Genomic DNA, 144,179 nt, shown 5'->3' on the forward strand with positions numbered 1-144,179 from the left:
TAGCACGCAGTTCGTAAATAAAGATCTTCAGAGGCTTTAGACACCTGCTTGAGTCCAAAGGATTTATATGCAGTTTTAAACGCAGCTAAGGATTACAGAATGGCTTGTTTAGAGAGCTGAGAATGGGATCGGAAAGCTTGCAGTGCAAGCTGGATCTGTTGTGTGGCTAAGTTAAAGAGCATTTGAACGCACTAAGCTCTCACAAAATGAAAGACTGACTGTCACTTGGCAAACAACTTTGTGAAAGATCGTGTTGGTTTTTTCCACCAAAAAACAGTCCAGTAATGAGACTGTGCTGATGTTCTGGCCAAGCTCCGTCTCAGGTAACTGTCTACCCCGGGATGTAGGGACACTTCCTCTAATTCTTCTCCAAGATTGGTGGCAGAGACTTGCACCTGCATTTTAGAGGTAGATGCAGCAAGATCCACAATAAATACCGAGGGCCAAATTCAGCCTGAACATAAACACGGACTTCTGTAGCAGTTACTTACATGGAGTCTGAATTTGGTCAAGGGTCTGTCAAGCATTCGGGGAATCATTGGAACAAGGGCCCTATAAAAGTGCAAGATACTTCCAAGTAACCCTGAAAAAATACACCTTTGCTAAAATGATGAAGGGGGACCCTTTTTAAAAAGGAGGGCAACTAAGTGAAACCCTCCCAAATCTCTCCTTCAGATGCTCAGAACGAAGGTGCCTAACTGGGTGCCCGCCTGCCCATCTGACTTCCCAAGTGCAGGATCTGGACCCCACATTTGAAAATATGCCCCCAAGAGAGACTATCCTTCAGTGCTGGCATCTGTGTTTTTTTACTCTGAAGATTTCCAGTCAGTAGAAACAAGGCTCAACTCATATCCTCAAATCTGGGCACCCCAGAATTTTCTAGATCCGTACCCAGACATTTCAGCTCAGGCCCACCCCTACCCCTAGTTACTACAGTCAATTAGCAACATCTAGTGCTTTGGTGGGCATCAGCTGCAGATTTAGTCATGGTGTCAAAGGACTCTCTGATAAAGTCTCCAGCAGGAGGTGGGGATCTTGACAGTTTTAGTGTCACTTGCTCCTCACCCCAGAGTGAAGCAAACACAAACACAACCCCATGATAAAGCAGCAGCTGCCCCGCTGAGCTGAGGAGACAGGAAAACCCCATCTATCCCTAATCCATCACCATTTACAGAGTGTCATCCGCTGTTTGGGACACCCTTTGTTCCTCAGGGAGGTATTTTTACTAGCCCACTGCTTATTTTTGTTTCTCTGTGGAAGGGAAAGTGATCATCCGCTGGCATGTCTGATGGACGGGAAAGGGCATTTGCTTTGTTTCAAAACAGGATCCTTCCAAGGGGAGCAAACATAGCACAATGCATCTGACATTTTTTAAGAGGACTAAAGCATGGCAAACAGAGTCCTTTCCGCTTCCTAACTAGTGAGGAACAAGAACCCCATGTAGCCAGCAACCCCCTGTGCCTTTTTCTCAAGCTAGGAGGCCACAGCTGGTTGGCCATTCACTCCTACATGCCACAGTTGTCGTCCGTGGCGTGCATGTTTAAGACTGTGTGTGAACAGAGATAAGTTAACCCCTCTTGTGCTGTGGCTCACAAGGGACTCTCCCTTGCACACCATATAAAGATGAAGGCACCAATGGCATCTACAAATCTGTGCTAGTCCCTCCTCCTTACATTGTTAAACTCTGGGGGCACTAAGGGGTTTAAAACATTCCCATCTCAGTCATGCATTCCCCTCTATGGGACACAGATCAAATCAAAGTCCTAGCCAGAGGCTGGGTATTCCTAAAAGCTTTTGCTGCTCCGTTTATCTCTGCGACAGCCTCCTGGCCATTCTGGTGGAAGAGGAATTGGGTGCCAGTAGCTCTAAGGGGTGTAAGACAATTCAATGAGCTTTGCAGAAGGACGTCTGCTCCGACCGCCCCAGAGATCCCCACACCAGCGCTGATGCTTTTCCTGTAGGCGGCCAATTAAACATACTGACAAAACAAGGAAAGCTTGGGGCTTTACCAGTGGGTAGCTCAACTCTGCAGCAGAAGGAAATTCAATCAGCACAGAGGAAGCCCTAATCCCATTCCAAGGCAGAGGTGATGAGTGAGCGGAGAAGGGGCTGTTTGGAACCGTGTTCATTGCCCTCAAAGCAAGAAACTGCTGGGGCTGGGGGTCTGAATGAAGATTTCACGTCATGTTTATGTATCTGGCTACAGTATACCAACAGCTGGAAGTTGAAATGAGAACATTCAAATTGGAAATAAAAGGTAACTTATTAACAGGGATTGACTATTGGAACAGTTTACCGAGGGACGTAGAAAATTCATCATAATTTGGAGATTTTAAATCAGTACCGGATGCCTTGCTAAAAGTTGTGCTCTGGTTCAGCCACAAACTATCAGGCTCTTTAATGTTCATTTACACAGAAGACAATCCTTTCCGTTCCTGCAGGAACCAGTGGGTGAAATTCTCTGGTCTGTGTTATACAGGAGGTCGCACTAAATGATTACAATAGTCCCCCTCTGGCCTTAAAATCTATTAATCTCCTTTCATCCAGATCCCAAAATGTTTTGCAAATCCACAGGCAGATGCTGCAGTGGCATGCATGCTGAAAAACTCAGTATCTTAGTAAAAACCTGCCTCCACAGTCTAAACAGCAGCTAACATTGCATAGCTGGTATGGTTGACTTGCCCGAGCACCATACAGTAGAAAAATGGTGCTGCACTGAGGATCCTCATGAGGATCTGCAGAATCCCAAAGTCAGTGGGTGTGATGTGAAAAAAATGGGGGAGAGGAGTCGGGACAAAACTGACGTGCTACTTACATTACACCCTGGAAGAACATAAATTACAACAGAAAACTGACAGCAAGTCAAGGCTGCTCTGAGGAAGCGAGTCCAGAACCAGACACTGGTGAGACTGTTGTTTCAGCCACTCCACATCCCCCAGTTACACTCAATTTAGTCCCTTGGAGCATATGGCTGAGTGCCCAGCTGTGTGGCCTAGCAACATAGTGACGCTCCTCAGGGGGTCTGGACAGAGGTAATAAGATTTCTCTCCTGCCTGTCTGATGGGCAGATACAAATAAGTGCTCTTGATGCTGCAGCAGCACCAAAAGCTGAATGATTTATGCCAGCCTCTCGGTGCCTTGCTTGCTGCTGGCCTTTTCTCATCTCTGTGCATTAAGTGATCACATGGCTAACTCCAAGACAGACGCTTTCTGTATCTCCCTTGGTTGGTTTGGGTGGCATGACTCCCAACGCATCACAGCAGCCTGTCAGGGCTACCATCTCTCTCCCCATCTCCCAGGAGACCCAAGCATCTTAGAAGCTCTGTGGTCTTTAGAGGGTCACCCCTGGGACTCCTCCGGGTAGTTCTGATGGAGAGTCCACTCTCTCTGCAGTAAGACACAGAATAAGCAGGACGTGCTTGTACTCTCCTTACCTACAATGAACTCACCAATACCCACAATCAAATAGCTTCTGGTCTAGTAGTTAGGGCACCAGCGTCAGACTTGGGAAACCTGGATTCACGTCCCTGTTCTGTCAGATTCCCTGTGTGACCTTGGCTTTGACCAAGTCACTTGGCCTCTCTGTGCCTCAGCTCCCATCTGTAAAATGGGGACAATGGCCCTACCTCAAGGGGTCTTGTCAGGATAAAGTCACTAAAGATGGTGAGGAGTTCAGACGCTGCACTACCGGGGCCATGTAAGTAACTAATGGACAATTAAACAAAACCAAGGAAATCAAAAGCTCAAAATGGGCAAGAGAGGAAGCACATCAAGCAATGCTGGAGCGACACAAGGAAAGCGAGAGAGCGGAGGAGGGACATAGGTAACTGGGCGGGGGAGCAGGAAGGACGTCACAGAGCCAATATTCCTGAGCCCCACGAGACCAAGTCAGCTGGCAAGGTCCAGTCATGGGTGTTTAATTGCAGTGTAGACACACCCTGCGTTTATTCACACTGCATGAGGCCTGGACTCTGTAAACCATGAAGCAGCCTGGTCTAAGTGACCTCATAACAGCCAGCCCTTCACTGGATGGAGAGTGGTTTGTGCTGAGGGCCTGGCCTGCTTCTTAGAGCCGCAAAGAGAAAAGGCCCCACACGTCAGGTGAGTTAGGCTGTGCCCATCGTATGGCAGGTCAGTTTACTTTGACAAGAGTTAATAAGAGTCTTGGCTTGGGCAGGGGGGGGGGGGGGATAGGGGAGAGATGCAGCCATGGGTGTGGTTCAGAGATCATCTCTGCCCCAGCAAAACCAAGGGGCAAGCTGCGCAGACAACCTTCTTCTCCTAATGGATGCGCTATAAGAGCTAGCTATTATTATTATTATATTTATTAGATCTCACACGCACCCAGCATCCTTCCACTGGAGAAGGGACGCCAGAAGAAAGATTCAGAGGGCAGGGAGGGGGTAATGGAGAGGGCAGGAAAGGTTCTCTTTCCTCATCCTCACCTTGAGGAGTGACCTGGGTGTTTTCCTGTGGCCTGCAGAGCACCGTGCACACTTACCGTGCTATGTAAGTAACATGGATTACAAACCCGCTCAGACAAGGCTTCCCATCCCTCCTATGCTTTATGTTCCAAAGCATCAACATCATTATCATGACATTCAGATCCTAGAAGAACAACACCTTACACAGTAAAGCCTCAATTATCCAAACCCCATCTATTTAAAACTCCCCACCACCCAAAGAGGGTCATGTTCCCTGTTGTCTATTAACTACATTGTAAATAATTCTCATTATTCTAACTTAATCAATGACCCCAGGACATTTGGATCAGGAAGGGTATACAGCATGCACACCACACCTTTCACGTAGGGGTCTCCAACCACTTTACAGAATTGGATATGTATTTTTATCCTCATATGACAGATGAGGAAACTAAGGCACAGAGAGGCTAAGGCGACATATAAAGTCAGTGACAAAGGCGGGAACAGAACCCCTTGCTGTAACTACTATACCATGCTGCCTTATACTAATGCTACAGGCCAGATTAAGCCTAGATTCATGTACACAGTTAGAGCCATAGGCACCACCTCTCCAATGAACGTAGGTTCACTGTCCTCACTCCAGTTGGTAGTTCCACAGGGATGGTAAAAAAGGGCGCCTGTAAGTGGGTAGGGCAGCAATCCAGTTCAGCATCAAAGTCTGTGTGATCGGACACAAAGACAGCAGCTGTTCCTTCTTGCCGTCACAGCCGCTACTGTTAAAAACAGGCTAACCTGAAAAAGTATAGTTGGTTGCTATACAAACTGCTTCCAAAATCCAGGCCACCAGGTGCTGTCCAGGCAGCCCCAGATGCCACTGTCAAAGGAGACTCTGCAAGTCTAAAACGACCTCCCAAGAAGGCACACAAATGCAAGCTCAGGCTCATTTTGAAGGCACTACCTCCTTTCCTATTGTTTCTTGTGTTGTGTTTGCTGAGATCCATGGGCTGGGGCATTAATTGGTGGGGCCCATTACCCAGTTTGATGTAAAATCAGAGATTTACATTCCAAAGAGATTTCGTAAAGGTGAAGGAGGTATTATTAAGAAAATCAGCAGGCATGAGCCAGAACTCATAAATCCCTTATTCCCAGGCTGAGATGGCAGTTCTGCTTTCTCAGTAACTGTAACCATTAATGCCTGGGGTCATGATGCTTTTGATTGAAAGCAGAATTCAGCACGAGCAAACAGATTTATGCTCTCAGAGCAACAGGTAAATCCTGTAGTCTTTGGCGGAACTTCTGAATGCATAGCATATTCTAAACATAGCCCTGGAGAATACGATGGGAACAACATGCATTCGGCAAGGGAGAAAACCATTTCTAGCTCTAATTCCTAGGGGATTCTACCTTCTTTACTACCATGGTCTTCTCTATCCATTAGGCATGCACAAACCTCAAAAAGCTCCCAAAGTTTGGTTCAAGGAGCACGGTCAAGTATTTAAAATACATGACTATGAGCCACGACTCTGCCTGCTTCTGCCATAGATACACTGTATGACCACTGACCTTGGGAAGCTACTTCCCTTATCCATAAAATGGCAATACAATACCCCAGTGTTGTTAGACATCACTAATGCATATTCATTTCAGATCAGCAGACCAAAGCACTAAAGACTTGCAAAATATTATAAACTCCAGAAGTTCAGATGTTTCTAGGAACCACCACAAACACTCATCTGGGACAGCCTGGATATCTGAGTCAGGCCAGGAATACCATGAGTACAGCCTTTGTTGTGACATTTCAGCATGTCTAGCCCCAGCACAATTCAGATCCAGTAACTACAGTGACTAAGGAGAAAAAAAGCAACAAAGAGTCCTGTGGCGCCTTATAGACTAACAGATGTATTGAGCGTATTGGGGTGAATACCCACGAAAGCTTATGCTCCAATACATCTGTTAGTCTATAAGGCACCACAAGACTCTTTGTTGCTTTTTACAGATCCAGACTAACACGGCTACCCCTCTGATACTAAGGAGAAAAAAGTTAGCCAAACTTTTGTCATCCTTACAAAAGTTTCAGTTCAAGGTTCGGGTTAGTAGTTGCTTGATCTGAACGGATACATCATCCCAGCACGAAGGTAATTAGTGAAATGTAGCTGTGACAAGCTGTCACTCCAATGCTCAAAAAAAGGATGATTTAAGCAAACGCCTTTGGTAACTAGCCATCAAAACAGTGCACTCCAAGAGTCGAGAGGAGGCTGTTTTGCAGTCATGAAATCAAGAGCCATGATTTGTATCCCATCTGGGAAAAAAAATTCACCACTTCAAGTCTTCAAGGACATTTTAGAGGATTTCTTGTTTCCAACTTTTGCATTGTTTGATTGTTTTGATTCTATAATGTTTGCTGTGGACACAACACTGGACACTGCCCTCTAGATCCCTAGAGATTGCTAATATCCAGGCTCAGCTTCTCAAAAGAGATTTGGTTAATCACTTCCTACACAACTGTTGCTTCACTTTGTGAATTCCAAATGGGCAAGAAAAGGGATCACACAACCCATCCCCCTGCCTCAGCAGGATGCAGAGAGAACAAAATAAATAAATAAACCCCATACTGAAAAAGCATTAAGGAGAAACAGTCCGTCTCCACAATAAGCCAACAGGCTTAGACAAACTAGCCCTGGGATTGGTCAAAGGGCAGTAATGAAAGGCCCCTCGCCCCATGGAAACATAAACAAGTGCAGCCCTTTTAAATGTAAGACACAGAGAAAGAATGGGACCCATTGCTCATTTAAGTGAACTCAAAAGTTTGGGGCAGAGACAGAGGGAGAGAACTGAACAAGGACTTGCAGAATCTTCAAAGCCAACAACAGCAGCCCCAAGAAAAAGTGACGGCTCGAACATGATCTTTCTCTTCTCCTCTTGGGACCAAATTAAGGTACAGAGAAATTATCTTTTGCTTCCATGTAAGTAAATCCTTATGCCAAGAGGTGCAACAGATGGTCGAATCTGCTCTCTACACTGGTGATGCTTCACACCAACAACACAGAGGGACCCTTCCTCTTATTTCAGCCAAGTGCATTTCTATCACGGAGGCTGAAATAAGTGATCAGACATTGCAGTTTCCGAAAAGACTCCTATTAAAACATTAGCACTTATCTCTGTGGACACCAGTGTCCACATCACATGGGAGTGCTTATATTATTAACAGTGGTGAATGGCATTTTAAAAACATCACATGGGTCTTTAGATTTTTCCTCCAGGGCTTTTTTGTTTGTTTTTTAACTTCTAATTTTTGCCTCCTTATTCGTGTTTTTTCAAGAGAGCTCAGGGCCAGATTTTCAAGGGCCCAGCACCCACAACAGGGGCCAAGTTTTCAAAAGAGCTCAGCGCCCAATGTTTGAGAATCTGGCCATTTATTTTGGTGTCTATGTAGAAGCTGAGTGGCAGCTCTCTGTGGATGCAGTTGAGCTCTGCAGTAATGTCTGCCTGCGCTCATTGAAGCCACACGCAAAACTCCCACTGAAATCGATGGGAGCAAAATCAGACCCGGAGCAATCAAAGTAAAAGGTGGAAGTTGGGTTGTTTTTAGTGTCAGATGATTTGATTCCAGAGACTGTGATCAAATCAGAGGAGCAAAATTAAAAATTGACTGAAGTGGAAGCCATGTATAGTCACTTTGTAATAATAGATTTATGTTATTTACATCTTTGGTATTTAATTTGCTGCATACTCACAGCATATCAACTGTACAATTGCTGCTGTAATAACTAAGATGAATAATCTGTTGAATTCAGTATATTTAACACAGTTCATATAAATATTACTGTTTAGAATAAATGCTGTAATACTAGATCCACTATGGATAATAGTATCTAAGACAAATGTGATAAGGGGAGCAGAATGACATTTCTTAGCACCTATCGTTCTTTATGTACAAGCCTTCCGGACATATAAACTGTTATTACTAGAAGAATATCAATAAATTCAGAAGTTAATTAATCCACAGAAGTTGCCATAAAAGTCAGGAAGTTATTTCAGATGGTTATTTCCTTTTCTAAGTATAAGGGGAAAGTGCTGGCAAATTCTACAATTGTAACAGCTACCCCAGTGTACTCTTGCTATTTAAGATGTTCTGATTTGCCTAACTCCAATTCTCTGAGCATCCTCACCAGCCAACATTCTCTCCCCCTCTCTAAAACAAGTTCTAACATACCAGACCAGGCCCTGCAAGCCTCCCAACTGATTTTTCCACCTTTGCCATTTGGCACTGAGGGCAGAAGAGACTAAAATGATCCCCCCGCTTTTCCAAGAGTCCAGGCCCCTACTACTTGAGTGAAAAGAGAATCTTCAGTATCAGGAGAAGGCCTGACACACATAACTGGGCAGTTATGGTCCTTTCCCCTAATGGGCAGGGGTACACATATATGCACTTTAGCCAATTGATATTCTATGTATTCATGAGTACTTCAGGCACTCGAGAGCATATGTCACACTTTCCCCCATGGCTCCCTGGGAGCTAAGGGTTTGCACAATCAATCCTCAAGGCTGTCCATGAGCTGTCGATTGAGTACCTAGTAGCATCCGCACAGTTGCTGCTCTCCCAGTAGTCATGATTCTTTTGTAACGTGCTTTGAGATGTCTAAAGAGATGCAACACACAAGTGCAGTACTCTTCAGGCTGGATTGTTTCATTTATTCCAGCAGTGGAGGGGAGTGCGCAAGGTAAAACTCACAATGCAGGAACAAGTGAAAGAACAAGAGCTCTTGTGGTAGGTACCAAGCACATAAAAACACCCAATCAATTTCTCTGCTAAGCAGATGAATTACTCTATTTTTGTGGTTCAGGAGAACCAAAATCAAGAGATAGTGTAAAACACCCTCTTTACCACCTAGAATACAAAAATCGGTATCTATAGAATATTGCATCATATACCACTGCCCTCTACTGGATGAAATCATAACTGCTCATCTGTGACATAAATCCTGTAAATGGTGAACAGAGATTCTCCTTAGGCTCAAGTGGTAGAAGCTTATGTTTTTTTGGAGAAGGAAGAGCCAATTCTATCCCCACTGCCTCCTGGAAGTTCTGAGCAGCTATGACGTGCAGGGACAGAGGGATCCATAAAACCCTAGATAGCCACAGATTTGTCACGGTATTTTCTTTCCTTTGATGACCTTAGTTCAAATGAGTGAAGTACTGGAGCGACAAACAGAGAAGGATCAGCAGTGACCTCAGAAAGCTCAGCACTCAGGGAACAGGGACCTTAACCAGCCACATCTCTGCTCTATAAGGAGCATATGGGGTTTATTTTCCTCTTTACCACCATCAAAATTCCAGAAGCTAAAGGAATCTGGTTATTCAATGTAGATAAACTTCAATAGCAAACAGTGATTTAAACAGCTGCCTCTGCCCCATTATTCTGTTATGCACACGGTAATGCCATTAGCAAATCTGACTTCCTTCCTGCATGCAATCTGGCTGATTTTAGAATGGGCAAAGATAATTGTTTCCTAATTATCAGGACCATTGGCAGGGACCGGACATTTGTGCTACAAAGGGCCTCCTGCCAAGAATCCACATAAGAGTTGAGTTTAGACAGCAGCAGCTCACCCAGCGCTGGCTGTGCATGTGTGTGAGAGACAGATGGCATCAGCAGGGGAAAGGGATTTAGATAACAATGGGAAAGAGGATTTTTTTTAGTGCACTATAAGTTAGGGGCAGAAAACTTTTTTTCTCCTGCAGTGCAACCATGTAGAGCTGGGATGGCCTGCTTGTATGAATGGGCATGATAGGAAGAGAGGATTAACAAACGCAGGGATGGATAAAGATTAGACAGTGCCAGCATCCTCCAGAACTTCATCCACTTTGGATCTGTTCAGGGAGGTCAGACTGCACCTCCACCTCAGTACAGACTTTGGGATCTTTCTCCCAGCAAGTCTGCTAGACGATGTTAGCTTACATATTTTAACTAGCATGTTTTAGATCTCTAGTGAGACAGGGCAAGTTGCAATTAACATACTGGCTGCTCAAGGTGAACAGTAGACTCATCCCATCTGAAAAATCAGAACCAGCATGCCCAAACCTGGGTACCCACAATTAGTGGACACTTTTGGAAAATATTGGCTTTCACATACCAAGGCCTCAGTTATTCCATCTCTAAAATGGGGAGAACACCTTTGTAAAGCAATTGAGGCATTCAGTTGCTACTGAGAGGCAAAGTGCCATTATTCTCCCTTTCCCACCATGACACCTCCTCAACCTGGGAATGAGATAATGGTTTGGTCTGTCCCCTCAATGTAATCTCTATCAGCATTTCTAAAATCACCATCACCATAGCAGGTAAGCTCTGTATTTAGGTTACAAAGGGCAGGGAGACCTGTCCAGATGAGATAGCAAATTCTTTGCCGGTTTAACTGTTAGCTTCCAATTTGAGCATGAGTTTGCCCCCGCTCTTTGGAGAATTCTTTGGCACAGAGGGACAGCATGCCCCAAATACAACCAGCATTGGACTCACCCTGTTCCTTCTGTTGATGCACAGTGCATTGTGAAAAGCCAAGCTCATGCAATGGGATTGCTGGCAGCAACCATCTCCCCTCGTGGCAGGAGCCTTTATAGAGGGAATCTGAGTTACAAAGCCCCTCTCGTTCCTTTCCATTAAAGATCTGCCTTCTTGTGTATTGCATATGAGAAAAAGGGTGGGTGAGAGACCTTTGTACGTCCTGGGATGTGCGTTACAGGCATCAGTGGCAAAGGCAACCATCACAGCAGTGCTTTGGATTGCACTTGTGAGTACAAGTGCAAGCAGAGAAACAAGCAGCTCCTACGGAGTTTTTTAACGCTAAGGACACTCAGATCCCTGTTGAAAATGCTGTGCGTCAAAAACGGTGGCAAGAGCAGAACAGTGTGTTGGATGATAAGAATTCTGGGGGAAGTGAGAAACAGGAATCTAAGGACTTGTGCATATGCAGAGTTGTGCTGGTTTAATTGGAGATGTCATGTTAAATCATTGCAAAAGGCTGTTGCTGTGTGGACATGTTTAACTCAGTTTGAAACAGGCCTACTGCAGTTTTGTTTAAGTCAATTAGGAACAGACTGAAGCAAAATCAAAAGAAGCCTGTTTTGAAAAGAACCGTGTCCAAAGAGGGTTTTCACCAGTTTAACTAAATCAGTGCAAGACTGTGTGCAGACAAACCCTTATTCTTATGATATTTTCAGAGTGATCCCAAAAGCATTTTACAGATACATAGGGATCACTTCATTTGCTACGTCTGCGGTAGAATAGAGCAGCTGTTAAAAGCCTTACCTTCGATGATCTTCTTAAAATGGGATAGATTTCTGTGCCCCCTAGAAACAGATGCATTCTGAATAGTGACGCCATAGCAGAAATAGTGGCCTGTACTGCTTTGAGACGGGGAACAGCCAGCGGCAGGGAGGACGGGTTGTTACTGACAAATTTGAAACGTGTTTCACTTTCAGAATATTACTTGCTAAGGTAGAAGTTTAATATTTCTTTTCATAAACCTCCACCAGGTCAACGGGAAGGACATCTCCAATGCCACCATGCAGGAGACTCTAGAAATACTCCAGAGCACAGACGACCAAATCACGCTGGAGGTGCAGAGAGAGAAGTCCTCCCGCAAAGCGCCCCAAACATCCGATGCCGCAACCCAGACTGACTCCAGCTGGTGGGATGAGCAGTGCCCACACAGGGAGGATTTCACCCCATCGGATTTTAATCTCTTCCTTGACAGGTAAGTGCATGGTTTTGCTTGGGGGTCTTCCATGACGCAAAGACGGGATAATTATCCATCTGTCACCTCTGGACCTGCCCTGAACAGCTTTGCAATAGACATATGAATCTTACGGTTAGACTCCCTGTGCCTCAGCAAGTTTGTGAATGCTTTGGAAAGGCTGCTCATGCTTTGCTTGGCCATCCCACTGTACTAGCCTTGCCACAAGGTTTGCTGGGTTCACAACTTCACTATTCTGTGACTAAAGATCCAGCAGTGAACACTAGAAAAGGGACAGCCCAGCACTGGTTATTTTACCGATAGCTGAAAGACCACTATTTCCCCATGTGAATCCTTTTATGCTTAGTAAATGCTGTGTTGATTTACACAAAGCCCATTTTTACTAAAGTGCTACTGCCGGAGAGACGTGCGCGTCACATGGGTATCAACAATGCAAGCTTCCCACGCAGACTGCTGACTCATTTTTGGTTCCTGTCAACCTGAGCGGGTTTCTAATGGGCGACGGACGTCCTGTAACTTGAGTACTGCCCTATCCAGCTTTTGCCCTGCCCGTTCAGTTTTGGCCAATCACACCATAAGAGCAAGCCACTACTGCTGCCTCAGCGTATGACATTGAAAAGGGAAGCTTTCCAATTCCTGGGCCACACCCATCCTCCTAGGGGGATCACTGTCCGTCTTTTATTCACCACTCCCCGCAGGTCCTGCTACAATTACTTGCTGCCCCAAGATAGAAATGGTGACAATGAACCCGGTTACCTGCCGACTGCCCCTCATGACGTGGAAAACGAAGAACGGTTGGACTATGAGGTAGCATTTCTCCCTCTTCATATTTGCCTTTGTACATAAAGAGACTTGAGGGCACAACAGGGTCCTGGAGCGTGACTAGACTAGGGCTCCTAGGCTCTATGCTAATATAAATACTAAATAATAACGAAATCAAATCAGACTCCTCTCCTAGGCTGAGGAGGAAGGGAGCTGGAGAAGTCAGGCTCTGACAATCTTATTCAGCCACCTCAGCCTTATCCTGAGTCAGGGCTGCTAAACCAGACTTAACGTTCTCTGTACATGTAACATTTTGTCTCTCTCTCTTTCAGGAACTGGCCCTTGTTCGTCAAAAGGAGCTGAGCTTCAGCAGCTGTTATACTATCCCTAAAGATAACTACAGCATCTGCTTGAGCTTGGTAAGCACATGCCCAAACCTATTTATACAGCACATTTGGGGACTGAAGAGGGTGACGGGTGACTCTCGAACTTCTGGAGGACTGTACTAAGCCCTGGGTTCAGGCAGGGATGAAATTTGATCACATATTTGTCCAGTGTGCTGTAGTTGATGGTTTGGTCAACCTCTGCTCCGTGGAGATCCATGCATGAAATAGAAAGGTGTTGTGGGTTAGGACTGAGAGGCACTGGCAGTGCTGTGTAGAGGGCTAGGATTTGAATGTGTGTGCGCACTGCAATGTATTTCCTCAAGGGAAAAGAAATGTATCCAAAGCAAGTCTCAGTAAAAATGCCTCAGAGCATCTCTCTAGAGTTTAACAATATTCTGCTCAGTGAGAAGCAAGGAAGATAACATGGAAGCGAGTGAGGAGACAAATTAAAATATAATTGGCTACAAGACTCCATTAATCCTGTATTTCCCTATTCACACAGTTATTATAATCTGCCTTTGATGTAATGCATTAGATGGGAAACGTTCCATCTCCCATGAAGTCTGCAATGCATCTGCAGTAGCTTACTGAGTGCTGTGTTTCCATTTCTTGATAGCTGGGTTAGGGACTCATGCATAGCTGTGTAGGAAAACTGCATTAGGAAAAACTAAAAACGATGTGTGTGTTCATTTTTAGACAGAAGAGGAAGATGAGGAGGATGAAAAGGGAGGAGAGCAGACATTTCTGCTCCCCCACGACTGGGACAGTGGGGTTGGCTGTACTGATGGAAGCGCCCAGCTGGATGAGAATTCAGGACCTGATATGGATGCTGAACACCCCTATGTCCAGAAGAGGGAGGAGGCAGATCACCGTGCTGGCGGGACACTTGCAAGTAGTGAGCTAGCTACTGAGGAGTTCTTAACCTACGATGAGTTAAGTGATTCCAGTTTCTATGGTGTAAGCCCAGAAGAGTACAGGAGATTTCAAGAAATCTTGGAAAGAAAATGCCACCAATATCAGCTGTTTAAGACTCTTAATACAGACCAGGGAATGCCACATGCTTCAGGAGCTCAGGAGGAAGGGTCTGAGCAATCCACACTGCAAGACCAATGGCTTGCTAAGTATCCTTTGGGCCAGTCTCGCGCAGAGTGCCCTCCGCTGGTTGGAGACAGCGCCATGAGCAAAGAAAAAGGGACAAACCACAAAGCTGGACTTCGTCCTCAGAATGCAGTGAATGGAGTCCGAGAACAAGCAAATGTGGATAAATCAACAGAAGGGCAGAAGGAACCAGAACCAGTTTCTCTTACACCTGCGAACATTGCTACTGGGCCAAAAGCACTTGTGATTCCGTATCATGCACGCCGTTACGTGAGCTATATGAACCTAGTGCAGGAAGACGCCTCTGCAGAGTGCTTAAGCGACCAGCCTAGTCCATCAATGCTCTCACATCAATGCAGCAAAGGCATCCAGGGCAAACTAGATGAGGGGAACAGGTGGAGTCTGTCCTGCAAAAGGAGCAGACAACTGTTGAATAAACAGCACAAGAGTCAACTGTTAAAGGACAGGGCACTAAGGATCATGGAGGAACGCAGTGGAATGACAACAGATGACGATGCCTTGAGCGAGCTGAAGACTGGGAAGTACTGGAACAAGGCTGAGAGGAGGCAACACTTGCTCTTGTCTAAGCAGCAGAAACAAAGAAAGGAGTTCATGGTGCAAAGCCGGATGGAGCAGCTGAAGGAAGATGACAGAACAGGGACTGAGGGCAGAAGAGATCTTAGTATTATTGAGCTGAGTCAGAAGAAGCTGATGAAGAAGAGAAGCAGGAGAGTCTTGGACAACTGGATCACCATCCAGGAACTTCTATCTCATGGGACCAAATCTCTAGATGGCAGGACAATGTATAGCCCTTTGTTGTCAGTCACGACAGTGTAGAGCTCCAATGTCTTTTTCCAGAGTGGACATCCGACAGGGCTCAGCAAAATGTGGATCACAGGTTTGTGACCAGCTCCACATGCCTCTGACCCCCTGCAGTAAGCCAACAAAGTACACTGTATTCTCAGTAACACTGGCATGCATGCACAGCCCTGGACTATTAGAAAACAGATACAGAAGAGGCGTCTAGTCTCCCTCTCCCTTCTGCCAGTGCAGGACTTTTCTCCCTACAATATGTTATCTACTGATTTTTTAGTTAAGTGACGGGGATTTGGAGACTTCCCCCAGGAGATTAAACCACAATATGGACATCACAGACAAGAAAGTTTCCCTGGTACTCAGCCTAAGTCTTCCTTGCCTTCATTTGCATCTCATATCTACCCCCAGTGGTGACCCTGAATTCCTCCTCTTCTCTATTTACATTCATTTATATAGCCAAATGGTAGCAACTCACAGGTCTTACTTTCATCACTACCCTGTAGGACTATGGATAAATCCTTGACCTACCATAGTCCCACAAGGCCAGTTTTCAGGGCCAGCACAAGAGAGGAAATGCTGCAAGTACATTAAAGAAACCTCACACCTATTATTCCCCAAGCATAGTAATACAGTTTTTAATTTTCCAGAGCTTGGGTTCTAGCCCTATTTTTCTGAGAAGTCCTTTAAACTGAAGCAGCATTGTTGCAAATACATCTGTGGAGTAAGTAGGAATTTGCTCCAGCAATTGAAACAAAGTAGTAACGGCCAGTCATTTATTATAACCATATAATCAAAGAATTGACTTTTCAAAAGAGGTTGCAGCATGCACACTCTCAATGACTAGCAATTAAGATACACAAGTCAATGGAGCTGTGCCAATTCCAACTAGCTGAAGACCTGGCCCTGTGTATTTAAACAATATATTTCATACTGGCTTTTATAGAAGATGCTCTGCAGAGAACTTGTTTACTTTTGTATTCATCCCCCTCTGCCATAAAATATCACGTTTTTGTAAAGAAGTAACTGTGGGGATTTGCATAATACATTTCAAATGTTAACGCTTGTCATAATTTCCCCCTGAATTAGACGTACTGTAGGTTTTTCTGCTTTCCTAATTTGTTTCGCAGAGAGAGTGAAAGACCCGGTAAACCCTATTGTTATAGTAAACCAGAGACAGAGACTAGAGTGAGAAAAGACCTCTGTGGATCTTACTACCAGTGGAGCACTGTTCCCTACTGTTGATTGCTGAAGTCACTTTCCCTTGTGTTGAGAGAATAAATCACATAGCAGACTCATAAGAGCATTGAATCCTTTAAAAAAAAATCCTTAAGAATAAACTGGTTTCTGAATGGCTGACGAAGGGCTTATCCATACTCGAAAGTGGTTGGATCCCAGTACCTGTGCCAACTTAGATGAAAATTGTGGTTGTGCCAGCTACTGCTTGCAGCCTCCCCATTCTACCCTGCAAAGGAAGCTTGAGTGGCTCCAAACTGTTGCATGACTGGGGTTTAGAGCTGCCCAAGGTCCGGTGGGGCAGAGAGTGCATACACACCCATAGAGAAGGCGGTGGAGACCCAGCACTGAAGTTCATCATTGAAGCAGTGCGATAAGGTAGAATATGCACAAAAATGATTGAACTGAAGGTCTAGAAGACATGACCTAAGAGGGAGGATTGAAAAAATAGGATTTGTTTAGTCTGGAGAGAGAAAACTGATGGGGGACATAACAGTTTTCAACTACCTAAAAGGTTGTTACAAAGAGGAGGGAGAAAAATTGTTCTCATTAACCTCTGAGGCTAGGACAAGAAGCAGTGGACTTAACCTGCAGCAAGGGCGGGTTAGGTTGGACATTAGGAAAAATTTCCTGTCAGAATAGTTAAGCACTGGAATAAATTGCCTAGGGAGGTTGTGGAATCTCCGTCATTGGAGATTTTTAAGAGCAGGTTAGACAAACAGCTGTCAGGGACGGTCTAGATAATACTTAGTCCCGCCTTGAGTGTAGGGGACTGTACTATGTACTATAAGACCTCTCGAGGTCCCTTCCAGTCCTATGATTGTATGATTGTCTCACTACGTGTTTGCACAGCATCTAGCACAATGGAGCTCCAATCTCAGGGAGGACGTATATGCACTACTGCAGTACAATTAAGGTAGGGAGAGGGAACCCAGCAAACTAGTTGCAAAAGCCAGTAGTGGAATGAATACTAGTTAGGGAAACACTGTTCTGAACTAGTCAGAAGGCAGCAGGATGGCAACTGGTGAGCCACGAGCAGTCTACTCTATCTGCAATCATCTGTACCCTCCTAAAGTTCAAGTCTTAGGGGACCCTTTTGAAAATGTAGATGCCTCGTAACTTGCCCAAGTTTGCACCAGGGCTAACATTAAGACTCAGGAGTTCCTGGCTCCTAAGTCCTGTGGTGACTTATGAAACTAAAAACAAGCACATCATGAGAGATTATTTTATTGCTTTAATAGTTAAATCTCAGTTTATCAGAATCACACACCTACATCAGTTTGAAATACTGCCACTAAGACAGCATAAGTATTGCAATAAGCTATCCCTCTGTCGGAAGAGACCACATTAAAAAGCAGTTCACTCCTCTGTGGCTCTATTTTTCCTGCGAGCCTCCAGCAAAAGGTAGAGAACTGTGCCCACCAACACACCTCCTGCTACCCCACTTCCAATTCCTATCAGGAACACCAACAAGGCCCTTCTTTGCCAAGACTGCTGATGCCATTGTACTACAACGCTGGTACCATTCTGTTGGTTTCCTTCCTTTTCATTTGCTGCTAGTTTCTGTTCCAGAGTCAAGGATTTTTGAAAGTTCAGATCCACTAAGTCATTAGGGATCACTCGAAGCCCAAAGTAGATTCTCTTGACAAGCTTGAATGTCTTCATCAGCTGCACATCACACCTGTAAGTCCCTGCATCAGATTCTTTGGCAGGGGAAAGTTTGATGACATAGCTTGGGGTCTTGAAAGGTTTGAAAAGCAGATCATCTGTGGTGATTATGCCTCTGGCAAGCCTCCAGGTGTAGATAAAGGCCTGGCTGCCAACACCAATCATCTCAGAGGTCAGGCAGCTGAGCTTAAATGGTTTGCCAGTGGGGACAGTGAAATGGAGTAACCCACAGATCCAGTTGGTCAAGCAGTCTGACCTGCGGAAGTTACAATGACTCCTTTTCCCACGCGGATCAATCTGACATATCTCCTCCACCTTGAAGCCCAGGCCACAGGTGACACTGCAGGATGTGGTGCTGACCAAGACCTTAGCAACTGCTGACTTCAGCTGCTCTGGGATGGTAACTGTCTCAAGGGAAGCTGCCAACAAAGGCAGATAGAAACCAAAAGCTAATGTCCCACAGATAAAGCTGTTTTCCAAGGTCTTCATCTCTGCATAGTCAATTTTATAAGCCACTTCTAAGCCACTGGCAGTTAGTAGTCCAACAAGTGCAAGTCATTCTTCATAAGTGTTCATCCTACGTATTACTGAAATTCCAGCAGCAGCATCTTCGTGAACTAATTCCCCACATACATGAAATCCTCCAAGAACAAGGACTTGAAGTGAAACGCTGCTAAAGAAAATGCAACTTATTAATAGGTTAGTCCTTGTTCATCACGTGGGTTCCTATTTCTATAACAGACGTTTCACAGCTCATTTTAAACTACTCAACTCCAACAACAGGAAACCCCCTTTGATACAAAATATTTTAAATTAAACTCTCAGGGAACAGGAAGGAGAACCAAAAAAAATGATTTTAAAACAACTTCTGGAGCAAAGAGAAGTTATTCCAGTTGAATTTCTCCAACCCCAAACTATAAAACACAATCCATAATAAAATCTTGAAACCCCAATACAATGCCAACAAAACAATAGGAAAATTGTACTTACTATGTACGTGAGGAGTACTGTCTTACATATTTGTACCCTGAAATTTAAAGCATTCCCCAAATCTCCAAGATCACGAAGATAAGCTTTTGACTTCATTGCCATCAGAACATCATCAAGAGTTAAAAGGCAAACTGGTAAATATTTTAATATAACCACTTATATGCTTAACTATTTTCCTTTCAAATAGGACAGCAGACATTTTGTATATGCAGGGAGGTGACCTGGTTCTTCACTTCCCTCCATGGCTCAATTAAGTCTCTAAAGTTTCCATAACACATGCTACTGTGAAACAATTATGATGTCATAAGCTAGCCTTCCACGAGGCAGGATGATGGCACAAAGAACGTCGCACACATCCAGGCAAGCATCTTAAATGGATTATTTGATGAAGAAAGCTCCAAAAAGGCCACAGCACCTTAAAATACTGAAGTTAGTAAAGCCAGGCTGCCCCATTTGAGCTGACAGTATCAGTGTTAGTGCATAAGGCTGGGAGTCAGGAGCCCAAGGTTAAATTCACCACTAACAGAGGTGGCTGCAACTGCACTGATTTCAGATACCACTTATATTAGCTGTGAATTTGACACCCAGGATCTATTCTGGACTCAGTTACTGGCTCACTGAGTGACCGTTGGAGAGTCACAACCTTCACATTCCAATTGATACATTAGCAAAATGGGCACTGCCACTTACGATACACGGGTGTTGGTGCAGGCAGAGAAGAGAATGGTTCCAAAGCAATGGTTCACAGAGTTGTGAAAGTCTTCGAAGACAGGTGCAATAAAGTGCCAAGTATCGTGTGTCATGAGAAGTAAACATGGTATTTATTTTTGATGGAGCAATACAGTATTGTGACAATAGTCCAGTAAACAAAAGTAATCCCTGAGCAGCAAACTGAGTATTGGATAGTACTAAAGATCAGATTGCAGGAACACGGACTTTTTCCTTAAAAATGAACAGCACTAAAATAACTGCACCTCTCTTCCCACCATCACCTTAGATTATTAAAGCTGAAAGAATTTTTAAAATCCAGTTTACTGTTCTCTATTTATGCTGTTCACTTTCTCCATCTCTACATTCTCCCAATATTTATACTAAGCTCAGCATAGCATCAGAGTACTGGAACATAAATTCAATTAAGTCAATTTCTCTTTTCCTTACGGTCAGTTTCACTTTCAGGTTCTCTGTCCAGGAACTTTTGTGTTGCACACAAATGCAAACTTGTAATTAAGACCATCTGCTTGCACTGTTTTTTTGTTTGTTTATTAGAATATGGAAATATTTTTATTAGACTAAGAATTTGTTTTTGTTAAAGTTTATTCAAGCAAATTCTTGCTGCAAAATAAATAAATAATCCCAAGACTGTAAACTCTTTGAAGCAGAGACGGTTGTTTTCTAAGTTTCTACGGCACCTAGCACAATGAGGTCATGATCCATGGCTAGGACCTCCAGGGACTATCACAATTACCACAATACACAAATAATAATAATAGAATGAAAGGAACACAGAGACTTACCCACAAGTTTAAGAAATAAAACATACCTCTTTATTTACAAACACAGAAGCTAACATCACTGCTCTGTTGTATAACTGGCCATTATCTGACACATTTTGTACAAAAACTACAGAGATATCAAAATAATGAATTAAAAAGACAGAGGAAAATAAACCAAGGACATACACTGTACAATTGGAGAAGCATTCAACACTGAAGGCTGGAGTCCATGACAATTCATATGCCTTAAGACAATCTTCAGAGCCATCACCTGGGCAGCGTTAGGGCTTGTGATGGATTCAGACACACCATAAGAGTTTAAGGTATGAAATGAGCTGTCCAGAGAGTTCAAAGGGCAAAGAAAGCTTATTAGAGTATATGTGAGGGTGGAATCAAAAATAGTTTCATTAAATGAAGCAAGCCACTGAACTGCAAGTTAAGAAAGCTGGTGGTTTTGTTCCTATGAACTATTTATTTAGAGTGTTCCTTCACCTTCCATTGTTTATTTCCAATGCTGCTGCTGGCTGCTTTGCTTAAATTAGACCTAACATAGGTACCTGCCTGACTCACCTCTTGGGCTTCTGGTACAAGTGGATATTTTTGTATGAAGGATGTTTGGAAGTTAAAAGAAGCAGTGAAAACAGGTTGAATTTACTAAGCCAAGGAAATAAATGAAAGTAGCTGAAGAGCAAGTGTAACACACCCTGGGCAATGAGGGGCACTAAGACTGAAAGCTCTATTTTAATTTGTTGCATAAAAAGTCCAATAACACGCTAGTGTCACCTGGAAAGTAGGCAGGGATGGAGAAAGAGAATCTCTACAATGTCCCATCTGCTAAGTCTCAAGCAGAACAGACTTTCTTCAGCTCAAGGACTGAATAAGGATCACCTTAAATTCAGATGTGTGTAGCCCACATAATCCTGAGAATATAAGGAGGTTATTGGGGGAGATGGTACTGTTAAACGTCAGTTTTTTTCATGACTTCTGTGTGTATCTGTCACCTGTGGTTTGTCATCTACAACTGAAATGGAAAGAATGAGCAGCCACACAACTTATGGGTTGCAATTCAGAAGGTAGCATCATTTGAATACACCTGCCAATTTTTGTCATTCTAGGTGATATCACCATGAAAGATGACATCCCATAATGCTGTCTCAGGTTTAAAAAGTATTAAACAAGTAAGCACTTATGAAAAATATTACACAAACCCTGTACAAATTAAAGTAACAACTGATCTCCTAGACTGCACGCAGAAACTAGCCCCAAAGCCCTTTTTTGCAAGACTGTGTGTGGAAGCAAGTCCAACAGTCCATTTTTGCTACTCAAGCTAAGCTAGTGATGTTATTTATGTAGGGTCCTTTCTTACACAGTCCGGAGCACTTCCTGAAAAGTATTAGGAGCCTTCAACTCCACTGAGTTCAATGAGAGTTGAGGGTACTCAGGATACTGAAGAACCAGGAGTATAATTTGCAAGACATCCGCTGCCTAATTTCCTATCTCTACTAGTTTGCAAGAAGTTCTCTCCTGACCATCACTGTGGCACACTCCAAATGGTGGCTTGAGCCTGACCTCAACAATGCCCAGTGTACATGTTCTATAACTGAGCTATTCTGTGTACATATCAATCAATGTCACTTAATCAGCAGGGACAGTTGTTAAGGAACAATGCTGACTGACTTTAGAGACGTTCCCATCTAGTTCTCCTTGCACAGAAGAACAGTGGCAGCATTATACAGGTCACTGGGGGACAAGGGAATTAAAGCATACATGGGAAGAAAAAAGAAGGTTGAGATTTTGAAAGCACACACAAACCTTCATCTTTCCCCTCTCCTTTTTTCACCGGGGAAAAAAAATCTGACCACTTTAAAACAATATATAAGGATCCTTGGCTCTTAAACCTGTGTTACTGTTTCATGATTGGCTTTTCTTGGCTCTTATTCAAGGTCTTTGATATTTAACTGAAAAAAAGCTTGAGTATTTATACTACAGATTCTTTTGAGATAAAGATTGGGTTCTCTTTCTTCTCCACTTGCAAGAACAGGTCAGCAAAAGAGGGAGCCAGCTGCCTACACGATGGCACCCAATATGACAATATAAAAAGAACCAACACTGCAGGCAAAGAGATAAAGTAGCAAAATGCAACCTTTTATACCTCAGCCTAAAGGCAACAAAGTCAAATTCGTGGGTCTTTTATCTAGACTTATTCTATCTTCTCCCTCCCCAATTCCACCAACAAACAGTGTCATGAAGCTGGCATCTTTCACCTCCACAAACCACTACATAAAGTGCCCATTCTTTGCAGACTTCAGAGATTATCTCAGCTTCTAATCCGAAATCCTTGCCTGATGGCGTGGCATCAGACCTTGCACACAACCAGCAGTGGTGGTACAAAAGGAGTGTGTGTATGAAGATATTAACAGATTTTCTTTTAACTCACTGTAAAGTACTGTAGAAATGGCAGAGAAGAAAGAAACACACAACAATTCACTGAAATGAGAGTTAATGAAATGGAAGTTCTTAGGAATACACAGTCAGAGGATACATGGTCCTGGGAATAAAAATCTTGGCATGCTTCAGTTTCAGAACTAAAATCTTTGAAAGAAACAAACGGAAAATGATTTCTTAGCTTGAAGAAAGCAGGGTGCTTCACTTTAGCAAATGCTATAAGGAGACAGTCCACTCAGTTTCTTTGCAAATCTCCTGTCCTGAGAGTCAATATCTTACACTGTTTGTGGGAGAGAGGGTTGAGGAGAAGGAATGAAGGCCATTTTCTCTTCCATAATTCACTTCTTATAAAAGTCACTCCCTGCATCCATGAGCAATCAGGTTGCTGTATTAAGTTAAAGTCAGTCCATTATCTGACTGAGCACCTTGTCCATATTCCACATTATGGTGCCAACATAGGAAAGAACAGAGGAAGAGAAAGCAGAATGTCTTCATAACAGTTCTGAGATTGCACCACCTGCTAAAGAGATCAAAGACAGGTGAAAAATATTTCATCATCAGGGAATCCAAACAACTGGAGGTCATCAAATATGCTAACATTGCCAGAAGAGCAGGCTAAAACAGATATTTTCAATATAGCGCGACACTTTTCAGAAGCATGACAGACACTGGTTTGGTGATTATACCACCACTTAAGTTGTCTGCGCACAGAATCCTAAACACATGCAGAAATACCAGATACGGACTAGAGGAACTCTGATCTCATTTTGCAGGAACTTAAGCAAACTTACCTGGTTTAAGTTTCGGACTTTAATCCCCAAAATCAGATCAAAACACAACCGAACTCAAACACAAGTTCCACTTGGTTTTGGATTTGAACAGTTTTCTTTGCACAGTTTCAATCTTAAATTATAAAATGGCCCAGGCAATTGAGCTTGTTTATACTGGGACTCATTTTCAATGGAAGAAAATGCATTTACCATCAGACTGGGCAGCACAATGGCAGCGCTTCATCTGTACTGGGCTCAGCAACCCAGGCACCTGACTTGCAGAGATTGCTGCACTGCCAGGATGCATTCAAACAGCTTCCGGAGGAAGTATGCATATTGCACTGCTGTTTTAGCAATTGACTGACTAATTCACAAAGCAGCCCTGAAAGAAATTAGTGACTTTAAGCAGGAGGTATGATAAAAAAAAATCAGTCTTCGCTAGCGAAGTGTCTGCTTCTGCATGGTGGGTCAGACCATAAGCAGGCAAGATTCCTAAAGCAGAGAGGAAGCCGGCTGAGTTTGAAGGTGACTATCCACAAGTGGCATACACTAATGCCCTCAAGAAAAGATTGGTTGCCTAACGAAGCATGCATGAATACAGGGCGGACAAGGGAAAGGAGAGAAGGTAGGCCTGAACATTTCTGTTTGAGATAACAGGGCTCTAGGAGTTGAAAGAGTGTATGCTCCTCCGGGCAGGGCATCTCTGGCTACTCCATCAACTTGATTCACCAGTATGTTCTCCTCATATTGACCTCAATCCTACACTGAGATACACTAACATGGATCTATGAGGAGTCCCATTAAGTCCATATGACTCCACGGGGGTGTGCACTAATGCAGTGTCTCTCAACCTTTTTGATATCAGGGACCAGCTTGCTGCCTTCCTAAACTGTGTCAGGGAGATCTCAGGGACCGGCGCCGGTCCACAGAACAATTGTTGAGAAACACTGCACTAATAGATCTTAATAGAAAATAAGTACTGTGTAAAAATAATACTAATTAACTGCTTAATGCCCAAGCAAGCTCAAGAACATCTGAATTAGCACTAAATGAAAAAAATAAAATCCTTACTGATAGCACAAAGTAAAAAAAAACAAATAAAAGGCTCCACTGCCCATTAACATCCACTAAGATTGCTAAAGCTAGTGGGGGAATGGCTAAAAATTATTTTTTTAAATCCACTACTCTTTAGGAAAGAGAAGCCCCCATTTTTCAGGCTCTCTAAAAAGCGTGAGGCCTCCACTGGCCCTGTAGCCACCGTTTCACACAAGCCATACAGGTGCGCACATCTCAACATCAACAATAACAATGGGTGAAATTCTATAGCCGGGGTGCTACAGGCTGTCAGACTATACCGTAATGGTTCCATCTAGCTTTGATAGCCAGGAGTTTATAATGATGTGCAAGAACAAGGAAGAAGGAGCCTATTTTAACTTTTACTGCATTCAAAACACATACGGGGAAATTTCTTTTAAAGGGAATTATAGAGGAGATGGAAGTAATACTGATGGCAAGCTGCAAAGGAAATGTAGGCTGTGACCTGCCTACAAAAAATGTCTCAGGCAAGTCAAACAAACATATTCATAAAACTACACCTGTATGACTGCACAAACATAGTATCTGGAAAAGACCTGCTAACAATGATAATGCCATTTGCCTAGGAACAGGTAGACTACATTGCCACATAAGCTCAAAGGTCAGACACCTTGTACATTTATTAAAAGCACTGAACAACTTCTGTGGTTTTTTCCCTTTTTTTTTCTCTTTGTTTGCAAATAGTGGTGAACGGTGAACCGTGTACAATGCTTTTCCATTTATATCTGCCTGAACACAGTTATGTTAATTAGCAGTGTGGTAAAAGAAAAAAAATGTACAGTATTCTGCACACACTCATTCTTATATTTGTTTGGTTTTAAAACTGGTTCTGTCCCTCCAGCATGACATGATGGTGCAGTCAGGATGTGCAATGGACGCCTGCCTGGATAATTTAGAATCCTCAGAAACCAGATACTCTTTAACACTATATTTTTGCTTTAAAAGCAAGTATATGGTGCTTAATTACTTGGACAATCAAGGATAATTTTAGAGACGTTAAAGTGCCAAAATTAGGACGACATTTGAAGCCATTCAACATCATCATCATCAGGAGTAATTTTTGCATAGTGTCACGTTTGTTTTTGGCTAACAACTTCAGTTTAATTTCAAGCATTTTGGAGGGTGCAGAACATCAAGAGATTAAATACCAGTCAAGCTGCACACCCAATGGACAGATTTTGCCCTGGAAGGTAGACAAATTTCTGATATCATATCCCCTCATATGCCAAGAACAAGCACTTATTGATACCAATACAAGCAACATAACAGGAGCAGAGCAGGAAGGACAATGAGCAAGGTGGGTAACATAGGACCAGCAGTGTGGGGAGGAAGGGGAGGGGGGGGGAAATCAAATCTGGACAGCCTAAAATCCATAGCAGCAGCTGCTGAGCTCAAGGATATGCAAAATTTTGTGTATGAATCAATCATGCCTTTGGGTCTCCGTGCATCACTCTTAACTTATTTCAACACATCTAGAAAATGGGGCACAACACAGCAAACCACAATTCATATTTTGCTTTTCTGTACCTAGCTGAGCCTTTCCAAATATGCAGGTAGAAGAGCAGCTTCCCAATCTGCTACCGCAGCATGTGTGAAACGCGGACCTTTGTTTTCAGTCAATTTCAGCTGAAAAGGGCATTGTCAAGTAGCTAAACCCCCATATTTAGGTAAGCCAAATACAACCTAATGTTAGTGCACAAGAACCAGAAAGTGACCAAAAAATGTAGAGTCAGCAAATCCTGCTCTCACTTACAGCAATACAACTCCCACTGAATTCAATGACATTCCAACACAGGCATGAGAACAAAATTAATTTTCTCTTGACAGTGTCCTTTTTAAAATATCCTTTAAAAAAAATAAAGGATGAAGTAGAGCTCATCTTCCCCTGCCAGATCAGAGTGCTGTACATCTGCTAAAAGGAGGATCATAACATTTCTTTATAGGAAATTAAGCTTTTACCTAATGGAAAGTGGCAGGAATATATTTTGGCAGAAGCCATTTAAACACAGACACAGTACTCTGATACAGTAAGGAAAACACGAGTTTTGGTTGCTACTCATTCAGAAGAGGCCCAGAGGTGGAGCAAATAAAAGATTTCATAAGCAAAGTTACTGGAAAATACTTTTATCCTCAACAAAAAAATTATTTTTGTGGAAATCCACTGAATATTTATAAATTCCTTCATGGTAAATGGTTAGTTCCTTGCAGAATCTGTGTGTGTACACTGAATGGGGAGGCTTGTATGGTGAGCAGTATTACATGAAAGCTAACTACTTAATTAAGAACCAGAGATAATCCCTAAAATGTACAATATACCAAAACAAGGAACAGGAAAATCAAGTCAGCAAGAAGCTTCTAAAATGCAGCAATAGTCTTTGCACTGCTAAGTATCTGCAACCAAGGGAAAGCAGCCACTGCTTGCAGCAATGCTATTATGGAACAGTTTTCCCCCCCTCTCTCAATTTTGCTTATGCAAATTTTAGGTTCTTTGGCATATCGACCTCTACTGATGATGGCATGGAGCAATCAATACCTTACACCTCAAAATCCTCCACCACTTACATTCTTTCCTAACACATATTTCAAGAAACAACTTCCCTGACTGGCAAACTGAAGCCTATTATGAATGTAAGAGCTGTCACGCACTACGTTAAAGAATCAAACCACCACCACCTTTTTTGCTGTTGACATAACATTGAATTAATATTATATTGGAAAATCCTGTATGTTCTTTAGTTGCAGTATATGCAACAGGGTGTGTGTTTTCATTTTGTACATTGTTTTGGTTTTGTGATCAATATAAAGTTATTTACACTTTAAGAAAGGAAAATTTTGTCTATCCTTGACAGCAGCTAAACACTTAGTGAGCAAATGCCATTTGGGAAGATAAAGTGGTAAGACTATATCAAGTCAGGGTCTGTACAAAGCAAGGCCACCAAGCAAGCCAACGACGCTCACGCTGGGTCCTTACCTGTCAAAGGCTGTCCCAGCTCCGCCTGCACTTTACCCTTCGCTGCTCCTTCCAGAGGTAAAGCACCTCTGTCCCCTTTGTAGAGTTTCGGTTTAAATGGAGAATCTTTCTCTTTACCTTTTGATCCTTTAGGCCTGCCTGCTTGCTTCTTCTTGGATTTACCATCTCCCTTCACACCCAGCAGCGGATGGACTTCTGCAAAGAGACAGATACACCTGAAATACTCGCACATGCATTATAACCATTGGAGTGGCAAATTGAAGTCACCTGACCCACCACTCCCCTTACATCTCTGATGTCAGAGGATGGGATTTATAAGAAGAAAAACACTTTCTTTAAAATCTGTAAAAGATGGATCAGTGTAGTCATTTCAAGAAATAAGACCAACACCCCAATCACTTTGGCTGTATGAAATCAGAGGAGTGAGGGCAAACAGGGACTAGGATTATGGTAATGATTACTGCAGCCACCGTTGGCCTAAGTGTCACCGTCTCCAACAGCTAAATCAATGCTGCTGGAGAGAACGCTTTCCCACAGGATGAAGGCCAGCTTTTTATCAAGGAGACAAATTCAGTTTTAGCAGAAGTTGGCCCTCTGAGGCAAAATACAGTGGCACAAACACAGAAGAAATGTATTTTGCTATTCCTGGTCCGATTTATGAACGCTAATATACTTGGGCTTCGCCACCTTTACCTACCGCCATATAATGCTGCATTTCTGTTGGTGTAGGCCTAGACTCTAATTCTATTTCAATGTGGGAGCTAGGAGAGATAGACGTGACTTATTTAATGGCAAAGCTCTTCCAATTTATCTTACTATGGCTAAATGAGCAGATTAATGAATGAAGTACAAAGAGCACTAAAAATCATTGTTTTAGAATGACTTCACTCGTTCCTAAAAGAATATGAGTTATAACAGAACTTGGTTCACAGTGATGGCCAAAGACAACTACTATCAAAAGCAACATAAAGGTTTTTGGACTATTAGCACGATTAGAGATTGATTTTGTAACACCTGGTCTTGAAACTGGTGGGAGCTGGGAATGCTGCAGAGATGAAACACCCATCTTCAAAGCAGAATGGGCACTAAAATGAAGGCAACTTTCACTCACCATCATTAGGCACTCCTTGCAGTTCAATGTTGGTCATTTTGGGTTTCTTCTTTGGTGGCTGAGGTCCATCAGATGACGACTGCCTCTTCTTCTCGGAGCCTATTCCCTCATCAGTTAGGGAGGTCTGGACAGCATCAGGTGGGGGTCCATAAGGGTTTTCTTCTGGGTCTTCCACTTCAGGAGCAATAGGTAAATACAGCAATGCCTTGGAGTCCTCCAGTTCTTCATCGCTGTAAAGGAGAAAATATTTTAGTTTTAAACCATGCACATTTAATATACTTTTCTCTAGGTCCCTAAAGTAAGATGGTCTCTGCAGGAAGCAGCCACACACAGACACTACACAGTTACCAGAGAATAAAAATCTGTATTGCCAACTGTCACGGAGTGTGGGGGGACACAAGGCCCTGCACCCCCAGCTTCCTGCGATTCACTATGACTCTCAGCCAGCCAGTAAAGCAGAAGGTTTATTTAGACGACAGGAATACAGTCCAAGACAGGTCTTGCAGGCACAGACAACAGGACCCCTCCTCAGTTAGGTCCATCTTGGGGTCCCAGGTAGGGTTACCATATGTCCTCTTTTTCCCGGACATGTCCGGCTTTTCGGCACTCAAACCCCCGTCCGGGGGGAATTACCAAAAAGCCGAACATGTCCGGGAAAATGGCGGCTCTGCTCCTCCCGAGTCTTCGGCTCTGTTTAAGAGCCGAGCTGCCCGAGCGCTATGGGCTTCAGGCAGCCCCCTTGCCTCCGGACCCCAGCCGCCGGCCGGGCACTTCCCCTCCCGGGCTCCGGCGGCGCAGGGTCCGGAGGCACAGGGGCTGCCCGACGCCGGTAGCGCTGGGGCAGCTCGGCTCTTAAACAGAGCCGAAGAGTCAGGGGAGGAGCAGAGCCTCCAGCCGCGGCGGCTCTGCTCCTCCCCGACTCTTCGGCTCTGTTTAAGAGCCGAGCGCTACGGGCTTTGGGCAGCCCCCATACCTCCGGACCCTGCGCCGCCGGAGCCCGGGCGGGGAAGTGCCCGGCTGGGGGCACAGGGTCCGGAGGCAAGGGGGCTGCCCGAAGCCCAAGCGCTACCGGCTTCACGGTTTGCCGGGCAGCCTCCAGACCCTGCGCCCCCGGCTGGGCGCTTCCCCTCCCGGGCTCCAGCTGCGCAAGCGCCGGCCAGGGGCGCAGGGTCTGGGGGCTGCCCGGCAAACCGTGAAGCCGGTAGCGCTCGGGCAGCCCTTTCCCCGTGGCTGGGAGTGGGAGGGAGGAGGGGGCGGAGTTAGGGCGGGGAAGGGGCGGAGTTGGGGTGAGGCTGGGGGTGGGGAAATGGGCGGGGCCAGGGCCCGTGGAGGGTCCTCTTTTTTATTTAATAGATATGGTAACCCTAGTCCCAGGGTACCACAGCCCCCTTGGGAGGTCAGAGCCCCGTCTGCCTCCCAGCCATGTCACCAGCCAGCTCTGAACGCTCTCCCTAGCCTTTGTTCAGTTTCCCGGGCAAAGGTGTCACCTGCCTCTAACCCCTTCCTGGGTTCTCATGTTACATGCTCAGGTATTCTCCCTCGGCCAGTCTCCCATCCCCCAATGCAGACCATCCTAGCCACACTCCCCTGTGAGCATTCAAAGACCACAGTAAGAACAGTCCCAGTTCGTCACACCAACAACAAAGAAGATTGAGAAGGGAAGGCGAAGCATTGTGGAGGCAAGGCATTTAACCCCTAGGAGGCACAGTGCTCCTCACGATACACGAAGCCGTGCTAATGGATTTCCATAGGTCTTCCTGGACCGGAATTACATTGGCTATGATGTGAGATTTGAAGATTAGGCAAATTAAGAAGGTAGAAATAGAAGCATCTTTAGAAGTTTGTCAGGGATATAGGGGGAAACAACAGGGGAAAGCAAAGGGATAGGACTATAATCTTATTGTTTCTCAAGGCCAACTAAAGATTGAGCTTTAGCATGAAGTGCTAGGGTTTTATACCTTGCTAGTGCAGCATGTAAGACTGCAGAATACAATCATTTTGTACACTCAGATATAGTCTGGTCTCAGTAAATTATTCTCTAGACATGTAACTCCTCTCAGCACTATTGGGAACACATGCAAAATCCCAACACATGGAAATAAGAACACAGACATGTGTTCTATATATAGAATGAGTGCAATTTATATATTACACAGAGAATCTTGGGCACATATTTGGGTTTCCAGTTTTCTAAAAAATTACCTGCTACAGAAGGCAGCAATAGGATCTACACTGGTTACATCCACTTCCTCATCCTCTGCAGCATCAGCACCTGAAAAAACAAAGAAATTGAGCAATATAGCCTGAAAGGGAAAACAGAGACATCTCCTTAGGAAGCTTTAGCTGATGCCTGAATCTCTAGCATGCAAGATCTCGAATCACAAAAAAGTTAGGCAGAAAGGTCTAGAGCATTTCTCTTGAATATATCTGAATCAGATTTTTCACCTCTTCCCTAAGTGTCTGGGTAATCCAGCAGCAACAATGTTTTAAAATACCACCTCTATCTTGTTAATCTGATTGAAGTTGGAATCTAAAAACCATGTAAGCAGACATGTTCAGGTGTCTAGCATGCTTTCTGTAATGGTTGCAAAGGGTTAGGCCTTATCTACACCAGCAGCCAAACCGTTTTTTTCTGAGGGAGAAAATGTGGGAAGCCCATTGCAAGTGGCAGAGCATTTCCTAGTGTAGGTGGATCTTAAATTACAAGGTAGTATGTCAAAAAATACATTTGGTTCTATTTAGTCATAAACCACATCTTACAAGGAGTGCTAAAAATACAGGTTTATATGAGTAAATAATTCAAGTTTTTACTATTTCCTATATCAAGTTTTAAAATGGACTTAAAATTATTTTACAGATTGCAGGTGATTAAACAGGTGTTTTTTTAATATATATCTATAAGAATAACTTAACTACCATTAAATGCCTTTTGCTGCCATTTAAATAACTTTTTTAAATCATAACAAATTTGATTCCATTCTCAATTCCAACAAACCCACATTATCCAGTTCTGGGCGCCACATTTCAGGAAAGATGTGGACAAATTGGAGAATATCCAGAGAAGAGCAACAAACATGATTAAAGGGCTAGAATACATAACCTATAAGAGAAGATTAAAAAATTGGGTTTCTTTAGTTTGGAGACTAGAAGACTGAGGGGGGACATAACAGTTTTCAAGTACATAAAAGGTTACAAGAAGGAGAAAGAAAAATTGTTGTTCTTAACCTCTGAGGATAGGACAAGAAGCAATGGGCTTAAATTGCAGCAGGGGCGGTTTAGGTTGGACATTAGGAAAAAATTCCTGTCAGGGTAGTTAAGCACTGGAATAAATTTCCTATGGAGGCTGTAGAATCTCCAGCATTGAAGATTTTTAAGGGTAGGTTAGATAAACATCCTACCTCCTTTTGTTGGTTTCAATCTTTCACTCGGGTGTTTTTTTGTTTTTGTTTTTTTTGGCACCACCAAGTGGCGAAGTTATGTTGCTGCTGCTTGAAATTCAACATTTCCTCTCCCACTAATAATAGTGATCCCCTTCAAGAGGCTTACTGCATGTTTGCTTACTGCTTATATCTTGTTTGTGCATAGGTATTTCACTTTGTATGGCTTATGAATCATAGGCGCTGAAGTCATTTTTTATATGAAGTGTTGGATGTCAAATATATGGAAACAAAAGCATAAGTGAAGCGTGTTGCTTTGCCTATGACCAATAATCCTAGCTTGTTTTATCATCTATCATCTCGCTACCACTGCTTTTAATCACATATCTTTAATTTCTATTTTACTATTTATCCAGACATAAGAATTATTTAATAAACATTGGCACTTACAGCCATGTCTCTGTTACAAGCATACTCGCATTACATGTTACCTGTCTGCTCTGGCTCACTCTTATCTTCATCCTCAATGTCAAACTCTGACTCCCTCTCTTCATACTCTACGTTTTCATCCAACTCTTTAAAGTCAGGGGCAAAGGCACTCCAGTTTTCCTAAACCGCAAATTCAAAGAGAACTTTACCTTGTGCAAACAAGCAGCAGCTGCAATGAGACAGCTGTGTAATTGTACTCTGGCTCTGCCCCCAAATCCTCCAAACCATGTGCACTGCCACAAGACCAGCCCCTCTGAGTTTCATAGTCACATGGCAGACTAAACACTGGAAAAGTGAGTTTCCTTGGTCATTTTAATTTCCTTCATCCCTTGAAATCTCATAGTATCTTTGCACATTGATAAGGACTCCCATAACCAGAAGGATGAATGCTATATTTCATCATTTTTGTTTGTGATTATGTTCTCAGATCTGTTATCTGCAAATAATAAATTGAGAAGGACACTGCTCCCGTTATGTGAGAATTCAGGCTCTGCAATAAAGCCCAGATTCAGCAAGGTGCTTAAGTACAGGCTTAACTTTAAGAAAATGAATAATCCCTTAATGTTCACTGCTGTGCTTAAAGTTAAGCACACTCTTAAGGATTTTGCTCACTCAAGACCTAATTCAGTAACATATTGGAAAGAAAAATTCTGTGGAGCATCACCTGCCGGAATACTCAAAATACAACTTGCCCAGAGAGAATTAACTGGCTACTATTCCCTATGGAAATTAATCTGTAAAACACCTACCACTTGATTCTGAGCCCATATTGACACAACACCACTGGAAATGGAAGCGATGATTGGTCGGACAGGATGCCACTGGAATTATTCAGATGGTAAAAGGGGAGAAAGAAAAAGTTTATTTTTAAATGGATTAAGGAAGTTTGATTGTTAGAATTATAACTGACAGAAAAATTATGGGAGACACACTCACTGCTACATCTAACAACAGCTCCCCTCTGGTTCCATGGAGGATTTTCACTAGGTTTCCAATGCTCTTCTCCCAGATGTACAGAGCATGCTGCCGTGCTGATCCTGCCACTATGTACTCCCCATCCCCAGAGAAACAGCACTTCTTCCATGGTGTCCTGCATGCAAGGGAATTAAAAACATAAGAACATAAGAATGGCCATACTGGGTCAGATGAAAGGTCCATTCAGCCAAGTATCCCATCTTCTGACAGTGGCCAATGCCAGGCGCTTCAGAGGGAATGAACAGAACAGGTAATCATCAAGTGATCCATTCATAAAACAAAGCAACTTGTTACATTACTGTACAATGTGGAGAAGACAGGATTCTAGCAAAGGTTTCACGGGAAAGTTATTAGGTTTTCTTGGGTGAGAGGGTCATTGAATTCTTTTATTCATTTGAAACCCGTGCCTTGTAGTGTGTTTAAAAGCCTTGTTACACCAAAGGCCACCCTGAATGAGATCCATTCTTTGTCTGAACACACCGAGCAGTGAATGCTACACTAAAGCACATAGCTTTCTCTCTCAAGCCACCAATCTCTCTGCTGCTTCCTACCTGTTTACTAAATCCTGAAGCTTCTGCATTGGCTCAGGCTCTCCATCTCGCCCACAGGTTAGTATTTCCCGACCATCATATACCCTGATTATTCGGTCAGCTGTGTTTATTAAAAAGCAGCTGTGGGAGGGAGAACGCAGTTAGAAGAGAGTTCATTACATCGAAACAAGGACTTTAAAAAAGTATGTTTTTTTTAAATCCTAAACTAACACGTAAAATACCATAATTTTTATTATACATTCAACATTAAAGGTCCGTATCTAGAAGAGGCGGAGCACTCACAACTCCCCCTTGAAGTCAATGAGAGTTGAAGGCACACATCACTTTGCAGGTTTGGGCCCCAGATAAACAAAACATTTCCTATAACATGTACCTACACTAACCAGAAAAAAAAATGTATGCCAGAGATGTATTAATCTCATCTCCTTCTATTTCTCCCACTTTTAATTCAAAAGTAAATTTATCCTTTAAAAGCTAGCCAGAACTGTGAAACCAACACCCTGTTCTGTCACATTTCCAGCTCTTCATATTTTCTATTTATATAACAGACAGTGTATAGCTGTTAAGATTGCCCCTGAATTTTGTAGTTGACACATCCCCCACAACAACTAATTTTGGAGCCATAGCAACAAGTATTCATGCTCTTTTACTCAGAATATTTTATCCAAAAGATCACAAATCCTAAAGCAGAATATCAGGGGGTAGCCGTGTTAGTCTGTAGCCACAAAAACAACAACGAGTCCGGTGGCACCTTAAAGACTAACAGATTTATTTGGGCATAAGCTTTCATGAGTAAAAAACCTCACTTCTTCAGATGCATGGAGTGAAAATAACAGATGTTATATAATGACACAATTATATAATTATATAATGCCTGCATCTGTAATTTTCACTCCATGCATCTGAAGAAGTGAGGTTTTTTACCCACAAAAGCTTATGCCCAAATAAATCTGTTAGTCTTTAAGATGCCACCGGACTCCTTGTTGTTTTCCTAAAGCAGAATGGAACCCTTCTAGTGTTATTCACAGCTGCACTTCAAGGGTTGATTGTTGCAGCAGAGGTAAACAAATCTCTAGAGGTGACAAGTAAGGAAACATATTTACTTTTAATGTCTGTCTCTATATGGATTAACATATGTTCTGTTCGTGTTTTTATAATCCATTCATCCATTTTAAAACTTTTCAATTCACCTCCAATTTTCTCCTACTCACCTTCCTTTCCGGGCAAATTCTATTGATTTAATAGCTGTGGTATTGCTGGTTCCAGTTGTTACTCTGAAGGAAGCAACCAGATCCTGAGTATCTGTTTTTAAGACCAAGATCTGAAGATTAAAGAAACAGAAAATAATCAGTATCTTCATTAACACTCACGTGAGGCTGTGTAATCTAGGTATAGTGCCGGGGACTAAGTCAGGATTCTTGGGTTCTAGTTCCTGTTTCTGCAACTAATTCTTGTGTCCTTGAGCAACAAGGAACTTGTCCACTCTATGCCTCATGCTGCCTCTCAGGAATATAGGGAGAATATCTACCTCACGGTGAGAGGCTTAAATCAGCAGGTATACGTTACTGAGTACCTCTGATAAGAATTATACATCTATAGCACTTTTTATCATGCAGTTTATGTGCACTAGAGGAAGAGAGACCCCTAAAAATCTTCTCCAAAACAGTAGCAATACAAGTAATACTTAGTGCTTAAATACCATTTTTTATCTATAGATCTCAAAGATAGAGTCAAAGTGCTTTACCAAGGAAGGTCAGCATCATTATAGTAGCAATGATTCAAGAAGCTCTCAGGGAACATGTCTCACAGACCAAAACAAAGGACTTCATCCCTAGAAGGGTCAGGCACCTGGACCAGGAATTGCATTCTTTTAACTATTTCACTCACTGAGCATCAGCACAGTGTGGTCTCACCTTCCCCTTGGCATTGCCTGTATAGATATATTCCCCTCGCCTGTCGAAAGAGGCCACCACATTCAGATCGGAGTCATCATCCACAGGTAGAACAACATGTTTTGAATCAGACAGCGTTAGCATCACTGGTGCAGATTTCATGGGACACACCAAAACCCTGTTTCTGCAGAGGAAAAAAGGAAGAGTTAGCAGTTTGTCTTTTTTTCCTAGAGTCTCCAATTTTCACATTTACAAGTATGGAAAAAGTTGAAGGAATCTGAGAAAAGCAGGGATGTATTGTAGCTGAATATGATACACGTTCTTTTGTTTCCTTGGCTTCTCTCTTGCATTCATGAGCAATAGATATTAAATGAAAAACCCTAATATCTTTGTTTTCTTGTCCTGACTTATTCTTGCAAACAATCGTAAAACAATATGATCTGGTGTTTATTTTTTCCTTTTTGTTTACATCTCTTTATGGATGTTTTCCCAAGTTTATACATCAAGTGTGTCAACTCAACAAGAAATTTGTAAATAAATTGTTAACACACATCCTTTTGTTTACCCTCTTCCACTTCCCAAAACTATTTTTCAGCAAGCTAGAGTCATTACAAAAACATTTTTATTTTGTTCGCATTGCTAACACATTAAAGGGAGAGCATCTGGTGGACTAGACACAACAGTCAGGTTTTTAGAAAAATCCTTTTATAAGATCTAATAAACATGTTTTCATGATTATACAACTATAGGGAAGAGAGCATTCATTCAGCTCATAAAAGCCTCCTAAAAAGGGATCTTTTCCATACAACTTACTGGTCTCGGGGGTGATACTGAACTTTCAAGATGGGTGAAGGGAACCGAAACCTCTGGTCACAGTCTCCAGACAGAACATCCCACTGTGATACGATGTTATCAGTTGAAGCACTCACCAATTTGTGACCATCTCGACTCCAGCTGCAAGAGAAGAGACACATATTAACCTTTCAGGAAAAAAAATACACAAAACCTATGCTCACAAAAAAAATAGTAGTTTAAATAGTCTATTAGAACTATGAGCCGCTATTATAAAACTGTCTGCTGGACAGCTCCATGTAGCTTTTATCTTTGTGTTTCCACAGACTGATTATGCATATCATTTCTTTAAAACTCACTTAGAGAATCAGATCCTATGAAGCACTGGCTTAGATCGTCATTTATTTGCTTTTGTATGTTGACTTCAGTGGGTCTTGAGAATGGCCAGCACTTCACAGTATCTGGCCCACAGCAAGCACAGATTTGACCAAATTCCATTCACAGCAAAGTAGAAATATTATGCTAATACATAGATTATAAACCTGAATAGAGTGAAACCTTGGAATGAAGTTGCTTTATGAAAAAGTATCCTCTAAAATTCTTTGTTTTTAAGTGCCAATTACCTCTCTTGACAGAAAGAGAGCTCTTTTAGATTAGAGTGCATTCTTGATGCAGTAGTCTTGACACATCAAATTTGAAAGGCATGCCATTCACAGCTATTGAGAAAAGAGGCAAAATAAGGCAAAGGAACCCGGAGAGGAAAGAGTGGCATCCAACATCAAAGGGGTGGAGAATCTCTGAACTTGAAAGAGAATCTTAGGAAATTCAGAAGGGAGGTAAGGAATGAGGCTTTAATTAACAGAGTACTATAATCCCTTAGGAGCCTGCCATAAACTCTGGTTTAGTACAGAAATTTCATAATACTTCAACTCACATTCAACCTCTATAAGATAACTTCTTACCATAAAGAACAGACAGGGTGGATATGGGCACTTATGATTTTGGCTATGCCTCTCGTCAAGAAGTCCCAGATGACAATGCGGCCATCGTTACAGCCCACTGCAAGCAGAGTGCCCCACCTGTTAAAGGTACACGTCAAAGCCATACTGATACAGTCCAGCGTCCCATCGGCCTCCTGGAAATAAACAATGGCAGAAGAGACTGTGAGAAGCCAAACTTCTGTTTTCAAGCTTTGTGCCCACTTTACTTTACCTACTTTTAAACCTTAAGTGCAAAATGTATGAGCTACCACCCGAGATTTCAATTGAACACCAAGAGCTAGATGATTGGATGATCAGTAGCCAGATCTTGAAGGAACACTCAACCAGGTTTAAGCCCAGTCATTAGGAGTGAAATTGCTTTTAAAAGGGCATTTTCTAAAGCTCACTAAGTACAGAAATATGTTCACAATTTATTTTGAAGGGGAAAAGGTAGCATATTTAAAATTCCACTTCTCCAAGCCAAATGGCAAACAAAAGAAAACAAACAGCCAGCAGAGGTGTAAGACAGTCAGAGACTACTTTTTATTTTTAATCCAAGTTCTATGCTAAGAGTGTACTTTTCGTGAGTTCTGGGAGCCATAAATTTTAACCTGATAGATTTCTAAGTTAAATAGCCTGATGCCAGATTTGAAGATAATATAGAAGTAACACGTTCAATTCATGAACGAACAGTTTTTTGATTCTCAAAGAAGACCGAAATACTCAATGTAGAGATTTATACTCACACAACCATCTCTTCCCTACTCCACTTGACTGTTTACAAACAAGACCTGCACATACAATGGTTCCATTAGCACAACTAACTTTGGGATGGATATAGTTGCAAGGCATGACGACTTTCCTATTTTAAAGCCTCAATTAAGCATAGCCCTGTAACAGCTGACTTATTTGTTTGGCTTTTGGTTTTTTAAAAACAACAATTAAATGATGCAGGACAGATTAAAAGTGAATATAAATAAAATCAAGTCAGTAATCCAACAAAAACTAAAGAAAGAGTGACCTCCCAAAAAAGAGACTTACCTCAGGATAGTTCTGTCCAAAGGACTCTGCAACAAAACAGAAACATCATGCTTGAATGAAATTCTATGAAAATCACATATTTCATATTGAACAACCCCACATTGTTTCCATTTAGACACAAGGCTGCTGTCATTATTCTAATAGATTAGGTTTATAATTACACTGATGGTCTGATCCTACAAGCATGCTCAGCTCCCAGTACAATCAATAAGAAATAAGGGCACTCTGCATACAGCAGGATCATGCCTTAAGCTAACACAGATAAATCATGCATATGTCATTGTGGGTCTTCAAGTTTTACCCCAGATGTAATGAGACTTACCCGACTATCGAGGCCTGTCCCAAATTTGCTGTCAGTTTTCAAATAAGATTCTTCCCCCTCCTCCTTCTCTCTGCCCCCAAGATTTCATAAACCTGCACAGACTCTGGCTACATGAATGAACTGCTGTGTTGGTGAAACTGGCCAAGAGCATGTTTGCACGAGAACCACCATCAGTCTGACACCTCATCCACCCCCATAAGTAGTCTGAGCCATTCTACACTGCAAAATTAGGATTCTCTGTTTTTTTAAATGTCAACCCAGCCTCTTGACCAGGTTTAAAGAGGAGAATCAAAAGCACTCTTGCCCCCAAACACTTGTCAAAACCCTCCAACATGCAGCTTCCTGCCTCCCCATCTCTTTGTAACAGGTGCCCCATGATTTTGCTTCAAAAAATCTGGTTTTCCTACCTGCAGACTCCAAATATGGGAATATTTCTCAGAATAATAAAACTGAAGTACTGAATTTGGGTTGGGGGGTGAGAAATTATTTCTGTCCAAAGAATGACAGCCCCACACTCTGGGGAGCAGTACAGCTACAAAGTTCAACCTGCTTAACACCCCTGCCAATGGGGAGGATGGGAACAGCCTGCAGGTTTGTGTACACAGGAGTGCTACCTACTCCTCCGGGTGAGACCCAAACCAGATGCTGTTTCTGCATGTTCCCAGGGCAAAGGGAAGGATGTAAAAGCGAGTGACAAACTGCAGCAGCACAACACAGGCCACACATGACGTTAACAAACCAGCCAGTGTCACCAAAGGGGACCAGACCTGAGTCCCCACTGTAAAGACCAGGCCCTCTGCTGAGACTGCTCCGCCCCAGGAACCTCGTGGGCCCTGGACTCCCCAGTACAAGGGGCTTTGCCCCCCTCCCCCAGCAGGGGCCCCTTCCTCCCTGCCAAGCCCATGCCAGCCCTTCCCTATCCCCAGCCCAGCACACCCCCTCACTGGCCCTTCCCTGCAGGAACCGCCCCCCCCGCCGCTCTGTCCCCAGCCCGCGCACCCCCTCGCTGGCCCTTCCCTGCAGGAACACCCCCCGTGCTCTGTCCCCAGCCCAGCGCACACCGTCACTGGCCCTTCCCTGCAGGAACCGCCCCCCCCCCGCTCTGTCCCCAGCCCAGCGCACCCCCTCACTGGCCCTTCCCTGCAGGAACCGCCCCCCCCCGCCGCTCTGTCCCCAGCCCGCGCACCCCCTCGCTGGCCCTTCCCTGCAGGAACACCCCCCGTGCTCTGTCCCCAGCCCAGCGCACACCGTCACTGGCCCTTCCCTGCAGGAACCCCCCCCCCCCCCCCCCGCTCTGTCCCCAACCCAGCGCACCCCCTCGCTGGCCCTTCCCTGCAAGAACCCCCCGCTCTGTCCCCAGCCCAGCGCACCCCCTCGCTGGCCCTTCCCTGCAGGAACCCCCCGCTCTATCCCCAGCCCAGCGCACCCCCTCGCTGGCCCTTCCCTGCAGGAATCCCCCGCTCTGTCCCCAGCCCAGCGCACCCCCTCGCTGGCCCTTCCCTGCAAGAACCCCCCGCTCTGTCCCCAGCCCAGCGCACCCCCTCGCTGGCCCTTCCCTGCAGGAACCCCCCGCTCTGTCCCCAGCCCAACGCACCCCCTCGCTGGCCCTTCCCTGCAGGAACCGCCCCCCCCCCCCCGCTCTGTCCCCAGCCCAACGCACCCCCTCGCTGGCCCTTCCCTGCAGGAACCGCCCCCCTCCCCCGCTCTGTCCCCAGCCCAACGCACCCCCTCGCTGGCCCTTCCCTGTAGGAACCCCCCGCTCTGTCCCCAGCCCAGCGCACCCCCTCGCTGGCCCTTCCCTGCAGGAACCCCCCGCTCTATCCCCAGCCCAGCGCACCCCCTCGCTGGCCTTTCCCTGCAGGAACCCCCCGCTCTGTCCCCAGCCCAGCGCACCCCCTCGCTGGCCCTTCCCTGCAAGAACCCCCCGCTCTGTCCCCAGCCCAGCGCACCCCCTCGCTGGCCTTTCCCTGCAGGAACCCCCCGCTCTGTCCCCAGCCCAGCGCACCCCCTCGCTGGCCCTTCCCTGCAGGAACCCCCCGCTCTGTCCCCAGCCCAGCGCACCCCCTCGCTGGCCCTTCCCTGCAGGAACACCCCGCTCTGTCCCCAGCTCTCCCAGGCCCTCGGGACTCCGCACACCCACTGGAGGACCCTCCCCCCTTCCAGAAGCGGGACCCGGCCCTGGGGACCCCACCGAGGATGCCCCGCCCTGCCGTCTCCGAAGCCGCCCCCTACGGGGGAGGGGAGCAGATGGGACTCCAGAGGGGGCAAAGCGCGAGCGCCCACTCACCGAGCAGCTCCAGGTTCATCTTGGCCGCTGTCTCGCTCCGTCCCCGCCGCTCACCGTCAAAGACCCCGGGGGCCTCCTCTCTGAATGGGGCTGCCCTACGCGCTGCCTGATAAACTGCCCCCGGCGCGCGAATCTCTTCGCGGCATCCCCCCCAGACCACTGCTTCTCCCCACGGCCGGCTCTGGAGCGCGGGGTGGAAGGGAAGCACAGCCCCGCAAGCCGGACCGCGGACTAGGGAGTCAGGCACCGCCGCGGCCACCCCGCAGTGGTGCCGGGGAAAAGGTTCCTATCTGGAGCAGACAGCCGAGAGTGAGGTTCCGGGTACACGAGGGAGAGATGGCAGGGGAGGGGCTCTGGCACAGCTCAGAGGAGGCGGGAGAGTGGTAGGAGCTCTATGCTAATTGGCTTCTTCTCTTCCCTGCTCGGACCGAGAGGTGGTGGGGGCAAGCTCTTTTCTCCGTTGGATCATATGAACTGGAATCATTAACTCTCTGAACATTAAATCTTACCAAATGTCTATACTTTACCCCATCAACCTTTTATCCCTAATCAGGGATATTGCAGATTATGTATTCCTTATGACACCCGATCTTAAACCAAATTTAGCACCCTCGATAGTCTGTATGTTATTCCCTGATCACCAGAAACTTCTATGCTTAAACTCTGTGCCGTTCACTTTTTTTTAATCATAAAATTTTTAAATCTCTGTGCAGGAGGAGAACAGAATCAAGGACAAATTCTGCTCTTGAATGCTGCTTGCACTCCTACAGCCACCCCATGGGGCTATTGCACAAACCAGAGCAGTGCCCAAATCAAAAGTCTGAGCGTTAGGGAGAGCTGCAGAGCTGGTGCTGTACAGTATTTTACGAGCCTGGAGAAGCTCTTGTTCCCTTTCTCGTAGTCGATTAACAATATCGCTCTACACTACACTATTTAAAAATTTTATTAAGATGATAAAAAAAATAGCTAACCCCACTCATTGGTAAAAGCAGCCTAGCACTGCACTACCCTGCCCTCTGCCCCTGCTTAACAAGGTCTGTAATGGAGCTTGTTAAAGAATCAGAGGGGAGGCCCTGTTAGTCTGTATCCACAGACTGTTAGTCTTTAAGGTGCCACTGGACTCCTCCTTTTTCTTGTTAGATAAAGTGACACTAACTTAACTCCAGCTTTGAAAGAGAAGCTGGACCTGTATGAAGCACAAGTCTAGAGACATTGATAAGCAGCTTCCATTCATACAGTAAAGTGGCTCTCACATCACTCCTCCGATAGGTTGCTATAGGATTCTGCACTAGAGGAGTCTGCTCTCCAGCAGACCAGTTGCTTAAAAAGAGGGAGAGTGCCATTTCTGAAGGGCAAGTTAAGAAACTTGACAAACTAGTAAAAGTAAGGGGCAAGATCTCCCACTCACTACGTGACAATACCTTACCCCACCCCCAAACACACATACAAAAAGAGAAACTAAGACGAGACAATGGTGCTAGTATCAAACACAGGCAGGAGGTACGTTTTACTAACTTACCTGTAAGATTAAAGACATTTATTGCCGGTTACCAAGTCAGTCATTTCATTCTGCTTGGGCTCTCACTTTATGCAAGGCTGATGATTAGATAGGGAGATAGAGAGCTTATAAGGTTGAGTTGCGGAGAAGCACTATGGGGTTATTACAGGAGTTTTAGCTAGATAACAGAGTTCAACCCTCATAGCTACCAGATGGGAACAAACTTCTTCTGGCTACTCTGCTCAGTAAAAGCTACAGCCATAATAGCAATACTTAATTTGGAAAGCTTACTGAGAGTGAAGATAAGACAGTATTTGACCAAAAAGGAGTATGACCAAAATAAGGGTCTTGTGCAGAAAGCGTCAGCTCAGAGCACTACTTATCCATTCCAAAGTATTCTCCCTAGCAGAGTTCAAGAGGAAAGTTATTTCATACCAGGTTTATGCAGGTCCAACTCTAACGACATCAGTGTAGTTATTCATTTACATTGGTATAAGAGGCAGACCAGTGTCAATCCCGAGGGCTAGCTTTAGCTTTGCGGCATTTCACTGGAGTTCAGCAAATGCTCCTGGGCACTTTTGGGTTATGGACTTTATCTGAAGAGACATATGGTGGGAGGGTATCGTCAAGGGGGAAAGCAAGCCAGACAACGCAAAAACATAAAACGTTAATGTGACCTTTATTATACAGCACAGTGTGTTCTGTGCATTCTAACAATTATATATAATATCTATAAAACAGACAGTTGATAATGGCACTAAATGAAGCCTTCTTAACCCACAGTTGCGTCTCTTAAAAATACACATATGGACCTGGTAAGGAAAGGAAATTAGTATTGCAGAAAGTTATAATACAAGAGAAAAATTTTAGTTTGTTCTTGATGTCAATTTCCTGGTTATTGCACTTTTTCCTACACACTTAGTAAGTTCATTACCTTTTCCTTTAACAATGTAATATACATCAGTCCTTTAAAGTTTAAAATAAAAAAAGCAATACAAAATCTAAAGACATTACAATGGAGCTGTACAGTTCTTAATTTCTCCCCCTAACCCCGAAAATGTAACAGTTTTCACCACTGAACTTCAGGTCAGCCAAAGTTCAACAGGCTCCCAAAATAAAGGGCATAAAGTAAAAATAAAAACCTTTAACGTTAGTGCTACTTAAGCCCCTGAGGGAGTTTTTAAATGCAGATGTGCTCCTGTTTTCTCCTAGAGAGGAAAACCTTGTAATATTAAAGTATTTTTTAAAAAAAAAAAAAGTCAAGTCACTTTTAGATCTTCAAGTAGGACCAACAAGTCCAGAGAATGCAATATGAACACAAAGGAAAGGAGAACAGCAGGGAACAGCTATTCCTTCAGCAAGGGATGCAAAGGGATTACTCAATCCCATTCTGAAATTCTACAGAACTTGTCACCGTGTGTAAACCAATATAAATGTAAATATCCTCTACCCCTCCAAAGAGAAGCTGTGGAGGGGAAAAGAGGCTAGTATCACCATTCAAAACAATGTGCAAAGCGTAAACTGGAGCAGCTTGCTTTTTAGTTAAAAAGGAACAAGCAAGCTGTAGAGTTTGCTTAATGTAATTAGCAACCCTCTCAAGTAGGTTTAGATATATGTTTGGGTTCTCCCACCCACCGACCAGCAGTTGCCCAGCCAAGGAAATGTCCTACGGATCCAGATATACAGTACATGCGACAACTATACAGTGAGTAACAGCAGTGGCAAAGCATCAGAACACTGAGGCTGGAGTCCTCCAGCATCGCTATGATCCAGTCTTCCACTGCATTTAGGAAGCATTTTCTTCCATCTCATTCCACAATATGTAGTGTATGAAACAATCGAGCCACTTCCATCCTGGACAGAGCAATAGCTGAAAAGTTGCTACCTTGGTAAATCAGTCAGGGATGAGTGGCTCTTATCTTTGCACAGTAAGCTACTAGCAGCTTTCAAGTTTAAGTCTTAACCTTGCAACTACGTTTGCTCGGTAAACTAGTTTTATCCTATTTTTACATGCTTCCAACTCACTGACTGAAGAATAAGCATTATACTGGAGCACCTGGTACGGCCACCAAATTAGTGGCAGAACGTAAACCTCACAATGCAGCTTAATAAACAAAGCTTCTATTAAAATCTTTTTAGGTCTAAACCCCACCTGTGCATCTTTAGAGAGGCTTGAAGTGAAAGCTGGGTAGGGATAGTGGATTTGGGGGGGGCAAAGAGTGCCATTAGTTTGTATATTTTTGCAATGCACATTAAGTCAGCCTGAGCCTTTTGAAGGATTTCTGTCTTTTGTAGAGTGTCTTCTTTAAAATAAGACAATGATGACACTATTTTACTGGCACTCGCCACTGATTTGGGTCCACATACAAATAGAAGCCACCAGAATTCCTGTTAAATAACATGGAGCTCTTTCTATATGCCTAACAGCGAGGGTACATTTTACAGTCTAGTGTTTAAGTATTTTATAGTACATCTATCTATTCATCCACAGGCCATGAAGGCTGCTTCATATGATAGGCTCTGTGTATTTCTATACAAGGCTAGCTGTCAATTACACAACATTAACGAATATCCAAGTTTGTTACTGCCTTTCAATCTGCTAGAATTAAACTCACATACAACTGTCTTTGGTTACATCATTACCTAGTAGAGCCTTTTAATGGGATCGTTTACGCATCTTGTTTTTCTTTTGCTTTAATGAAGAGTTCTTACTTTTGAAGCAAAAAAAGATGTGAAATCTGCTTTGCAACAGGTTAAGTGCCCAAACGGGGGGGGGGGGGGGGAACTGTGTAGGAAAGTGGCTGTGTATTAAATGTGGGAAAACTTGTGCAGGCCTATGTGTGCTGGATACATAAAACAATCCCAGGGGAATTATTTAAAAGACTTCAAAGTACTTACAATCAGAATTAAAAAGGCACAGGATAAAAGTCAGGAAGGTGCCACAAAGGAGGAAGCTATACAAGACATTTCTGGAATTGCATATATAGATTTAAATTTTATTCATTTATTTTTTTGTTTTGTTACACAAACTATGTCTATAGCTGCAAAAATACTGACCTAGACTCTTCTAGTTCTCAACGTAGTTACTAGCCACCATAGGACAAAGTAAACGGATATAAAACGGATTAATACTGTTAAAGTCATTGGTGGCATAGATATACACCATGGCAGTGAAGTTCCTAGTAATAATCCTGCTTTGAAAAGAGATTGGTTTTTCTGTGCATGTGATTTATAGCTACTGCCCACTTCCATTCAAGTTACTGGAGAGGCTGCAGTCTATGGAACTATGACAACAGTTTTTATGCCATCGTCAGTAGTTAAGTAAAAAGCAATCTTTTTAAAAAAGCATTATTTTAGTTTTATTGCATGCAGAAGATGGGTTAAACTAGACTGTTGAGTAACACTGCAGGGTTATTTATCCCTCTCCTTTGTTCAAGCTGTTTAACAGGCAAAAGGCGACTGGTTGTAATCTTGCTTTGTACCACCCAGTAAATTCCAGCAGCAAGGTGTAATGATTTCACATGCCTGCATGGTTTTGCACATGGCATGCTAGATTTCCTGTTAAAATGAAGCCGCTGCCTGCCCCATCGCCTGTAGTGGGGGGGGGGGGGGGGAGGAGTGTGCTGTTATACCTAGGGACAAACTGCCAAGTAATCAGTTTCCTCACACATACAAAAGGTGTTCTCCATTCAGATTCCCTCCTTCTACCCCCCACCTATCCCCAAGCACTTCAAAGTATCAACCTCGCCCAACCAAATGCAGAGGAAACACTGTGGAAAGGGTGTGTTTTCAGAAGGAGCCCTTCATGTAAGGGGTATCAGGACTGTCCTGCCCCACACACACACCCTGCAATTGACCTCCAATTTTTAATACAACCAAACTGCAAAGCCCAAGGAAGTGAAGAGATCAGATGTGGACACAGCAACCCCTCCACCCCCCACTGAAGAATGGTAGAGCTGTTTTCCCTTGGGTACTTTTTCACCCAGCAAATGACTTTAAAAAGTTGAAGAAATCTTATTTAAAATGTCGATAGAATTTAAAACCGTCATTGCCTTTACACTTAGTTCAAAACAAGGAAAGCATTTTAGTTAAAAACACAAACTGGTAATTTTCCAGTGGGTTTGGACATCAGTCGATAGTTGCTAATGACATTTTGTGTTTCTATAATACTATGTGCAATTTCTCTGAACCATTTGTTTGAAGTCCCCATCTTACCAAAAGACTAAAAGAAAGGCCAGGTTAGACACCCCAACAACCACTATTAAGCAGAGTTATTTGAAGCAATAACTTGTTTATAAAAAGTGGTCTTTCAGGTTATGAGTAAGTAAGAGGAAAAAAAAAAGTAGTCAGATAGCTTATGATTTTGGGGTATTCCTGCTGCAGTGGAATGCAGAAATTCCCCCTTAGGTAAAGTGTGGATGCTTTGATCCTGTCAATGTAAACATACTGAGTGTTGTAAGCAGCTAATGCAGAACGACACTCATATCCCCCCACCCCTTGTAGCCTAAGGGCCCCACCCCAGGTAATTACTGTTATTTGTCCCCCAAACCATCCAAGCTCAATTTTGAGGATAAGGAAAGCTGGTGGATATACTAAAGGTCAACCACAGATAGCAGCAGATGGAAGATATTTTGTTTCAACTGTTACCACTGTGTGAGAACTGCAGTAATAAATCCCTAGTGACTCACTTGCTACCTAAAGCACCAGATGCTTTTCTTTTGAAAAGTCTGGAGGGGATTAGCAGAGATCCCTTGCAGTCCAAATGGCCTGGATTTTCCATCTTTTATTTATTCACTCATCTTTGTAATAAAAATGGGGGCCGGGGTAACTTGTGTACTGGAGTGGAATTTTTCTGGCTGCTACCCAAGTTGCAATGTCCATAATGCTCTCAGAGGCGAGACATCTTTTGTTTGCTCCAGTGCAACTCCTGTTACCCAGCAAGAGCTACTTCTTCAAAGAAGACATCTGCAAGAAGGGGGTCAGAGTTCTCCCATAATAAAACGGTTCTTTCATGTTTCCTTCAAGTAGAATCATCTAACCCTTTGTTTGACTGTTCAGAGCTTGACTTGCAGAGTCTGTCCATGATCCGCTGCAGCATGGGCTGGACAATGCCCAGGAGGGGACGCTGGGAAGGGTCTCCATCCCAGCAAGCTTCCATCAGCTGCCAGCATTCCTCATCAAATGCAGGGAGGCGCTCTGGGCGTACTCCTGGAAAATGGAAAGAAAGAACAGGGGCTGGTAACGGCTAGAAAATCCTGACTAAATAGGCATAGGAGATCCTTTGCTGTTAGTCACTTTGGCTCAGATTATAGTGACCAGGAAAGAGTAAATGTTAGGAGTTCTCAAGACACTCCTAGTAAAGAAGGTGCTGTTGTGATAATTGGGCCTAGAAGTTTATCCTAATATTAGGAACTTCCCTGGGAAAAGTGAGCCTAAGATCGTAAGTATCCAACACTAAACAAACAGTGTTAAACAAGGTCTGGGGTTTGGTATACAGGGACGTCCGGTCACTTAGTGATATGGTGAAACACCATTAAAATCCTTTTAACCTTTAATAGAGGATACAGAAAAGAAGGACAAACCGTTAAAGCATTTGAAATGTAAAGTATTAAATAGGGCTTTCAATTAATATCCCTTATTCCCTTTCACTGAAGAGTTTTAGAAGGGCCATCCCTCTGTTTGACAGTTTTACATGGTAAATAACTGTCCTTTTGGGAGAAAGGAGAAGTTAATTGAGATGGGTGGGTGGTGGTTAAAGTCAATCCTGTTTCATCCCAGGTGGTATTCGGGATTTAGCTGGAGCCGGTAGAGTTGGTGATTTCATCTGGGTCCCCCTCAGGCCTGGTCTGGTCAGGACATCTCTCAGGATCAGGATGATGAAGGCCAGGGACCCAAGAGATCATGGGGGGTGGCAGCCAGGATGGTGAAGCTCGCTCCCTTAGCCAGTTTTTTTCTTCCCCAAAGCCTCTTTTCATTATGGACCCCAAACGGGAGTGGTGTGAGCTATACTCATCACCTCATTATTTGGTCCACCAATTAGACCTAGTTTCTGACACACCAGTTTTGATTTACTGATATTTAGTTCTACACTTTTCTTGTCTACCAGGCACAATCGTAACACAGTCCTTGGGTTATAGCTATAGGGCTTTTTGTTTGGACTAATTCAGTCTGCCGACCTCCCTTTCTTACCTTTTCCCATCAGCATTTGTTGTGATAGGTTATTGTGAGATCTTATGATCATAATAATGCCTGCATCTGTAATTTTCACTCCATGCATCTGAAGAAGTGGGGTTTTCACCCCAAAAAGCTTATGCCCAAATCAATCTGTTAGTCTTTAAGGTGCCACCGGACTCCTCGTTGTTTTTGTGGATACAGACTAACACGGCTACCCCTCTGATACTGAGTTACATTAATACTTTTGGCCTATTTAGTCCATCTAAATTAATACAGTGCCCAACACAGTTTCCCCAGTCACTTCAGACGGGGTTTTAGGAGCTGTAGAAGTGTGTACTGTTAAATCTCACAGCTGGTAATGGCAGGAGGCACCAAGCCAAGTATGGATGTGCATGATTCAGTTCCACTGAAGCAGTTGGCCACAGGAAAAGGCTTAACAGTACAGGGAAAGATCTTTCAGTAGCTAGCCCACAATTGCAGAACTCAGTCCTGGAACACGAGACCGAATGCACATCTTGCTTCCTTCTGAGCAAATGCATGGCTCACCCATTTGATTTAGTCTCTCTCGTACATGGAAAAGTTGTGGACAGGAATTAAAAAGGGTAATGCACTGACACTTTCTTATACTAGATTCATCACAGAAAGTATGTGCTACCACAGGATAGCAACTGCCTTGTTAAACTATTTTCTAACTTGGGAAGCAGAAGTTCATTGCTCAGAATGGGAAACGATAATAGACAGTCTTCCATTGTAAAAAAACTTTTCAACCTTCCACTCATTAACCATCCCCAGCATTTTACAGTTTTACCACCTAGTCAAACACTTGAGGGTGAAGGATTCTGATGGCGTCTGGAAATAGCAAGGAATTAAGCATTCCTTAAAGGATTATGCCATGTCTGGCTGTTTCTGGGATGTGGTTTACTCTACCTTCTAACGTTAATACATCATCCTTTTGAGGCAAGAATGGCATTTAAAACGTTGTGCTAGCACAGTGACAGTAATCAGCAGGGACAGGTTGTGTTTTATCGGAAGCTATTTTAGAACCCTGCCAGTAGCTAGAGAGATTTCAGTTAGACCTTTGGTGACATGCCTTCAGCAGATCCCACTGAAGTCTGCCCAGATTCCAGCTAATCTTTAAAGAGGAAAAAAAAAGTGTCAGGTGCCATTTACCCATCTATACTCTTAGAGGGTGACAGTCTGCAGTGCACTTTTTACTCAAAGGCCACTAAATCCATAGGGAGGCTGGGACTGGAAATGCAGTTCCTAGTTAAGGAAAAATGAAGGGGGTAAAAAGGATTTACTTTTCCAGGAGGTTTCACACAGTACTAGATCACCTAACAGCAACGCAGCATAAATCATACATACCTCTTCTAACATTGTTCCAAAGGTGGTCTTTGCTTGCACACCTCTCAAAGGCCTCTGGTAACTTCACATGTCCTGAACAGATGTACCAGAACAGGATACCAAATGCATAAACATCCACCGAGTTATCATATTTCCCTGTGGCAAATGAACAACAAACAGGTTTGATCAACAGGACAAATGAACGTCTCCAGAGTTTGAAACCAATATAAAATAAAAGGTACAAAACTAATCTGAGTGTTTGCATCACAGCTTGGTGTGTGTTATTGTACAGCATGAAAACAACTTAAGGCCTCCACTCCTTCAAAGACTTACACACAGAGCAGTCCTATTAAAGCCCATGGGACTACTTACAGTATACAGAAGGTAAGCAGATGCTTAAGTCTTTTCAGGATCAGAATCTAGCATGTTAACTATGAACACTTTGTTATTAAATCAGGAGCATCTGCATGTTACCCTTTGAAGTACACACAAACAGGTTTGCTGTGATCAGTCTAATCTTAAAAGATGCTGTTCCTGGTGACATGTTTGTGCTGCACCTAACACAATGGGGTTCTGATCCTGATTGAGCCCTCTAGGAACTACTGTAAAAAAAAGGCTTAAGGAAAAAAAGGGGGTGGGGATTTAAAAAGGAAAAATAGTTTATGTTAGAACCATAATGCTGAGAGTCAAATTTTGAATCAAGACTTATTTCATCTTGAGGATGGGAAATAAGCCTAGAGGTCATCCCCAACTCTGAATTTCCCCAACTTTTTGTATTAAAACTTACTCAACAATTTGTATGAAACCCTTTATCAGACCCTAAAAATACAGCTGACTTTTTTTAAAATGGTTTGTACCAGAGAGACTAAATACCTCCAATAGCCCTTCCAATGTATTAATTTGTTATTGACTTCTGTAGGCCATATGAATCCCACAGTAACCGCTCTTCTCATAAAGGAAAAAAGAATGGAGATGATCATCACTTAGACTGAAAATACAGGAAGGTGAAGTTAAATACACACCACATGCAACTGAAGTCTACCACAGTTTTGACTAGGTTTTCCCCCTCAAGAGTTAAAAGGTACAGATAAAAGTACAGCGTTTTGGGCCTTCGGGACTGGAACTGCAGACAGTCAATAGGAGATTCCATTCACCACCTTACCTGTAAAGAGCTCAGGAGCCATATGGATGGGTGTCCCAACAATACTGCCAGACATCATGGCCTCAGGCTTGCAGAATCCCAGGTCCGTGATTTTGGCACGATTCTTTTTGTCAAGCTGTAGAGCCATCCATATATCAGGTGATGGTTAATCATGCTTTCAATCCTATTATTGGCTTTTTAATATTAAAAGCAACTTTACAAAATGTATTCGTGTTTGAATTGTTGGGAGTTTGCTCTATGTACGTTATTCTGAATTACTGACTGCTATGGACTCTTACTGTCCTAACTAACATGACAAGTTTTTACATCTTTATTAACCAGGAGGTATGGTCTAGCAGTGCGAGAACAGGACTGGGAACCAGAAAGTCCTAAATCTAATCCCAGCTGTGACAAACTATCCTCACACAAGTCACTATCCCACTTGCAAAATAATAATAATGCTTCTACAGCTCACAGGGACCTTGTAAAACTGATATTTGTAGTAAGTGTTTTGAGAGTTCATGAAGAGTGCTATCAAAGTGAAAGGCATTTGTTTGTAAGTCTTCTTACAGAAACATCTAAGTGAATAAGGCCATTATTTCATTTACTGTCAATGCTATGAACGATTTATTAGTTCCCCTTTGGCAGTGGAGAGAAAAAGGCTTTTAGGGACTAACCAAAAGAAAGTGAAGTGTAAAAAGATTTCCCTTACCAATACATTTTTAAGTTTGATGTCCCGATGAACAAGCCCCTGACTGTGCAGAAACCGGATCCCTTCAACTACATCCAGAGCAATCTGCAATCGTGTCTCCAGTATCAGCCCAGCCTGAGGAAGAGGCATACAGGATGATTTAATAATCCTACAAATGTAAGTTACTTTGTATTTGTGGGATTTCCTTGTCCTTCCCGGTAAATGCTATCTAGCTACTAACTGACCCTTTAACAGATGCAAGGAGCTCCTGCCAGAGCCATGGGTGAATGCCAGGCAATGGAATGGACTTGGCATGAGCTGCTTTTGTTGCCAAGATCCTGGTACATTAGTTTCACTAGGTTCTGAACATGGTATCTGCTTATCCTAGTCTGTTTAGTTCTTTTGCTCAGTAATGAAACATGCGGTCATGATCCCACTATTTACTTCCAAAGTGGCTACTAAACTGCTTGATGGAGTCAGCCAGGACTGCAGGCAGCAAGGTGAAAGGGATGGATGGGCCATCAGCAAAAAGGCCACATGACTTCTGAAAGTAAGGTATCCGAGACATTCCAAGTTGTCAGCTGCTAAAGATCAAGTGATGCAGCATCTCTTATGCCACAGGCCAGATCAAAACACAGTACAGTAGTCTAAGCCACACTGAAGCATTATGTAACTATTACAGTAATGCAACTAGAAGATCTTCAGGAAGATGTTGGTTTTAGATCACTACCCCAAGAAGTCATGTTTCCTTTCACTTCTACAGCACACAATCTAGTTTTTTTTATTCCTATATTTTATGCCTTTATGTGTTTAAATCAAACTAAGTTTTGTCTGTTCTACTGCTATACTGACACAGGGCATAGCATCCCGGCTTTGTGCTGTTTACAACAGTTTGAAGCACCAACTGTTCAATTGGGTTTGTCAAGCAAAAAAAGAGTGTTCTTCACTTTCTGGTCTAAATAATCTAGGATCACTGTTCTGTTAGACAGCTGCCGTGTTTCACCCCACAGTAGGATGTGCTTCAGTTTGGCAGCATGGGTGAAGTGATTCCCCGAAAATGTTCTCTGGCCTGAGAGGGATTTTGGAAGTGTAAGGTGCTACAGAACATAGCCGCAAACAGCAATCTGAAAAGTCACCTGAACAGGACCTCTCACATAAAAGCTGAGAGTTATACCCTGGGAAATTCAAGTACTGATTCCATCTAGCATTTGAGCCTTCAGCTAGTGACTTCCCTTTTAGGGGACTTTCACAGTCAGACACACTGGCAGTATGGTAGCCTGTGTAAAATAGGCCAACACAGCTTCTTCTACTTAAAATGGCCATTTGCAGGCCTGAATTCTCAGCTACACTAACGTCGCTTTACACCTCTCCAGATGTATAAGAGGGCCTTCATATAAAGGAGAATTGGATCTAGAATGTTTTAGGAGCTTCCATAATTAAAACTGGGTCTAGTTATGTCAAAAGTTCTCCAAGGATGTGCTCAGATGTATTTTTATGGTTGTTCTGTAGCCCAAATTTTACAAATCAAGGATACTGTCCACTTTAGCATTTAGGTTCCTGACTGTTTGAATCACAGACCAGAACTAGCTAAAGCTACATTTTACATGCAAACACAAAATTTGCAACAGTCACAGTTAAGTAATTTGCCATTCTAAGCACTTTGAGTGCTGCTGAGATTGTACATGGATGCATGACATGCCTTCCATGTATTGCTAAACACATACTTGCTCTGACTAAAGTCAGTTATAAATATATTGAGGAAAATGACACCTGAAAGTGGTAAATAGACCAATAACTTTCTTCTACACCAGTTTATGAGTTCAGTTGGTGCTTCCAGCCATTTTTCCTTCTCACCCTTAGTCCTGTATAGAGATCTCTGTGCAACCGTTCCATTATCAGTAGGACAGCAATGCTGGAACCTCCCCCATAGCCGTAATCTATCACGGAGCCATGGAGATCTACTAGTCGCTCATGCTTTGGTAAAGACCTGGAGAAAGAAAATCAGCACAACAGATAGACGATGTGACTATATTCCCCTAGATTACAATTCTGCCTACTTCCCCTCCTGCCCTCTTAAATCAAGCCTAGTCTCTTTACAAGGCACCCAACATCTGGGCTCTTAACAAGTGTAGCAGGAGATGACTGACAATGCTACCACCACTCTGGCTAAAGCAAAGGACAGATCACTGAGTCAGTGTGTTGTAACAGGAGGTCTGCACTGCAGCAGAGGCAGCTCTATACAGTCAAGGCTGGTTACGTTTCCTACATTGTCGTCCCACTGTCATTTTAGTCAGTGAATGCAGAATAGCACACTTTGGGCAGAAAGAGTGCTCAGTACTAGATGAAGGGAGAGACAGTACATCAGATACCAAGGCCAGGACAGTGAGAACTGTGCAACACCATGCAATACTAACTGACTTTTATTGCAGGAAGCAGCAGGGAATGGGAGTATTGCAGACACAAGAGAATCAGCCCTGGGGAGAGATGAGGCGGGGCAGCAGGTGAGCTTTGCACTGTCTTATCTATTCTGCAAGTAGCATCGACAGTTATCTAGTCCTCACTCAAAGTTGTGCAGCATTTAGTGGCAATCCTCAGCACTGACCAAGTCACTGGGAGTGGTAAGGAACTACGTTGGACCAAAGTCTCTCTGCCTCAAGCCATGTAAGCCAGCCTGCGTAGCTACTGGAATCTAACCAGGTTCAGCTGGCATTTGCAGATTAGAGAGTTTACCAATACACACCTCATATAGTGAAACTCAAGTGCAAGGTCATTCCAGTGCTTCTCGTCTGGAGGGACGACTGATTTGAGTGCACATGGGAAATGGCCCCCCCAACTATCACACAAGTACACCACTCCATACTGCCCTCGGCCCAGCTCACGGCCTAGCTTCGGTTTACCTGCAAACACACAGCAATGTGTCAGTTTGATCAGAGGTAAAGTTTCCATGTTCTCCCCCTCTAGCATAAGTATCTGGCTATGATGATGCCATGAACTGGACTAGTATTTCACATTCAGGGGGAGGTAGGTGGGTCCTTCTTGAAATCAGGTAGTTTAAATTGTTAGGTCAGTGCTAGACTGGAACTGGTATAGGCCACAATATTTATATGCAGAACAAGTAACAGCCCAGTACAAGCTCTCTCTGGATGCTTCCGCAAGTGAGACTCACCCCCATATGCTGAGGTACCAAAGAGGAAAAAGGGGAGTTCTATCTTCATTGCTCATTCAATCCTTTGTCTAATCTGAGACTGCCAACACAGGAGACATCTAGCAACAGTCTGTAAGTGAACAGGACTCTCATTCCAGCTAGCAGCATACAAGCCACATAACCCTCAGACAAGCTTTTTGGTCAGTACCCACAGAGTCTGGGTTTGATCCCATAACCACAGAGGTTGAAGGTTCTATATCCCATTATCAATCCTATGAATCGTCCCAGGGAGTCTTTCAGAGGATTTAAGACTAAGTCTTCAAAACAAATCTCTGCGTCTTTATCAAGCCTTCCTAAAAGTTCTTGTTATGCCCACAAATTTGTTGCAAAGTTTTTCTTTTTAAAAATGAGCACAGCATTGAAGTATATTTGATTTAAACAATTAGCCTTGCAAAGAGTTCTCTAATTAACACCCCTCCCCTCCATAGAACTCTCCCAGTTTTGGATCTACAAACTAATTGTTTTTAGCTATCCATCCTACTGCCCCCGATCAGCCTTCCCACAAAGTCCTATACTAGAAGATGAGTGAGGTTTTTCCCTTTCATAGGCCCACAGGATTAGAAGCAACCATACCCAATACTTCGACATAGTTGGCACGTGTCAAGTAGAAGCAAAGCCAGAAGAAAACTAGTGTTCAAGCCAACACTATTCTTGTATAATAATCTACAGCTAGATGAGGAGTCCCCCTTGCCCTTGCTCCCCCAAACCCTGCAGAAGCAGGACAGAACTAATCCAAGACACCCTCCCAAGAGACTCTGGAAAGAAGATCGGGTGTAGGTGCTCACCGTATAACAACACATCCTGCAGAGACCTGCTCTCCAGCGAGAGGCGGGCTAGCCGAGGGGCATGGTCTTTCCGCACCTTCAGCCAAAGGTCTTCCGTTTTCTCCAACCTGCCTGAATGGCCAGCCTCTAGCTACCAAGACAGAAGGCCAGAGATGGTACGTGTAGAGTCATTCTATATGGTCACATGCCTCACACAGAAGCAAAAGGTGAAAGCAAGGTAAGACACTGGATCATATGGGCTCCCATTTTCAAGATGGGTCATTTAATTAGGGCACCCACTTCACTGCAGGGAGGGCTCCAAGTTAGCTTGCCATGCTGATGAAGCCTAAGCATCACAAGCCAGAGTGTCTCCCACTAGGTAGGCAATACTTCCACATTGAAGAGGACAGCAATGGGCTGACTATTCTGCCCACCCTTTGGCCATCTCACATGTGACAGTTCTGGTTTCCCGGAGTGGCACTATACAGAAACCCCAATTTGTTTCTCCTCATGGTGCTCTGCATTTGCATTGCCCACCTCACAGCCCCACACTTACCTGTCGCAGAGAGGCTGCAAAAGCCTCATGAGAGCTGTTTAGCCTGGTCCGGAATTGGCTGCAGATGCTCTTCGCCAGCTTGGAGGCACTGAGGCTCTCAATAGCATCCTGAGCTACTTTCCGCTTCCACTCCATGGTGATAGCAGGTGGGCTGACCCAGGTAATCCGCTGAATTATCTAACAGAACAGGATTAAACCAATTAAACTGAAGGGCCAAATCTTGTCCTCAGGCCTCATATGCTACTTACTTCTTTTGAAATCTTAAGAGTTGATCTGAGGGCAGAATTGGATTCAGAAAGACGAGCAAGTATGGTTCTTTGAGATGTGTTGCCCACACAGCTTTTACTCTTGAAATGCAGGTGCCCAATGTGCACAAGTCCAGTTTCTTTTCAATAGCAGTGTTTCATTGGGGCCAAATCTGCAGTCCAAGCACCCCCTTGCTCCCTGTAGCTAAGCGGGCAGGGCCAGCTGCACCTGTACTCCATTCCTTCCAATAGGGATCCCCTAGGAGCAGGACTCCAATCATCAGGGAAGGAGAGTGGGTCATGGCATCTTTGTGGACAACACATCTTGAAGAATCACAGTTACTATATGTAACCATTCAAGTTATTGTTCACAAAGATTCCACACTTTGGTGACTAAAAAGCAGTTTAGTTTCTTTTGAAGCAAGTTGGTCACTTGCTGGGGGAGCTCCCCTGTGCCAACCAGCCCATCATCCATTACAGATGCACCTTGATACCTTGCCTTCAGGTGGGCAGCTGCCACAGCTAGGACTTAGGTGAACACCTATTGGCATGCTGAGAGACCAGAGGGTAGAACTCTGCTGATAGTATGGATGTTCCTGCCAGGAATCCATGAGCTGGAAGGATTAAGATGGGAAAAATACGTATCTTGAAGGTCAAGAGCAGTGAGCCAGTCCATGGGATCCAGAGAGGAGATTATAAAGTCCAGGGTAACCATGCAGAATTTGAAGCAATGGCTAAAAAAAAAAAGTGTTGAGTCTCCCAACTTTGCAATTAGGATGCAGTGGGAATGAAGTCCCCTGCCCCTGAACTCTGTGAGGGTGCGGATTTCTTCTACCTCTCCCATTTACGTGAAGCAAGAGGTGGACGCCCTCAGCCTCTGATGAGAAAGGCCTCTGAAGAGGGACTTGGGGGGATAAAAATAGCTTGAACCTGGATGGGATACCCCTTGCTGACTATCGTCAAGACTCACCAGTCCTTGATTATCCCATCCCAGGCTTCCTGGAAGCAGGACAGGCTGTTGTCAAAGAGAGGCCTGGAGGAAGGAGGAGCTGAGGGAGGTTTGCCCAAACACAAAAAACAAATAAAACACCATTTTTGCTTGAAGCCCCACATTGTGGGGCAGACTCAGTAAAATCACTACCCCTTCCTCAGCTGCTCTAAAGTCAGTAGCTGTGGATAGTATTGAGACTAGTTTCAGTCTGTATCATGGTAGCTTCCTCTCTGGGGCTGGGACATACAGACCCAAGAATCTCAAGGTGGCTTTGGAGTCTTTTAGGGAATTAAGTTCCCCATCCATATCACTATTAAAGAGCTTGTTGCCCTCAAATGGGAGGGCTGATGGTGACTTGGACTTCCAGTGGATTTCCTGATGCCTGCAGCCATGAACCTGGCTGCTGCAGCCGATGCATCAAATGCTGCTTGAAGTGCCAGTCAGGCAGTGAGCTGGCCTTTATAAGGGATTTCAATTCCTTGTGCTGGCCCTTCAGGAGTCTGTCCATAAAAATGGAAAGTGTCCCATAACAGAAAGTCCTTCTCTGGCAGCAGCACCTGATCATTTGCCACTCATAACTGAAGGCTTGCTGAGGGGTATACCTTCTTCCTGATATAGATCTCAGTTATTGGGGTCTTTATCCACAGGGGTAGACTTGGACTGGCTTTGGTGCCTCAACTTTCCATGAGCTACCTGCGCTATAAAGAGTCCCAGGGGTAGGGTGTTGGTAAAATATTCAAACCCTTTCACAGGCACCTGGTATCCAACAGCCCCTTTTGATGTTGCTGTGACTGAGGCCAATGTATGCCAAGTCAAGTGGTCAGTCACCAGTGGACATGGCCAGTCACACTGCAGAGGAAGGCTGCAGGACATTCAGAAGACACTCAGCATGCTCCTGGATGACTTCCAGTGGAATATCCAGGGTCTTCACCACTTTTAGCAAGGTCTTGGAAGGGCTTTAAGCTCATCCACAGAAGTAGTGAATGGGGGCTTAACTACTTCAATCTGCAGATGGAGATGGCCAGAGGCTGATAAATCTCTGGAGAGTAGTAATCTCCACCGTATTCCCTCTCACCCTCCATAAACTGACACAGACAGGAGAGAAGCCCGAGACTGCTTCTTTGGTGAGGGGGATCTGGCTCTGGAGAAAGTGGACAAAGCTGACTTCCTAGAACAGAGGTTTACTTGTAGGGAGACCAGTACTGCCATGGCTGGTACGGACAGTGAGGACGACAAATGAGTGGGTACCAGGAGGGCTGCTCTGCATCCCTGATGATCTTCCAGTGCCTCCCAGAGCTTTTTTCCTGAACTCTGCCAGATCTCCACTGCTCCGAAGCACAACAGGCACTGGGAGTGCCAGTCAGTCATTCACAGGAATAACAGGTGCAGGATGAGCAGACCTTGAACCCCAATGACTTGGTGTCTGCCCTTGTACAGTCGATCTATACAAGGAAGAGATTCCTTGTGTAGAAGAAACCTGCTCACTACTCTGTTTAAGATTAAGTAACTAAAGCCAATTGGAAGAGAAAACCTATCAATCAACACTAGACAAAGACCAACACTTTTCCCCCTACAGTAGAGGAAAAAAAGAATGTACTAGCTGCACAAAGAGCTAGGAACACCCATACAGGAACCACAATGGGCAGTAAGAAGGAACTGATTGCAGATGGCTGCTGCCCCCCACTCCTTATGCCTTCCATTATGAGGAACAAGAAGGTACTCCGGGCACAGGTACAGTCCCAAAAAATCCAATCTCATGCACAAAGAGCGAAATCTGTATGGACACTCACTCAATGAATAATAGTGGTTTGCCTTAACACTTGTAACTAGCAACTGTCAAGTCAATTCTTTGCTTTGTGAAGCATCCAACACACTTTTAGGGGCACATTATTAATTTGCACTTTTATGGTTTGTAAAAAGTAGTAAGATTCTGCAGAACATTCTGCAGACAAGCAGAAGTTATTAATATTTAGTATCAAAGTTTCATAAGCAATCCCTGCAGCGTTTAGAATCCAAACATTCCACCGTTGTTCTAGTACGCGAAAGTCAGGGTGTGATAGTAACTAGTTTATTTTACAGTCAAAGTAGAAAGGAATGTAGAAAATTCATACCTGTTTGATCTGTTCCCACAGCATTCTGGTTACTGATGAGCCTGAGTGAAAAGTGACTTCAACGTGATAGGCTGCATTTAGTATCTGGAGTGAGGAGAAGGGGGGGGGGAAATTAGCAAAGTAGGAACCATGACTTGCTTAATTCTGATTCTGTATGGAAAACTGACCTAGAACAAATAAGAGCACTGGTCCTGTAAATCTTGTAGCTTGCCTCTGGCAATGGTCTATACCAGATGCTGCAGACGGCCCCCAGCCTACCTGACCAGACTACTCCGTGTATTTAATCCTTACCACACCCTTACATAGATAGGTAATTATCGCCATTTTACAGACTGGGAAACCGAGCGGGAGGTTAAGTGACTTGGCAGAGATCATACAGCAAGCCTGAGAAGAGCGGAGAATAGAACCTATGATTCCTCAATTCTACCCCTCTTCTCCAGCCACTACATCCGTTCCTCAAAGGTTTCTGCTTCCTTCTATTGATTTTAATAGGGCTTGTACATTATAGCCTTGCCCAACTCTTCCTTGTTTTTTAGTGCTGCTCTCTTATTCCATCAGGATAAAGTCAAGTCTTGCTGTGACAGTCCAACAAAATTCTTTGTAAAAAAGTAATGCTACGAAAATTCTCAGCAACTGGTTGAGCTACCATACCTGTTTGAGATAATTGCTTGTGATATGTACTGAAACATCCTGAGACTTCTCCAGACTCCTCAGGCATCTCTCCAGCGTCCCCACAAAGCTTTCACGCAGGTAGTCTACGGAGCTTATCAATTTGTTGGCAACCGCTTGGTTTAACCGAGAAATGATCAGTTCCTGGATTTGCTTAATACAACATTTAATGTCCTTGGTACTCACAGGTTCCCCATTCTCAGGAATTATGATGTCTGCAGGAAGGAAGGAAAGTTTTATACAGATAGGACACAAAGGCGTTACAATTGTACTATTAGCTGTCAAACATGACACGCTGCTGCACACTGTGTTTTGCAAAGCAGCTACAGCACAAGCTTATTCCAGCACTCGTCTGGACGGTTTCTGCTCACCCTCCACCCCTTCTAACACTATTTAATTATCTTGAGTTTTGACCTCTAGATCCTGTTCATGCTATTGGACAAACTGCTGCTAACAATGGTTTGTGAAAGAAAGTTAATTGAAACAATGTGAACAGGGGCCCTTCCACTGCTCCCACGGTAGCGTTATAGTAAGATTAAAAGACCGTGACGGACTGTGGGTAGGGCTTTGGTTTTGTTTTATTGGGGGGGCGGGGGGGGAGGAAAGAAGAGATGTTCTGAAGTATTATGATTAACACTGTTCTTTCAAAATCACTGGTCATGAAAGGGCCCTGTTAGCAGCCACCATGTTAAACAGTTATCATGGTTTCAGCCATAACTTGGTTGGGATAGTCATGATTTCTGCAGAGTCTTTATAAAAAGAAGATTAATACCTCTAAAGACCAGATTGTTTAATGGTCTGTAGGGAGCAGGAGTTTCACCCTATGTGCAAGTCAAGGGTTTAACAACAAGCCGGGCTTAAAAGGAGGCAGAAGCTGTGCAAGCTTGTTCTACAAGCATGCATCCCACTGCACCCCTAGGGCCATAGACTAAATCTAGGACCCAAGACCGAGGTGAAAGGCTAACTCATTCACCATTTGACTCCTCTGTGTTTTCACTTTTAAACAAAAGTTGAGTACTTGTCTTTGTTCACTTCTCAGTAAGAGAAATATTAGGAAGGTTTTATACATTCCTGCTCTTGATGTGACTAAAATATGTTGCTCACCATTCAACTAGCAAATGTTTCCAGGCTACAATATAAAAAAAAAAAAAAAGGAGCACATAGAACAACTTTCTTTGCAGAGAGAAGGTAGTTTCTGAAGCATATTCAAATGGTGGTTTGGGAGGGTGGGGGAATTCAGGCCACCTGTTTTTAACTAACTCCGTGATTCCCAAACATTCCAAAGTCACAATCTCACCCCCTCCGGTTCATTTTCGGACACAGAATTTCTTAGTGCTGAGAACTAAGTTCAATGAAAAGTTATCTGCTCCACTAAATACAAAAAAGTGCAAGACAAGTCTCTAAACATACTTTTTGATCCCTTGTGTGTCCTACTGCCATTTCAAGCTGTGAGAACAACATACACCACTGCAATGCTCGTGCCTGCTTGTTTACATTTATAGGATTATTATTAGCAGTAGTATTGTGGTAGCCCAGTCATAAAACAGAGCCCCATTGTGCTAGAAACTGTACAGCCACAGAATAAAAGGGGACTTCCTGCCCCAAGGAGCTTATAATTAGCTCCCAATTGGACACTAAAGCTTGTTTTCAGAGGGCTGCCATATGAGTCACACTCTTGTGATGCACTTGCCAACCTTCCATCTAACCCTCAAGATAGAAGGTGAGAAGATTACCCTGCCCTCTGATTTCAAATGCACATTACAGCCACCTCCCAGTCAGAAATGAAATCTGGTCTCAGCTTTGCGGTTAAAAGCAAGGTCTCGTGCAAGTCACTTATTGCTGTACCTCAGTTCCTCCATATTATTCCTCACATCACAGAAAGATTATCTGGTGCTTATTCAATGCTTGATATACAAAATGCCAAGTATTATTCAATAGGTATCTAGCTGGTCAAGTTGCTACTGTGCATGCACCATAGCCGGTTTCCCCAGTTCTACAGCAACGCTCAGAGGTCAGGCTGGAGACCTGTATTTGAACACAAAATCCAGAAGGAGATTCTAGCTTCTTTAAACATAAATCAAGTTACTGACTTATGACATCAGAGGCTGCACCAGGAGAATCTACCTTCCTTCCCGCAGCAAAAACTTTCTCAAATGCTGATGGCCCTCAAGTCACTATAGTCTGGTTTTACATCCTCCTGAATGCCGAGCTCTAAAAAACAGCATGCACACTGAAGGCTACGTCTACACTGCAATTGAAGGAGTGATTAGAGCACAAGTAGGCATACTCGCACTAACTTTAAACTAGCTAACACAGCTAAAAAACAAACAAACGAAAAACAACAACAAAAGCAGTGAAGACGCATCAGCACAGGCTTTGGCATGGGCTGTACAAGCTTACCAGGTACTTGGGGTACATACTTGTGTTTCTAGCCTGTGCAATCATGTCTTCACTGCTATTTTTAACTGCACTAGCTAGATTAAAGCTAGCTGTCGGTACGCCTCCCCAAGCTGCAGTCACATCTGATTGGTTGGGTTGCAGCACAGATCAAGCCCGAGGACTTGTCTAGCTCCAAGTGCAACATGTTGCCCATAACCCAACTCCCATTCACACAAAGTCTCTAGGTCCAGTTAAATGATGCTTTAAACTCTAGCTAGCTGGCCCATCAGGGGATGTGGGCTGAAGCTTCAGTGCTGTTGATGCTCAAACTAATAATGCAGTGGGGATTCAATTACTCCAGGACACTAATACAAACACCGTTACTCAAGTGTTATTTCAGTGTGGCCACTCTCACTCAAGCAGAGTTAACGCAAACCAACACTGCAGTGTAGACCAACTCTTCGTGATTATGGCTGTACTTACATGAATGATACAAAGCAAACATTTTAAGTCACAGAACAATCCTTCTCCCTCCCCTCCCTACCAATGGTGACCTCACTCCAGAGACAAAAATCTGGATACATGGTATTCCACTTGCTCGTTCGCTACTTTGTAGCGGGTGCTCTATTCTACACCCTCCATCTCTCCTAGAGGGCTGCACACATTTGTTTTCCAGTTTTAAAATTGAAGTGCAAGTCTAGAGATTTAGAAGCCTCCTTAGAGTACTCTGTGCCTTTTGAATGTAAAGAAAAGCAAACTACTTCCTCCAACCTTACAGCCTAAAGCTATTTTCAATTTAGTTTCAAGCAGAAAACCTTCATGTCACTTCAAAGGGCATTTCCATCAACGTTCCTTCCTGAAGAAACGAAAGTTATCGCAAACCACTGCGTGACAAGCAAGAGAAAGTTTTATAAAACCGGCCACATCAAAGCACCCATTTGTAGCTAATCATGGGACTATCTAGTACCCCAGACCAAAAGACTCAGAGAGAATAAGTTACTTAAAGTTTAACCATTCACAACAGTTAATAAACCCCTCTCTCCTGGAGCTCAAAAGCTACCAACAGAAGTTACACCTCACTAGGAAGTGCATTGGGAAGCCATGCATCTTCAAAAACAAAAGACAACCCATGGCATTCAGCTTGCAAGAACAGAGCAGGTTTTGCTGGCTCTTCCCAAAAGAGGGGCCCCAAGCCTAGCCAGGATTGAGCTTGGTGGTTTCCACGATGGGAGAGGGAAAAAAGGACAGTGAGATTTCCTGCCCACATACAACTTCCAGGGTGGGGTGGAGGTTGTGCAGGATTTGGAGACCTGTGCTCAGGGCCACTTCCTGTTTACTAATTCCCAACAATCAGCCCACCCCAACCCTTCCTTATTAGGACACTGTGGGCTATGCTATTGCCACTTTGGGGATGGGAAAGAATTTCTCCCCATTCCACATGATTGACCAAGACTGTTTGGGATTTTCACCTTCCTCACAGAGAGACCTAGAGGCTGAGTTTTGGGCAACAGGAGTGCTGGGATTCTCCTGCTCCTGGAGGTCACCATTAGAACCTATGTGAGAATTGTTTAGCTGTTGCAACTTTTGGAAGGTGCGCAGTGCAGGACTTCTCTGATTTAGGCTCCAGATCCAAAGCAGTAACATAGTTAGTGGGCATCCAAAAGGTATCTCCTTGTGAGATGGGGCAACGTATCTATTTCCTCATCCCCACCCCGAGTCAAATGCAAACCAAGGGCTGGGATATTACCAAGGGGCAACTGCCCCACCACTGCACTTCATAGCAGTGCTGTTTGGCTGTCGAGGTCACCTGTCACCTCAACTCCCAAAAAAGGATGATAGTGGGCAGCTGGAGGTGCCCTGAGAACCTTCTACTTTGATGACTGGCTCCCTTACAGTAGGAGCACCCCACAAATTGACAAAGGATCAATGTGGTGCAAGTGACTGCACTGGACTGTCCCTGATGGGAATTTTGGATGTAATTTGACTAATAAAATTGCAGCCTGGTTAAAACCCACACCACGTGTCCTTGCCTTCTTCCATGTGTTGAGCATGCCAAATAGACTTTTAGGCAATAACCCATGCTTTCTGATGCACCACTGGGTGACTGCTCAGAGGTCAGCAGGAAACAAAGATAGCAGTAGGGTAACCAGGCATCTATATAGAAGTGTTTTATTTTAGAAGGTTCAATACTGTAAAGCTGTTTAAGTCATCATCTGTGAAAGAGAAAGAAAGGGACTTTAAATTCTAGGAGTGCAGGGTAGAGTCTTGCACTCCACAGGTTTCTTTTAGAGATTTACTATCAGTCCTCACAACTACAGCTAGGCAAATTAGCAATATTTCAGTTCACTGACAATTAAAAAGATTGGTTTAGCTGAACCAAAATGAAGGGTTTTTGTTTTGTTTTTAATTTTTTGGCAAAAATATTTGGGGGGGGGGCAAACAAAATGTTTCTATTTTAGAATATTTTTTAGTTCCTTTAATATTATAAAAATAAGTTTTTAGAAAAGCAGATTCAAAGGTGTCCAAGTGAGAAGTGCTCTAAAAATTCTGAAAAAACTGAGGCTCGATGACCAACAATTTGACAAAGTGAACATGAATTTCCAAAATGTTTTGATATCACAAGCCTGCATTTTTTTGCTGAAAAAAAGTTGATTATCCAGTTCTGACTACTCACAACCATTTTCCCACCACTAACGTAGGCAATTACTGTCTCCCATTGTAAGATAGGGCATTAAGGCAAAGAGGCCAAGGGCTTGTGCACACTTGAAACACGACAGTGATACAGCTCCAGCGCTGCTGTAGTGCTTCAGTGTAGCCACTGCCTACGCAGAGGGGAGGGGCTCTCTTGTCAGCATAGATAATCCACCTCCCTGAGAAGCAGAAGATTGGAAAAATTCTTCCATCAACCTAGCTCTGTCTAGATCTGCTTAACTACGTTGCTCACAGGCGTGGATTTTTCACACCCCTCAACGATGTAGCTGGGTTGACCTAACTTTTTAGTGTAGGCTAGGCCTAAGTAGCCTGTTCTGGTCTACGCAGCATGAATCACGGCATTCCTGGTCTAGTCGTGTGCTCAGACCTACTTCAGTGATCTGCTTAGAGAAAATAGTCCAGTGTAGCAGACTCTACCAGTTGATTGTTTTACAGACTAGATGATGCAGAAGAGGTCATGCAGGAAGGTAGACCTCATCTGATCCTGATTTACATTGGCCCAGGAAGCAAAGTTTGTGGAAGGGCTTATAAATTCAGTCATCCTCAGATATCTGCCCATCTCTCTCCTCTTACCAGAGATTACCTTTGAATTCCATGTTAGCAGCATCTTCCAGCAGCTCCTCTTTCATGTTGTTGAGAGTCTCTATGATCATGTCCTTCATCTCCTCCTGCTTGCGATTGGCAATACCCATCAGAGACTCGTAGAGCTCATTCTCCTTCTTGCGCGTGTACTCCAGCCGTTTTGGGGTGATCTGCAAATCTCGTTGCATGTCAAAAGCCTGGTTGATGAAGATGTCCAGGCAGCGGCAGTGCACCATGTTCAGGATGGTAGCTACATCCACCAGGTGCTTCTGCAGCACCTGCCTGGAGAAAGTGCTCAGGAGACGGAATTTCTCCAATTGCTCCACCAGCATGCTCTGGGCTTTGGCATCAGAACTAGGGGCCCCACAGCTGCAGTGGTTGGTACTCAGGTAGTCTAGGTCCATCAGCTGACAGTAGAGGGATGACTTCTCATTCTCAGCCTTTTTGGGAGAGATCAGTTCAGCCTCTGACTCCGGCACTTTGCAAAAGAAAACAGGCAAAGAGAATTTCTCTTGGATTTCCCGCAGTTCGTTTTCATCAGATGCTGACAGTTTAGCCTCACTGATGGCAAAGGTGACGACAGGCAAGACATGGTTCACGTACTCTCCCAAGGTGACCTCAGTAGACTGGAATCCCCGACATGGGGCTACCACAATGTCCACCTCCTGAAAGAATAATAAAAGATCACCACATTGAAGTTTTAGCAATTAACCCTGCTAGTAACTCTCCCAACTTCCCTCTCCCCACTAAAAGTTCATCCCTGTGGTGGGACGCATTTCATGGTCTAAACATGCAATTCCCATGAGTCCATGGGGCTGATTGGAGCTTCTCCCAGATCCTTGTATTAGCCTATAAAAGTCATTATTCAAGGCTCATTTCTCATCCTTTTGGGTGTCTACAGCAATACTAGACAATGAAGCCTTGGAATCAGCAAACAAGGTTCAAATCCCACCCAAGTTTCACATGGCAGTATAGGATCCATGGTCTTATTTTAGACCTCAAGTCTCTCTCTGTCTTGCAAGAGCTGACTTTTATTTCACTTTCATTGTGAAAAATGGAGAACTGAGAATATATCCTAGCTCACTTCAATATTTCAGACTTTTCACTTGAGTCACTTCATTTAGAATTTTTCCTCATTGTGTCTCGCTGAGATATGGCTAGAATGCTTCAAATCAGCTAAAGCTACTGAAGTCACTGACACAAGAGCCATGTTTTTGTGATTCAGCATTGAAGGTTTTCTGAAATACTAGGATGATTTTTAGGACAGGAATTAGTGAGAGCACACTGCCAGCCTAGAGAATGAAATCAGTTGATCCGCAACACAAGAATAGCTATGGGAAGCTTGTGCTATATTTTCTCTGCTATCCACTGGCATGACTCAACCCTGTCTTGAAAAACCCCCATTTAGGGCCAAAAGAGAGTTCAGCCTCCCTGGCCTATTCAGTTCTCGGTCCATTTCTAGACTGCCAACAAAAGGCAGTTAATGTGCAGATATTTCTGGACACTAGAAATTCAATTGCATCAACCAACTCATTATACATACACTAATGCAAAGTTATCATACTGAGGTGGCTTTCATTCACTACTGCACAGAACTGGATCTGAACTAGTTACTAGAGCAGGGGGGTTCTCAAACTTCATTGCACCGTGACCCCCTTCTGACAACAAAAATTACTACATGACCCCCAGGAGCGGGGAACAAAGCTTGAGCCTGCTAGAGTCCTACCACCCCAGGCGGGACTAGGTGAGGTGGGATCAAAGCTGAAGCTCAAGGCCTTTAGATCCAGGTGGGGTGGGCTTGTAACCTGAGACTTGCCACCCAGGGCTGAAGCCCTCAGGCTTCGGCTTTGGCCCTGGGTGGTGGGGCTCGGGCTTTGGCCCCAGCAAGTCTAACGCCAGCCCTGGCGATCCCATTAAAACAGGGTCATGACCCATTCTGGGGTCCCAACCCACAGTTTGAGAACCACTGACCTAGAGAAAAGGCTATTCTATAACCATTTCCACCATCACCACCATTCAGGCCTCCATGCTACCTCTCAAGAAGCTTGTCCAAGATGCCAACATCCTCACTCTAATTTTAAAAATAAGACATGACTTACTACCAAAGTTTGCTTTTCATTTAAGGCTATGTTGCAGCCACATTTGTTTACTGTATTTGGCCAACAGGTGGCTATAAAACAGTTTAAGTGCTCAAAGAGTCTGATCAATGACGGAGTTAGTGTTAAGAGCAGATGCCTTCTGTATTTATACCTTTGGCAAAAGGAATGGAAAATCTTTAAGTAGCTTCACTCATTTCTTTGTTTGTTGACCTTGAACCAAATCTTTAAGGACCGTAACAGAAAAATCAGGGATGGTCCATTAGTTTTACCACAGGGGAGAAAAAAAAAAAAAAAGTTGCTAGCCCCTCTCCCAGGTGCAAAAACAAATACAACCGCACATCACAACACATGCAAGCAGCCAGTCAGGTAAATTTTAGGTTGTGTGGGGACATGCAGGAGAGCTTTTACATTTTCTGGCTAGAAGTTTCAAGAAGTTCTTTGATCCATTTTGCAGTTTTTTGTACTGGTCCTCTTTAGACCAGCTGTAAGTGTCTGAGCCATACAGGATCAACAAGTCATGAAAAATCCTGCATCAAGCCTCTTTTCAAATTTCAGCGTGTATTCCAAGCACACCGTTACTGCCCTGAATAGACTCCTATCCACTGCTACTACAACCTGTAGTTATTGCATAAATGAAAATGGCTAAGTGACCATTATTACAGTGGGGTTAAATACGATGACAATATAAACTGCCCAAGTTTGTAGATATGCAAGCCAAGAAGAAGTACAAGTTAACTTCCTGGCACTTCCAGTAGTGAACTTGTCCCTCATCCTTCCCACAATATACTCATTTGTAGGCTCTTCACCTGCCTATAGTGAAAGAGGCACTGGCCACTGCTAGAAGAAATACCCAAGTTCAGACTGGCCCACCTAAGTTGCCAGTCATATCCTGTGTTTCTAATGAGTGATTCAAGCATTGAACATTTCAGCTGTAAAGGTAAGAGTTCAGTTTTTGGTGTGGCTCTGGGACTCTACCACCTGAATAGGAGTTAAATACAGTTAGGAGGCTGCATTATTAGCTACAGGTAAAATTCATATATGGTATAACTTTACAGAGCTAGACCACATACTTTTAAAGCTACAAATGGTGTTCCCACACTGCTCATAGACGGAAAGGCTCCAGGAGAATGCCTGCCCTGTGGAGTAATTGCCGAAATGACTGCACCAATAGGTGTCTAGAGGTTGGTCAGAACTGTAATACTTTGATTACTGACATAATGCCCAATGAATGTTGCATATGGACATCAATAAGCATTGCAACACAGTAAGAATTAAACAAGTCACACTTGGGCCAGTCACTTATCCTCTCACTGTCACTGAGATACTTGCCTTCTTTTCTCAAGTGCTATAGAGCTAAGTTTTCATATGGGTGAAATGGCTTGATGAATTGGAAGGGGAGGTATATGTACTTAACATTTACAGATTAGTTTTTTCCTGCTTCAAAGTACTCTACAAATGAGAATCAACAATTTGAGGCAGTCAAGTATTCACACCATTTCAATGATTGGGAAACTGAGGTACTGAATTAAGTGAATTGCCCAAGGTCAGAGTGAGTCAGTGTCCAAGACATGACTGGAACTCACTTCCTAGTTCCCAGTATTGTATTTAGACCACTCCCTTCTATGGGCTTCAAGAGCTCAGCCAAGCAGATCATGCAATTAGCTAAACACTCCAGGGTCTCTAATACTTTATTCTACTGGTTGTTAATGAATTACCTAACATTTGGTCATTTGGAAGGGGCTGATGACAATTGATGAGCTGTTAGGTATGTACTGATGGTGATGACAGCAACAGTGTCATTTGGGTGGGATGAGTCTGCAATCTTCATACCATTTAGACATTGGGTACAAGTACAGTATCAACATTCTAAATACAGTTTTTGGCATTTCAGTTTACAGTGCAACCAGCAAGATTTCACAGCCAAGAAAGAACATTAGGAAGGCATCTTAAACAAATCAATGCTGTTCCTCAAGATTCTGCTATTGGCTACCATTCTTGCAGTATCAAAGTCCCTTAGGTGTCTGGACCAGATGTAGAGCTATCACAGGGATCCTCTCATGCAAGTACATCTTTTTTTTCTGGAGACCTAGATTCAACTAAGGCCTGGTCTACACTACCCGCCTGAATCGGCGGGTAGAAATCAATCTCTTGGGGATCGACTTATCGCGTCTCGTCAGGACGCGACAATCGATCCCCGAATCGACGCGCTTACTCCACCAGCGGAGGTGGGAGTAAGCGCCGTCGACTGGGAGCCGCGGCAGTCGATTTTGCCGCCGTCCTCACAACAGGGTAAGTCGGGTCTGATACGTCGAATTCAGCTACGCTATTCGCGTAGCTGAATTTGCGCATCTTAAATCGACCCCCCCCCCCCCCCCCCCGTAGTGTAGATGTAGCCTATGAAGAAGTGTTAACAGATCCTTAGGTTTCCATTCCAACATCAGAGTTTGGCACAGTATGCAGACTGCTGGAGAAGCCAGTGGCAGAACTGCATGTAAGAATCCAGATGCACTCATGAAATTCTTTGGAGAAAGCTTCACAGTAAGAACTTCAGTTTCTTTGATTGCAACTCCAAGGTTCTCCAATCTCAGAAATACAGATCCCCAGTTTTCATGTTTACAGACATAGTTCATTATATGAACTGCCCCACAGCCCTGGGCTTGCGCTACAAATAACTGACTAATGTGCAGTATCACCATTTTAGAAAGGAAAAAAAAGATTTAATTTTAAATTAACTGGAAATGCTTTTACATAGCCAGGCAAAACTATTTCAGTTTTATTTAATGGTGTTGTCTTTAAAAGCCATGAGCAAAGTATCCCAGTTAGTTTCTCTGCTGTGGAACCAAGTGGAGGACTTGTCACTCATTTCCACAGAATCTGAGACTCTAGGAGTCTCCTTTAAAATGTTCCTAGAGATTTTTGCTAGGGGTGAAGTGCTCCCTGAGATGAGAAATAAAAAACACTCCAGCAGTAGAGGCCCAAGAAAAAGCATCTCCCTTTTTAACTACAAAACAAACAAAATTTAACATCCATATAAATGTGAAAAGTTTTTGAATTTCAGTATTGCCCTGCAGTGTTGGAAACCCAATCAGTATTGCATTAGACCATGAAAAATCACAATGAAACACAAGAACTAGGCAAAAGGTGAGAAACATTCCTTTTTTTTAAATTGAAGTAGCTTCTTAGGCTCCATCTTCAGGGTTGAGCTGTGGGAGGAGGGCCGGTGGCCCTAGAGCTGAGCAGTTTTAAGGATGCAGTTTAAGATTCACTTTCACTTGTTCAGTCTAGACCTTTATTTGGACAATTAGATTATTTACACAGGAGGCAAAGTGCTGGAGGAGGAGATGAGATTGTCGGTACAGCTCATTTTCTACCTCTGTATTGAAGCCAAATCTCACTATAATGGATGCAATTTACTCACGTATAGAGGCTTAATCAGACACTTCTGATATCTGTGAGGTGCTTTCAGATCCTTTGATAAAGAGGTGCAAGGCAGCAAAAATACTGTCACCCTTTGGGGTATTCAAGAAGCCCTAGATAGGATACGCAAAAATAACAGGAGTACTTGTGGCACCTTAGAGACTAACAAATTTATTAGAGCATAAGCTTTCGTGGGCTACAACCCACTTCTTCGGATGCATATAGAGTGAACCATATATTGAGGAGATATATATACACACACATACAGAGAGCATGAACAGGTGGGAGTTGTCTTACCAACTCTGAGAGGCCAATTAAGTAAGAGGAAAAAAAAAAAAACTTTTGAAGTGATAATCAAGATGGTTCAGTACAGACAGTTTGATAAGAAGCAAGTGTGAAAATACTTACAAGGGGAGATAGATTCAATGTTTGTAATGGCTCAGCCATTCCCAATCCCTATTTAGCCCTGAGTTGATTGTGTCTAGTTTGCATATCAATTCCAGCTCAGCAGTCTCTCGTTGGAGTCTGTTTTTGAAGTTTTTCTGTTTTAAGATAGCCACCCGCAGGTCTGTCAAAGAATGGCCAGACAGGTTAAAGTGTTCTCCCACTGGTTTTTGAGTATTATGATTCCTGATGTCAGATTTGTGTCCATTAATTCTTTTGCGTAGAGACTGTCCGGTTTGGCCAATGTACATGGCAGAGGGGCATTGCTGGCACATGATGGCATATATCACATTGGTAGATGTGCAGGTGAACGAGCCACTGATGGTATAGCTGATGTGATTAGGCCCTATGATGATGTCACTTGAATAGATATGTGGACAGAGTTGGCATCGGGCTTTGTTACAAGGATAGGTTCCTGGGTCAGTGTTTTTGTTCAGTGATGTGTGGTTGCTGGTGAGTATTTGCTTTAGGTTGGGGGGTTGTCTGTAAGCGAGGACAGGTCTGTCTCCCAAGATCTGTGAGAGTAAAGGATCATCTTTCAGGATAGGTTGTAGATCTCTGATGATGCGCTGGAGAGGTTTTAGTTGGGGGCTGAAGGTGACAGCTAGTGGTGTTCTGTTATTTTCTTTGTTGGCCCTGTCTTGTAGGAGGTGACTTCTGGGTACTCGTCTGGCTCTGTCAATCTGTTTTTTCACTTCAGCAGGTGGGTATTGTAGTTTTAAGAATGCTTGATAGAGATCTTGTAGGTGCTTGTCTCTATCTGAGGGATTGGAGCAAATGCGGTTATATCTTAGAGCTTGGCTGTAGACAATGGATCGTGTGGTGTGTCCTGGATGGAAGCTGGAGGCATGTAGGTAAGTGTAGCGGTCAGTAGGTTTCCGGTACAGGGTGGTATTTATGTGACCATCGCTTATTAGCACAGTAGTGTCCAGGAAATGGACCGCTTGTGTGGATTGATCTAGGCTGAGGTTGATGGTGGGATGGAAATTATTGAAATCATGGTGGAATTCCTCAAGGGCTTCTTTTCCATGGGTCCAGATGATGAAGATGTCATCAATGTAGCGCAAGTAGAGTAGGGGCGTTAGGGGACGAGAGCTAAGGAAGCGTTGTTCTAAGTCAGCCATAAAAATGTTGGCATACTGCGGGGCCATGCGGGTACCCATAGCAGTGCCGCTGACTTGAAGGTATATATTGTCCCCAAATGTGAAATAGTTGTGGGTGAGGACAAAGTCACAGAGTTCAGCCACCAGGTTAGCTGTGACATTATCGGGGATACTGTTCCTGATAGCTTGTAGTCCATCTGTGTGTGGAATATTGGTGTAGAGGGCTTCTACGTCCATAGTGGCCAGGATGGTGTTTTCTGGAAGATCACCGATGGATTCTAGTTTCCTCAGGAAGTCAGTAGTATCTCGAAGATAGCTAGGAGTGCTGGTAGCGTAGGGTCTGAGGAGAGAGTCCACATAACCAGACAAGCCTGATGTTAGGGTGCCAATGCCTGAGATGATGGGGCGTCCAGGATTTCCAGGTTTATGGATCTTGGGTAGCAAATAGAATGTCCCTGGTCGGGGTTCTAGGCATGTGTCTGTACAGATTTGTTCCTGTGCTTTGTCAGGGAGTTTTTTTAGCAGATGGTGTAGTTTCTTTAGGTAATCCTCAGTGGGATCAGAGGATAATGGCCTGTAGAATGTGGTGTTAGAGAGCTGTCTAGCAGCCTCTTGGTCATATTCCAACTTATTCATGATGACGACAGCACCTCCTTTGTCAGCCTTTTTGATAATGATGTCAGGGTTGTTTCTGAGGCTGTAGATGGCGTTGTGTTCAGCATGGCTGAGGTTATGGGGCAAGTGATGTTGCTTATCCACAATTTCAGCCTTTGCACGTTGACGGAAGCAATCTATGTAGAAATCCAGTCTGTTGTTTCGACCGTCCGGAGGAGTCCACGCAGAATCCTTTTGTTTGTAGTGCTGGTAGGGGGGATTCTGTGGGTTAGTATGCTGTTCAGAGGTATGTTGGAAATATTCTTTGAGTCGGAGACGTCGAAAGTAGGATTCTAGGTCACCGCAGAACTGTATCATGTTCGTGGGTCTGGAGGGACAAAAGGAGAGGCCCCGAGATAGGACAGACTCTTCTGCTGGGCTAAGAGTATAGCTGGAAAGGTTAACAATATTGCTGGGTGGGTTAAGGGAACTACTGTTGTGGCTCCTTGTGGCATTTAGCAGTTTAGATAGTTTAGTGTCCTTTTTCCTTTGTAGAGAGGCAAAGTTTGTCTTGTAAATGGCTTGTCTAGTTTTTGTAAAGTCTATCCATGAGGAAGTTTGTGTGGAAGGTTGGTTTCTTATGAGAGTATCCAGTTTTGAGAGCTCATTCTTAATCTTTCCCTGTTTGTTGTATAGGATGCTGATCAGGTGGTTTCGCAGTTTCTTTGAGAGTGTGTGACACAGTCTCTCAGCATAGTCTGTGTGATATGTAGATTGTAATGGATTTTTTACCTTTAGTCCTTTTGGTATGATGTCCATCTGCTTGCATTTGGAAAGGAAGATGATGTCTGTCTGTATCTGTACGAGTTTTTTCATGAAGTTGATGGATTTCCACTCCATACGGCTAAATGCAGTGCCTTGCATAATGACAGGTTTCAGAGTAGCAGCCGTGTTAGTCTGTATCCGCAAAAATAACAGGAGTACTTGTGGCACCTTAGAGACTAACAAATTTATTAGAGCATAAGCTTTCGTGGGCTACAACCCACTTCTTCGGATGCATATAGAGTGAACCATATATTGAGGAGATATATATACACACACACAGAGAGCATGAACAGGTGGGAGTATAGATAGGATACCTTGCTTTTGTCCACAGGGGGTTGATTCAGCCTTAGATTTAGTTTAAGCATGATTTTACCATATGCATAGCCCTTTGAGTAAACATTCACCTAGTCAGTATTATTTGTTTCCAATAGTAGTAGTTTCCTATTTAAAGAGGGGGAAAAAAGAGGAGGCACAAAACAATTCTGTTAACAAAAGTGAAAGAGAACAAGTTACAGCTCAATTTTAACTAGCTAATCATGATGCATGCATTTTTAGAGCTTCCATTTAGCGAGTGCCTAGTTGCTCAGTGCTTTAAATGGATTGCTCCTAGGTGTCCTGCATCCTGATGCGCCACTGGTTGGCACTGCAACTTGGAAGTGCCAATACTAAAAACTTACAATGAAGGGCCAGCTCTGAAACAAACTTCCTTTGCATTTGATGAAGAGTTAAATATGCCCCTTTGGGTGTGGCTGAAAGGATTACAATTCTGGATGCTACTTTATTAAGAGTTCAAAAATTGTCCCAAATAATCCAGAAATGAAGGCATAAGTGAGATCTTCACTGTGCACCAGAGGGAGCCACTCTGAGCTCGGAGGGGGTGGGGGAGAAATACAGGACTAAATTTTTAGTCAAATGAAAGACTTGAGTAGGGTAGTCTCCCATTTTTTTCCGCCCTTAAAAAAAAAAAAAAAAAAAGTCTTGCCAGCAGTTTGCCTGCTAAGCCTGTCATGGGACTCCCAAGGCCGTAGCTAAACAAGAGTACAAATTAAAGAAAAATTTGATGGGCAATTCTGCAATATTCACATTGAAAGATGACTCACACGGATGACTATAAACAAAGGAGGAAGCCAGTACTGTCTCTAGGAGATGGGGGGGTGGGGGGAGGACATAAAATGCAGTGCGAGCAACTGGTCCTTGTTTTAGCAGAGACCTTGTAGGGTTTTCCGGCAACATTAGAAGTAGAAGCAAACAAATGAGGTTATGAGGTAATTTATCCCAATTTATGGCACTTCTCTGAATATTTCCATATGCTATTCGGTTGTATGTTCTTAAACTTGGATTACAAACTCTTCAAGGCAGCAATCTAGTCTTCTTGTGTGTGCCCTGCAGCATGTACACCTATGCTGCTCTACAATCGTTTTCATAGGGCAGTTTCACCGAGAGGACTGTTAGCTAGAATTGCTATATTCACACAGTGATTCTTGGAACCTTAAGCAGTTCTCACTAAATTAGAGCTCTCAGTAAGTATGCACTGCTGTATTTGGCAAAAGCTTCAAATACATTACTGTCAAATAATTACACCCATGTTTCCCAAAGTTAAAACCCTGTCTAAAATCAAGACTTATTGAACACTTGGAGACCTAAACACCAACTACACAACTATCTGGGTTACAATTCTGCTTCTTGAGAGACTATTGCCCAACATATGTTGACAGCACCTATTCAATAAGAACTGTAATACAAAATAGCCAATTAGGAAAAAGGCATTCCATTCTCCTCTCACTCTGACAGCCTATGCATATTTCTATGGACTAAATTCTGTACGTCTCTATTCAAGGGCAGAAGTTAGCCCCAGTACTAAATAAATAATAAATACAGGTAAAAGGAAAAACACTATAGACAATACATAATGAAGAAGAGAAACAATTGAAGCTCTTTATCTCAGTGCAATAAGCTATTGAGGGACACAGCCCGTTACCTTGTACTTTAGGATAAAAATTGGCAGAGGATTGCCATATTCTCATATACCTTCCTCCTATTCATCTAAGAAGGAGACTCATTTGCTGCTTCCAAGATGACCCTACCCCAGATTATTAGACCTGGGACAGTTTCATTTTCCATTTATTGGGGGAAAGACTTTTGTAGTTAGAGGTGCTCAGAGGCTATCCTTTGTTAACCAAGCTTTTGCTGTTGAGTCTCACTAAGCATAATCCACTCGAAGTCTCAATTCAGTATTTCAAGTCCAGTACTCTTCTGATTCCAAGAATGGATCTACCACGGAGCACAAACAATCAATGCAATAACTAGGTGAATAAATCAGATGCTGCTAGCGACAAATTACACAACTGTGCTATAAATCTGAGGTATTTATATGCCCAGAGCACCTCACAATCTTTGATACATTTACCCTCAACACCCCTGTGAAGTAGGAAAGTACTATTATCCTCATTTAACACAGCCTTCAGGCATCAAGAAATTAAATGATTTGCTCAAGGCAACACTAAGCATATGGCAGATTAGGGAATTGAACCCAGAACTTTGAGTCCCAGGCCAGCACCCTAAACTAAAACTGACAGTAACACTCTGTGTCAGCACCCTTTGCAAATACAAGCTGTCCATGCTACTTTGTTTCTTTGGATAAAGACCGTCTGTGTCATAAATAGGAATCCTGCTCCACTATGGAAAGTTTGTGTTCTTCCATCAGTAAAAGGGCCAATTAAACAAGTCTACAGATAACATTCAAGAGATACGAAACAGTTTGAACGGTGTTTAACACTAGACTCTTCTTACCCTACTGCAAAAGCCACAGAACCTGCCCCATCGAGAGAGAGAGAGAGAGAGAGAGAGAGAGAGAGATCACTCTAAGCCAGCAAAAACTGAAGGTAGTGACATTCAGAGCATAGCACAAGACCCAGATTCTAGTTCTAATTGGATACGGGCGTAGATATTCGGGCTGGACTCTGGACTCAAAGACCCCTCCCCCCTGCTGGGTTTGAGACCCCAAGCTCCAGCCCAACCCAAAATGTCTACACTGCTATTTTTAGCCCTGTAGCATGAGCCTGAGTCAGTTGACACAGGCTCTGAGACTTGCCACCAAGGGTCTTTCTTTGCCGTGTAGACATACCCTTAGGGTTTTACACAGAAAGTCAAAACCAAACATCTTAACTGGTCTCAGAAACAAGACAGGAAACCAACGTACACTTCAGAGCCTTTGCGTAGAATGTTCTTTACAACCAACACCAAATGGATATGCAGTCATTCTTTGCCACCTGTAACGGACAAATGGTGAGGAGAATTCAAACGTAACAGCATTGCATTGGTGCACAAGCAGCAGTAGCAAAGCCAATTCAATGAAGTTACTGACCCACCTACTTTTGTTACCCGAGATAAAGTGATAAAGAGATAAAACGGAAAGTATTGACCGCATGTGGCAAGTACTGTTTCCTTACATTTTTATTGGGAATTTCCTGTAAGCACCTATAAGCCTCAGACTCCACCTGCATTCAAAGGTAAGAAAATCACCCCACTAAGAGTAAAGCACAAAGCAAGACTGATCTGTGATCCAGGGAAGTTTCAGTCTGTGCTTTTTAGTTGTCTAATGGTTTTCCTTGGGATGCACAATATTTCAGAGATCTCAGTTGGAACCTCTAAGCACTATTGATTCAGCAAAATTAACAAGTGTTTACTTTCACCATAAATCTGTCTGGTTACATTGATTATTCCTCCGTGATTCGGATGCATTCCTTTGTACAAGTGATCCCCAAGGAGTAGAATAGCTTTGCCAAATGTGGGTTTTTTGGGGGGCCAGTTACATTATAAATATGCCTAAGAGCAAATATACCTGCCAGCACAGAATTGTGCTCCCAAACCACCATACCCACGTAGAGTCAGATTCCTGGCTCTTCTTTCTGTGAAGCAAGATGTTTATTTCAGGTAGGATATCCTTTAGTAACCCAGAAAAAGGTAGCAAATCCTATCCTAAACACCAAAGATTGTCAAGCTATAGGTTAACATGTTAAGACTGCTTAACATATGCTGGCTGCATAATGCTCCAGATCTGCTGTGTTCCTACAGAGCCTTACAGAACCTTCTATGATGTACTGTCGCTTAAGAGCCACTTTGTTCTTTATAGAAAAGTGAAACAGACATGGTCTAAGTGCCCAATCCAAACCTGCCTATGTAATTAAGCATCTTGCCCAGATTTTTTTAAACCCACACAACATCCATTACAAGCAATAGATGTGTCAGCATTTCCAGGATCAAGACTCAATTCTATTGGTAAACGTTTTAAGAGACCGAATTAGAGGTTAGGACCATTATGAGAAATATCTAAGTCAGATGCAGAACAAGTTCTACTGAATTCAAATATAGGTCTAGTAAGCAAGCGTTCAGAGTCCATAAGGCAACGCCACAGTCAAGCCCATTCTAATTTTTTACAGAATAGTAGCACAATGTTTCTTCAGTGACTCTAGTATGGGGGAGATGGTGTCACTAACAAAATGCTTGGCACAAAGAACTGTAAGCACCAATCTAGATAAAAACACACTGTTAGTGGAGGAAGGAGTTTAATTATAAAAAAAATAAAAAATAAAATAAAAATGAGACTATCAGGAATAGCATAGACAGCAGCTAGAGCGAGGGTATATTTGCAACTTGATTTTTCAAAAAAGTGTTGGGCTCCTTCAGCCCAGTGGGTGTCAACAGGAACTGGGATGCTCAGTGCCTCTGGTAAAAAGTAACCATAGTGTGGACACTTACGCTTTAAAGTCATGATCTCCCCCAGCGTGCAACTGTTACTAGCAGCTCACTAGCTTTGTTTCTCTAGTCAAAGTAAGCAGGAATTTCTTGGCAAGAGCCATGCTACAGAGGTGCAGATTAGGGCTTATGTCTATTTTAAGTGTTCTTGTAAATCCTCTTATTGCTCTAATAATGTGCCAGCACTACTGTCTATCACCAGCAGGCATTTTACCACTGTTACACTTACCTCTGCTCAGTGTGGCTCTAGTCTGCTCAACATGCCCACCAAAGCTAGAGCAATGGTTGAAGAATTTCAGAAAGCCCTCTATGTACTCCAGGCAGGACCAGGGACATGGCTACCACCCAGGGCACCGTGGTCAGGGGGCACTAGGCGCAGTGCAGAGATGCACACTGCCGGTGGGCAGGGGAGCGCCCAGAGGAGTGAGTGACAGTGGGGAGCGCCACACATAGGTGGACTTTGGAAGGGTAGGAGGGCATTACCCCCCAAACTCAGAGGAGACATGTGGGGGACACCCAGATTTCTCTCTGCTTCCTCCCTAAGGAGGAATGTTTTGGGGAGGAGGGGTGAGCAGTGATGCACAGAGCACCTGGTGTTACTGTTCACACACACCCCCAAATGTTCCTCTGCACCCCCCACCCCCAGAGGGCTGGGGGGGAGTGAGCAGCAACGTCAGGTGCTGTGTGTCCAGGTCCATATCCCCATGTGGTTGAGGTTCTCTTTAAAACAACTAACAATTATCCAAAGCACAGGACTTGGTGGTGACGGGGGACTTCAACTACTCAGACATCTGTTGGGAAAACACAGCAGGACACAGATTATCCAATACATTCCAAGAACTTGATGGAGACCATTTATTTCAGAAAGTGGAGAAAGCTACTAGGGGAGAAGCTGTTCTAGATTGGATTTTGACAAATAGACAGGAACTAGCTGAGAATTTTGAAAGTGGAAGGCAGCTTGGGTGAAAGTGATCATGAAATGATCAAGTTAATGATTGTAAGGAATGCTAGAAGGGAGAACAGCAAAATAAAGATAATGGATTTCAAGAAGGCAGACTTTAGCAAACTCGGGGAGTTGGTAGGCAAGATCCCATGGGAAGCAAGTCTAAGGGGAAAAAACTGAAGACAATTGGCAGTTTTTCAAAAAGAGACATTAAGGGCACGAGAGCAAACTATCCCACTGTGTAGGAAAGATAGGAAGTATGGCAAGAAACCACCCTGGCTTACCCAGTTCTTCAGTGATCTAAAAATCAAAGAAGAGTCCTGCAAAAAGTGGAAACTAGGTCAAATTACAAAGGATGACTATAAACAAATAACACAAGTATGTAGGGACAAAATTAGAAAGGCCAAGGCACAAAACAAGATCAAACTAGCTAGTCCATTACTCAATGGGCAGGGGGTGGGGGGAAACAACAGAAAATGTGGAAATGGCAAAGGTGCTTAATGACTACTTTGTTTCGGTTTTCACCAAGAAGGTTGGTGGTGATTGGATGTCTAACTTAGTGAATGCCAGTGAAAATGAGGTAGGATCAGAGGCTAAAATAGGGAAAGAACAAGTTAAAAATTACTTAGACAAATTAGATGTCAAGTCACTAGGGCCTGATGAAATGCATCCTAGAATACTCCAGGAGCTGACTGAGGAGATGATTCTATGTGGGCACAGAAGAAGTTAGGGGAGAAGGGGGTGCAGGAGAGGAGTGCAGGGCTTATGGGAGAAAGGGTTATTCGTTATTATTGTTAATATATTTTACAAATTTCAGATATACCCTCTCAGATTAGATGCCTGAAAAATCACACTCAAATTTTTATCAGAGACTACCATTTCTCAGCTTCTCTGCACTAGCACAAGATGGCTCCCTCTCCTCATCTGTCTGCCTGGGTTCTCTCCTTCCCTTACTTTTTTCTTGGGAGCATGCAAAAACGGATTAGTGGGAGCAAAAGATTTGATCCTGAAACCTTTAATCTTCAAGGAGCCCTTACTCATACACTTAATCCCACTGAACTCATGAAGCTTGCAGGATCTGTCCCCAGCTCCTGCGGTAGCTCAGCAGTTCAGAGTTTTGGAGCAGCACTATATTTGTGTTGCTTTGCCTGCAAACATGTTTAAGTTTTGCTGCTGTCAAGAGGAATAAAGAACGATTGTATGTTCTACCATACAGTCTTTGTATCCTGAAGTATAATCACATATGGCAGACTCCTGTCGGCTATATATACACACCATGTGTTGTGAGAGAAAGCATGTTTTTCTTGCTGATTCTGAGACACACTGCAGATGTAAAATGTAATTAAAGCTAGAACACATGGGTTTGCACAGGAGGAATTTCCCTAAAAATTAATTCCTAATAAAGGTAATTTCTTCTGAATAAGCACTGGGATAACTTTTGCAATATTTATTAGCCTAATCAAATTATTATTTTTGTAAAGACTGTTTAATAGCAGACAATGTAAAGTCAAAGTCCAAAATGTATATCCTTTATGCCACGGTTTTTGCACTTTATACATTTTAGCTAACATAGAAAGTTGCTAAGTGGTTGCTAAATTATACAATTGTAAGAACAGAACCCTGGTGAAGCAAGCACTGCATGTTCTGTATTCTGTTTGACTGGTTATGGTGAATATGTTTTTTAAGCCTTAATCTCTTGAGACTCCAATTCCAGAGCTACGGATAGTGGAAATTCCTATAGTTGATGATGCAGTGTCCATCCTATTTTACTGCAATGTGCAGAACAGTGTACTTCTCTTTTAGATCACTTAAAATTACAAATACAAAAATAAAACAGGTAAAATAAGTCGATGTGTTTTAAATTATTAAATCTGTAACAGACCAGCAAGAGGGAAAGCTGATCTATAAATGATCCTCTCTCATGGCATTGTATTAAACTAGCCAGACAGAGCAGACATAAGAGACAAACTCTACAAAGTGGCATCTTTTACAATGTACAGAAAGATCTGTATAGCGTTTTGAACCATTTTTTTGCCCAAATCACAGAATATGACAGTACGACAAGTTTCTGGTCACTTGGCAGTTCTCTGGTATGCCATCTTGAGAGCTGGGAGCAGGGCCGGCTCTAGGATTTTTGCCGCCCAAAGCAAAAACAATTTTGGCTGCCCCCCCCCCCCGTTTTTAATTACCCCCACCCCCAGCCCCGCCTCAACTCCGCCCCTTCCCCAACTCCCCAGCCCTGCCTCCTCCCCCCAGGCTCTCAAGCCTGGGAGGGAGAGCAGGGGCGCGCAAAACAGCTGTTTCGCGTGCCGCGGCCGCTCGGGATCTCCCCCTCCCTCCCAGGTTTGAGCGCCTGGGAGGGAGGGGGAGACTCCGAGTGGCCGCGGCGCGGGCGCCGCTTCTCCTCCTCCCTCCCAGGCTTGAGAGCCTGGGAGGGAGGGGGAGCAGCGGCGCGCGAGCAGCAGCAGCAGCGGAGGTGAGCTAGGGCGGCCGGGGCACATTTTTAGGGGCGGCATTCTGGCGCCGGCCATGCCGCCCCTAAAAATGTGCCACCCCAAGCACCAGCTTGTTTTGCTGGTGCCTAGAGCCGGCCCTGGCTGGGAGGCTGGAGAGTTCCCAGCCAGTGCTTAATTTGTGCTGTGGCTCAGCCGCAGCATCTCTTTCAATGCAAATTAAGCACTGGCTGGAGGCAGCGGGGCCCAGGGTGCCATTTTCCCTAAGGCCGGGCCTGACCAGGCCCAGATAATTTGACACTGACAGAAAGCTATCCCTAGTCAACTGATCCTTATGTACATTAACAAAGTCTCCCACTGCTGCAGTGTATTAAATAAATACTCTTAGACGTTTGATCTTCCCTGCTTTTAGTCTCATGAAATTTCATCTTTTAAAAAAAGCCTTCAACCCAAGTTGAGGCTAGCAGTAACCCCCCCCCCCCTCTTCCGCTAGAAGAGGTCTCCTTACTTCGCCATCCCTTTTAAGTTAATCTGAGTGGCTGTTTTCATCTAACTTGTCCTAAATATAATCAAAGCCAAACAAAGAGATCTTTGTCACTTGCATGAGAAACTGGCAAGAGGGTTGTGATGACCTATATAAAAATTTAACCAAATAAGTAAGTAAAATATTTGAATTTAAAACTAGACAATACTTTCAAGCTTAACTCCACTGGATATCACATGATCACATGCCCAAGACAACATTTTCCAACATGAACACTCATGGCTATTGGAAAAAGTCAAAAGAAAACCAAACAATGTTCATGGGCTGATTTTGTCTTTAGCTGTAGGCTGGTTTATACAATATATGTTGTGACTTGGAAGTGAGGAAAGGCAGCTTCCCACCAGACTTGTTTGTAAGTTATTAATAGCTCATTGACAGAAATTACTGTCTTAGCTGACTTATTTTATTGTTCTGTAGATGTACATTGATAATCTTAATATCTGATCTGTTTCTCAGATCAGATATTGAGTAGATATAAACTACTGTATCTCCTAATGCAGTTATTTGCCAGTCACCATGTTGTGTTCTAGGAATAAGAATATACTGCGATATGGTAAATGCTTTTGAACGTAAGCCACAGTGAGTCTTTTGTCTTTAAAAGCATTTATTAAATATTTGTGGAGTCTCAACACTCCCAAGGTAAGACTGCATTATCTTTATCTTATGGATGAGGATATTTCGAGAGGTTACGTGACTCACCCAAGGTCACAGCACGGCTATGACAAATCTAGGAATAGACTCTCAAAGTTCCCTGCTCTAACCGAACAGGAGAAAACACACCTGTGGTTGTTACCAACTAAAAAAAGCCTCAACTGGTTTGGCACTCTGTTATAAAACCTGAACCTAGGAAACGCCAATAGTTCTCAACTCACACTGCTGTCTGGGAGCGGAAGGTACTCAGCCCTTACAGAACACCAAGTCATTCTGTCCCATCACAGAACTGGGATGTGGAATGCTTAGGCTGTGCCCACAGGGTTGACACATGAGTGGTGTGCAGCAAGTCATACTTGGAAGACAGTCATTCTGGACAGGAGGCAGATTCTGAAGGTATTTGGGACTGCAGTCCTTCAGGTTTAAGAGATGCTTAAGGTGCATCTGTTTAAATTTGTCTTTGAGATAGATCACTTTTTTATTACTACTAACTATTTGTGACTAGGGCAATAAACATATGTATGCACACACACCCTATCCGTTACATCACCACCACACTTCCAGGCTTCTCTGGGGGAAGATATTGCCTCTTCCAGCTTCCTTCACATTGTTTTACATCTTAACATTTTCATGTGCAATAAACTATCTTCTGATAAGCCTAAATATAACAAGTATAAGCGACAACAACACACGTGTGTCTCTAATCAGTACCTTTAGTAGCAAGTAAGGCAGCGTCACCTCCAGCTCTGCTATCTGGTGTGCTGGATCCTCATTGTCCCCATGGATTTCCAAGTCCTCCTCTGGTATTGTGTCCCATTGCCCTTGATGGGCTGCCAACATATGCACTAGTTCATACTGCCCGGGCAGCGCCAGACTAATCCGTGTTTGTGTCCCATGTGTGAAGCGGATCCGCCGCCTCTTACAGTTCTCCTCGCTGCTTATTTTGGTGGTGGGTAGCAGCTTCTCACCCAAAAGCATGTTTAGTAATTGGCATTTGGCATTGCAGTTCTGACCAAGGATTAGAAGGCATGGGTGCCAGTTCACTGTCAGCTGGAGGTACTCCTCTTCATAGTGGGGGAAGGATAAGGAAATCAATTGTCCTAGAATTCAAACAAAGATTGCATTAGGAATGCTGATTAACATATGCAGTAGGCAACCCTATGAATGCATGCCCTACAGTTCTGTATCTATAGTCAGCACAGCATTATTTTCAGAAAGGTGCATGCCCTGTAAGGAACAAAGCAGAATCCCAGCCAGACACTCATGTTTAATAACACTAAGTATTTACATGTGTTTTGCACTTTCAAACTAATTTCACCCATTCAGGGCTTGTACTGAATTAATACCAACAACAGAAGTTCATTGCACTTCATTTTTGTGAAATTTAGGGTCTCGTTAGGAAGGATCTCATCACTTTCTGTATTTACTAATCAATTGAATAGAAAGTTAAATTGGAATTAAGAGATAACACTTTGACAAGATCCAGGCAAGCCTGGGGAGTGGGTGGGGAGGTGGTTGAATGAACAGTTACAACTATTAGAAACGTCAAATGATCTTTGTAATTGTAATTTTGTACTTCTACAGAGTCTCAGGAGAGAAACTAACAAATCTCAACATCCCTGGGCTAGCCACCCCAATTTTGTAGGCTGGATAATGGTCCTAAGAGGGAAGTCACTCGGCCAGAACAACATCCCAGGAGCACTGGCACCTGGTCCCCTATTTTAACTGCTAGACCACCACCTCCAGACTTAACATTCTTTCTACCTTCACCTGCATACAATATATTCCCTCACCTTGGCCCAGCATGTGAGATTCACAGATCAGCTTATTCTAGAGTATCCCTCAAGATTTGTTATAAACCCCCAAAGAAGAGTTCAGAGCAAAGCAACTGACAGTGTATTACAGCAAGTACTTGAAGACAGACAACACCCAGACATCCTTCATATGAAAATAAGTTTTTAATGGTCTTTCCTCAACAAGTTAAAAGCCACCCCTTGCTTTTCCTATTAAGAAGAGAGAGGAGGAAACTAGGAAGGTTGAAATGAGGCACCTACATTTACTGGTGGTAGTGTACGATACTGAAGTGTGCTAGAATAGTGTTTCATCTTGGGGCTTCAAAACAAGATGTAGTGACAGAGTTAAGAATGCCATTAAGCATTTTGCAAACGCTTCCCAAGCTGTGATGCCCTGTTTGAACAGAATGCTCTGAGTCATGCACTAGAAAAAAAAAAAAAAAAAAAAATCCAACAAGCAATGAATTGGTTGAAGTTCCCCCCAGCCCCACAAACTAGAATAACCTGACTGTGTGTAACACATCCAAGAGGGTTACAAGAAAGACAGGCTTGTTCACCTTCAAAGCCTAGGCTCATTGACGTGGGAAGTGACAATTTCTAAAGATTCTGGCTGTAACATCAAAGAAGTTACAGCAATGCCACTGTAAAGCCTCCCTCACCGCTAGATATTGGTACATTACAAAAATGTAAGAAGGAAATTAAATGCTTTCACATCTGAATAAGACAGGATGCAGTGTAAGCAAGACCCTGTTCATGGCTGCCAGTGGTAAATATTGCATTGTCGTTGGAGAGTGAGCTGCAGTGAGATTGTCTGAAATAATTAGGGTCTACTTTTACTTTAATTTCACTGACTGATTTTTTCCTAATTTATAAAGGGTGGGGTAGATGTGAAGGTCAAAGGTCAGGCTGAACAAATAAAAGTCACAAAATAGTTGAGTTGGGGAGTGGGAAGAAGGTCCACACTGTAGTTGTGAGTAGCCAGATATTGATCCTTTTTCTTCACTCCTCTGACTTTTGTTTCAATACTGGAGGTTGAGTGAAGTGAAGAGAATAGTGCCACATCATGCAAAATTAGTTTACTTACCAAATAATACTGATTTAAACACTACATATGCTTTAACTTGAACTTTAGTCTAAACTGCTTTATAATCAAAATTACTACAGATTGTCTATTAAATATCTGCATCTCCCACACAGTAGCTGTGGCATTTCTTGCTGCCACACCCTCTCGCCTTCTCATTTGAGAAGTCTGAATTATTACTTGAATACCTGATCCATTAACGGGTTTCAGAGTAGTAGCCGTGTTAGTCAGTATCAGCAAAAAGAACGTGGAGTACTTGTGGCACCTTAGAGACTAACAAATTTATTTGAGCATAATAAATAAATTTGTTAGTCTCTAAGGTGCCACAAGTACTCCTCGTTCTTTTTGCTGATCCATTAACCTATAACTTTGTCTGCTCCCCCACTTATACAATAAGGCCAACACAAGATGCTCAGCATAACTGAAGAGTTACTCCTCAGCACTGGTTTTGGCCCTTTTGAATTCCTGGTTAGTACGAGATAGTTTTGTCCTATACAGTCTGCCCTATAAACCGCATCTTAAGGACCTTTGAGTTACGCTAAATCCAACTACAGAGAAATTCTAGATGGTATAAGAAATTGAGAAAACTGATATGGGGCCAGATTCTCATCTGGCTAAGGCAGCATAGTTCCATTGTGTTCAAAAGAGCTATAGTGATTTAAACTAGCCCAGAATCTGGCCCACGTTTTGGATGAGATTTGAAAAGATGGATATATAGAAAGATTATTCTAGGTAGTGGGATCTGCATAGGTTAAGATTCTTGCACCAACAGTACACACAGAAACAGGGAAGAGATGAGTGCTAGACTGGTGGTCAGTAGCGAAGAGCCAAGATCCATGAGATGGGGGGGAGAAATCCATGCACAAAGTTTTCAAAACAGAGGCAAATTTAAATTAGATTCTACAATTAAGGGGCAAGACACCTCACAGGGATGTGCTTTTTCATACTGCAAAAGAAAGCACAAGTTAGGGATAGTAGAAGTAAAAGGCATGAGACGCTTGTCAATAAAATTCTCACTGCCCCTTTACTACCGTCATTTCTGCACAGCATATTGCCTGGACAGTAACTACAGAGTTTACACTTCAGACTCCGGCATGGAGCCAAGACAATTATGACAGAACAGAGCTTCTTCTACTCCACCCCCGTCCCATGAATGCATCAAAACAGGACAAACTACTGATGTCCCGGGGGGGGGGGGGGGGGAAGATAGAGATCCAATTCAATCTAGAGTTAGTCTTAAAATGGAAATTAATGAATGCACAAGACTTGTTAAGGGTGGAGGAGGAGGAGGAACAACTTTACCCTGATAAGCAGTGTCGTATGACAAAATGCACCAAGCTCAGGCATCAAACATGCTAAATCGATTTAGAACATAGGTGAATTTGGGGAAGGAATGGCAAAGAAGAAACCTTTCAAAGCTGAAGCAACTTCTTACAATTAAAGCATCTCCACATTATTCTGGGTTTGTTCATGTATCAATATATTCACTTTGTGCACCCATAAAGGTACTAGAGATCTTTCTTTTTATGAACAATGGAAGGATAGTCATCAAATTACAAGGTAACTTGATCACCTGTTTCTAGAAACCTGAGCAGATTCAGACAGTGAATACTCATGCTGTTTGAGTGCAGTTATCTCGCCAGCCGTCCTGACTTGAGCTTCAGTCAATTCCCAAATGGCCTTATAATTTTTATCTTTCCACTGAAAATGCAAGTTTCTTGGCTCACACTAGCAGCTTACTAATGAAGCGCAATGGTAGCATAAAAAGTCAAATGTACGTTATAAAAACTGTTTCAAGTATTAAGGTCTAACAAAGTGCCCCACGGTTGTATTAGTGGCCCATGTAGGCTCACGCTGCATATGCTCCAAAGTTATTAGACAACAGATTTAATCATGTAGGGACAAACTCAGCTCAGACTGGCTTTCACTGACATAATACCAGAATCTAGTGTATCGATAAGAGCTTTGCTTTCATGGCTTTAATCGCAATTTAAGATAGTCTAGTCACCTGAAAAGACACTGCCTTCTGGGACAGCCAAAGCCACAAGATGTAATGCAGGAGTTCCTATACAGGTTATACAGTATGTTTTACTGCCCAATAACAAAACACCATACGAGCTACAATAGTTTTACAATGTCATGTAGTCATTTCAAAAGCGTGACACTGAACTAGCTTACGGTGAAGGCTAGAGAGCTGTTGATTTCTCAGTAGCAAAGCAGGCAACATCCAAAATCAGAGAGAAATTTCATCCATTCATCTTAGTATTTATTTATCCCTTGCAGCACTGCCCAGGAATGTTTTTCAACCTTTCAGCACCAGTAAAGCTAGTGCCATCACCCTCTACTTGTAATGTGGCTTTGCCCTTGGTGCACAGCCACATTACAACCACTCTTCCTTATTTTGATCCACGTGGTCTTTGGGAAGCTAGAAATGGTTCAACATGCAGAAAGCCTACCAAGAGCAGTCAGACAGGGCATTCCCAGTGAAGAATCTTGAGCAGTAGAATACCGTGGCATGGAGTCAGGCAGAATCCAATTCCTGTATCTTCAGGTCACATTGCAAGATTCCTTTAAGAAGTGAGCGGGAGGAACAGCCATAGATCACTGTAGCGACATCTTTAACCGGAGAATTGACGAGAGCTTGATTCCTGTCCTAAAGTTTCTTTAGTGTAGTCTAAATACTATAACGATAGGCACCTTAAGCAATTATATAGATTTTCTCCATCTTTCCAATACTATACAATCCATCCTTGTCTGATGGATGGGATAACCATCCCCATTAGGAAACTGAGGTGTAGAAAGTTTAGGTGACTTCCCCAAAGTCACAGAGCATGTCAATTGCTAAGCCAGGATTCAGATTCCTGCCTTGTGGCCCCGTGGTCAACATCACGGCACTAGTCAAACAAAACACAGACTTGGTGTTCATACTTCGTTTGACCTTTTCCCCCATTCAATCTCCTCTAGATTAGAGGAAAGTCCTTAAACTAGATAAATCCAGTGTTACAGATGGATCTGTTTCAAACTGTCCACCCAGCAAGAGCTAACAAGGCCAGACCCGAGAGGGGGAAAAACTCAATAGAAAAAAACCAAAATCTTTATCCATCATACTGTTCTGCTCAAAAACAGTTGCGTGAAGTATATTCCTGCTAGAATCTTGCCGAACTAGTGCTTGGGAATATATGCTCTAAGCTACTGCACTTCTGTTTCCAAGTGCAGGGCCTGTTTTTATTTTTTTATTTTTTTTTTATTTTAATTTCATTTCAGCCTTTTTGTCCAAGAGGAGCGCCCAATTGAATCTGCTTCCATTCGAAGATCTTGTATATTATATACAACATGTTGTTCAAAATGTTGAACTACACTGGATTTCAGATTTGGCTTGCGAGTTACTACAAATATCTAGGTCAAGTGAACATGTTTATTGTAGAAATTTTATGGACCAAGTCTCTCATATGCTACTTTGTAAAAGGTTTTTCAGTCCTTTTGTTAACAAACGGAACCGCTTAGGGCATATGGCAGTTACTCAACATTTCACAAGAGTGCTGAAACTTCGGGAAGAAAAAACTCTGCTGATGCTTCCAGAAGTTTATGGAGTCCTGATTATTTGCTTGACTATACATTTAAAGTAGTAAGTATGTTTTTGTCTTAATTCAACCCTTGCCAGCTATTAGTGAAGATAATCTGGACCCCGAGATACAGTACGAAATGGGGTTCCACCACCATGCTACGGACCTGCCCTCTCGCCCTGGAGTAGCAGTGGTAGAGCCCCTGCCACGTTCACCTTCACCCAAGAGGCTGGGGCAACAGCATGGCAGCCCTTTCCTCCCTCATTCCTACTGTCAACAAGAGTCCTCTGTCCCTAAAAGGCAGGGGTGGGACACTACACTTAAGCCAGCAGCCAGGATGGACTGGCCAGACTCACTACACTCTTCTCCTCCCACAGTAAAAACTTGTGGCAGTGAGTCTTGGAGCCCAGGTCAACCGAATCAGATTCACATTACAGGGCTAAAAATAGCAGTGTAGACATGTTTGGGCTCAGGCTGGAACTTGGGCTCTGAAACCCAGGTGGGTCTCTTAGTCCACGCTCTAGTCTAAACCTGAACATCTACACTGCTTTTTTTAAGCTCCGTAGCATGTGCAGAGTTCAGCTGACCCAGTCTCAGACTCAGTGCCACAGTCCTTTTTTTATTTTGTGGTGTAGATGTACCCACCGCCTCACCTGATGGGGCAGTGGTAGTGCACCCCCCACCCCCAGGAGCACTGCATATTGGTAACCCTACAATGAGATGAACAGGACAGTTTACCACACTCAGAGCTATTGTCTCAGGTTGTTTGGAGATCCAGGCAGACATCCATGCATCAGTTACACTTAAGTCACATTTTCAAGCTTTTTTCATAGCCACGAGGGCTAGAAACTTGCTTTGTTTTACATGGAAGCCAAGATTCTAATGTAACCACAAGACTTCAGCAGCAGCAGCCGCCAACACCTAGACATGGGCCTGTAGTGCCTATTCCTCAATTTAAAAAAAAAAAAAAAACCACTGTAAAGCCAGTGCAGAGCATAGAACAAAGAGCCCCACCAAAAGTTCTCAGAGTGGGACAGTCCTAAACCATATTTCTCCAAACCTAGCAGATATTTTCTTCCCTTCTACATCTCCATTTCTCTCCTGTTCAACTCTAAAGCATTCTGGGATACGCTTTCTATAACACTCCATACAGGATGATACTCTATATTGAATAAAAGCCCTAAGAACAGGGAAGTTTGGAGGAAAGTCACTACCTATTTTGGTCAAGTTTCTCTCAGACTTCTGTTGCCAAAGTCAGTTGAAAAAACAAAAACAAACCAATCTGCACTAGTCACACAGGCTGATGGCTATAAACCATCCACGTTTTGCAAGTGTTGGGGAATGCTGACGGGGTTTGCATTTATCACTGACAAGAGGAGTGTAACATCTCCAGTATATTGCTGGATTAAAGATAGGTGGCGTTCTCCCTTCCCCCATCACTGTATCTCTCTGCACTTAACCAAAATTAACCCTCCAGCTTCAAGGAAGTCTTTGGAGAAAAGAGAGAAGTAGAAGGCATAAAGCCACCTTTTCAAGCAGCTCTTTACGTAGTGTTTTTGATTTGCACCTCAGACTTTAAACTCATATGCTTAGATTCAGACCCTTAAAAAACAAAAAAAGTCTCAATCGCCATGCAAGCCATTAAGCCACACAACCCCCTTGTCACCTACATCAAGTATCACTGTCGTACAGGCAGCTAGACTGTAACACCTTGGGCTAACCCTCAACGCCAGAAATAAAACTCAAGAGGGCAGATTCCAAACCTGCTGCTCTATAGCACCAAAGATAAACTTGTCCTCTTAATTCCATCAAATATTTGTAATTAGAAATAGTTGTTGCAAGACTGAATTGGAAAATAAAGTCATTTCCTGTGCTAGAACTAGCTTGACTGGCCAGGGACAGTTTAATACAAAGACAGCATGCGCAGTTCTCTCTCATCATTGTCTAGCAACTGTGCCCAACAAAAAGACGTGGTGGAAGGCACCCTACGCCAGAAGGGAGAATTGCTACAATGCAGTGTTTGTAATGGGTTGTAGGGACAGGAAAGCTTAAGTTCTCTAGCTCTAAAAGAAGCACGGACAACCTCACTGTCCACGAATAAAATGGACATCATAAAAGTTCAGGACAAAAGCCTTACACCTACAGTAAGTGTGTGAAGGACATGCACAAAAAGGTAGAGTTTAATTCATGCCTTGCTAGTAATTTCCTACTACAACATAGAACTTAATGTGTAAGTGCAGAATATGGGAGCCTTAATCCACTGTTGATATGTCAAATTAAGTGAGACATCACAATCAGGAGAGGCGAGTTTCAGGAAAGGGTACAGCAAAACTATTTATTTTTCCTTGTTGGTCAACTCACATAATTTACATTCCTACAGATACAGAGCAGCTAAAATTCAAGGCTAGCCTTCAATTCAAGTCTTGAGTTTAGACAGCTTTATTTTGGTAAGATTTCATTTCTACAACACAGGCCCAACATCAAAACAGAAAAGGCTTCCACAAACCATTTTTTCAGTTAATCAATTCCCTAAATCTAGATTCAGGTAATTAGCAGATGGCATCAGTAAAATACTGATAAGCAAAATAAACTTTTTTACATGATGGTAGCAAAATGCATGAGGACATGTTCCTGAACAAGTGAAATCCCAATGCCACACATGAACTGATCTGGTTATCTTCAGAGGCATTTGTTATTCTAGATAAGCTTTGTGTAATTTTAAACTCAACAGTGGACAGATTTTTTTAAGTGTTTACATTAGTATTGCAAAAGCCTTGTTAGAGTCTAAGTAGTTTTCCACATGAGCAGGCAGATGCTCTCCAGCCCCTTATTGAATTGTAATTTATCCAGCTCTGAGAAGTAGGCAGAGCCTTGCCATTAAAATTTTGCTCTGGCACCCAGCAAAGAATCTTATTTGCATACCATCTATTATACATTTAGAGAGTGACCTATAATGGTGAGAGGGAAGCAGCCACAGAAGTGACCCAAATATTGCCAGTGGGCAAAAAAAGCTTGTTAACTTAACATCTGCTACTTTTCAGTCTGCAAGTTTGAGGCCTTTGTGTGGCACAACCCACCACCACTTTACAAACGTCATACACTGTTATTTTATATATTATAGTAAAAGCAGCGGTTCTCAAACTGTGGGTCTGGACCTCAAAGTCTGTCACAACCCCATTTTAATGGGGTCCCCAGGGCTGGCTTAGAATTGTTGGGACCCAGGGCCGAAGCCCAAGCCCCACCACCCGAGGCCAAAGCCTGAGTGTTTCAGGCCTGCATGTTGGGACTCAGGTCACAGGCCCCCCTCTTGAGCTTTGTCCCACTCCCCCTGTCTCCCCAGTCAGTGGGGCTTGGGTGGGCTCAGGCGTCGGTCCCCCGTCCTGGGATCGTGTAGCAATTTTTATTCTCAAAAGGGAGTCGCGGTGCAATGAAGTTTGAGAACCCCTCGTAAAAGCAACTGCCCTACAATGACCTGCTTAAAAAAAAAGTTTGTTCTGACAGACTGCTTGCAGCACAAGATTGGTACAGAAGAGATGTTGTTTGCATCCTGGACATCAGATATTCTGCCCTAAAATTACCTTTGCTTCCATTCTGTCATTTGTGGTGTGCGTTGTGATATAAGACAACCTAGAAGCAGGAAGCGTAATAGCTGCCTGGTATCTGTGGTTAAAACCTCTGCCACAATAATAAGTCTGAAGAGTACATTTAAGAGAAACGCAGAGCTCGGATATCCAGTTCATCTACACAAAAAGATCAGAGCAAGGGCTATTTATCTTAATTATAGATTCATGTCCAAAAATAAAAAGCCTTCTCAGGACTTCTCTCGCATCAATACCACATTTTGCTGTAGGAATGTTGTATAATTGCTGCTCATAGAAAAAACAAGGAGAACAAGCCAGGGTACATTCCAAAATGCAATTCTTTAGGGAAAATAGGGTGCCATATTTATGGATAACAAGTGATGATTAATTGCCTGATTTGTAGTTTGACAGTTGACAGTTAAGATTACATCCAGCACAACCTAAATTAAACTTTGTTTTCCCAATAGTTCACAGAAGCAGACCATAAATCACACCTACATCTTATCCGGTAAGCTCTTATAAGCCTAGTAGCAATAGCCTGTCAGTACCTGATTGGTAAACATCAAAGGAAGAGACAAAATGCTGCAGAAACGATGCCATCTATTTTGTCACTAACACCCTGTCGATAATGAACCAGTATCCTATGCCAAGTGGTTGCTTTGCAGCTAGACAGAGCACTGTGGACTTAACTTGTAGGTCCTGACCACTGGAAAACTACAGAACCCACTTTTTGCAAGAGTAGGGAGCATTGCCCAGGTATCCTGGTCCAACTCTAGCTTGAGTAGTTTGCTCACCTAATAATTTCCCTTTGAGTTTCCATTGGATATGGATTTCTTCTACTTCCTGCCCTAAGTTACTATAGAGTGGTATTGTTTAAACAGCTGTTGTATCCAAAGGTCTGCACTTCAGTGGCAGGTCAAGTGATTCATGTAGGTATCACTTACAAAAGTTATGCAGCATTAAGGACAACAGGTAACAGGTGTATTGATAAGGCTCAGGTATTGGGTTTAGTTTCAGAGACACTTCTCACAAGACTCAATGCATTTCATAACATTTTCCCCTACAAGAGATTAAGTACACTTGCATGTATGTGCCAGTAAGCATACCCCAATATTTTGAGAGAGCACTGAGAAATGATGTGGTGCTAATGTTCAAGAGTTTTTATTGTTCATCCTTCAATTGACAATCAGATCAGCAACACCAGAGGACTTCAGCAATGCAAGACCACCATGAATACCACATGTCAATACATGAGCAGCAAGTTCCAGCGGACATATGAAGTAAGACTAGTTAAAAAGAGTTGGCTTTGAACACATTCAAATTTTTGATAAGGTGACCTAAGGAAGTTTTTCATACATCAAATTGAATCAGACATGAGTATAATAGTCTTAGGCCTTGTCTACGCTACCGGGGTAAGTCGACCTAAGTTATGCTACTCCAGCTACGTGAATAAAGTAGCTGGAGTTGACATAGCTTAGATTGACTTACTGCGTTGTCTACACCACGCTGCGTCAACAGGAGAAACTCTCCTGTAGACTTCAGTACTCCACCAGAACAAAAGGAGTAAGGTGAGTCAACATGACTGCAGAGCGCTCCCTATTTAGCGAGTCTTCACTAGGGCACTTTCTATATACACAGTCTGGATCATCATCATCGCCCTAGAGATATGTACAAGATTCCCCTTCAACAGTACCTACCAACAGTAGCTACACATATGCATTCCAGGGCAAAATGTAGTCCTTTAAGAGTTAAGCAGCTCCAATACTGCACAACAATTACAAATACACTTGCCCCCAGTTCCTTTATGCGTGTGTGCATACATTTAATTCAACCTTTTCCACAGAAAAACTGTGTTATCAACATGGTATAAAAGGTCTTCAGTAGACTCTCTAAAAAGCCACCATAGACCAGATGGCCAGTTAGTAACACAAGTGAGGTGTGTGCTTTTGTAACAGGTTTGCTATGAAGAGAACCTGCTTAAACCAACAGCTATTGTGTTCAGCACCTCAAATCCTGAGGAAACAATGAGTCCTCTGATATTGACAAATATTTCCCAATATTACTAACTTAAGTCTGTTAACATTTAACAAAAAGGGCTATTATTTTAGCCTACATTACAATACCTTTCCATTAATCTAATTTACCCAACATCATTCAGATTAGGGGCAGCACAATTTGTTAATTAGGTATTAAGTGTCTAAGCAAAACAAAGATGTCAGGTTTACCTGTCCATAATTCAGATTATTAAGTGTACAACAGCAACGTTCAAGAAGTCTTACTTTTAAGAAGAAAAAAACAAAAACAAAAAACACACACCTTTCCACCATAAAAGTGAGGCTCACAATATGGACACCACTCCACCCCCGATCTACAACGCTTCCCCAACTCTCCCAAAGATTTGACCCTGAAAATGGAGGAATGCTCAAAACTCCATGAACTCCATTAGGGACTTAGCTATTGGTACTGATTTTACACAGATGGCCCTCAATGATGGGTAGCGGTATAAAACCCTCAGATAGAAGAAATGAATCATTTCTCAATATTGAAAAACTTGAAGCTGTATCTTGAATACCAAAAAAAGGCTAATCGTGTGTTTTATGTCGTTCCAGAATTCATACCCACGACAGACTAGCTTCAGCACTAACTGCATTGAAAATTTCAGCCAACTCTGGTTAGCAGCTTGCAAGACATTGGGTTTGAAAGTTCTGAGACAAAGCAATAAGTGACTCATGTCTTAGCATAGTTACAGACCTACTGCACCTTAAATTGGAATGCATCCTTGTTCTACCAAGGCCTAGCATGAACATATCAAACTCAAACACTGCATACAAAGGCACCACTGCAGCTGCAACACTCTATACCGCAGGACCTTGTGAAGACATGTTCAAACAGTTTGTAAGGATTCTTCCAGACTTTCTTTGACTAGTGCAGAAAGCTATCACACGTGTATGTATGCTCTTGCACACTCACCCCTCCACACCAAGACATCAATAAGGTTACAATACAGCAGCCTAACGAAGATGAGTTACCGAGTGGATCAGAACATGCCCAGTTCTACAAGCTTATATATTCTCATTCTTCTTCCTGCACATAACATCCATCAGTGACCAGCATCCATTCAACAAGTTAATTTGTTACAGTCAGTGTAAGTGATAGAGCCAGTGAATTAAGTCAACTACCATACAGTGTCAACTCTTGACTAGAGTATGCATGCTCAGTGCAAACTTGGAACCTACACCATAAACAAAAGACACTCATAGCACATCTGATACCAATCTACCACCAGGGGCTTAATTATGAAGGTGCTTTCTGTGCTGTGTTTACACTGGACTGAGATGGCAAAACTCAATTCAAACAAGCCTCTAAACAGTAAACTCACTAAGGACAGTCCTTCTATAAATATAAATAGGCTTGGAAAGATTAGATTTTTATCAGTAATTGTTAGTAAATGTTGATTTCACCATACACACACACAAAAATATTTTTATCAATAACTGAAATCTACGAACAGGCAAAGTAAAAAAAATGCTGCTTGAGAACTTAAAAGTTAAGTAAATTTACTTTATATATTTTGACATGTGACGTTGACTTTTCAAATCTCAATGTCTACATTGTTGTCACATACACAATTTCCCACAAATGTGAAAATTTACATCAATAAAAATAGGGGAAAACCACACAAAAGTATGGGTTTTAAACAACTGTGAACGTTTAAATTGATAAAAATAAAAATGCTTAAAAATCATCAATAGTATCAGTCAAAATTATATTAAAAAAAATTGCATTCTACCAAGCTGAAATATAAACTGCACCAGATTGATATGGTAAAAATAGTACTGAGACTGAAAGACACTTGGGGCAAAGAAATCAAAGGGAAGGTTCACACAACCCTCAGAGGACACAGATGCAGTTGGTCCGCATAGAAAGGGTTCAGGATGATGGGGGAATCTGAAACCTCAATTGTTGTAATAAGTCACTGGTACATCAGATAATTTCTAAAGCTATTTACTAGGAAACTAGTGAACCAAATCCAGAGTACTACGGATGATGAAGTACATCTATGGCAAAAGCAGTTACTCTGATTTTACTGGGGGAATTTATACCACATCAGTTGATGTTCTAGGACAAACTTCAAATAAGTACCCATAGGGTAGTTTCCAAACATGTGGGTCCTATTTAGCTTTTTGATGAAAAAAAAATGGCCAATTCAGGAACAAGGGAGTCTCACCAAAATGGACTTTATAACTCAGAGTCACAACTACTTGGCAAAACAAGTCTAGTTTGCTTAGGGCATTTCTTCACAGGTTACAAATCAACTCACACATGCACCCATCCCCTTTAAAAAAAAAAAAAAAAGCTAGAGTTTCTGCCGCACACTGTACTTGCACTGTCCTTAGATTGGCATCTTTGACATTCACTTTTAGAGATCATTAGTGCATAAATAGGGCAGAATTTCACCTTCACTCTTGCAGTTATCCATTTCTATGCAAAGTGCACAACTTGGCTACCTGTGGCTCATCTCATTTCAGAATACAACTGTGTTCCCTACACTGCCAGTTATAGTTTTGTAAATCAAGCAATACAGAATTTTTTAAAAGCACCTTTTCTATATTCTAGGCACCCAAGACAGAGGTTAAAAGTATAAGTGAAGTCATGAAGAAAGTATCAGTTCCACAACAAACCATATGAGGTCAACACACCTCAGCAATAACGGTAAAAACAGCAGTTACTGAAATCTAAAGAATAGCTAGTCAGTATCAGTCTGGTGGCCCAGAGCTTGGAAAAATTCAAACACTTGAAGCCACGATCCTTAGACGTACTTTGGGATGCTTCAGGAACTTTAAGGTACCCACCTCCAGCATCAGAGAAACTGGCTGAAGAAGAAATCATTAAGATTTAAGTGAACAAGGTCCACAAGAAGAGACTTCACTTTCTCCACCAACAGAATCTCTCCTACTGCTCCAGAATCCAAGGAGAAGAGATCCTGGGTCTGTAAGTACCATTGCAACTGAGAGATTCTCACTCATGGGCCACCTAAGCATATGGTGCCATGAGAGCCTTTGAATCTGCAAATCTAGAGTAAAATTAGATGACAAGATTTACTGGGGAAAGGATATTCCTTATGGGTAGTATTGCTCATTTGCCATGCCCAAAACAGCAGTTGTGCCCCATTTAAAACTATTTTACTGCTACTAAGTTTACAGCAGCACTCAGAAACCCTGACCAAAGCCAGTGGCTCATTTGCTAGACAGAGGCAGGGATGATCCCGGTCCTGAGGGATTCACAATCTATTAACCAAAGAACTAGCTGCACAGCAAAGAATGAAATCTAAGGTCACTCACAAATTTGGTTTGGGGGCACTGGAGCGGAAAGCACTGCAGTTAGTTACCCAAGTTACATTTTAATGGAGGCAGTAAGCTATGGGAAACAGATAACTACACTACTGACCTTGAAAGAGTTATAGAAGCTAGAGTTACAGTGTGTATGGATGTAAGTTTCCTCCTATCAGAAGTGGTGGGTCACCAGTGCCCAAACCATGCCCCCCCCCACTCGTCCTCTTCACCGCCTCCCCATCTATCGTTCACCCTTACGGCCGGTAAAAGTGGTGGGGCCACAGTCCCCTGATCCCCATGTTCTGGCGCCGCTGTCTCCTATGCTATACAAAGAGTAGCACATTTTGAACACAGCAGCACTATGGAGTTGAAGAGTTCCAGCAAGGGGCATTTCTGCCCTGTATGGAGCAAGTGCACCCCTTTGATCGATTACATAATTTATAATACAACTACATAGATTGAAAACGTCTGTGAAGTGCCCTTACCTCCGCAAAATCATTTTGCGGACATCTTAAAAAAAAAAAAAAAAAAAAAAAAAAGGACCCAGCAACATATACATACACACACGTATTTTGCTAATCAACATGCCAAAGCAGACTCTTATAACAGCAGCCATGACTATACTGATAACATGGCCACTGTCTTCATGGTACGTGGAGTTGGACTCTGTCTACACCTTATCTTGAACCATGGTAGCCACAACAGCATTTCTCTCATCTATTTGAACAGGGTCTGTCAAAGCAGCATTGAGCCAGAATAGTGCCAAGTACCACCCAGCAGGTAGTCTAATAGTCCTTTAAAACTAGTCTCGGTGTTAGGGACCTTGTTTTCATATCTTTGCCATTTCTTACCACAATGGGGTCCTCAATCCTTTGGGGATTGCTGCAATACAAATAAAGTAAGTGGCTATTTTAAGCACGATGTGTAACCTTGTTAGATGAACAAGAAGCAAAAACATTTAATAAAAAAAGCCATATGGCAAGCATTCTGTGGTAGCCGTTTAAGAACTCTTTCAAAAGAGTAACTTCAATAGTTGTATATACAGCATTGTACAAAGTCAACAGAACATCAATTGTAGCAGTTTTATACTTGTCAGTCCTGAAGCACTGATACAACTGATCAAACAAATATCTGGATTCATCTAGATGCCTATATACAAAAAAAGGAAAATAGCTGAACTTCACAAGAGGGTCCAAAGACAGACAGAAAAACATTAAGGAAGCCAGGGTGAACGGTTTTAGGTTTCAGAATGATATACCTTTAAAATAAACTGCTGGCAGAGATTGAAGAGAACAAAACTGTTTATTGGACGACCAGATGTAAAAGAACAGGACGGTGAGCTAACCACCTCAAGGTAAGAATAGGGACATTGGGCAGCATGGCAGTTTCAAAGTCTGTTCTCCAGAACAGTGTCCTAGGATTTCCCTTCCTTTCCACACCAGTCCTATCTCAAACTTTTCCCCAGCTCTCATAGTATGGTAGGGTCTTATTTCAGAAGAATTCATAAGGATGCTAGGTCTAGAGTAAGGGAAACAGTTCCTCAAACAGTAAAAGGGGTTTTTAGTACCTATTTACAAGTGCATCCCTGGTTACTTTATTTAATTAAGCAAAGTATGCAGCCAAGTACCTCGCCCATGAACGCATCTTTTTGCAAGGTATGCTGTTTTCTTCGCTGTTTATTTTGTTCAGTTACTGCTGAGATTCAAAATAAAAATCAGGGTAACTATTGCTGCTATCCTACCACATATGCCAACCAGCATTCCTTATTTAAGAGCTGCATATGCTCGCTTCCATTTACTCACCTTGACAGCAACAGCCATTCAGATTAGTCCTCCATCCCACAATTCAATTAGATCACATTCCATTCCATGCAGCAACTGCAGGTTTTGCCTTTTCAGATACTGTAAGCCCGGGGTCGGCAAACTTTCAGAAGTGGTGTGCCGAGTCTTCATTTATTCACTGTGATTTAAGGTTTCGCGTGCCAGTAATACATTTTACATTTTTAGAAGGTCTCCTTCTATAAGTCTATAATATATAACTAAACTATTGTTGTATGTAAAGTAAATAAGGTTTTTAAAATGTTTAAGAAGCTTCATTTAAAATTAAATTAAAATGCAGAGGCCCCCAGACCGGTGGCCAGGACCCGGGCAGTGCGAGTGCCACTGAAAATCAGTTCGTGTGCTGCCTTTGGCACGCGTGCCATAGGTTGCCTACCCCTGCTCTAAGCACTACTGGTGCCATAGCACTCAAGTCCTGATTACTGCATGGTTTCACTTCGGTACCAATTTTTACCACAGAGTTACGCAAGGCATCTTCTCTTCTTTTTAGTTTCCATGTGTATTTTGCAATTTGTTAATCATTGTTCGGTGCAGTAGACACAGGGTTCCGTTTCATAAGGTGCACGTTACATAGGAGATATCTTAATTGATCTCTTTTTATCAGATGGAGCAAACAGCTTGCCCCATCACCACTGCCAAAAGGGGACCAGTTTTCAATTAGAGTTATGGCAACCCTAAACAACCCTTACTCGGTTGTCTAGTGGGTTTTATTTTGCCATTTCTTTACATACAAGAGTAGAACCTGGTAGCATCTATAAACCCCTGATCAGAACCCCTGGGAGATTCCATTATGTAAATAAGAAAACATAAGAACATAAGAAAGGCCGTACTGGGTCAGACCAAAGGTCCATCTAGCCCAGTATCTGTCTACCGACAGTGGCGAATGCCAGGTGCCCCAGAGGGAGTGAACCTAACAGGCAATGATCAAGTGATCTCTCTCCTGCCATCCATCTCCATCCTCTGACGAACAGAGGCTAGGGACACCATTCTTACCCATCCTGGCTAATAGCCATTTATGGACTTAGCCACCATGAATTTATCCAGTCCCCTTTTAAACATTGTTATAGTCCTAGCCTTCACAACCTCCTCAGGTAAGGAGTTCCACAAGTTGACTGTGCGCTGCGTGAAGAAGAACTTCCTTTTATTTGTTTTAAACCTGCTGCCTATTAATTTCATTTGGTGACCCCTAGTTCTTGTATTATGGGAATAAGTAAATAACTTTTCCTTATCCACTTTCTCAACATCACTCATGATTTTATATACCTCTATCATGTCCCCCCTTAGTCTTCTCTTTTCCAAACTGAAGAGTCCTAGCCTCTTTAATCTTTCCTCATATGGGACCCTCTCTAAACCCTTAATCATTTTAGTTGCTCTTTTCTGAACCTTTTCTAGTGCTAGGATATCTTTTTTGAGGTGAGGAGACCACATCTGTACACAGTATTTGAGATGTGGGCGTACCATGGATTTATATAAGGGCAATAATATATTCTCAGTCTTATTCTCTATCCCCTTTTTAATGATTCCTAACATCCTGTTTGCTTTTTTGACCGCCTCTGCACACTGCGTGGACATCTTTAGAGAACTATCCACGATGACGCCAAGATCTTTTTCCTGACTCGTTGTAGCTAAATTAGCCCCCATCATGTTGTATGTATAGTTGGGGTTATTTTTTCCAATGTGCATTACTTTACATTTATCCACATTAAATTTCGTTTGCCATTTTGCTGCCCAATCACTTAGTTTTGTGAGATCTTTTTGAAGTTCTTTACAATCTGCTTTGGTCTTAACTATCTTGAGTAGTTTAGTATCATCTGCAAACTTTGCCACCTCACTGTTTACCCCTTTCTCCAGATCATTTATGAATAAATTGAATAGGATTGGTCCTAGGACTGACCCTTGGGGAACACCACTAGTTACCCCTCTCCATTCTGAGAATTTACCATTAATTCCTACCCTTTGTTCCCTGTCCTTTAACCAGTTCTCAATCCATGAAAGGACCTTCCCTTTTATCCCATGACAGCTTAATTTACGTAAGAGCCTTTGGTGAGGGACCTTGTCAAAGGCTTTCTGGAAATCTAAGTACACTATGTCCACCGGATCCCCCTTGTCCACATGTTTGTTGACCCCTTCAAAGAACTCTAATAGATTAGTAAGACACTATTTCCCTTTACAGAAACCATGTTGACTATTGCTCAAGAGTTTATGTTTTTCTATGTGTCTGACAATTTTGTTCTTTACTATTGTTTCAACTAATTTGCCCGGTACCGACGTTAGACTTACCGGTCTGTAATTGCCGGGATCACCCCTAGAGCCCTTTTTAAATATTGGCGTTACATTAGCTAACTTCCAGTCATTGGGTACCGATTGGGTAAAGACTCTATATGAAACATGACGCTAGTGAAGTCAGAAAGAGGAACAGCCAGAGTTTCGTACAAGCAGCATCTTTAACATTGAAGAAGACTAATGAGAAGCCTCTCTTTAGAAAGATTTTTTCCTTGTCATAAAACCACAGTAGAAATTTCTTGATACACGTATATCTGTGACAATGTTTTGTTATTAAACCTAAGACACACAAACAGTGATGCTACAAACAAAGATGTTCTCCTTTTATCAGTAAAAAACATAATCCAAGCTTCCATCCTCAAGTTAATTTTGCTTGTATTGCTAGCAAAGAAATTAGTTGTCTTAGTGCTTGATGCACACTGGGTAGAGGAGACATCCTTTCAATCTGTGATCAATATTTGTCCATTACCAACAGCTTTTAGTGGTCACCCTCCTAATCGCCAGATGTTTTAAGGTTTGTTTTAAAAGTCGTTCAAATACACCTCTACCTTGATATAACGCTGTCCTCGGGAGCCAAAAAAAAAAAATCTTACCGCGTTATAGGTGAAACCGTGTTATATCGAACTTGCTTTGATCCACCGGAGTGCACAGCCCCGCCCCCCAGAGCACTGCTTTACCGTGTTATATCCGAATTAGTGTTATATCGGGTCGCATTATATCGGGGTAGAGGTGTACAACATGAAAGACAGGGCTCAGGTCCTACAACCAGCCAACCATTATTTTAACCTCCCTTTCCAATAAAACCAGAATGGCTGCAATTCAGCTTAACAGATACATTTGATTTTGTTACAGAACAAGGTGAAGGCAACCTAACTTTTAGATAGCTTGCTTCCCAGTGGCTTATTTGGGGCCAGGTATGTCTATAATGTTATTTTATAACATTGGCTGCCATGATAGTGTTTTTGAAAACAAGCTAGGGATAGGTTTGTTATTTTTTTTATTATTTTAAAGACCTCTTTGGATATTATGACCTTATAAACTTAGAAAGTAAATTAGAAGTGTAGCATTTCAGGAAGTCTATCTCAACCCTGGACAATAAAGACACTATTATGTTTTACTTCCTGATTCCCATACGCTCTACAGAATGCTACAGCATTTAACATGCAAACTCTGCAAAGCAAGTGCTTTCTTGAAAAATCAATAGGAGCTGTGCTCCTTGATTCCTAAGGCACTCAAAGTCTCTCCCCTCTGTTACAATGTGGTTCTACAAAACATGAGTTTGGGCACTAAAATAATATTTTTTTTCTTTTAAATATTTTAACCAGAAGAAAGCAGCCCCAAAATTTCAAACCTCACACAGATATCAGCTTTAGACACCTATGCTGGAAACACTTAAGCACACGAAATAACATTATGCAAGCAAGTAGTTCCATTCAACAAAGTTGATTACTCACATGCTGAGGTAACATGCAGGACCATGACCTTAGCATGCATGTATGCAACAGATGCTCATGTCTTGTCATAACTTAAGACATTCTTATATCTACATCTGCAGGATGCTACACAGCCACTGAACAAACTGCAGTTCTGGACCAGTCATTTATGCTAGATACATGGCCACAGTAACCTGCCCAGTGACTGCTTAACAGTCTGCTCAGGCATTCTTTGCAGCCTTGATATCTAAAGGACAAGTGAACTGACATTCAAAACTAGGTAGTCATGCAAGGGCTCAAGTTGGAATAATACTGGTTATTTGAAATTTTACATTGTTTTTCAAGCAATTTAAAGGGATGAAGTCCTAAAGTTTATGCCCTAAACTGAGAGGTTTTTAAACAAGTTTAACATCCAAAAGGAAAAAGTTTACATTACACAAGTCAAAAATACCACTGAATACAGTTTTATTTGTATTTAAACATTTCTCCCGGAATGCTTGCATACCAAATGCTTTCAGTATTGTGACACTGCACAAATCACATCAAAGCTGGCTAAAACCAGAAGTGAAACTGATTGGTTTGTTTCCTATTGCCTGGGAAACTAAAAACAAAAACCACAAAAAATAGAATGTAAACAAAACCCATCAGTGGTAAGAATTAGGTTACATTTTTAGAGAATCCCTTTCAGTCTCAAGTGTTCTATATAGAACACGTTTTATTTTGAGTGTGACCGATTTTAAGTCTCACAATAACTGATTTTTATATCAGGATGTTTAATATTTGGTGCACAAGGCCTATTGAGCAAAAAAACCTAAGAAAAACTTCATGTACACTTCAGGAATGACTTCTGAGTGCATGGAAAGGTTTATAAAGCCATTAATTGCAGTAGGTCCTTCTCATAAAGATATTCCCTGGAAACTGAACTTCTACATATCATAAAGATGTTTGTACCATGGCTGTTTACAATTGCTCATAGGTTAAAAAAAAAAAAGTGAAACATGGTTACTTCTAAGAGCTCTTACTGACGCAAACTGCATTGCACATAACCCATTCAATTTTACAGTAATTGTAAAACTGCCACCAATCAGCAGCCATACTCACCTAGCAAGAGCCTCAGCTCCTTTAAATTTGCCAGCACATCTCACCTTTTGTATCTATGCCCCCTTGTAACACAGTTTCCCTCTCCTCCCCAGGTCTCCACTGGACCTCAGCATGCTCAACCCTTTCCTCTTTACTGTACATCTCTCCATATGTCTCCCCCACCCACATCCACACTTTCGACCCCATTTTTGTTGCTCCAGCAGCACTTACCCCAGCCCCATAAACCACTTACCCTGCCCAGAGATCAGCCCTATGCTACCCCAGAATACACCGCCCCCCCCCCCGGCCATGCCTCCCAATACACTGCCCCCAACCCTCCTACAGTCACACACTCTGCCCCACAAATCCCCCACTGCTCCCTCCCTACACCCCACCCCTAAACCCAGCTTTGCTCTACACAGACCCCAAGCTCCCCACGGAGGCTCCACCCCTCCCCTTGAGCTGCCCCTCCCCCACCTTTGAACCCCACCCCATAGGTGCCCCCCTCTCCCCGCTTACCGGGCTGCAACACGCTGCCGCTGGGGGCGCTGTCCCTAGAGCCGGGCGTGGGGAGGACGGCCGGCGGCGGCTCCCCGGACCCGGAGGGGACGACCACGATGGGGAAGGGCTGCCCCTGGGAGTACTTGATATCGCGGAAGAACTTCTTGGTCTCCCGTAGGTTGTGCTGCAGCCGCGCCAGGTGCCGGTTGTAGTGGCCGAAGCCGCGGCACAGCTCGCGGATCACTCCGCCCCCGCTGCCGTGGCCCCTAGTCGAGGGGGCTCCTCCGCCGTCCATGTCCTCCAGGTCTGTTCCGCTATCCCAGCCCCACCCCGGCGGAGACTCCGCCGCTGCCAGGCTGCAGCCTCGGCCTCCTTCTCCGCGAGGGAACAGCGCCCCGCGGCCGGGCCCCACCACCTTCTTCACTGGCAGCGCCGAGCCGAGCCGCACTGCGCACGGAGCGGAACCTTTATCCGGGCGCCGCGGAGGGAATGGGGAGGCGGCGAGGGGAGGACCCCCGAGCCGCAGTGCACCATGGGGATGGTAGTCCTCTGCGTAGGGTGTCTGCGCGTCTGACGCAGGGCACTGTGGGAATTGTAGTCCTCTAGTGGGGACGCGTTTGCTGCGGCTATTGCCCAAGGTGCACCATGGGACGTGTAGTCCTTTGCAATAGGATTCCTGACCAGCTCCTGTTAAAGCGCTGCATAGCCGTCGCCACGCCCCTTTGGGAAGGGTGTTCCTGTGCAGGGCCGGCCTCTGTGTGGGGGAGAGACCCCGGGGGGGGGGGGTACATTATCCCCTTTCTAAGGGGAGAGAGGGCAGATCCCCTTGCTGTGGCGAGAGACCCCTATGGGGGGCACATCCCTTTTCTATGGGGAGAGAGGGCAAATTCCCTTTCTATGGGGACCTTTATAACCTCTAGTTATTGGGGCAGGGGGGTAGAAGGACACTTTCCCTACAGGCATGTTACCCCATAGCTGTCTACTACAGGGTTTCTTCCTCTGGAGGAGCTGGTATTGGACACTGTCAAAGATGGGATACTGGATTAGACGGACAACCAGTCTGAGCCAGTCTAGCAATTCCTATGTTAAGCTGCAGCGCAACAGTGGGTAAAGGAGATGGGAAGTCTTGGCAAGGACACCAGGGCAACGATGAGGAGCTGCATACTTACAAAAACGGTGACAGGAACTTTTAGTGCACAAGCAGAGCATAAAGAGCCTTGAATTTAAGAATGAGAAAAAATGCTTTTCTATTCTGCTCTATATAGGTTCTTATAGGGTGCTCATCCCCATAGCATCTGAGCACCTTCCAGTAGGGCAATAAGCGACATGACTAACATTTGTCACATGTGGTTTGTTCTTTCTCTCATCCTCTTCCCAGAAGGAAAAATTGTGTGTGCATTACTGTGTTTTGTTTTGATAAGGTTTTTGTTGGTGGTGTTTTATGAACAAGATGCCACCTAAGATGTTTAATAATATTTTGCCCTCTTCTCGCACCTTTCATCAAACTACTTTATGAACACTATTTAAAGTCCCAGCTAATTCTCAGTGGGCAGAGCCTTTTCTCTGCATGGAACCCCATGGACATTGTAGGTTAGAGATCTGCCCATAATTTGTTTTTGCAGGATCAAGGCCTAAATCTTACAACAGTTCCTGTGACGCAGGTAAACAATATTATCCCCCTTCTGTTCTTGAGGAACCTGGGGCAGAGAGGTCCTGATTCAGCAGTCCTTCCCTCTACAGTTAAACATTTGTTTAACTTTAAGTACATGCTTAGGTGCCATTGTCATAAGCTATTCTATTCTGCTCCATATAGGTTCTTATAGGGTGCTCATCCCCATAGCATTTGAGCACCTTCCAGTAGGGCAATGCTTAGTACATACTTAGGTGCCATTGTCATAAGCTAAGCATGTGATTAACTGTTTGCTGAATAGGGATAGACTGAATCACATACTTAAATATTTTGCTGATTTGGGACCAGAGAGATTGTGAGCCACAGGGTGTGATTCAGTATGGGAATTCCTGTGTTCCTGCTGAAGACCCACTGAGTCAATTGTCAGAAGGTGGTAATTGGAATGACATGATTTAAAGGCCTGAAACCTCATGACCTGCTAGAAATATTTTGCCTTACCCGCCCAAATATTTTCAGTACCAATAAACTTTTTTCAGCACTACTTTTGGACCAGTGATAAAGAAATATTAATTGGATCTCATGTAACGATGATAAAATGAATCACTTAAAAACTCACTCGTTTTTGTTTTTAATTCTCACTCACTCAAATTGCCTAAGTTTGACAACCCGAGGTCTTGCAGTTCATCTCAGAGTTGATATTAGCACAGATCTGAAAGGGGAAGGTTTCACAGTAGCTTCTGTCGTTCTGCCTGGCTTCTAGCCAGATCTGTCATTCATTTACTCACTTTCAAGGCACCTTCACCCAGAATTGAAAGATAAAAATAATAATTAAAAAAGAATGACAAAGATGGTCTAATGGTGATGACCACCCTTTTAAAAAATATTTTTTTAAATTAAAGTTATTATTTATTGCCAAACCCATCTACAGTTATTTACGTCACAGACCTGGACAGGTGTAAAGCAATTTCCACAGGTTCCCTACCTTGTAAAGAACAATTTGTTTCTTTTACAGTATTCCATTGCTGTCTTGACATATTGGTAATACCATGTAATTCATTTTCCATTTACTCTTTCTGCTTTAGCATTTAGCATTCTGCTTTTTAATATTTCTCCCACTCCCTGTCAACATTATAGTTCAAGAATCTGATCCTACATTCCTTGTAAACCCAGCTCCATGGGGCACCTGCTCTCTTTGCTCCTTCTTCTGCCATGTGGTTAGAGCCATCTTAGTAACTTGTCAGTTTATTAATGAACAAACTGGTTTTACTCTTATATTTGTGGATTCAGAAGTATTCAGCCTAATGAAAATGTTTGCAAATTCCAGAAGTTTCACAGATGTTAGCACACATGACTACTGGAAAGTGTATTCATTTTTCATCATTCTCCAGTTTAAAAAGTTCATTCAATCAAACAAACAGGAGAACAGTACCATGTGACTTAGACAATCAATTACACATATAACCAAGAATGAATAGCTGCAGTGAATCATTGCCAGACAATTCAAAGGCTAAAAATTGTCCATCCAAACTCTTCAGTGCTTACTTACCATTAACTAACTTGTTCACTGTAGCGGAGATCAGGTCATGAATGGTTCACAAGCAAAACAAAAAGCTAGATTTGCAGCTAATATTAATGGCAATGAAGAATTCAAATAGCTGTATTGACGATGCCGAGTTTGGAAAGAGGTGGCTCAAAACCCATTTGGAGTGTGATGCAGTGTTGCAAACTGCAAATGCTCAAAAATCATGACTCAGGCTCCCCAGATTAATTAGATTGTCTTAGAAATCATGAGACATACAAAAAAAAATAATTGTGAGGTTCTTTTTGTCTTCTTGTTTCGCAACCTTTAGGGTGTACGTGGGTCCCCCTCTCAAGCTTTTCTCTGCAACTCAAGGGCCAGAAATGTACTTTTTAAACGAAAGTTGAGATTCTCACATAATTGTGTGTGTCCAGCTCAAACAACATCCTGCGAGACTCACAATAAAATCGTGAGTGTTGGCAGCACTGATGATAGCAGTTACTGAGGGGAGTCTCTGATAAGAGTTGGCAGCACTTTGTTTTCTCCTTCTCATCTCCAAATGATAGGCCTTGCAAGGGATGGGGAATAGGGTCTGAAGTGGAAATTAATTCTACTTCCTCCAAAACAAAAAAAACAAAACAAAAACCCCTTTCTGACCTCCCTTGTTTTCAGTGACATGCAAAAAAACAAACTGCATGCTACTTTTGGGACCAGAATTCTGTTTTCAGCGGATTCCCTAAAGGATCTTTTCCCATAATAAAAACAAAATGTAGCCCTGTGAAAAAGTACATCATTGTCCTAAGGACACTGTATAACAGCATCTTCAAAAGACACCACTGTCTTTGCTGTGGTGACGTTGTCCACCAAGGCTGTTCTCAGTATTTAGGGCCAGATTCTGATCTCAGTTACCTGGTGTATATCCAGAATAACTCCATAGATTTCAAAGATGTTACTCCAGATTTACACTTATGTAACAGAGCAGGATGGCCCATTTCCCATCTGAAAAAAAGAAAAGAAAACCCCTTTATGCCTTCTCCACATTTTCTTGATCTCCTTCCATGCCCTTCGGCCCTTGTGGTCTCTGTTGAGCTGAAATAAGTGATTTGTGAACAAATTATCCATAGCATTACATTCGATTTTTATGTGCGAGAATGTGGTTCCCTTTTGATATATCATTTCCTGCTGATAAAATGCTATTTAAATGTGCCCTCCTCCCTACTCTTAACCTTTCAGTCATAAGATCAGCTTAAGCTGCACTTTTCAACTGCCACAGTCACTTTCCTCTCCCCGATTCCTTTTCTTTCCCAAGATATTGAGCCAAATAGTTGGCACTGTCCATGAGCAGAATTTTGGAAGGCTGTATCCCAGAAAGGGGCATGGCCCTCTTTGCTGTGCATGCTAAAAGGGCTTATGGTTGAAGGGGCAGATGAATTTGCTGTTCTTTGATGCTGCTATAGTATGGTCATACTTCAGAGAGAGAGAGAGACTGACTGAATAAACTAACTTGCAGTTTTTTTTCCTGAGAAAAGAATGGTGGAAAATATCTTGCATGTAATTATTGACTGTTCTTTTAAAATCAAATACATTTTGTTGCCTTGTGGTTGATAAAAATAAAGGCAGCAGATTCTATCTATCTATCCGCACATCACTATAATATATAGATGCTAGCATTTCAATCACACCTATATATTCCATGCTCTTTCCTGGCATCTGAGCTGCTGAGGCCACAATACCCCTCAGAAAACTCCTAGCAGTTGTTTGAGTGTGGTGATCCTTTTCCAAGACTGCAGAAACTGACCATGGCTCCACAAAGCAAGAATCCCACTACAGCTCCACAAACCAATGAGATGTACTATACATCAGGCTCTTTATGATCAGATACAAGTCAGTCTACGTTTGACTTGATCTATGGTATCTCACACAACAAAGGGCGCTTGGCATCTTTCAGCGGATGAGAGTAGAGAAGAAATATTGAGCCCCCATTGCAAATGGATGTCCTGATCCCTCTTGATCTCTGGAGTGCCAGACAGAGCTAATTGACACAGATCCCACAGACGCTGTTTCCAGTCAAATGGAAAATGTGTCTAATAAATAGCAACTTCTCCTTCGCACAAACAATCCTTTATTTTCCCATGTGTTTATTTTAAAAAGATATGCCCAGTTGCTAGGATTTTTATGAAAACAGTACTACGTCGTTTGGCGACGTAAATTGTTTATGGAGGCTGGAATAGTTCACAAAGGGTGAAATTCTCCCCGGTGCAGAGTGATGGCATGAGGCCTGTCCACCACTGAATCCCATTTAAGTCATATTTTGAGGGTTCAGGTGTCACGTAAGTGGTACGTATGCTTTTTGCTGGCCTTCTGCACAGGGAACTTCACCAATATACTGTATCTTCAGTGTTTAGTCCAGATCATGCAGCCATTGGGCCTGATGGTTGGAGGTGGAATGATGGACAATTGAGGCAGCAGGTGCTCAGCACTTCTCAGGATCGGGGCTATAGTGTGATAATGTTGTGCTGTTTAGTGGTTAGTGCAGGTGCCAGGGAATAAAGGTTTGTGGGTTCTGGTCCTGGTGGTACCATGGCATCACTGAGTGACTGCACACAAAATTACTTCCCCGTCCTGTGCCTTAGTTAAGTTACCTGTAAAATGAATATAACAATATGTAGCCCACAGGTGTTGGGAAGCACATCTGGTTAATGTTTGTAGACTCCTTTCAGATCTTCAAATGAAGGGTCTGTAGGAGAACAACGTATTATAGTTTGCTTACGTTTTATACCTTAAAATTAAAGAAAACTCCCGTGTTTGTGAATTTATCAATCAAAGCTTAATCCCACTCACGAGAGATTAGCCTCGACACCCAAAAAAACCTATTCCGTACCCACGTCAATAAAAGGGCACCTTTGTTCATTAAGGTTTTGTGTTTGACAAAGAATAACGCAGGCATGCTAAACCTCAGGCAGATGAACTAATGTGCTTATGGAGCTATATCAGGACAGAGTAAAAATAACTTTGCAGAAATAGTCCAAGCAATAAGACCACCTACTGGATCACATCTGCTCTGTGCTGAACCAACATGCGTCAGTCAGAAACAGAAGATAAGAAAAATGCTGCAGACAAGATGAGAAGCTTTCATACCTATCATGATCCATTTTCATGTGAGCTTTTCCTTCTTGATAAAACAGGACATCTGTGAGCTACCCAAACCATTTTGTTTCATTAGGGTACATCAAATTACCTGTAAGCATTCAAATAAGATATCGTTAGAAGGGCATGTTCTGAGGCTCTTAATTATTTTTTAGCTATTGAAGTCATTTTTAGCCATTGTACAGGAATAAAGGCTGAGCAAAATATGGCTAAGGACTTCAGGGTTTGGTTTTAACATCTTCATTTATCCATTGATACATGGAATCAGTACTACTACTGAATGTTACCATTACTAACACTGAATAGCTTCTTTCATCCAAAGATCTCCAAGTATTTTACAAACGCTAGACCTCCTCCCTTATTAGGGTTACCAACTATGATATGCAAAACACCCGGCACTCACCCTTTACCCAAGGAGGCAAACCTGCCCCAACCACAAGGCAATTCTACAACTCCCCGCCCCTTTCAACAGCCACTTACAGTATCTAGAGAAATAACACAGATAAGATTGAACAATATAATTTTCTTATTTAAACTGCAGAAATAGGAACACTGCAGCATCTTTAGCTGGACACAGACACTTTTAACATTAAATACAGTGGGATATCTAATGCAAATCTTTAGACCCTGGCAAATTAAATAATTTTTCTGGCCACTGACAAATCCATAAAAAACCCATCCAGGCCGGTCAAATACCGGCCAGGTGTTCACCTATCCTGTATACTTTGTGCATCCAAACTCCTGTTGACTTCACCCCAATGAGTGACATCCCCCTTTTACAGAGAGGCTAAGTGACTTGTCCAAGGTCACATAGCAAGTCATTGGCAGAGAAAGTACAGCCCTTTTGAATCCACAACCTGGGCTCTAGACCGGGGTGAGCAAATTTTTTGGCCCGAGGGCCACATCAGGGAATAAAAATTGTATGGCGGGCCATGAATGCTCACAAAATTGGGGTTGGGGTGCGGGGGGGGGGAGGGCTCTGGTTGGGGGTACAGGCTCTGGGGCTGGGATTGAGGGGTTTGGAGAGCAGGAGGGGGATCAGGGCTAGGGCAGGGGGAGAGGCTCAGGGGTGCAGGCTCCAAGCAGCGCTTACCTCAAGCGTCTCCCAGAAGCAGCGGCATGCCCCTTCTCCAGCTCCTATGCGGAGGTGCAGCCAGACGCCTGTGCACGCTGCCCCATCTGCAGGCACCGCCCCGCAGCTCCCATTGGAGTGCCCAAGGGGGCCATTGGAGTGCGTAGGAGCCAGAGCATGGCCATGCCATGGCTTCCGGGAGCCCCATGGTGCGGCCCCCAACCCAGCACCCCAGCTGGAGGGGAGCCAAGCTGGGTGATCCAGCCCCCAACGCAGCGCCCTGGCCAGAGCGGGGCTGAGCTGTGTGGTCCAGGCCCCGACGCAGCGCCCCGGCCAGAGCACCGGAGCAGGACCGAGCTGCGTGGTCCAGCCCCTGACCCTGCTCCCCAGAGGGAGCTGCGGGCCAGCTTAAAACGGCTCGCGGGCCATAGTTTGCCCACCCCTGCTCTAGACACTACACCATGCTCCTGAATCATTAGATCAATAAGAGGTTGTCGTAGGAACATAGGAATTGTCAGACTGGCTCAGACCGATGATCTATCTAGTACATTACCCGGTCTCTCGCAGTGGTCACTGCCAGATGTTTCAGAGGAAAATGTAAGAACCCTGCAGTTAGCAGATGTTGGACACACTTTTCTCATATAGGTCTCATGCTGTTCAATAGCTAGAGATTGGCTTAAACCCAGAATAATTTATGATTAAATATGGTTATAGTTACACTAGCTGGTAACTCATCAGAATGTATGCATGTTTGGTGCTACTCTGTCCTCTTCTATCACTCTCCCCTTCTGTTCGCCCCTTCCTCACTCATCCAGCGTTTCTCCCTAGTTCAATGAATTCACGTTCAGACAACTGGTGGTGATAAAACGTAGTAAAACATTTGTAACAAAATACAAAACTGAACAGTTCAAGGGTTTTTCCCCAATTTCCTTTCAAGGTTAAAAATTGGCCCATCTTGGCAAGAAAATTTTGCTTTATTCACAAAGTTTTGTTTTAAAAAATGGCCTCATTTTCCACAGAAATAAGCCAGTCTTTGAAGAAAAGCAAGCCAATCTCTGTGTGTGTGTGTGTGTGTGTGTGTGTGTGTGTGTGTGTCATGAAACACAATGTGAAAAAGTGAAACTTTGTGTGGTTTGGGTACAAAAAAAGGCATTTCATTCAAAGTGAGACTGATGCTCAATTTTGTATTTTCCAGTGTCTACGTGTGTAGTAAGATGGCAGCAAATGGGCACAAGAAATTCCACACAAGAAAAATTAAGAATTTCAGGCATCTCTTGAAAACAACCGTTGTGCCAACTGTCTTCTTGGTTTTTCCTTTGTCGATGCAAGAAATGTAGGAGCTTGGCAAGCCCTGACTGTGCAATTGTTAAGTCTCTGTGTGTGCACGCATGCAGGTACATGCATCTTAAAAGGCACCCCCCAAAAATCTCTTTTAAGGGAAATTAAGTTTACTAAGTTGCAACACTCAGAGGTGAAATAAATAAATAAAGGGGGAAGCTCTGGCCAGCAATCAGAGAATAGCATGCTAGTGGGAGGAGTTTCCATGGCAATGAAGAGGTGACTGTTCCACTCCCGGTGCATCTGTCTAGCATCCACCACCCGCAGAAGTAGGGCGAGGTGGGCTCCTTTCTAGGGTCCACGTTCCGGGAGCTTGCACTGGCTTCCCTCCCGCCTCTGCAGCACCCTGCCAGCTGCACTGCAAAGCCGCAGCCCGGTGCAGCACCATTCCCACTGACAGCTCCTGGGGACGCGGGTGGGGAGAGGGAGAGGTGGAGAGCTGCCGGCCAACCGATCTTGAAACGGGCTCTGCGATACGCCCCCTCCAGGCGCCCCACTCAATCCGCCAGCTCTGATTGGGCCGAGGCGCCTGTCCGTCAAGCTCCCAAGTCGGCTAGGTGGATGGGGTAGGCTGAGCCTTTTTGCTCCTCCCGAGCAGGAGCCGCGGCAGCAGCTTTGCGGTGGGAAGCGGCTCCTGGGCAGGGGGCAGTGGGAGAGAAGCAGCAGATGTCAAGGCGGGGCGGGGGCGCCGGGGGAGAAGAGATGCACCCAAGGCACGAGGATCTGCAGCCATGCAAGGCTCCAGTATTTCGCCTCACTCGTTTTCTCTCCTGAACAGTGAGTAACAGAATTGGGGGAGGAGGGAGGAGGAAGGAAATGATTAATTGCATGAAACGTGCACCCTCCCAAAGCAAAAATACAGTCTCTGCGCACTGCACCCCATGCAGCTGAATTAGAGGAGAAAGTTTGGGGGTGGGTGGGTCAGAGACTCTCTCCTTCCCCTCCAACCCATGCAATGAGTTTGGATAAAGGATTCTCCTCCCCAGCCCCTGTCTGTGGCCTGCCTTCCTCTCGCAGGTAAAGTGAACTTGTCTGGGCACTGACCAAGGCTCCTCTGGTTCCTCCCCACCCCCCTTTCCTGCTTTTCGTTTACATTTCTCTGCCATTCCTTCAAGAAGTGGAAGTGCAAAATCGCCCTCCCACCCCACCTCGTCAGCATGAAGAGGTGCACATCGGATGAGCTGCAGCAGCCTGAGGAGGACTGTGCTGGGGCTGAAGATGCCCCCAACCTGGCTGCCATGGATGCGAAACCTGGGGATTGCGCGTCTGCTCTGTCAGATACGGGCACGGCTGCTAATCCAAACCCTGCTCCCCATCCTGTTCCCCGGTGCAAGCCTCCTGATTTAAAGGTAAGCCTCCCAGCTGGTATTACAAAGGGACTTGGGTTTTTCCTGTATGCAGCTGGAACCAGAATTCCATTCAGTGATTCTTATGTGGCTTATTATTGACATGGGAACTTGACTTTCTACTTTAAGAGTTATGATTGACATGACATCAGTATTTTCTTCAAGGTCTCCCAGATTGTACCCACAGATATATGTGTATTGGTATTTTAGGTGTTTATACGCCTGTTCACCAAAACTTTGATTATTAAAAAAATAAAAGGGGAGCTTGATATTGGGTTCAGCTTTGTGGAGATTATGTGATCTGCTGAGCAATGGTACTGGATAAAAATCCTCTGGAAGGGTTTGCCACAGACTGGATAGTGCTTGCAAGAGACAGGATGGTGCAGTGGGTAGAGCACTGGGCTAGGACTCCCGAGACCTGGAGTCTCTTCCTAGCTCTGCCACTGGAGTGGTGAGTGACCCTGGCCACATCACTTTACTTTTCTGTGCCTCCGTTTTCCCTTCTGTAAAATGGGGAGATTGGGAGTTGCCTCTGCTGTAAAGCACTTTGCAACCTACAGCTGATAAGTGCTGTATAATAAGAGCTAGGTATTATTGTTACTAGAGGATAAGTTCTTTAAGCTCTAATATGCAGTTGTCTTAGCATAAGGGGGCCTTGGTTTTGATTGTGGGTGCTACAGGTGATGGTAAGGCTGTGGTTTATGGGACATGAAGAGCAAAGGGATAAGTGTTTTGAGTTTATAAATTGATGTTAGTCTTCTTTTAAGAGTCAGTGCTGAACAGTCCTACACCAGCTTCTGATCACATTTACACTGGTGTAAATTCAGAGAAACTCCATTGATTTAAATGGGGTTATACTGATGTCATGGAGACCAGAATCTGGCTTTGTGCCAAACATGGTCCGAAGCTGTGGCTTAGATGGGCCTTTCTTGAAGGATGAGGGAACGTGGTAGGGCCTGTGTTCTGCAGAAGAACTCAGCAGATCACATTAAATAAAACCCACAGCAGCAGGTACTGCAGAGCTAAACTAGAGAACACACATATTGTCTGCTTTGATTAAAGGGCAGCTGCAGTTAGAACAGTGACTAGGTAAAAACTGCCCCCTTCTCACTCCCCAGAGGTGTTCAGGTCACACTTACATACTGACACCAATAGGTTTTTACTAGCACTGCAAAGCTGGTACAGCTCGGGGAGAGAGAGAGAGCTGGGTTCTGTTTTGCCTTGCACATCACCATTGGAGCTGCTGGCTAATCACTTCCTATTTGTCACTGGCAGTGATGCAAGAAGCAGAAAGGGCACTGCTGGAGGTCCCAGGTGGAGTTTACAGCACTGACATTTAGCCAAGTCCCCCTTTGATTTGAATCATGAGCAGTACTGATCAGTAGTCATTGAAAAGGGGGATAAATAGGAAATCTGACTTACAGTCAGAATATTAGCCTCTGCAAAAATAAAGTAACTGTACTTCAAAAATCTCCATGCACTACTGTACATTTCACTGCATCTAAACCATGTTCTCATCTCTAGTTGATAAAGTAATGCATTCATTATAATACTTAACTTATAGTGCTTTTCATTGATCAGTTTCAATGTGCTTTACAAAGGTGTGCCAGTAGCTGCAAATGGGGAAACTGAGACCCAGAATGCCAGGGCCTCAGTTTGTGTAAATCATTGTTTCATTGGCTCTAGCAGAGCTACACTGAATTATACCTGCTGTTGATCTGGCCCAGAGAGTTTAAACAACTTGACCAAGTTCACACAGTGAACCATGAATGGTACCTAGGTGTCATGGCTTCCAGTCCAGTGCTTCATCCATATGCACCAATGCCTGCCAGTTACCCAAAGGCAGATGTGAAATGCAAATGTCCATTAGGTTGTTTAAGGTTCGTTGTTACACATGCTCATTCTTGGAGTTGTGGAGCTCTCTGCTATTGGCTCTTTTCAGCTGCTGTTGTGCTTTAGGAGTTACTGAAATGACCTGCACCTGTCACTGCTGCCCTATAAACAGCAATGAATGAAGCTGTTAAGAGCTATGTGTAAGACAGATGACCAGAGCCCCCAGTGGTATGCTTTTAGAAGCATGTTCACCTGGCATGCAGCCTCACTCACCCTGAGCACTTCCAAAGCAGCGCTTGCTGGCTGACTCCTTTGACGGACACTTGGTCTTCTGCTCGTGTGGCAATTTGAGCAGCTCCATGCACGCTTGAGCCAACTGCTCAGCTGTTCTGATTGTGCCTGCAGTGAATGGTGTTCATGCTGTAGGGCCAAAGGTGGGGTCAGAAAAATGTGAGGAGAGAAGGCAACATAGGAGGAGGGACCAGGGAAACAGAGCAGAGGCTGAAGTGGGTGGGAGGACCCCCCTAAAGAGAGGAAGGGAGAAAGCAGGCAAGAGGAGGGGATGGAGAATAGTTATGGGAGGTAAGAGGATGAGAGAATAGATCCAACAGGGAGAGACAGCGGGGCAAGCTGCCCCACACCATCCCCTGCTAGTTCATCTCATCCTGAACCGGAGCAGCCACTTATAAGGGCTGAGAGGGGAGATCAATCTCAATGGCTTATTTAGCCCTTGGCTCCTGTACTGAGACTGCCGGCTATGCTAATTATGGTGGCTTTGTGCTGTGGATTGAGACCCATCCCTCCAAATAATCTCAGAGGATACTGATCAGATGTTAACTTTTGGTCACCAGTGGCTTATGCTGCATTTGTGCTGGCAACCTGGAAACAAAAGGCTCCCTTCTGTTCTCGCCAGTCCCCTTACTTCTCTGGTCCCCCTCACTGAAAATGCATGGCAGATTTTCTTTTACACGTATTAATCCAGTTCTTTTGGTATGAGCAAGCTTCCCATGACAAAAAAAAGAAGTCCTGGCAAGAAGCAGAGCAGATGTGGGACACAATTCTGCTTAAAATTATGTTGGGTGGTAGATATTTCTGAGCTCTGCAGCAAAAAGGCTGAATCCATACAAAATACTGCAAAAGGAAGCATTCAGGTCTTTTACTATAAGAGACAGTAGGCTGGGTGTTCTGTGGGGGGGATGTTTCATAAAGGCATTTTACCCCTTAGATCTCATTCCTGCCTTTCCCCAGGCAGCTATGATCCGAGTATAATCTCTCTTTCTCCCCCCCCCCCCCCATAATTGGATGAATTTGATGGCCACAGAAACCAGGGGCTGAATGTTTAAACCAGCCAGGGTTTTGATCTAAAATCATCACCACCTCAATCTTCATGGTCCCTGCCTCTCCCCTTGGGTTTGACCTTGGAAGTTAAGAGCAGCTGGGAAGTTGAAGGCTTCATCCTGAGTTGCACTCCTCTCCTTGGGCCTGATCGCAAGCCCGTGGAAGTCAGTGGAAAGCCTCCCATTGACTTCAGCGAGCTCTAGAACAGGCCTCTTTTGCGCTGCTCTCATGTGCGAAGGGAGCAGGAAGCAGCCAGATCCCCTCTGCTCATTCCCACGCTGCTGCAGGGGAGTTCTGCAGAGCCAGTGTAGACAGCTCTGGCACCACACCCCATCCTGGGGCAAGGGGAACGGCCAGAGTACACGGTGCTATGGCAGTCTCCAGCTGGTGGGGAGTCCTTTGGAAGCCATAGCCAGCTGGCATAGATTAGAGCAGTCCCTGAGCTGGACATAGCTGAGGATCTGGGCTTGAAGCCGACAGTGCCTGGATGCAACTCCCAAGGGAATCAGAGGCAGCTCCCTGGCTGTAATGGAGGAGACAGTTTGGGCCTAGAGTGAGATCAGGATCAGACCCCTTGCAAACAGAGTCTGATCCAAAGCACATTGGAGTCGATGGAAAGACTTACAATGGCTTCTGTGGGCATTGGATCAGGTCCGTGGAGCCAAACTCAGTTGGAACCTAGATTTTACTCAGGAAAAATGCTCATTGGGGCCAAACCCTGAACTCTTCACTCAGCTTTTACTTTTGCTCTTTTATTCTTTATTCACGTGGGTCTGTGTTTTTGGAACCTGCCAGGAGTCCCCCTCTTCCACATCCCCCTCCTAGAGAACCCCCTTTCAAGGCCCCCCATTGCAGTTCCAGCCAGAGACTATTGATGCTCCTGACCCATGGGTTGCCCAGAGAGGGAGATAAGACACTTTTCCTTCCACCCCCCACAAAAGCCATCACCCCCATGTATGTTGGAATTCACTCCCGTGCATCAGCCATTTACATGCATTTTTTGGTTTCAAAGCACACCATGAAGGTAAGTTAAGTCCCCACCAGTTACCTGAATGTCCCTGCAGTCAAATAGCCTGAACAGAAGCACCTTAGTCACTGGAATGGTCTGATTTAATCAAATGCTGCTTGGCTCAAGGCACAGATTTTATATGGAGATATGCCTATCTCATAGAACTGGAAGGAACCCCAAAAGGTCATTGAGTCCAGCTCCCTGCCTTCACAGGACCAAGTACTGATTTTGCCCCAGATCCTGAAGCAGCCCCCTCAAGGATTCAACTCACAACCCCAGGTTTAGCAGGCCAATGCTGAAACCACTGAGCTATCCCTCCCCTGAATCTTTCCAGTTCTCTCTGCCTCTCACGCACACAGAGGGGATTGTGCCGCATGACTCTGGCTAATGTCAACCACCGTTTCAAAAGCGTGGGGGTGTGAGTAGGTTCTCTATAACAATTCACACTGCTCAGAGGCAAGAACTCCGGGCAGTTAATTAATAATGATGACATTTTCCTTCCATATCATGTTTCAACCAAGGATCTCAAATCACTTTACAAGTGTTAATAATTCATGCTCACATAGCTTGGGGAGGTATGTCTGAATGATGATGATCATCATTTCCCATTTTACAGATGGGGACACTGAGACAGGAAGTGTCCTGCCTAAAGTCACACAGCAAGTCAGTGACAGAGCCAGGAATAGAACACAGGGGTCCTGACTCTCAGTTCCCTGCTATAAGCAACTGACCACACTCTAAATCAGTTGAAGTCTTGCTCATTGGGGGCGGGGAGGCATGGAATAGATTAACAGGGTGGCACACAAGTTCATTTCACAAGTCTGGTACATCTGGAGGTTCTGGGTTCAAATGTGAATTACATCACAAATGATGTGTGGGTGGTCTCAGCCTAATGCAAAAGTACCTTGCACTTGTGGTGCTGCAGTCTCTGTATGGGGAAGCCCTGTTTTCCTTTCCTTGCTCAGGATGGTGTTGCATTGACAGACTAGCAATTGGAGGAAGCTTGTACAGTGCTTCTCCATATCACCCTCTCGCTTTCATGAGCATTAAAATTTCCATGCTTTCATTGTTAAAGGCCTCTCTGGGGCTTGCTGGCAAAATGTATCTACATGCCTTACCTAGGAGGAAGCCCCAGGTTAACTGAACCTTCCACAGGATTCCAGATCTCTTGGGCTCATCAGCATGCCCTTGTTCCTTCATGTTCTCCTTTCATGCACCCTACCTCACACAAGATGAAATTCACCCCTGTGCAGTGAGCTGTCACAAAAACCTGTGCCACTAGAATCCCACTTGAGCCTTCCAGAGAGAGCCAGGGGGATGGTGCACAGATCTTGGGCTGCACAGGGGAAAATTTCACCCACATGGTCAGGTTTAGAACCGTGAATCCCATTTACACATTATTCCCCCTGCTACTGCTCACTTTGAATGTCCCTTGCAATGCAGGCACTCACCCTTGTCCATTAATAACATTCCATTGAAGCCAACAGTGTTCTGGATAGATCTAGTACATTCAACAAGAGGCTGCATTCAGCCACACAGCCAGGGCAATTGACCTGCTTAACCTAGGACAACGAAAATACAGGTGCATTCAGCCTAAACATACCTACGACATTCATCATCCATCAGCATCCAAGCAGTTAAGCCGGCCTTGCTTTCACCTCTCAGCGAGGGGGGAAAAAAAACAAACAAACAAACAATTTCTTTGGAGTCAGTTCAGAAAACAAATAGGTGACAGGAAAGGGTGAAATGCTTGTGGGTTGAGAGGAATTGCATTTCTTACGATACAGACCTAGCTGTTTTAATGCACAGGGCAGGAGAAGGGGGCATGGCCAAAGTCTTAATTTCTTTGCAGCCCTTCTTCAAATTTCACTCCAAGTTTGGAGTTTCAGCAGGGTCACTGCATTATTGAAAAATAATTACAGGTGCCAAAGATTCTATTTTATATAGATTCTTATAGTGCGCTCATCACAGGAGTCTCAGCACCTTCCAGTAATGCACTGAACAATGTGATTTACATCTGTCACGTTTGTTCTCTCATCCTCTTCCTGGGGGAGAAGTGTGCATACAGGAATGTCTTGTTTTGGATAATATATGTGTATACACCTATTGCTATATATTATTGTTTAAGTCACTGCCATCTTTTTATTTTTCATATGAATGTGGTGCTGGTGAAAGGGAGCAGACTCCCGAGCACTGGCACCTGGCTTTCCAAAGGATAGGCAGGGCATAGGCAGCAGCAATATCCAGGGCCGACGAGAGGGGGGGGGAAGCCTGTACAAATTATCTGGGCCCGGCGGTCCAGAAGGGGGCCCGGGGCCTGGCTTCCCCCCCTCGTTGGCCCTGTTTAGCCAGTCCGCCCTGGCGGGGGGGCCCAAAAATTTTTTTTCACCGGGGCCCGAACCTGCTCTCGGCGGCCCTGGCAATATCTAATCAAGTTTCCATGTGGAAACATTGCCACTGTGTCCAATTGGTCACTGACATTTTGGAAGAGATCAGTGGTTCTGTTGGGGTTACCCATCCTCCAACTGAAACCTGCAGGAGGGAAGCAATTGAGCAACCAGCAGACGCTCAGAGACCATTTGAAGGATTTAATGGGGCCTGTTTGATTTTCCACTAGAGTTGCTAGCTATTCCTATATTGGCCTGGTCCCTGACCTCTCAGGGTTAGAGGTGAGTTAATGGTCCATGGACATGCAATCTGAAACGGTCTTAAAGAATTAAGTCTTCTATTTGGGATGATATTTGCCCCTGTGCGAGCACCAGCGTCTATATACCATTTAAGTCCCAACTGGGACAGGAGAGCAGCATGGCTCAATGGATAGATCACAGGTCTGGGAGTCAGAAAACCTGCATTCTGTTCCCAGCTCTGCCACAGATGTGATGTGGGAACCTGGGCAAGTCCCTTCCCCTCTTTGTGCCTCAGTTTCCCTCACAACTTTTGTCTTTTTCTGTTTAGCTCTTTGGAAAAGGAAGCGTCTCTCACGATGTGTCTTTACAGTGCCTAGCACTTTGGGGCCCCAATCTTGATTTTATTAATTTTATTAAAGTAATAAAGTGGGACTTACGTGGTGTATGAAGACTGTGCTTTGGGCCACTGCAGCAGATCTTGAGTGAGAGATTTAAATATACAAAGGAATACAAAACCAGGAGGTTCAGATGACTGATAAGATATCTGAACTCCCAGCAGTCCCTTAGTAGTTACAAAATTCCTGTTTCTTCATTTGTGTTTGATAACATTTTAACAATTGGTTTTATCAATGTGTAAGTAGCTAACAGGAGAATAGACTGAAGCACTATTTTTAATCCAGAACTGTTTTCAAATAAGGCAGAAACCTTTGATTTAACCCTGCCAAAGCTAGTAACAATTCAGGCCCAATTCTCCTGTTGTATGCACACTAGTGTAAACCAGGAGTAACTCCTGTGAAGTCAATAGAATCAAAACTAGTGTAAGTGAGAGGAGAATCAAGGCCTCTGTATTGAAAAAAGCCCAAAGCATGATTGCTAGATCTTTGAAACCCAAGAGATTTGTACATTAGTCACTTTTTGAAACAGTGGATTTTTGTTTTTTAAACCAAACAGATTGCCATGGATTTTTTGGCCTTGATTCATAGATATTTTGGATGATATTCCTCTTAGCAAACTATATTAAACTTTAGCATGAAGCCCTCAGAATCTTAATCCCTTTATGAAACAAAATGACTAAAGTCACCATAGTCTATAAACATTTATGATGGAGATTTTCAAAGGAGATTTGGCCACCCACGGTCTCAGCCTATGTTGCTAACTTTTTAAGGGCTTGTGTTTTTGTTTGTTAAATTGGCTTATTCCACTTTCTGGGCTAGCCATCTGTAAAGTTAAGTTTTGAAAAACAAAGCTGTTTTCTCTGACATATGAGCACCAACCATTTCCCAACCTACTGCTAAACAAGAATCTAGTAAACAATTTTGGTGTTATTTTCTATTCCTTTCAGATTAAAGTATATAGGGCCAAACCTTCAAGTCCTTACTGAGGCAAAACTCACTGGAAACAAGTGGAAGTTTTAACGGAGTAAAAACTGAATAAAAACCAAACAAGGACTCAAATCTTTGGCTCACACATATTTAAAAGCCAATTTTTTTTTTTTTTTTTTTTTAAACTTATTTTGGTCAATTTCCTTGTAGATTCCTTTACTTTTACAAGACTTCAATGTAGCACTGAATCTGCCCCATCCAACACAACAATACCATGATCCTGACTTTCTCTGCATGCAGATCTCCTTTAAATTCCCTTGAGCATCCTGTGTGTAAAGCCCCTTGAAAATTTGGGATGATGTAATCACCAGGATGAATTTTTTTTAGGACAAGTTTTAGGCCAAAACGATTTGTTATGCTTCGAACCTACGGGGGGTGGGGGGGTGGAGGGGAGACACACCACCCACACACCACACAGGCCAGTAGTGAAATCCTGCCTCATTGAAATAAATGGCAAAACTCCCATTGACCTCAATGATAGAAGATTTCATTCCAGATACATACCTGATGTCAACTAGTTTAACTCCATTGAATCTTTATAGCTATGCCAGCGTATATCAGTGGAAGATATGGGCCTTGTGTATCCAGTGGAAACATTGATATATAACCTGAACTCATAGATGCTGTCAAAGTTATCTTTCTTTTATTATCTCCCTCCTTCCTCACCTCCTTTTATTTTCTTTGTTACTTTTAAAGCATGCAAATTGGTCATTTCTTTTCCCAGAGAGCTTCTAAAGGGCAAACAAAGAATCTAAATCTACATTCCATCCTGATGGTAAAAATCTGTGGGTTTATGGTTATTATCTAATGCTGTCTCCGTTTCCATAGAGACTCTAAATAGAATAAACTTTAGATCACGATTTCCTGAAGTAGAGAGACAGCACAGCGGATTCGTTACATTTTTCTCAGATAGAACCTAGGGGATATAATCTGCATTATGACTGGATAATGAGGGGATTAGAGTTTTTGTCCTATGGTGTAATTGTAGTGGCTAGTGATGTTGTATCAAAGTGCTCTAGTTATCACCCTGGTTCCTTGTAAATATCAGAAGCAGAACCATAATGGACTTAGACTCTGGTTTATAAACAGGTTTTTGTTTTTTGGGTTTTTTGAGGGGGTGGAGTTCTTTTTTTGGCCAGCCATGAAATATTACAGTCATCTGCAAGTTCCTGTAGGATTTGTATTGCAAACACAGCTGCCTTTCCAGAATTCAGTGGCTTTTCTGGTTGACCTCTTTGGCTAAAAGCAGCTCTTAGTTCTGAGCCCCCATCACATCTTATCTTCAGGCAGGAGAAAGTGTGAGTGTAGGCAAAAGTGATACATCAGCAGTCTTGGGGCAAAATCCTGGCCTCTCTGAAGTAACTAGTAAGACTCCCATTGCCTCCATAGGGTAAGGATTTCAGTCCTGCAACCTGAAGTGCTCAAACTAATCACAAAGCAGGGACAACACAGGTAGTGATGCAGCAGGCTTCCCTCACATTGTCCTGCCAACAAGCCTCAGGTCTGAATTGATATGGAGATGCTGCCCTGAGGGGTGAGAGGATAATCTAGCTACCATAGCTCATTCAGCCCCCAGCCAATGAGAATGGTGGGTTGTGAGATGGGGTCATCTGTCCTACCAGGAGCTGGACTGAAACCCACCAAGCCCATTTCACAGAGGCCTCCGAGCAGCCATCCAATGGCAGCAACCTTCAATCACCAGCTGGATATGAATTGGTGATGTGGAGGTTGAAGGCAATCAGCCAAATCCTGATCTCACTTAAACAGGTACAGATCTGGGCATTACATTGACTCTATTGGAGTCACTCTGGCTTTATACTGGTGTAACCAGGGAGTTTTCTACACCTGAAAATTAGTCCAGAATAAGGTAGGATGTGAATTTGCAAGCAGATTCTAAATCCACTTTGTGGAACAAGAGTGCCTTATTCCAAATTAATAAGAGCATCCACACATGCAGTTAATTGGGAATAGCTATTCTGGAATAGCTCCCCTTGTAGAGCAACTTCAAGATCAGAATCTGGCCTGCTATATCCCATTACCAGTTCTTTTCTGTAGCCATTGCTAATGTTCAAGCAATGCATGACCAAACTGATACATCATGCAGAAAGCTTGGTTTTTTGTGTGTTTTTATAATCCACACATAGTGGCCACCCAGCTAATGTCAGAAACTGAGCACCTGTTTAAATCCCTGTAGTTTCTGGGCATGAATAAATGGGTGCACCATATGAGAAGAATGTCTTGGAGCAATCTTGTGCACAGTGTGATGAGCCTTTTGCAGTGTCCAGGGTGCTGGTCACCTCATCCACCTGGACCACAAACTGCAGTTTAATCCTACTAGGCATAGGCAATTGCAGTCTGCCTTTCCAGAAGAAAGTGGAAGATCACATTGGCAGAACTCCAGCCGTTTAATTTCTGGAACATGTTGATCAGGACAGGTGGTGCGTTGTCATGCATTGGCAGCAAAGTTAAAAAAAACAACCTACTAGTAACCATAGTTTTTCTAGCTAAAGAAAAGGTTGGGCTTTTTTATTTTTATATTCTTTTCCTTTATGTTGCAATCATACAGTGAAGATTGCAGGGATTGCATGAATTTTTCAGAGAAAATTGTTAGCTGAGCTTACTTATTTTTGGGCCAGTTCCTGAGGTCCTTCCTTTGTTTTCACTCAGTCCCTTACCTGGGGAAAACTCGCATTGGCTTCTACTGGAGTTTGTAGAGTAAGCAAGAAGTAAAAAATAAAGGCCAGATACCCACTACGAATAAGAGTAATGCTTTACTCCACAAGTATTCCCATTGACTTCAGTGGAGCTGCTCACAGCTTAAGGTCCTGTTCAAGGGGGGCAAATCCTCCACTGGTATAAAGTGTCATAGCTCCATTGACTTCAGTGGGGCTAGGACAATTTACACCAGTGGAGGATCTGCCCTGAAATGAATAAAGGTATCACAAATAAGCACCTCCGGGGGTGGCTGATTGCCTTCAACAACAGTTTTGCCTGAGGAAGGCCTGCAGGAGTTGGTCTGTAATTTAGAACATATCCTGCCTTGCAATGGGCGTGGAGGAGTGGTAGCTGAGTTTTCTTCTGCAAGCTTAGCCATGGTGTGACAAGATTCTGCCTGAAAAGTGGGTTTGCCAGCTGGGCTCCAGGAGGGGTAAATTAAACCCTAATCCTGCAGTCCTGACATTGCATCCTTGTGCCTGCACAGGTGATCTTTGATTTCACTAGCACTCTGTAGGGACACAGGGGTTCTCTTGTGCAGAGCAGAGAGCAGGATCAGGGGCTCAGCTAGTAACCCTTCCAAAGGTTCTGTAGAGAAACCTCACATATGTGTTTGATCATCAGAAATCATTAGGATGAACAGCCTGATTCATTTTCTTGGGGCTTGTGTTAAGAATAAGAATCTTTACAGGGCTGTGAGAAATTTTCCACATTGACTCTAAGATTTAGCTTTTTTTTAAAAAGCTATTCCTGTATATCCCAAACTGTTCTTTCCTTACAATGGAACAGATTCTCTTGGCTTGGCTAAAATACAGGCAAGTGGTCAAACTTTCCTCACTGCAATACCTATGAAACACCCATGAAATCAGTGAATTTGCATAGGTGAAACTGGAGAATTAGTGCCTAAGTCTTTGGAAGGGGCATTTAACAAGGCTGCTTACTGAGTAGTCCCTCAGTCAGAATTCCCTTTTCATCAGCCTCCCTCTCCAGGGCCCCTTACAGACCCCCCCCTACAACCTCTTATAAGTCCTACAACCCTCTACTTGGGGCTGGTTTAGTGACCACAAACTGTTGAAAACATTTCCACCAATAAAGTCCAACACTGAAAACTAATGGATCACATTTACCTCCAGCTCTACACTGAGCTCTTCTTCCACAGCCTGTTCTTCACAGGATCACAGCTCATCACTGTCTCACCCTGAAACTTGACCGTATGGCTCTAACTATCTCCTCTTGCCAGCATCTCCCTTGTTCTGGTAGAGAAAGGCAGACTATATACTGCCTTCCTCCAGTACACTCCTCCTAATTGGCTGGAAGGGAGGGGAGCCCTACCCCAGCCTTCATTACAAGGCTGCTGATCCCAAGCCCTTAAAGGAACAGTGTGCCTGCGTTTTCCCCCCAGAACCACTTCCTCTCTTCCACTACCAGACCATTTCCCAGGCCTTTGTTCATTTCAGCTCACTGGAATGGGGCCTTCTTGGCACCTCTACTCTGAAAGGGCCAGTGTACCTCGCTACAGGTACACAACCCAGGGTGGGAACCTTGGTGGGGCTTTACAGAGCAGCCACTGTCTTATACATTGAGCGGAAATAAGCCACAGCCTTATACCTGAGTGTAGGGCTGGGATCTCGGGACTGTGGAGTTCTAATCCCAGCTCTGATCCTTATTCCCTTCTCCATCTTGCTCGTCCTTCCTGTGAAATGGGATTAATGATTCAGAGATGCGCACTGAGGCTTACTTAGGAGAAGTTCATAAGGCACTGGGTAAGTGCCAGCTGTTAGTATTACTGAGCACTGAACCACCTTGACTAGTCTTTTGTGCACTCCAGCTCTAGTGAAAGTGCAGGAACAGATGTTTTGTAGAGCCTCAGGGCTGTGATGCTAACAAGAAGTGAACGTCATATGGGAGCCATTCACAGCTGAGCGGAGTGGAGCAGCGACTCACCGTGTGTCCTTGTCATCTTTATAGAGAGATGCCAGATTGTTTCTGGCCTCTCTTCTTTCATAACCTTGCCTCATCTTGAATCGTAACTGGCTCCTTTCTATGAGAGCAAAGCCCACTGAATGGTCAGTGGCTGGTGCACTTGCCGTGCCACAACGCTGCCCTCCCTGACTATTGGTGCTGTTACATAAGCGGATAGGGCCATCAGTCTAGCAGGGCCAATATCCTGCCTCCCATGGTGGCCAATGCGTAGTGCTTCAAAGGAAGGAGAATCCCTCTGCCCAGAATGCCTGTTGTGCAATGCTGTGTCTGGTAGCTAGAGGAGTAAACTCCTCCCTGACCCCTGCAAGGTGTATCAAAGCTAGGTTTGACTTAAATGTCTGCAACCTGAACTGGTCTGGAGGTTTGGCAATAGCAGCACTTTGTGCTGCTGTTCACAGGACTCTGGCATGTTCTTCTCACAGGCCTGCAGAACTTAGCACCTATTATCTGGGAAGAGCAAGCAGAGATAAGCAACAGGACCTCCACAGGATAGTGCAAATGAGGAAGGCAGTGGTAACGTTCTGGTAAAAGGAGGGGTTCAGGGTTGCAGTGGGGAACTGGACGAAAGGAAAGGCACTAACATTAGGATCTGGTTGGTTTTGCCTCCCAGGATGGGGAGAAGAGGGATCCTTATTGAAATGCAAGGAGGGCAGAGAAGACTTGCAAAAATACGGGGTTTGGGGAAACTGACATGCAAAAGAAAAACCTGTGTGGGCACAACACAGACCTGAGAATGCCGAGTTACAGGTGCCACACCAGCCTTCATTCACGTTGTTGTGCCTGCGTGCTGCAAGGAACTGCTGTCAGCAGCGTGAAATCTTTCTAAAGCACATGCTGAAGTGCCTGGGTACAACACAGTCCCAGCCTTCTGAAAGCCCTCCAGCCATGCAGGGAGGCAGTGTCTTCTTTTACATGATCCCAGTGTTACTTAGTGGATTTCACTGAAGCTGCGCCACTTTACACCAGTAGACAATTTGGCCCCAGGGCTGTAATGTCATTAAAGAGTATTTTTCATCTGTCATTCCATCACCGTACTATTTAGCTGCCGTATATGGACTGATTAAGAGCAGGGACATACAATCCAGGGTATAATAATAATGGTTTGTGTGCTTTGTTTTCTTTCCTCTGTCACAGAAAATACAGCAGCTCTCAGAAGGCTCCATGTTTGGCCATGGCCTGAAGCACCTTTTCCACAGTCGCCGCAGGTCGCGGGAACGGGAGCACCAGAACTCCCAGGACTCTCTGTCGCAGCACTACGGGATGTCTGACCACGACTCCCCTGATGAGAAGGAACGCTCGCCAGAGATGCACCGTGTCTCCTACGCCATGTCCCTCCACGACCTTCCTGTACGCCCCACTGCCTTCAACAGGGTGCTGCAGCAGATCCGCTCCCGCCCATCCATCAAGAGAGGGAGCAGCTTGCACAGCGGCAGCCGCCGGAGCAAAAGCAGCTCCCTTGATCCCCAGAAAGGCAGCCCCCATCTGGTCCGGAAGGCTCCCCAGGATAGTAGCCTCACAGCCATACTGCATCAGCACCAGGGCCGGCCAAGGTCTTCATCTGCCACAGACACCGCCATCTTGCTGGCTGAAAGTGGGGCTGTGTACCTCCTCCCGGAGGAGTCGGAGTGCCTCGCCGACAAGGTAGGCTAACCGTGGAAAGACGTAAGCCTGGCAGTGCCTGGCCCATTCCCCGCGAGAAATCAAATGAGGCCCGTAGAGTTCTACCATGCTGTGGCCCCATCTTTAATACAGAGGCCAGTCCCAGTATGCAATGGTGTTTATTGATCCAAGTAGCCAGACTGTTGCTGCTGCTACCTGCCGTATCCATGGGCAGTACCTCCACGTTAAAGATGCAGGAGCTGCCGTCTGCTCCATTTTAAGCAAATTAGGAGCGTTCCTCAGGCTCCAGGCAGATTGCCAATGTGACTCTCATTGTTTTGGGCATTAATGCTAGGAAATAAGAGATTGTCTGATAGCTGCAATTGTCAGCGTCTCCATAGGATTAAACCCTGTAGCACCCTTAATAGGCCCTATTTTTGATATGGTGGTTGCGCATTGTTCAGAAGGTGAACTAGGGGATTGTTAGAGTCTGCTCTAGAGAGGACATGGGGCCCAAGAGCCTATAGCATGAAGAGTATAGAATGATGGGATCCTATCTGGGGTATCCAGCATCCTGTAGAGAGGTACTCAGCCTGCGCTGCTCCCTGCATGTACCCTGTCTGACCCTGTCGCGCCATTGCTTGCTTTGTGAGGAGTGTTGGGATCATCTTTCAGAAGCTCCCCTCTTCCCCCCACACACACGGAAGCTGTGTCCGGATGTGGGTAGTTTCTGGTCTCCCCGGCTGCTGCCCTTGGAGTTGCTGTTTTTGGAAAGCCCCTTCATGAAGCGTAGCTGCCACTGCCAGTCGTCCCTTCAGACGGTGATTTCAGGCACGGGAATTCCCAGGCAACTTTGTAGCCAGGAGGAGCTTGATCCAATTCCTCCTGCTGTTAACCAGCCCTGAGTCAATGCAGCAGGACCTGGGGGTGGTGTCTGTGGGTGGGAGGGAGCCAGGAGGGAAAATGCACCAGTCCTGCAGTCACACGGAGGACGTCAGAATAAAAGTAAACAGATTGGGTGGGGAGGAATGTGCTTGTCTTCTCCGCCCCCCTCCCCCAATGGTTGCAGCTTGTCTGCAGAAGCATGCCCTGGTCGATGTATTATCCAGAAAGCCTGATGCCCCATAACCAGCCGCTTCTCATAGCTTACATAGTGACCACTCAGCTAATGTCAGACTGTGGGCTCCTGCTTAATCCCTGTAGTCTCTGGGCGGGAATCTTTTAGCTCATAAAGAGAACATCATCTGCTCAATAACTTCTCCTCCTCCTCCTCGGGTTCGCCTCAATGCCTATTTTTAACTCATAACTCATCTCCCCTTTGCAATCATTTTGATTTAATGAACTCATCAGCTGGCTTGTTGGGCAGTCATGGTCTTATTTGGCTGGGTGTTTCGTTACCCGACACCGTTCTGCTCTGAGTTCCTGCTGTGCGAACCTCTTTGGGGAGTGCATGGGTGTAACTGAGACAGGCTTTGGCTCCAGATCTACAGCCTTATGCATGGAGGCTGATTCGGAGAGTCAAAATTCATAGATTCCAAGGCCAGAAGGGACCACTGTGATCATCTAGTCTGACCCCCTGTGTAACCCAGGCCAGAGAACTGCCCCAACGTAATCCCTAGAGCAGAGCGTTGAGAAGAACCTCCAATTTGATGTAAAAATTGTCAGTGATGGAGACTCCACCATGACCTTTGGTAAATTTTTCCAGGGGCTATTTACTGTCACCATTAAAAATGTACGCCTTATATCCAGTCTGATAGCTTCAGCCCAAGCCCTGATTCTCAGATTGCCCTGCCACTCATGGCCCCTGGGTGCCAGGAATGGGATTCTGCTTCACAGGGTTTTTCAAGTACTCTTCAGAGAGATCTGGCAGCATATAGGGCTTGATCCTGCACCTTCAAAACCCAGAATTGAAGGCTCAAGCACCTTGCAGGATTGTACCCTTGGGGGATTGGGTCTTAAGCAGCCTCCATATCAGGTGGACGCTAATAGGCAGAGATTTTATTTCTTTCTGTCTGAGATATTCCTAGGGGGGGTCTATCATCCTGAGATCTAACCTGGCACCAAAATACCAGTCATGGGTGCACTACAAATGCTTAGCTAGATAGAGTGAACCTTATCAGCTGCACACCCAGATGTGCTGAAGGGATGTCCTTGTGACTGGCTGTTGGAAATCGGGTTTGCTGATGTAAATGCCCCTCAGGTAGAGAGTGTCGTCAGGCCATTATTTCCTCTGGAGCAGGGAGAGAAGGGTCTGAGGTAGGTTTGTACGCTCCCCTGAGATAGATTCTAATCCTGCTCCCAATAGCTCCCGTGGGAAGAGGTTCAAGTCTTATGTACAACTCTCCTTCCGTCCCCCAGAGCAATGAGGTGAATAGTTCAGACGGTGCCTAGTTGACATACCAGATCCTGATCTCGTAGCCCACTGCCTCCCCCTTTCCTCCCGTCAACAGCTTCAAAGTGCACACGTTTGACAGAGCCCTGCTGAAAAGTAGAGCACCCCAAGCACCTTTGGAAAGAGGATGCCTTTCCGCCTAGGAAGAAGCTGCTGTAATTATCCCAGTCCGTGAGATGAATTTTAATGCTAGCTAGCAGCTCACCCTAACCAAACAAGCCTGCTGGTTTTGGTGGCTGCCGGCTGTTTCGGCATGTCTCTGGGTGAAATGAAGGTGAGGAATGTGCCATTGCATATTCCCAGGAAGGGGATTTGTGGGAGAGAGAAGGGGATCTTGCGGAGAGCTGTATAAATCCTGCATAAGGACTTTAGCAGCTTTTAAGAACCAAACTGCTACGAGAACAATGGACTGCGTGGTCGTTTCACCCAAGGAGTGCCACGTCACTTGACTGCTAAGCCATCTGTCCCCATGGCTTTTTCTAACACGCTGCCCGTTGTTCCGTGATTAAATTTTCCCATAAAGTAGCTGCAGCAGGGAGGGAAGCAGAGTCAAAGATACAGTTATTTACCATAGGATTGTAAATGGAGAATGCCTGTTAAAGCATCCAGCCCATTCCCCTCCAGTAGGAGGAAATACCCTCATGATAGAGAAGAATTAAACAGCTGCGATGACGGGTTATAGCCCAATGATTAAGAACGGTATGGACTATGGAGTAGAGCACTGGACTGGGAGTCAGAAGACTGGGGCACTATTCCCTGCTCCGCCTGTGACCTGGGCAGTCACGTTGCCACTCTGTGCCTCAGTTTCCCCTATCTATTGTCTCTTTAGGTTGTAAACTCGTTGCAGTGGGACTCTATCTTGCTCTTTGTGTTTGCAGTGCCCCGTACCATAATAAAACCTAGCTCTTACATAGCGCTAGGGCCGGCTCTAGCTTTTTTGCTGCCCCAAGCAGCAAAAAAAAGCGCCGCCCCCGAGCCCCCCCCAGCCGAGCACCGCGCCGAGCGCCGCCGGAAACCCCCCCCCCAGAGCGCTGCCCCCCCCGCGCCGCGCGCCGGTAGCCCACCCCCCCCTGCGCCGAGCGCCGCCGGAACCCCCCCCCAGCCGATCGCCGAGCCGCCCCCCCCCCCGCCGAGCGCCAGAGCCCGCCCCCCTGTGCCGAGCGCCGCCGGAACCCCCCCTAGCGCGAGCCCCGCACCGCTGGAGCCCGCCCCCGCCCACTGCCGAGCGCCTCCGGAACCCCCATTCCAGCGCCGCACCCGCGCCGCCCCCCGTCGAGCGCCACGCGCCGGAGCCCGCTCCCGCCAACTGCCGCGCGCCGGAGCCCGCCCCCCCGTGCCGAGGCCGCCGGAACCCCCCCCCCGCGCGAGCCCCGCGCTGCCCCCCCCGCCGAGCGCCGCGCCGCTGGAGCCCGCCGCCGGAGCGCCCCCCCCGTGGAATGTCGAGCCGCGCTCCTCCCGCCGCCCCTTACCAGGTGCCGCCCCAAGCACGTGCTTGGGTGCCTGGTGCCGGCCCTGCATAGCGCTTTTCATCCGTAGGTCATAAATTGGGCTATCCTTATAGTTAGAAAGTGTTTCCCAATAACTAACCTAAATCTCCCCCGCTGCAGATTAAGCCCATTACTTCTTGTCCTACCTTCAGTGGCCATGGAGAACAGTTGTTCACCATCCTCTTTGTAACAGCCCTTAACATATTTGAAGAGTGTTATCAGGTTCCCTCCTCAGTCTTCTTTGCTCAAGACTAAACATATCCAGTTTTTTTTAACCTTTCCTCATAGGTCAGATTTTCTAAACCTATCATCATTTTTGTCTCTCCTCTGGACTTTCTCCAGTTTGTCCACATATTCCGTAAAGCGTGGTGCCCAGAACTGAACACAATATTCCAGCTGAGGCCTCACCAGTGGTGAATAGAGCAGGACAGATACCTCCTGTGTCTTTCGTATGACACCCCTGCTAATCCACCAAGAAGAAGAATAACCATTTTACCAAGTACATTACACTGTTGACTCATGTTCAAGTTGTGATCCACGATAAGTCCCAGATCCTTTTCAGCAATCCTACTGCCTAACCAGCTAGTCCCGTTTTGATATTGTGCTTTTGATTTTTCCTTCCTCAGGGCAGAACTTTGCACTTCATTTTATTGAATTTCTTCTTGTTGATTTCAGACCAATTCTTCAATTTGTCGAGGTTGTTTTAAATTCTAATCCTGTCCTCCAAAGTGCTTGCAACTTCTCCCAGCTTGGTGTCATCCACAGATTTTATAAGCATACTCTTCCCTCCATTATCCAACTAATTAATGAAAATTTTGAATAGTACTGGACTCAGGACATACCCCTGCTGGACCCCATTATATACATCCTCCCGGTTTGAGATAACTACTTTCAGTACGATCTTTCAACCAGTTTTGCACCCACCTTATGGTAATTTCATCCACACCACATTGCTCTAGTTTGCTTATGAGGATGTCATGTTGCGACTGCGTCAAAATCAGAATCTACCGCTTCTCCCCTTGCCACTAGGCCAGTACCCCGGTCAAAGAAGGAAATTTGGTTGGTTTGGCCCTGTTTGTTCTTGACAAATCCATGGATCCTCACTCCCATTCTTGAGCTCTAACTACCAGAAATACATTCCTCCCAGAGCTGACAACAGAACCCAGGAATCCTGGCTCCTAATCTTCTGTGTTAACCAACTAAACCACACTGTCTCCCACACTAAGGTATAAGATCCAGGAATCCTGACTCCTGTTCCCTGCTCTAACTACCAGACTTCACATCCTCTCCAGAATTGGGAACAAAACCTGGAAGTCCTGACACCTGCATCTAATCTTCACTTTCCCTCTCTCTCACTGTAAACAAACAGCTGTGTCTGCCTGGAGCAGAAGACCTGGAGAGCCGCTGGCTCTTGCTACAGTGAGTCCGAGCTTGGAAAGACATCAAGGATGCCATCTTGTTTATTTGCCTGGAAGGGATTGGGATAAGCAAGGGCTGCATTTATAGCCAATTGTTTTAAAGATGAAATTCTGGGTCCCAGAAAGAGAGAGAGCTCTGGGTTTTTTTGTTATTATAGCAGGACCCAGAGACCTCAATCAGGATTGGGGCCGCACTATGCTGGGCACTGTACCAAAAATCTCTGTCCCAAGGAACTTACTTATCAAGAGAATACTTCCTACTGGAAAAATTAGCGTTTGGCAGGAGAGATGTGAGCAGATGCATTGGAACCCCTGCCACTCCACTCTGTGCCCCCACAAGCATCCAGGAGGTATGGAGGGAAAGGGGAAATGCACCACGTTCCATCCCAGCAGCCAGCCATGCAGGGGAGGAGTGGAAAGTGCTATCGGGCCAGCTGATGATCATTTCCATTTCTCTGTTGTGTCACTTCCTTCAGATCCATTTCATCATTAGCCCTTATTGTGTCATTAGTTTTTTTATTATTTTCTTTCTTTCATTATTAGTTGTTTGTTATTACGATGCAGCCGGCTTGGCATGAGCTACCGAATGGGGTGCACGGTTAATAAAATCAATCCAGCGACCCCCCCCCCCAAGACCTTACATCCTTGGATTTGCAAAAAGGCCTTGATCCTGGAAGTCCTAGCACCAGGCTCAGCAGGGCGTGCAGGGCGCTGGTGGTGCTCCCAGGCATGCGTGAGCAGAGGCTGTGTAACGTTGTGTGCTGCGTGTAGCACAGCGCATTGAGCATGCCCACCCTTGCATGCCCACTTTCTTGCTTGTCAGAGTGCAGGTTTAAAAAGGGAGCGTGGACCTGGGTGTGTCTCGGGAGGTTTGGGCTCAAGTGGGACCCATATCCTGCTTAATGGGCGCCAAGCTCCATGCGCCTGTGGCAGCATCTCATTAATGCAAGATCCAGGTCCCCCACACTCCCCTGGCCTGTTCAGCACAGTGCATGGAGTATTCCCTGCCTGCATGGTACAGGATCAAGCACACAGAGTAGGGGGTTGAGTCTCCTACCTCCAGACCTCAGGCACCTGTTAGCCGAGATTTCCTGAAGGCTTTCATCCTGGATCAGCAAAAAACACAGCCAACAGAAATATGCAGACAGGGTAAGTGGCTGCAAATTGGGACTATCCAAAGTGATTTTTAAATGGCTTTGCACGTAGCTAATAGAGAGGATGATATTTCCATCTAGCATTTAGCCGTCTTAATTATGAAACAGTGCAGATTAACACAGCTGCACAGCACTCTGAGGACAAAGCGCAGCCGGTGAGGGAAGTGACACATGCTTCTTACTTGGGAGCAGCTTTCAGCTCTGTTGCCTCTGAGTGACCGGGAGGAGAAGATGAGTTTATTGTTCACTTCATTCTCAGGTGCAGTTGCCCAGTGGACCAGATTGTCCCTCTGGGAGCCGTGGTTCAAAGCGGATTCAGGATCTCTCGTGTAATGATTTTGGTGGTCTCAGCTGCACACTCGGCAGACGCCACTCGCTCACACAGCAGCATCGCCAACCCCGAAACGCACTAGTCTGGCCCTCAAAAATCAAGAACATGGCTTAAAAATAATATAGTTTGGGTTCTTTTGATTTGCCTTCTGCGTTTTGAGCCTTTAGGGTTCCTATATTCAAGCTTTTCTCCACAATCATAAGGGCTGGAAACTTATTTTTGCTTTAGATGAAAGCTGAGATTCTCACGGGATAACATGACTCCAGGAGCTGGGACTTTAAGAAAAAAGACCAAATATTGCAAGACTCATAATAAATCACAAGAGTTGGCAACGCTGTTTGGCCTCAGGAACAGTCGGGAACTAGAATAGCAGCCCTGGGTTGAGATACTTGGGTAGAGCTGGGTATGTGAATAGGCTGGGGACAGAACTAGAGGAAGAAAAGATGGTCAGGATTGGAGTGAATTGGCAGAGCTCTGGGGGGTGGTCCAGGATTCGAAAAGCAGGCTGCTGCTAGGCAGAGGTGAGGTGAGGGTCCCAGAAGAGTAGGAATGGCTGCAGATCTGGACTGAAGTGTGTGGACACTAGAGATGAGGTGGTGGAGAGGCCTAGAATAGCAAGGGGGTGATGGGGATGGTGATACAGGTCTGGATTCAGGTGCATCGGGTAGGTGGCAGGTCTGGGCTGAGGTGCTTTAGGGTTCCGGGCTAGACTAACAAGGATTGCTGTATGCTAGGGTGGAGTTCTGGGGATGAGCTAGTAGGGGTGCTGCAGGTCAGGCTCCAGGTGCACTGGCTGAGCAGTGGGGTGGGGCGGGACAGGGCTGGAGTGGCAGGGTGAATGTGCATTAGGCTCAGTGTGAGTCATTTGCACTCTGCCTAGCTCTATGCAGAGTGGTCCTTGTCTTACAGCAAGCAACAAAATTTACACAATCCACAATTTCACAACAAGGAATAAAAAAGGTCATGACAACAGATCCTTGCACTCACATCAGTAATGGCCTGGCAGGGCCCCAAAGAGGAAAAACTAGTTCCCTGGCCCCAATCCTCAGTGTTTTGTTCATTTTCATGGCCCGGATCTCTTTGCTGATGGATGCAGATACAGCTTTACCTGCTCAAATGGGAGCTTGCGGTTTCAGGTGACAGCTTCCTGTTCCAAGCTGATACCATTCCGCAGCGCAGCAGCCTCCTGGCAACCTGATTTGTACAGTCAGAAGAAAGGGATCCAGGGTAGCAGGACAGATGGATTTCGGCAGGCCTGGGCCATGATTGTTCCTTTGGTGCCTGAAATGAATTTATCTCTATATATTATACTGAATCTCTGAGGAATGAAATATGATCTGGACTCTTTCGTTGCCTGATGAGGCAATGGAAACAATAACAACAGGAAACTTTTGTTTGTTTGTTTTGCAGTCGGCATTTGGCTTTTCCTATGTATATATTTGAGCTGCAGCAACAATGAAAGCTCTAGGAACGTGTGCTCAGACACATACACACACATATATACACCGAGTCATACATGACTAGACCTGGACACAGTTACGCAGACACAAACACACACCCATGCACACAGAGTTGCGCACACAAATTAAAAAACACACAAAGGGACACACACACTCACACAGAGAGACGTAGACACAACCTCACAGACACACACAGGTCATACACACTCGTCCACCGTCTTACAAATACACACAGAGACACGCGCATGATACTCACTAGCCCACGTTCACAAACGCACTCACCCGTCTACACACACTCGCTCAGGCACAGACATGCTCTTAGACGCACACAGACCTGTATACATACACACTCGCCTTTAAACAAGTGTAGTGTGTAAATTCACTCCCTCCTGAAGGCTCCTTTGCAGAGCCCGAGCAGTGTAAGAAGGAACTTACTGGACATGGGAATCTGTTCTGGCCCCCTGTGTTATGTGTTTTGCTTTGCTTTGCTTCTGGTCTTTTTTATGGTCTAGGATTGGCCTTTGCTGCAGCACCCAGCCTCATTGACCCCTGTTTGCTTGCCACAAGAGTTTTGTACCAGGGTAGTTCAGACTGACATATCAGAACTTGAAAACAAAGCGGGGCTCATGTCAGCTGATAAGGCTGCATAAACGAACACAAAAAAGGCAGATGAATAATTAAAGGCACACGAGACAAAGAAAAATAAGATTAAAGGTGATATTGTGGCAGAGAGGCCTTCTTAGGGCAATGGGAACAATAAGTGTGTTCTAGGAAGACAAGAGCTCTGTAATATTAACTCTCTCACGTTGTATTATTTGTCCATAGCCTTGGGAAAAAATAAAGCCTCCTGTTTGAAATTAATCCAGGGTCTTTTCTTTAGTGACCCCTTTTGTGCTAGGTGGTAGTTTGTGTACAGGCAGGAAATTGGCTGCTCCTCCCTGGTGTGATGCATGGTGCAATCCGATGTGCTGTTCAGATGGATGGAGTCTGAATGAAAACTGCAGTCGAGACACATGAGTAGTCCAGCGGTAGTGAAAGGGTTAATAAACACATATGCATGAACATGTATCTTTACATATACATCCTCACGCCCCCCCCATATACATTTAAGCACATTTACATATTCATTGATGCACCCACCCACACAAATACTCACATGCACTTACACATTCGTGCACTTAAAATACTTACGCACACATGCATATACGCACGTGCACTCCCACAGTACAAACCCACAAATTGCAGAGCGGTCAGAATGATCTCAGTACCAACTCCCTGTCACCACTTTGCCAGCCTGGGCTCCTGAATTTGGAGCTCTTCTTTCTTCCTTTGCCCTGTCCTCATTACTGACACATGCTTCTCCAAACAGGCATCTGCCTGCTGGGGTGTAAAGAAAACTCTCCAGAACTTTTGGTCTTCTGGGGGTGCCATTAGTAGGGGCAGGTTAGGCTGAGGGGGAAGAAAACCAGAGCTCTTTGGGGCAAGGACTGTCTTTTTGCTCTGTGTTTGTACAGCACAATGGGGTCCTGCTCCATGACTGGAGCGCCTTAAGTGTTACTGCAAAACAAATAATAATAAAGGGTGAATATCCGTATTGAAACGGGGGCACATGGAGATGGAGGGTCACGGTCTGACTACAGAGCTTGATTCTTTCCTACCTCTCTTTTGGAGTCAGCATTTATGTCTCTGCAGAGTGGGCATAAAATATACCCCAGATCCACATGGGAGCATTTGACACCCACTCTGCACAAGGATAAATGCCTGCACAAGGTGCCTGCAGGGGAGAGCTGGGCTCAGTGGTGCTAAGTACTGTATAGCATGCAGGAATGCTGCCCTTTGCTCCTTTGACACCCTGGTTCACCCTTAGAGAGGGAGGGAGGAGAAAGGAGGACAGAACGAGAAAACCTTTAGTATCCATGGAAAAGTACTGGGTGACCTGGGAAAAGGGGATTTCTTCATCACATCAGAGTCCATGACAGACACGGCCATAAATTATCTTCCCCTGTATCTAGCCTCTCTCCCCTCCCCTCCCTGTTTTCAGTGTTACTCAGAAAGGTGCTTCTTTGCTCTAAAGCCATGGGGCATCTAGCCGTGCATTTCAGCAGTGTAGATTTCTAACTGTAATTAAGCTGATGGCTGTGGCCTGAGAGAATGCACTGGTTGGTGTCTGGGAGCCAGGAAGATTACTGTAGAGGATGCCTGCCTTGTTGGGTTTCTGCCAAAGAGCGGTCCCTTTGTTAGGGCTATAAATCAGTACAAAGCCAGTAGCCACTCACACAGCAGGAGTCACATGCAGGGGAGAGTCTCTCGGTATGATTAAAATGTTTTGCCCTCCCAGACGGCTGAAAATCAATAGTAAAACCATACATTGCAGGCTAAAAAATCCCCACTTCCTATGGCTAAGAAGCCCCCCAACAATCCTGCTTCTTAAAATAACCCAAACAACTCCGCTTCCTGGAGTGAAAACCCCTGATCAAATGTGCTAGGGAGAGTTAAGACAATGAAACCACTTTCCCAGCTTGTATGTAGCACCTTACAGACATTTGGATGAAATTCATTCCTGTGCAGAGAGCCACTTAATAACCACTTGAGCTCTGATATGAGGTCTTAAGTGGTACGTCGGCTTTGTGCTTTGCCCTCTGCACATGGGCACATTTCACGCATTCATTCATTAATCATTACAATAGGGCAGTATTATTATCCCTGTTTTTACAGACAGGGCAAAGAGACACACAGGACCAACTTGTGCAGTATACTGATACAATTTCGAGCAAGATTGAACTCATAGAGGTTATTGACTCTGTAGGATTCCCACACTCTGTGTGTCTTGTAATGCTACTAGTATTGTCTGATGGAAATAGTTCAAGCAGTCGCTCAGTTATTTCTGAGTCACAGGGAGTTTCCACCTCTGCCAGTTTGTTCTGAATTTTTTGTTTTGATTTTCAGTGGCACGTTCTGCGGTTAGGGAAAGTTTGGTGCATTCAAATGCGGTTAAAATCATGTGACTCTGTAAAAATTGTCTTGTCTTACTCAACATATCTGCTTCTTAGTCTCTCTGACTCAGATCCGCTTTCTCTGCTGACACAAACAAGCTGTGTATTAATATTAGTCTTGTAGTTGCCTGTGCGGTTGCAGGTGAACAAGATACATTCTGTTCTGGCTCATATATCATCGATAAAATTGGCAGCGAGGTGCCAATTGTCAAATCTTCACTACGAAGAGAGGCAGCAGATAAGGGGTGGAACCAGGACTCAAAATAGTTGGATTCTATTCCCAGCTGTGCCAGTGACATGCTGTGTGCCCACGGGTCAGTCATGTCCACTCTCGGAGCCTCTGTTTCTCCTCCCACTCTTAATCTGCCTTGTCTATTTAGATTGTAAATTCTTTAGATTGGAGACTGTCTCTCAGCCCTATATGCATTGGTACAGCACATAGCACAATGTGGTGCTGATCTCAGTTGGGGCTTTCAGGCAGTACTGGAGTACAAATAAGAATAATACCAGGGATAATATAAGAGGCAGAAAGACCCTGGCTGGAATTTCAGATCCTGGCTGCAGTCTGTGGTACTGGATGCTCTAAATTACAGTGGGGACTGTGAGTCCACAGCTGGCCCAGGATTGGGGTATGCAAAGATGACTTTATATTGTAAACTCTTTGGGGGTAGAGACCATCTTTTTGTTCTGTGTTTGTACAGTGCCTAGCACCAGGAGGTCCTAGTGTATGACTGAGGACCCTACACACTACAGTAATACAAATAAAAATAATATTTAATAGTGACTTTAAGCCACCTTTGCCCCACACTCTCCACAGCTGCACTGAGCATGCCTGCTGCAGCTGAGGATCTAACTCTAGTTAATTTCAGACCAAAGAGCGGGCTTTTTCTTTTAGTACAGAAAGGGCATGAAAATGAGGTGAAGGATGGAATGAGTGTGGGGTGTACTCAGAAACATTAGACTAGACAGAATGCGGGCTGCAGCTGTAACTGGGGGCTGTGACCATACTGCTAGTCTTCTCACTGACGCATTCCAGTGTTCCATGCTGACCTCGTACCATGTACGTTTACGGGATTCGTTAAAATAGTGGCTAGTATTTATTATTATTTCTTGATGGTGCCGAACTAGTTTCTTGATGGAAACTAAAAGCAGTGGTTAATGCCTTTGTCTCCAGGCTGCTTGACAAACACTAGTTTATGGCATTACTTTAGCAGGTGACCCACCTGTAATTGCTGAGACTGAGGTGACTACCAATTTATGCACATGCCTTTGGCTCTAGTCTTACCTTGCTTTTTCCCCATGCTCTGTGTG

General features: G+C 44.1%; 4 protein-coding genes across 4 annotated transcripts; 1 reads left to right on the forward strand and 3 right to left on the reverse strand.

The window, feature by feature from the left end:
• Positions 1-17,829: 17,829 nt before the first annotated feature.
• On the reverse strand, positions 17,830-18,627 carry TMEM81 (transmembrane protein 81). The gene has a single exon (XM_065402316.1). The coding sequence runs from the start codon at positions 18,625-18,627 to the stop codon at positions 17,830-17,832; it is 798 nt and encodes a 265-aa protein (XP_065258388.1).
• Positions 18,628-23,523: 4,896 nt separating this feature from the next.
• Positions 23,524-41,761, reverse strand: RBBP5 (RB binding protein 5, histone lysine methyltransferase complex subunit). The gene is made up of 14 exons (XM_065403567.1): positions 41,720-41,761; positions 39,111-39,136; positions 38,052-38,224; positions 37,111-37,251; positions 36,319-36,481; positions 35,617-35,726; positions 34,406-34,525; positions 33,816-33,969; positions 33,629-33,700; positions 32,882-32,999; positions 31,216-31,285; positions 29,014-29,243; positions 28,020-28,097; positions 23,524-23,586 (listed from the first exon to the last, which is right to left on the reverse strand). The coding sequence occupies exons 1-14, from the start codon at positions 41,736-41,738 to the stop codon at positions 23,558-23,560; spliced, it is 1,503 nt and encodes a 500-aa protein (XP_065259639.1). The 5' UTR covers positions 41,739-41,761; the 3' UTR covers positions 23,524-23,557.
• A 6,476-nt stretch (positions 41,762-48,237) lies between these two features.
• DSTYK (dual serine/threonine and tyrosine protein kinase) lies at positions 48,238-107,629 on the reverse strand. The gene is given in 14 exon segments (XM_065403752.1): positions 48,238-48,425; positions 50,757-50,891; positions 51,898-52,012; positions 52,589-52,702; positions 54,422-54,554; positions 55,308-55,464; positions 56,558-56,687; positions 57,093-57,269; positions 60,440-60,523; positions 61,091-61,323; positions 66,783-67,446; positions 85,321-85,709; positions 107,114-107,599; positions 107,602-107,629. Coding segments are annotated over 14 exon segments (3,033 nt in total).
• An 8,877-nt stretch (positions 107,630-116,506) lies between these two features.
• On the forward strand, positions 116,507-138,529 carry LOC135877897 (transmembrane and coiled-coil domains protein 2-like). Its single transcript, XM_065403421.1, has 4 exons — positions 116,507-116,578; positions 116,917-117,150; positions 131,169-131,675; positions 138,344-138,529. Exons 2-4 carry the CDS (start codon positions 116,959-116,961, stop codon positions 138,527-138,529), a joined length of 885 nt encoding a protein of 294 aa, XP_065259493.1. The 5' UTR covers positions 116,507-116,578; positions 116,917-116,958.
• The last annotated feature ends 5,650 nt before the right edge of the window (positions 138,530-144,179 follow it).

This window comes from Emys orbicularis, chromosome 4, assembly GCF_028017835.1.
Source record: "Emys orbicularis isolate rEmyOrb1 chromosome 4, rEmyOrb1.hap1, whole genome shotgun sequence".
Lineage (NCBI taxonomy): Eukaryota > Metazoa > Chordata > Testudines > Emydidae > Emys > Emys orbicularis.

Bases quoted from the DNA above. Each gene is read 5' to 3' on its own strand.
- TMEM81 (XM_065402316.1), bottom strand. From the start codon at position 18,627: ATGAAGACCTTGGAAAACAGCTTTATCTGTGGGACATTAGCTTTTGGT.
- RBBP5 (XM_065403567.1), bottom strand. The intron at 38,225-39,110 runs GTAAGTCTCTTT...GTTTATTTCCAG, and splicing joins TTGGACAGAACTATCCTGAG to GAGGCCGATGGGACGCTGGA. The intron at 33,701-33,815 runs GTGAGTGTGTCT...GAATAATTCCAG, and splicing joins AGCTGTTGTTAGATGTAGCA to TGGCATCCTGTCCGACCAAT.
- LOC135877897 (XM_065403421.1), top strand. From the start codon at position 116,959: ATGAAGAGGTGCACATCGGATGAGCTGCAGCAGCCTGAGGAGGACTGT. The intron at 117,151-131,168 runs GTAAGCCTCCCA...CCTCTGTCACAG, and splicing joins GCAAGCCTCCTGATTTAAAG to AAAATACAGCAGCTCTCAGA. The intron at 131,676-138,343 runs GTAGGCTAACCG...CTTCATTCTCAG, and splicing joins CGGAGTGCCTCGCCGACAAG to GTGCAGTTGCCCAGTGGACC.